This window comes from Mytilus galloprovincialis, chromosome 5 (assembly GCF_965363235.1).
Source record: "Mytilus galloprovincialis chromosome 5, xbMytGall1.hap1.1, whole genome shotgun sequence".
NCBI classification, from domain to species: domain Eukaryota; kingdom Metazoa; phylum Mollusca; class Bivalvia; order Mytilida; family Mytilidae; genus Mytilus; species Mytilus galloprovincialis.
Window position 1 is genome coordinate 7,444,604 of NC_134842.1, and position 144,179 is coordinate 7,588,782.

General features: G+C 32.4%; 4 protein-coding genes and 2 long non-coding RNA genes across 7 annotated transcripts; 3 read left to right on the plus strand and 3 right to left on the minus strand.

Moving 5' to 3' along the window:
- Nucleotides 1-1,671: 1,671 nt before the first annotated feature.
- LOC143075056 (uncharacterized) lies at nucleotides 1,672-24,477 on the minus strand. 2 transcript variants are annotated; one of them, XM_076250316.1, is made up of 3 exons: nucleotides 24,331-24,477; nucleotides 9,821-11,763; nucleotides 1,672-2,564 (listed from the first exon to the last, which is right to left on the minus strand). In XM_076250316.1, the coding sequence occupies exons 2-3, from the start codon at nucleotides 11,736-11,738 to the stop codon at nucleotides 2,233-2,235; spliced, it is 2,250 nt and encodes a 749-aa protein (XP_076106431.1). In that variant the 5' UTR covers nucleotides 11,739-11,763; nucleotides 24,331-24,477; the 3' UTR covers nucleotides 1,672-2,232. The 2 variants fall into 2 exon arrangements, with proteins under 2 accessions (XP_076106431.1, XP_076106432.1); XM_076250317.1 differs by lacking the exon at nucleotides 24,331-24,477 and adding an exon at nucleotides 19,030-19,164.
- A 10,682-nt stretch (nucleotides 24,478-35,159) lies between these two features.
- LOC143075058 (uncharacterized) lies at nucleotides 35,160-52,535 on the plus strand. The gene is made up of 9 exons (XM_076250319.1): nucleotides 35,160-35,635; nucleotides 40,718-45,187; nucleotides 45,842-46,033; nucleotides 47,182-47,376; nucleotides 48,571-48,729; nucleotides 49,942-50,321; nucleotides 50,769-50,859; nucleotides 51,079-51,158; nucleotides 52,375-52,535. The coding sequence occupies exons 1-9, from the start codon at nucleotides 35,545-35,547 to the stop codon at nucleotides 52,429-52,431; spliced, it is 5,715 nt and encodes a 1,904-aa protein (XP_076106434.1). The 5' UTR covers nucleotides 35,160-35,544; the 3' UTR covers nucleotides 52,432-52,535.
- A 2,952-nt stretch (nucleotides 52,536-55,487) lies between these two features.
- LOC143074293 (temptin-like) lies at nucleotides 55,488-59,517 on the minus strand. Its single transcript, XM_076249823.1, has 3 exons — nucleotides 59,236-59,517; nucleotides 58,643-58,793; nucleotides 55,488-55,661 (listed from the first exon to the last, which is right to left on the minus strand). Exons 1-3 carry the CDS (start codon nucleotides 59,413-59,415, stop codon nucleotides 55,582-55,584), a joined length of 411 nt encoding a protein of 136 aa, XP_076105938.1. The 5' UTR covers nucleotides 59,416-59,517; the 3' UTR covers nucleotides 55,488-55,581.
- Nucleotides 59,518-69,357: 9,840 nt separating this feature from the next.
- LOC143075059 (uncharacterized) lies at nucleotides 69,358-71,612 on the plus strand. Its single transcript, XR_012978219.1, has 3 exons — nucleotides 69,358-69,474; nucleotides 70,764-70,919; nucleotides 71,556-71,612. It is a non-coding gene; the product is annotated as an uncharacterized LOC143075059 (long non-coding RNA).
- Nucleotides 71,613-86,351: 14,739 nt separating this feature from the next.
- Nucleotides 86,352-95,149, plus strand: LOC143076983 (tissue factor pathway inhibitor-like). Its single transcript, XM_076252875.1, has 5 exons — nucleotides 86,352-86,408; nucleotides 88,366-88,375; nucleotides 91,643-91,813; nucleotides 93,789-93,917; nucleotides 95,130-95,149. The coding sequence occupies exons 1-5, from the start codon at nucleotides 86,352-86,354 to the stop codon at nucleotides 95,147-95,149; spliced, it is 387 nt and encodes a 128-aa protein (XP_076108990.1).
- A 24,639-nt stretch (nucleotides 95,150-119,788) lies between these two features.
- On the minus strand, nucleotides 119,789-120,283 carry LOC143074294 (uncharacterized). Its single transcript, XR_012977774.1, has 2 exons — nucleotides 120,094-120,283; nucleotides 119,789-119,997 (listed from the first exon to the last, which is right to left on the minus strand). It is a non-coding gene; the product is annotated as an uncharacterized LOC143074294 (long non-coding RNA).
- Between the last annotated feature and the right edge of the window lie 23,896 nt (nucleotides 120,284-144,179).

A 144,179-nucleotide genomic window follows, 5' to 3' on the forward strand; every position in this document is an offset into this window, starting at 1 on the left:
CTTAAAATGTGTTCTCACGTTTTGTTTATGAATACATTGGAGAGTTGTGAGATAAACGTCTAAGAGAAAGCAGCAAAAGTACCACCTTACCAAAAAGAAACCAAGAGGCAAACAATCGCCTTATAATATTATACCTTGAAATGAAAAATTGAGAAAGAACTCAAAATCGAGTATTCAATGCTTCATCAATGAATGTCAATATTTCAAGAAAATATGATCATACGAGTGCTATAGTCTGTGGATTTAGAAATTCCTGTTAACCTCCTAACATGCATCTTTATACTTTTTACTTTAAATGTAAATATTGTAGTAGTCCTCGTAAGCATATGTGATATTAGAATTGTGTAACACACCACATGAAAGGCTGCACATTATCATTATAATCAGCTTGCCAAGTTGGTGTATATTGAAATAAAATGACTGATATTATTTCATTTACTGCCAATCTAGAGCAGATATTTAGCATGCATTTTACATAAGATTATACAGGATATTGCGAATGTTATCTCTCACAGTGTTTTTTTCAATGTATACTATATAGAATTTATATATCATCTGGTAATGGTCCAAGTGAAAAACTTCACATGTACTGGTATATATGATTTCATGTGTAGATTTTCTACTGATGAATAAGATTTTGTATAATTGTTTAATGGACTGGTTATATTTCTAAACGTGTCAAAAGAATCATTGATTTAATAGCACTAAACAAATGTAAAAAAGATTCAAATAAAACACCTACCAATGCAAAATACGACGTAAGAAAAATGACGAATGAACACCAGCCCACAACACTCTACGCAGAAACTCAACAAAAAAATGAATAAAAAAAAAAATGTGTTTGACCCTTTTGCTTGGAGACAATAAAAAAATGTCAAACTAAAATTACAAACCAGGCTGAACTTAAGGGATCAAGAGTCCGAGCTCCTGTAGTGACATTTATTGTAAAAAAAAATTACATTCGGTCATAGTCATAGACGATATCAAAAGAGCAGAGTTGTGGAACTTATCGGAATAATGTGGTATAACCTAAAGTCAATTAGTTCATGTAGCCAGTCTTTGATGGAAAACTTGGTTTTTAACGTTATCATAATGGTGGGTAATACCACTTTCCTCGTCACTTCGTAAAATTGGAATCCTGCCTCCTTATATAAAACTCTATGTATGTCGTCTAGTTTGCTCAAATTCGACCAACACACACATCGAGAAGCACAAAATACGTGTTACCTATATATAGGATTCAGCTAATAGAGCTTCTTCTAGCTCATGTTTAAGATTTATATATTGTGATTTGCGTAATGTTGTTTGCTTATCTTTTTCTGTTATAGCAATGGTGTTGTCAGTTTATTTTCGAATTATGAGTTTTAATTCCACTTTGGTATCTTTCGCCTCTAAGGACAGAAGAAAGTTTACAAACATGATTGGATATTCTTATACACTTGTATCGACATATCGAAGGGACAACTGTTTTGGTTAACGTTTATTTAAAGTAATTGCTGGTCAATAAGTCAGTATCTTCAGAAAAAATACGGATAGAAAAAGTTGTTGATTCTTACGTTTGGCTATGCATTGAGTTTCAGAGCGAGGTAAAATAAAACAATCTGCTAGAAGAGGGAACAGAGAGGACGAAACGAACATGTGTAGTATCCAACAAATAAATAAACAAAAACAAGTACTATTATATTTCATTCAATCAGATGAATATTTGAGGACAGGAACCTTTGTCTCTTAGGTTCTTTTTTGACTCTTAGTTAGTTGAAAAATTGGAAAGTGAAACGAGGGTTAATTCTGCCTTTGGAAGAGCTCCACATGAAAGTCTTTTTCGACGGTCTCGAGGAGATCTCCACAAACAAGTCCTGTTCTATGAAGAAGATTATATTCTAGAAGTATTCCTGCAAGTACATGTAAAATACTTCAGTCAATATCGCGTTTTACTTCAGTAATTTTTTTTTTAAAGAATACTAGAGTGCGAACATAATCTTTTCATAGAAGTTTCATATGTCTGGCGCCTTTCAACCTTTTCATTGGCTATGTGAATTCTAAGATTGGATAACCTAAGAAAACAGTTTGGACAAACCAATAAGGCACAGCAACTGTAATTTATAATTATATACTAACACTTGTTTAATATTATCACAGCTGACTTTTTATAACTTCAGTACACATGTTGATATAACAAATAAGACACATTGTAAATGCAGTAGAACCACCATGAATCAATGTTATTCCATGTTAAACAAATACTTCTACAACCTTCTTTTTCACGATCTTCGATGCAGGAAGAGTTCCTCCGAATGGTGAAAATGGCCTTTGGTCGGAGGATCCTTCTGACCCCGCTAATGACGGTCGCCACATTTGTTTATTGAACTTTTTCACTAAAACTGGAGGAGTCCTCCCAGACGCAGACTCGTTTTGGCTTGCAAAGTCATGCTGTGCACGCATGGGCTGAGTTCGCATTGGCTGTGCACGCATCTCAGTAGGATTTCCTTGAGTCCGTTTCATTACTGAATGTTCTAAGAGTGATTTGCGAATGTCTTTGTCATTTTTCCTCCCAATTAAGGGTCCTAAAATGTACAAAGACTTCATTATTTATATATTCTAATTAAGCATTATAACATATATATCAAACATTAATAAGTAAATTTATATCTATAAAACATATTACTTTGATCAAGTGAAAGTTCTGCAAATAAGGATAACCTGTCCTATTCGCAATAGACGTTATGTTCTCCTATTGCTATTTACTGCAATCAAAGCATATGAACGTTCATGCTAATATTGTTCTATACATTTAAGGCATCTTGACAAATATTTTGGTTTGCCCAAACCCTACACAAAGGTAGAGACACGCTTATACATGAAACTCACGTGATCATTTTCATGTGAATATCATGTGAATATATAAGTTTTATATGAATCTAATGTGACATTTTTAACATGAATTTCACGTGAAATTTATAACCAAACAATTTGATATTTTTCATTTTTTTAAATAAATTTGAAAATTTAGATGTTATTTGAAATGCTCTATTTTAAAAATTCATGTGAATTTCACATGACATTTTTTTTACGTGATTTCCATGTGAAATTCACATGAGTTTCACATGAAACTCACAAAAACTGATTTCACGAGTGTTTCACGTATAAGCTCGTTTGAGGTGAAATTCATGTGAATTTCACGTGAGATTCACATGATGTTTAAATTCACGTGAAATTGATGTGAATGAAATTTGCCTGTGTAGGCTACTTCGAAAGGAGGGTGGTATATCTGACCTAATAATGACTTCACGATTCAGCTAATATACAAGCTAACTAAAGATATTGCTTTTGCCTACACACTCAATGAAATAGACTGTAATAGCATTACTGGATCTAATTAACACAAAACATTAGTTTTATAAAATGTAAATTTATATGCACTAAAATCTACAAAATATATCTTGTCATAGGATGAAGTTGCTATATAAACTTTAGACGATTACAATTTGAAGTCGGGTTGAAGGTTTAATATTACTTTAAGAATTAAACGTTTCTGAAAATCTTTCTTGGCTGTTGTAGTTATATCTATACTTGCTTTTTGAGAGTAAACGTTTGAAATGATGCGTATAGGGCAAAGGTGATATCTTTGGTTAGCTTTGGAGACAAACAGACAAACAAAAGTACACCCGTATCCCTTAATTGTGAAGTTCGAATAACAATCTGACATATCATTCTGATTCAGATCTTTGTTTTTTTACAGAGGTGATGAATTCATAAACCCTTCTAAATTGCATGATTGCATGGATATTTCACTTCAGTATAATATAACATTGGATATTTCACTACAGTATAATATAACATTGGATATTTCACTACAGTATAATATAATAAGATGTGATATTTCACTATAGTATAATATAATAAGATGTGATATTTCACTCTAGTATAATCACTGGAGTAAAGCTGATGACCGTAACTGCATTCACGGTCATCCCAAGATGTCGGATGAAAAATTAGGTCAGTATCTGTATTGTCTGTTACAGTGTTTCTATATCATTTTCTTTACAAAGGAGACATTGATACGATGTAAATTTATAAAAGATTCACACAGAAATCACAAATTACTACTGAAAATTTTTCAGGAAACGCGAAATTCAATTTGAAAAAATCGCTAAGATGTCTGTAAATCATTATCAAAATATTTTCAAGATGACCGTAACATAAAACAAGGATGACCGTAACTTGTAAAAGATGAGCGTAATTTGTAAAGATTGACTGTAATTTATAAAGGATGACCGTAACTTGTAAAAGATGACCGTAATTTGTAAAGATTGACTGTAATTTATAAAGAATGATCGTAACTTTTAAATGATGACCCTCAATTCTAAGAATATCCGTATTTGTATTCATAGCTTTTTGTTGTGTTTGTCTCAATAGGGGCTTAGTTAGCGGATATAAACATGTTTCATCAATTTATTTTTAACTATTTGCAGTATTTTGAGTTCATGACAATGATAGTAAATTGCAAATTTCTCGTAAACAATGAAATATTTATTGATAACGACTTTAAAATTTTAATACAAATTGACAGAGATACGACGAAAAGTTGAAGAAACAAGAATGTTTCCCTCTGAGGTGTCTCTAGTACATGCCTCATCTACACCATACTTTTCTATGTTCAGTGGACCGTTAAAATGGGAAAAAACTGTAATTTGGCATTATGATCAGAAAGATCATATCATAGAAAACATGTGTACTAAGTTTCAAGGTGATTGGACTGTTCAACATCATCAAAAACCTCTTAGACCAAAAACTTAAACCTGAGGTGGGACAGACGGACAAACGAGCAGACGAACGGACAAACAAACGAACGGACGCACAGATCAGAAAACATAATGCCCATGAATGGAGCATAAAACACTAATCAAACATATGAATATCCGGTAATCGAGCCTGTGTGTATGGTTCCAGAGGAAGCAGATTAAAATCTTAGTTTGTCTTTATATATGAATAACATTGCTGTATATAGAAATTGACAAGGTTCCCCTCAGTGGTGGATCCAAAGGGGTGGGGTCCGGGGGTCCCTTTTTATTTACCGATCAGTGCATTTGAATGGGGACACATAGATAGTTTGGACCCCCTATAACCTGGGTTGGGACCCCCCTTTTTTGAAAATGGTTTAATCCGCCTCTGTCCCTTGTGATACGCTATACGCACAAGACTATTTTAAGGATCTATTTTGCTGGAGCTCGCTTTTGTTGCATGTTTTCCCCACTTTTTATGTGCATGTCTTGTTGTATGTTCATTTTAAAAATTATACCCTCTACCGTAAAAAAAAGATATATATGGTGAACTTTGTATCTAAAGCACGTCTTATTTTCGCCTACCTATAGGATAATACTCTCATATAAATACGTTTTATATCAACACTATTAATCATTTGATACAAAAAAGTAGTTATACAAATACGGATATTTCTTAGAATTGACGATCATCAGCTTTACCCCAGTGATAATGTGCTGTAAATTATTCTATCTGTTTACCACATTGATGTTATGGTTTAAGATTTTGATTTCATAGGATCCGGATGTCATCAATAATGAAAAGCATAAATGACAAATACAGACATGGATTTTGTATATTATACAGTCCTAACTACTTCACATGTTTCTATATCTTAGTTGTATATACAAATTTTACTTTTACCCTACAGTTATTCATATATATATTTCAAGCACGACCAAACTTAACTATTCCATACAGTTTACAAGTCAAATATTGTATTTCCCCTCCCTTGTATAATTTAACTATAATAATATTTATCCTCTTAAAAACTTGACTACAAGTTGTATGTACATGTCCTACAAATCTACGCTAATGTATTTAAATATTGTTGACACCATAACTATGCTTAAGATTATCAATCAACATTAAAACTTGTGAATAAATTATAAGGACACCTATATTATAGTTCAACTTATTTATAAAAATAATATAAGGACACCTATATTATGGTTCAACTTATTTACAAAATTAGTATAGCAGATTGTTCAACTTCAAACTGCCAAAAAAAAAAAAAAAAAAAAAAAACAAGTTTGTGATTAAATTGCAAGGACACCTATATTATAGTTCAACTTATTTACAAAAGTAATATAGCAGACTGTTAAATATCGTACTGCCAAAGACAACAAATTGTTACGATAAGCGGTTAAAATGCAAATTAATATAAAAATACTCTCTTTTTACTGAATTGTATTTACAAAATGAAGAAGCAAACTGAAGGTCAGTTAATTGTCATTCTAATGCAACAACGTTTTAACGTTCCTTTTGATTGGATAACGTCACTTTCTTACATGGCACCAATTGAAAATTGATGCTATGTGACGTACGCGCAAGCGCAGACGGCATATGACAGATTTTAAATACATGTTTTAACGTTGTTTTCTGTCAGTTTCATTAGAATGGAGATAACAATAATGTATTTTAAGCTCCGACGGCATCAATTTGGGATTTGATGGTCGCAAATACCCGTTTACTGTCTCCGCTAACGTGTCGCCAGTAAACTTAATTTGCGACCATCAAATCCCCAATTGATGCCGTCGGAGGTTAAAATACAATACAGTTATCTCCTAAATGTAATGCACAGACTCCTCGGGGAGGAAACGGGAAAAGCCAAACATTTATACGGTATTTTCGTACGCTTCGACCAATAAAAATACGGTATTTGTCCTATTAGAATCGAAATAATTCCTTCATGTCATGCTCTATAATCATTTTCACATGGGTAGGCATTATATTTGACCATATTTTACACCTCGCTGACGCTCAGTGTAAAATATCGACAAATATAATGCCTACCCATGTTAAAATGAGCATAGAGCATGACATGAAGGAATTATTTCCAAAGTTTGATCAGAAAGACGTTAAGCACGATATTGCGTCTCAAATGGTAACGTCAAATTTTTACGTTTTACGGCGATTACCGATTATTTGGGATAATTTTTGTATTTCGCTTACAATTTTTGTTTTGCACATCAATATGGATACTTCTTATAATGTTTGTTGTACTGAATATGCATTGAATATTTCCCAATGAAAGTAACGTAAGCAACAAACAACAAAATATATCGTATTTGGGTAATGCATATCTTTATGAAATGAGAAGATATATACGGTATGATGAGTGCCAATGAGACAACTCTCTACCAGAGATCAATTGACATAAAACGTGTTAAAGTGCAATGTTTTCCCATTTAGATCCGAAAAGGAGGAGGATATATATTTTGCTTTAATATAAAAAGTTTGTCGAGAATAACAAGTGAAACGGGTCTTGCTTATAAAATTCACTATACTTTCTTTAATAGCGGTACAATATTAGATTATGAAATGAAATGATTGTCAGAAAAAAAGGTTAATTATAATTCATCTCATATGTTTACAAGCTTTGTATGATGTGGAGAGGTATATAGCCACGCTTTAGGCCAAATTTTATTTTCACTTTCAATTCTATACACATGAATCTTATTGCAGAGAAATAAAAAAAATATCGCAGTCAGTTTACGATTCTCAAATTTGAAAATTTGATAATAAAAGATGATTTGTTATCCTCTTGTGATACAAAACTTTTTCACAACTTAAGAACCTCATCTAAACGAACAAACCCAGTCATCGGATTTTTTTTTATGATGCTTTGTGGTCTTGTTGATAGTATTTGACTATCAAGAAAATTCTATCTGAGGAACTATATACAGATGATCCACCATAAATAGCGTACCCCGAATCGACAACGTTGAAAACGTACGAAAATCGTCCAGTGGACAAACTTGCAAGACATTTCATTTCTTTTAAAACGAAGTCGTTTTGACTACGCAAGTTATCAAAAAGTATGTTGCTGTTTTGTAAAGTTAAAGCACAATTACGGAAAAGGACTATTTAGCATGCAACTAATCTGAATTTTTAATAAATAACGTCGCAAATGACAATTTATTTGTAAAAAACGGCGAAATCCGACATTGGACATCTTGCAAGACATTTGCCAGAGGCCGTTGCATTTTTAGATGTAGTGTGAGTGCTCCAAAAATTTGATTTTGATATGGTCTATGTATGCACATATGTGAGCCGAATTTACACAAACGAAATATCATATAATCTTATATTTTAAAACCTGTAAATTTTGATAACTTAACATCTTCCAAAATCTGACCAATATGAACACTATTTGTTTTTGCCAAAAAATAGCGTTGGTCGTATCAGAAACACATATCCAGTAATATTGTTATACTTTATATATAGAGCATATCATTCATTCGAATTTTCGTGGATATAACACTATTTTGAAGAACACAAACACCCCTGCTAAAGTGATGATGCGTATAGTCTGTTACGTCTGACACGCATATTTTTGACGTTTTGTCAATATGTTGTCCTTATTTTAGACTAAAGTAAAATATGATAAAAAAAAATGTACTTTTTTTCGGAATAGTATTTACCTGTCTAGTCTATGGATATAAGTTTTATATAACTTAACTGTTATGATTTTATAGAAAAGCTGTTTATTAGTGTGGACTGGTTGATTACACGGCATTGACGCAATAACGTGCGTAACGTCAAAAGAGTTATTGTTGATGTGTGGTGACAATAATATTAAAATGTTATAAAAGTTCAATTTAACTCCTTGCATTGGTCTGGCTAATTCAATCAATGCCAAAACTGAAATTTCATCTAAATGTAATGCCTAAACAGTAATTTCGTCGAAGGTTCTAATGTAATGCTGACGTGTGGTGTCTTTACTGAAGACCGAAAAGTATATGATGAACTTTTCTTCATTATCACTCATAATTATTGACGAGCCTGCTAAAGTTATATATTTGCCGTCTAAAACCTGTTGAAGCCAGCGTTCAAATGAACAGCTTATATTTAGAGGCATTTTTTTCTTAAGTATCGTTCATTCCCTATGTATCGCATTATCAGCCCATCTTTACAGAAAACATAAATGTATTTTTCCAATAAAATTCTCTGAATATATGTTTTCCTGATATTCGACTGATCACCTAGAAACAAAATACACGTTACCCTTAATTTTGTTTGCTTTAAGGAGTCTTTGATAGTTTTCGTCAATGTTAAAAATATGTATTTTTTTCTCGCAAGAAAATAAGATACACATAACTATCATGGCAATATCACAGCTTTCTAAAGTTCTGATAACTTTGGAAATTTAAAGTTCCAACGCAACAGTAACTTTTACATTTCGTTTTCTCCCTCATTATGAATTAAAAATTGGACACCGAATGAATTAAATCACTCCATTTAAGTGTAAAATACTTACTAGTAATTCGAAGACTTGTAATTTATTTATAATTCAAATAACTTTAATTGTTAATTACGTCGAAACTCATACCGGTAAACAAATGGTAAATAGTATGCAATCTATTTTCCAAATACCAATTGAGAAAAAATATAATTGAAGAAAACCTTTGCATTTTTAATCTAAGCATAAAGCTGTTAACTTCTATCTCATTGGGTCTCTGATAGAGAGTTGTCTCATTGACATTTATAGTTTATACCACTTTTTCTTTTATATTGATACTTCACAATATACAGATTAAGAGAACCTTTAACAAAATCATAGAATATACCACAAAATAAGCATACGTTTTGGTAGATACCAAGAATAAATGTTGTTCACCAGACACGCGTTTCGTCGTACAAAAGACTCAATAGTGGCACTCAAATAAAAAAGTTAGGCATACATTTGTAGTACAAAAGTAGAGAAGCACTGAAAACTTAGAATTCACTAAAGCATGCGATTTGAGACTTGGTATCTAGTGATTAGTTTACTTACCACTGTTGGACATTAGATTCCTAGGAGAACGTATAACTGGATTAACTTTTCTGGCAACGATTTTCCGCCGATCAATGGCGCTATCGGTTTCAGTTTGTTTTGAATAATTGTTATCGTAATCCTGATTAGCACTTTCAATATTATGTTTCTTTTCAACTTTATCAACATTTTCACGATCTGAAAATTGACTAGAATGTCTATCAATTGATAAAGATTTACCCGTATTGACATCACTCTGAAAGCCTGTCAGATGCCCATACGTTGTAAAGCACTTTGTTATCGCCCCTTTCGGACTTCCGTTAGACAGTGATGGTTCCAGCGAACTATTTTCATCATCATCCAAACTAAAATCACCATTTGAAACAATTGGCTTTCTTCGACTATCCATTGTAAAACTACGAATTGGAGAATTGATTTTACCAATAAGACTTTTATCCCCCCCGGAAGAAGTTAAATTCAAATTTTCCTTCTTTGGATCGTTAAAATTTACTTCTTTATGCCGCGTGCTTTCGAATTCAAACGTTTGCTCTCGTATTATTCCAGGCGGTCTTTTAATAACTGATTCAGAAGACAGAGAAGTATTTGCTTGTCGCCATTTTTTCACTAATGGCGGATGATATTCCGCTGATCTGAATTCAGTTACATCTTCATCATATCCATTCAAGAGAGGCGGACATAAGTTAGAAGATTGGTTTTCAGGAAAAAAGTTGTTAATTTTATGATTCTGTAATCCCGGACTTCTTTGTACACTATCAATACTTTTATTGTGCGTAAATTTTGCTGCTCTAGTGCAAGTAACGGCAGTTATAGTTGATATTTGTCTAGTATCAGACTGAGATGTGTCAATAGAAGACAAAGTACCATTCGTAAAGTCACTTCTCTCATTGTCTGTTATTCCACTGAACGAATTATTCCTCACGATTTCCACTTTCTGTTTAGATTCTGGATCCTGATATGATATCGACCTATTCGAATTGTTTTCAACAGGTGCCATATTGTGCACGCCGCCATTTTGTGCGTTTGTTGAACTTTTTTCTTTTAAGTCATATCTTTCACTGTTTTCCTCCTCCTCCGAATCCGAATCCGCCAAAGCATGTGAATGCAAATTGCGGATTGTTGAATAAAGATCCGACATGGAATACCTATTTGCGTTTTTGAAAATATCTTTTAAAACATCACACTGATTACAATAATTTCCAAATTTTATTGGGAATTCATAGTCACTCTTTCTTCTGTTAATGCGATTATCTGTGATTTGACCGAAATATGATTGTGCATTGTTTGGTGGTCTCGTATTACCAGTGTTTACGAAACCTTCTTTAGAAATCGTCTGTAACAGTTTAAGTAGCTTATGAGGCTTTAAATTCACTTTCTTTTGACCAACATTAGAAGTATTATGTTCAATACTACTAAAGCTTGTTAAGAAATTATAGCATATGTCACATGAATTCCGGCTCTTTGGCTGATCGGCAAAATGAACTCTTCTTTCTGATTTAGCCTGATGTCTGAATTGTGCACGTTCTGAGTTTCCCACGGCACTTTTAGACCGGCGAAGAAATTTGTTTTCAGTAAAAGAATTCCCCAATTTAGAGTGGTTTGAATCACCAAAATCTGGAATGTCAAACGAGCTTCCTTTTAATCCAGTTTCACTATAGGTTGATCCTACTTGTTTAGAGCTTTCTAATTCCTTACAGAAAGAAAATGGAATATAACCAACTTTTCCTTCGTACGTTCTTATAAAAACCCAACCTCCAACTTTATACACCAATTGAACAATATCACCTTCCGAGACGAGGATTTCCGAACTCTCTGTGCCGTTCGGAACGAACGTGTATTGTACCAACGCAGGATACCCTAATTCTTCCGTTGGCTCATTGCCCGGATTAGGAGGATCACGTGATCGCTTAGCAGACGACATGTATTCGAAAGGTCTTACAAGGTATCTGAAGAAGAATAATGTATAAATAAGTACGTTAAAGGAATTTTATTTTAAATAATTGCTGTTTTCAAATATTATTATGACATATTTTAATAAGACCAATAATCCCATTGATATGGAAATCTACTTGAGTATTGATTTGTGAGGTGATTCGAGACAAAAAAAATTTGTAAGATGTCCAGATGTACATACAGGGTGTTAAAACATGCAAGCAGGACATTTTATCATTCTTTTCAAAGTGATTTAATCTTTTTACAATCACTTTAAGTGTGGAAATGTTTGCCAAGTATATGGGTAATGGATTATACAGACTTTTAAATATGGCTGTGAAAATATATAAGGTTAAAGTTTAATATTTCAACATTGATGAAATTGCTGAAGTATAACAACATACAAATGTTTAAATACGTATAAATATATTATATTAAACAAAATCTTATCAAAAGAGAGAGAGGGGGTGGGTCGACTTTCAAAAGTTAAATCTAGAAATTAAATTACTTATTCTGAAATCCTTGTATACAGTATAGAAACACAACTGAAATATGTAGATATTAATAATACATCAATTGTACGTTCAATTTTTATATACGTTGTACTTTAAAATTTAATAATTCTCAAGTTCAATCACCAGTTTGATCAATTTTAGAGAAACATATATTGTTATTACAAAAATAAAGTTATCGTTGACCGACAAACAATGAATATTATTTGAAGAAACTCTATTTTAACTGTACATACACTTTAGTAAAAGATAATTAACCAAAAACATGAAAGATTTAAACTGTTCTATACTTTTATAAAAGTTTTAAAACAAATAATGAGATATTACAACTTCGTTAAGTGGAAATGTTTATATGTAAATAAATTGCCAAGAAATGCAACTTTCTATGCATTCTTATTTAGAGATTCTAGTCTGGCTTTAGACCTTGCAGTGAATGTTCTGTATCTTTTAACTATAAACCCGCTCTCCATTTAAGGACAGCGTAGACCACAAAGGCACCAGAAAACAACAAGAGATCACAAAATCCAATCCTCTACCGTTTGTAGGTTTACCTTCGAAAGTTGTACGGAATATATAAAAAAAAGTTGGATTGACCATATAATGGAATATTTGTATCACTGACTCAGCATACGCAGTAACTGGAATAAAGTATAACAAAAACCGATGATGCAAACCCCCTCCATTCTTTATAATATGACAAATTACCCGTTTAATTGGGGGAAGGGGGGGGGGGGGTAACACAATAAAACCATACGGATGCGCAATGTCATGATCATTTGGTTTGCTGAACGTCTAATGACTTGACACATATGACTGAACACGAAGAAAAGAAACAAAAATTTAATACACAACTTTTATAAAACTGAGAATGGAAAGGGGAAATGTGTCAAAAAGATAACAACCCGACCATAGAGCAGACAACAGCCGAAGGCCACAATGGGTCTTCAATGCAGCGAGAAACTCCCGCACCCGGAGGAGTCATTCAGCTGGCCCCCAAACAATTATGTATACTAGTTCAGTGATAATGGACGTCATACTAAACTATACTAAATTATACATGTATAAGACGAGAGACGTAATAGTGTGCGAGTTTAAGGTCTCTTTAAAAGGTTCAACTTTATACGATATATACAATTCATTACTACTTAAGGGCCCTGATAATTTATAAGTCATTTAAGAATAATTTTTTAAATAATAATTAAATCGCATTAACAGTAATCGATACTAAAAACTGCTTGCGTCACTAATATTATAAGTAGTAATAAAATGTACCGACAAAAAACGGTAAATCAACCATTAAAAACCGTACAAGAGAGCATTGACATTGCATGTGCATTGGTTTATATATAATTGAATGGACAAATTAATGTGAATGTCATCATTAGGATTCGTGAACGCCCTGTAGGATTTATCGTGCGAAACACAAAATTGCTTAGTTTTTTTTATTACGACAAAATCATATAGTTGTGGAACAACTTATCATCAACTTGTTAGAAAAAAAGGATTGATTTTTTCTTAACGCAATTTCAGATAGAGGATACATAACAGTAAATCCCATCTCTGCGGGGGAAATGCCTAGGGAATGATCAACGTGCATATACCGTGGCACTCTGTCTTCACGAGGCATTTGTTTTAACGCTGACTAGTTGGCTGTGGATCTTTAAAATCACCTTACTCCAAAGGAAACTATTAAGTTTTCATAGAAATAAAAGTTAATTTTAGATGGTGGGATTATATTAAAAGATAGAATTCATTCCTATTTTGTTCCCAAATGTGGGTTAATCATATCGTGCTGTTTTCCAAAATATGATAAAAAGTATGATACATAATGATAAATGTATCACATGTTTCTGGTAAGAGTTACCTTCATTTTGTAAACAACAAAGGTTGTGCAAAATTTGTAGATTTGTAAGAATTAAAGAGGGTGGTAAAGGGTTATTTTCGTGCAACGTGCAACGTGATCGCCGTTTTTTATTTCACGTTCAACGTGTTTTTACTTTTTTATTTGACGTTCAGTCGTGCAAGACGGGTGCCTCGTTCAACGTGGTTTGCTTATTTAATTTTACGTGCATCGTGATTTTCAAAGTCTTATTTTGCGTGCTCGGTATTTTTCAAATAAAATTCAAACACTTGGCAGGGATCTTCAAGAAATACTTTTTTAAACGCCGTAAACCAATTATAACATTAATGTGTATACTAAATCGGGAAAATCAAGTAAAACAAAGAGTTAATATATACAAGAGGACAGTGATTCAGTCATAAAAGGTTCACATAAAAGTATTTATTTTTCGTCCAACGTTATTTCACGTTCAACGTGAAATTATGTCTTATTTCACGTTTTTTTCGTGCAAGCAACCCCCCTTTACCACCCTCATTAAATGTACAACACAGCAAAGCACTTTAGTTTGAATAGGAATAAAACTAGACGATACAATTTTAACTTTAGTATCAGAATATTAGTATTATAATATGCTTTCGGCAACTTTACATGTTTCGAACATGCACATATCACTGAGTAATAAAGATAACCATAAGCAGACGATGCATTTTACAATGCAAAATTAATCAGAAATATAAACATGAAGTACACCAAATATAAACATGAAGTACACCAAATATAAACATGAAGTACACCAAATATAAACATGAAGTACACCAAATATAAACATGAAGTACACCAAATATAAACATGAAGTACACCAAATATAAACATGAAGTACACCAAATATAAAAGAACTGAAGATCAAACTCATGCAATCTGTAATAACTTACTTGCTCCATAAGTCTAACATGTAACACGTTTCCATAGACAAAGCGTATGAAGCATTCCGAATATAGTCGGTGATTAATTTAACGAACGAATTTCAACAATATTTGGTATATTCGGTTAATTAATTAAGATCGTGTGTTCTTTGTGCATAGGAATTTGTGCCATTGATATTCGACATCATATACTTCCTTTTAACATAATTCTTATGATTTGTAAAATATATTTATATAAAGAGTTATCTCTTTGCCTATTATTTTATTTTATTCAAAAAGTAAAGTTTCACTCATATTCTTTATTTCCGTATGAAAAAAATAAAGGCCACTAATTAGTAGCAAAGCAAATCTTTTTTTTCTATCTTGTGATAAATCTAGACTCGCACCAGATACCATGCTTAAAAGTATAGTGTTATTCATCTAAATCTACAATAAACAATACTAAAAACTTTTTTTTGTTGTATACCTTCAGAATGATCTTATCACCAATGAATCTTTTTACGTTTAAGGATACTTTCGTATGTAGCACATTATCGACCATGGCTAAACGGTGACTAGTAGCCCAATATTATAATGGTAGCATGGTTGATTATAGTAAGTTCTAGTGGCATATACTCGTTGCATGAATAATTTAATATGCATGTCTTTTTGGTTTTACATTCATTTTTATTTTTATCTACAGGATAATACAAAAATATGTGCTGCATAAGATTAAGTGGATTGATCCACACATGGTAAATGATTAGTAAATATCATCAGATGAAACATAGACAGTAAGCTAGCAATACTGATGCAATGTAAAAAAAAAAGCACAGATATCAGACCAACAAAATACAAGAAGATATCAAAGAGCTAAGACACGCTCTAACTAAATCTATTGCAATACGAACCCTTCTCCACTAAGCACATGCGCGACATTGACGTCAAAAAAGCAATGACCGGCCGGCTTGGAGCCACAATAATACATGTATGTCTGGATAGGTAGACATTTTTTCCCGGCTGCACTATTACTTTAACAGGTATTAAGTTTTAAAATAGTCCGAAGCAAAATGCCGGTCTCGTATAAAACAAGGTATCTCATTTTATTTCCTGTATAATGCATATACTGTTTGCAGCTGGACGTTAGGAGATTAAGCTAAGAAAACTAGATTAACATACAAATATAGTACTCACATTACTCTCAAAGGGAAAAACTACCGGACCACACGGAAACATTTACAAGGTTAACACGGAAACATTTACAAGGTTAACACGTAAATAATCTATCTTACATCACAATGAACCAACGGTAGGTATAATTCTATGCAGAACTCAACGAAACCAAATCTTCTGTAGGAGTATAATGCAGACTTGAACAGTCATTTATTGTAAGAGAAAAAAAATATAATCTAAACTTTAAAATATCATAAAATTTAGGGCAGATTTCAATTTTAAATCAACATGATATTGATAAAAAAAAAGACAATTTGATACTCTCGAAACATGGGAGTATGCATAAATTTTGACTTGACTATCTGCACATCTGCAAAACATTGTTACGTGCACTTTCTCATCATGGCGATTCATTCATAAACATCCTATCATTTTAAACCAAAAAGATGTCTCATTTTACACATTGTTTTCCATTCTCGTCGTGTAGTATGTCTAAAAATATCTAAGCATAAAAAAACATCATCTTATTGGTTATCTAAGGTCAATGGTTAAAGGGATTATACGTCATTTTGGTTTATACAAGATTATCGTCGTTCTCAAATAAATTTGCTTTATTGTGCAATGCAGTTTAAGGTGCATAACATTTTCTGTAATTTTGTTAATCCGACTTTCATATAATGCAGCTGTTTAAAACATCTGTTGTGGGGTTAGGGGTGGGAAAAGGTTATTTAAATTCGTCAGTGGTTTCAGGGGGAGTATCTATTATGCAATCCACACTTCCGAATGCTCGGTAGAACGATTAAAAACTTACGAGACCATTCGCGTAGAGTTACCTCAATAAAGGCGAATATGAATCAAACGTTTTCTCATTTTCCAAAGTCTTAACAAATTTCTTGTGGAAGCCAAGAAGATTCTGTTCGCTTTATGGTCCAACCTCAGATCTATACTTAACAAATAATGTTCATTGTCTTCACATATCCTTTCATCTTGCAACAAACATCAACAATCAATCCAAAGTCGATTATGTGACGATTGCCGTCTTGTGTTGCAAATGCCTACAACAGTTCAGGTGTCCACATGTGTAACTTTAGTTGAATTAACCTTTCGCATATATTTATTGTTCTGAACGTCTATGAACTAGGATATTTGCTATATAATGAAGTTCTGACTGTCTTTTTTACGTGGAAAATTTCGTTTCGTGTTATACTTATGATAAACATAAATTGTAGCATATTAACTTGCCTATCCTATGTATACGCACACGTTCTCGTCAGTGACGCTTAAATCCGTTCGGTACATTAATTCGAAACATCACATTAAAATAAATGAATACAGAGTGTTCAGTGGAAAATAATTGAGTAAACAAGAGACATACCAAAATAAAATTTTAAAAGTGATAACAAGCCAAATACTGAACATTTCTATAGAACTTGGTAATCTCTGACGCGCGTCATCGTTAAAACGTTCTTGGCCCTACAGGATAATAATGCCTGTTAGGAAATTCTAAGGTCATAATAACTATTACTTCGTCTAATGTTTTTTTCTTCATTTGGAATAGCAGGGCTAAGGAGACTTGGAAAGTTACCGCTCTTCCCCCTTTTCGTAAAGATAGGGGCTATGTTTTTGCCACCTCCTCCTTAGCCGAATACAAATTTTAAATAAGATGTGAAAATATCAGAAGACACTGACTAATCTCTAGACTTCTAGTATTATACTAAAGTTCTTATTGTTGGGTTAATTCACCCCCCCCCCCTCCCCCCACACACACACACACACACTTCCCAGTCTTCTCCTACGCTTAAATATATGTATTCTCTTTATTTTCATATGATGGAGACATAATCTTTCAATCAGTTAAACTGAGGTCCTGAACTTGTATGTCAGTAAGTGCTAGTAATCCTTTGTTCATTTATGTATCATTGTCATTTTTCATAGTTTTTTCTAATACCTATTTTAAAATGGACTTGGACTTTATTTTAAACTGAGTCTTACTGTGCCTATTGTTGTGTTCTTGATTAATCTTCATTGGGTAGAGGTAAATGGAAGGGTTGAGATCTCATTAAACATGTTTTATCAAACCGCATTTATGCGCATGTCCGAAGTCAGAAGCCTCTGTTCTTTGTTAGTCTATCATATCCTTTTATTTTGGCTCATAGATTGGTGTGGTGTGCATTTTCGCTTAACTTGTACATACTTTTGTTTAGGGGCAAGGTAAAGATGAACTCCGGCTGCGGGATTTTCTTGCTTTGTTGAAGACCCATTGGTGGCCTTGGGCTACCTTTTTCTCTTTGATCGGATTGTTGTCTCTTTGACACATTCCCGTCTCCATTCTCAATATTATCTTGTCTGATAATATAAATAAGTGAATAGAAATAGAATAATTGACAAAACTAGTATTATTGTAACGGAATATTACGGAATTTATTGTGATGTTGTCACAATTATTGAAAAGTATACCAACAATTGGCAACCGTCGCATCATTATAAATATGTACTTTTTACATTATTTATATTATATGGATCTGTATTAAAGAACTTACGGTCATTATTGATATAAACAAATCTTCCCAAAGAGTTTTTGTATTGGAAAGTACTTTATGTGTGCCGTGCAAAGAGCAAATTCCCAGTCAGATGGGACAAGGCTGCAGGTTTATATATAGAACATTTGGGAGAAACAAATGCGCAAGTCTTGCAGCTTACATATTGAAATTTACAACCTTATAGCTACCATTTGGGGTGGTACAGAAAAAAAATACATAAAGATTATTACAAAAAATATATCATAATTATAAGTGATTACCTCGTAATTTTCAGATACTATCTTACCGATATGCCATATTTTAATATTCTTACCATTTTGAAATTATTGTCATAAAAAAGTTCCTTGTGCAAGATTCGCAATAAATGTCACTTTACTGTCCCAAAGAGGACACTGGTTAACAACAAAGGTAAAGTAACATTCCAGAAATAATCCTATCAATATAATAAGTTAATTATCTGCTTATTGTCTCTCCCTTTGTATTTATTCCCTATTGTTATTTGTTTACAAAACACAAATAAATATGTTACAAAACTGTCAACAATGCGGCGTTCTATAGTACCCGAAATCTAACCCACACATCAAGACCACTTTAAATGAAACTTGAACCCGTTCAGCAAACTACTTATAAGATAATTAAGTTTATGTGTTTCGAACTTGGTATTTGTTCATTTAAAATAAAATCTGTAATAATCTTGTCTTAAACTTTTTCAAACCCCTTTGAAGTATAAGTTTGGTTTAAAAACTTACAATTAAAATTTAATTGATACTCCGTTATTTTGACAATGAATCTTATTACTAGAGTGTACAGTGTCTGTAAGCATTTTAGGTACTATTATATTTCTAAATCCTTTTTTCACATATACAATAATTAATATGTTTTATTTTTTTCTTCATAAATCATGCTTTCCATTTTCTCGTAAGAATTGTTTTTTATTTGTTTCATGTCTGTTAATAATACGATACTAGTTTTGATCATTGTTGAAGTGGGAACATTGATCTATAGCTGTGTCCAAATAATAAGACAAATTGGTTGTATTTGATTAAAAATGAGTTGCTCAGTATAGGTTTAGGTGATATTTGGTATAATCAAGGTTTATTTTTAGCTCTCCAGTAGTTTTTACTTGATAATTAAACAACGCCTGTTTGATTGTCTGAAGCAAGATTTTGACAGCCAAATTAATAGTTTAGTTAAATGTACAAGTTATAGATATATGGTTCAAAACTTTTGTTTACAAAATTATGTATGTAAACCAATGCCAGTTATTTATAAGACATTGTATTACCAAAATAAGATCGTAGCCGGATCGTTGTAGAAGCGTAATGGGGACGTAGTAGCATCGTGAAAGCAACGAAAATTTACATTTTCATGCCGCTCATACCGCGACCTCACCACGATCTTTATTTATTTCAGCGTGGTGCGATCGTGGTCTAGTGGGACTGGGGTATTAGTAGTCAAGATTTGGCAATAGACTGTGGTCGCTATTCTGCAATTCCAACAAGTAATAGACTATGTAGTTTTTGTAAAAATGACATTGAAGATGAGATGCATTTTATTTTAAAATGTCCTACTTATCAAGGTCTTAGATCTTATCTTATAAAACCATATTATCGGAGAAACCCTTCTATGTTTAAATATATACAATTAATGAGTTCTAATAATCTTAGAGAATTATGTAATTTGGGTAAAGGAGTAGGTCCGGTAAGGGCCGGTTTTGACATCAAATTTCAAGTTCATCTGACGAAAGATTTTGGACACTTTTTTAACACTTAAATGTCTATTTCAATTGAGAAGATTTTAACTGATTCACTCATCAAAAACTCTCCGATTCTAGCTTAAATATGAAAAATCTATCAAATATGCAAAAACTGTCACTTTTCATATGGTTTTTGTCAAAAATGAAACTGGCCGCATCCGTGTTCACCCTCGACCTTTATATATGTTATGTATAATCATTAAAACAACTTACATTTCAATATCAAGAATGCACACGAATGCGGCCAATTTCATTTAAGACGGAAACCGTTTAAAATTAAACTAAAATGCTGAAATTGTGAAGATTTCAGTAATTTAGCATGCCTTAATGATGCAAGTACCCGATATATGTGCATTGTAATGCAGCCAATATTATTTTTCATAGTTTGTCCTTAGACTATTATTAGACTTAGTATGATCTACTATTTTACACATTTTTCGTCTCATTCACCAAATTGCAGTAGCTGTTGTAGACAATACACCCATATATTTATTACAATTTGCTTTTTTGCCAAGATTTTAACTATTTTGATTTTAATTTATATAAGTTGGTTCTTCTATTACAATTCAATTTAAAGTATATATAGCTTAAAACCAATTTATAATTCGTTCTTAAAGCAGGTATAATGTTAATGGACATTTTGTTAATAACATTAGTTTAAACGTTTTCTGGCTTCAATAATTGGTCATGTAGATTCATAAAAGTGGGTCGACTCGGATGACATTTAGTAAGTGGTTAAATGCCAGATCATAGAATTCCAGAAAAGATTGTATCTATATACTGAGTCATCCCTTGAGGTTAGGTGTTTATTTAAAAGAACTACATCTACATTGTATCCCTACCGAACAAAACATTGTTAAACTTGATTTTCATAATAACAAAACATACACTGACCTTCAAATGAACTGCGATTTCATAGTCCCTATATTTCTAATTATCAATTATTGGTAACACATTATGCAATAAAGTAAGTTTTATCTTTAAGGCACCTGTTGGTAAAGATATTATTAAACATGTATAAGGGTACCTTGTTCGTGCATGCTGTAACAATAAGGTATCAGCTTTAGATTAATAAATTAATTACCATTGCAAACACAAATTATGCAATTGCATTAAAACTAATGTTGAAAATCTCTAGGGAAAAGTCAACATTAGACAATTTTAAAATAAATACATGGTGTTTGTTCTTGTCTGTTTTAGTTTTGGGTCCTCTCAGAATTTTCATTATTTAAATTCAGTAATTTTTAGTCTCAATGAAATAACTAATTGTAAATATTAATTGTCATGCACACTAAACTGTTTATATGACAGATTATATGACATAACATTCCTCTTTAAATGAACAAAAGAACATGATAACATATAAATATACAGTTTAGATTACTTTAGAAAGATTCCATTCGGACTAAGTTTTTGGCAACTAAATTGAGTGATAGATATAGGAAGATGTGGTATGAGTGACAATGAGACAACTCTCCATCCAAATAACAATTTATAAAAGTAAACCATTATAGGTCAAGGTACAGCTTCAACACGGAGCCTTGGCACACACCGAACAGCAAGCTATAAAGGGCCCCAAAATTCCTAATGTAAAACCATTCAAACAGGAAAACCAATGGTAACTGATTAGTAATATTCCTCTTTGCAAATATAAATATAATAGTCGACATTGTTCTTTAAGTAACTGAATAAGATTTATACATTTTAAAAAAGATAGCTAGTCGCGTGTTCTCTGTCCGGATTTTTTTGACACACGAATACTAGGATAAGAAAGCAATAAACACCGACAAAGTTGAAGCCCTTGTTGCTTTAAAATACAAATATATCCACTACATGAAAAGTTATATACTAATTAGGATTTATATATCTTCAAAGTTTGTAATTGTGGTGATTGGTTCATAAGTGTCAGCCTGGTGTATTGTTGATATGAAGTTTTGTAACAAAGCATTCAAAACTTGCATATCAAATCAACAATAATGTTACAGGTTTTAATAGCTGGATCTGTAACATCCAATACCCTTATCATGCACAACTTTCAGAGCATCAACAACGGATGGGTCATCGATGAATCACGGAAAAGAATAACTTTTGTTGCAAATCGAACCTTTTCAAATTTGTTTATTCGTCCATGCTTTATCCATATATATATATATATATATATATCAGGTATTTCACATTCAATCTTTTATGGTAAAATTCTTTACAAAGCACAAAAATGTTAGTATTCACCTCAAAAGCTTACAAAACCTTTAAACAGACTTAATAAGAAGGGATATAGTTACGATACTGTTGTCAGGTCATTAAAGATTGCATATTTTGGCTTTAATATTGATGCACTTATAGGGTCTTTGCATCGGAACTAAAGACATTTATTAAAACAAAAAACAGTTGTTGGCATGACAAGGGTTGTGTTCTTCTCATATATTTTATGATAGTACGATACTAAACCCCTAACGGGAGGGATTGTGCCTGATATTCATATGATGAAGACATAATCTTTCAATCAGATTAATTGAGGTCTGGAGCTGGCATGTCACTTAACTACTAGTAGTCTGTTGTTATTTATGTATTATTGTCATTTTATTTATTTTCTTATGTTACATCTTCTGACATCGGACTCGGACTTCTCTTGAACTGAATTTTAATGTGCGTATTGTTATGCGTTTACTTTTCTACATTGGCTAGAGGTATAGGGGAAGGGTTGAGATCTCATAAACATGTTTAACCCCGACGCAATTTTGCGCCTGTCCCAAGTCAGGAGCCTCTGGCCTTTGTTAGTCTTGTATGATTTTTAATTTTAGTTTCTTGTGTATAATTCGGAGTTTAGTATGACGTCCATTATCACTGTACTAGTATACATATTTTAAGGGGACAGCTGAAGGACCCCTACGGGTGCGGGAGTTTCTCGCTACATTAAAGACCCATTGGTGGCCTTCGGTTGTTGTGTGCTCTATGGTTGGGTTGTTGTCGCTTTGACACATTCGCCATTTCCTTTCTCAATTTTATATATATATATATCAGTCTAAAGATTTGCACAACGGTACTGATATAAGATGTTATAATACGAAAATGTTGTTATTAAATCGTGTTGACTTATATTTCGGCTCAACAAATGGCCTTCTTCAAGTGTCACAAGTTTTAACTATATTGATACATAATTATCAACAAATGGCCTTCTTCAAGTGTCACAAGTTTTAACTATATTGATACATAATAATAATTATGTATCAATATAGTTAAAACTTGTGACACTTGAAGAAGGCCATTTGTTGAGCCGAAATATTTGTCACAAGTTTTAACAACATTTTCGTATTATAACATCTTATATCAGTACCGTTGTGCAAATCTTTAGACTGATATAATTGTTTCCTTATCTGCATAGTATCGCCTATTTTAGACGATCCGGTACATAGTAAATTTGCATATATATAATAATAATGTCCACTTACACGTGTGTCTCCCATTTCAAAACATAATTATCAAATACTTTTTGTTAAATTTTATCAAATATTTTTTTCAATTTCTATTTTAAAGGTCAAATAGAGATCAACGTTTTTATTTACTGGAGTAGTTTAAGTATTGCGCTGTTTATATATACCCTCGTGCTGAGAATAAACGTCCACCAGCAGTGGTAACGTCCAAGATTGCAAAAATTCATCAAAGTAAACAAGCTTACAGTGTAGTAATATAGCCTCAAACAATTCAAAAAGTAAAAAATATTGTTTAAGAATGATCGACCATTCTACTAAGCCGATCGGAATTTGTTGTTTTTACAAAACAAAATAGTTTGTGTGAGATCTTAAATTTTACGAAAATTGCAATTATTATTATATCAATTTATAAATTATTTCTATTTACCATCATTTTCTTTCTTTCTTTTGACGGTGTCATCCTTTTGTAGAAGTTAAGCGTTCTGTGTGAGGTTTGACCAAGTCATCTACAACCCAGCAGTGTATATCAATTAAGAATATAATATGTTTAAAACAAACATAACAAAAAACCTTTACAAATAATATATCTGATACGTGTGTTCAATTATAGAAAAATATCTATGGATTTTAAAAATCATTATCATAAATAATACAGAGTTGATTTGTATCGCGGGGAGTACGTAAATAGTACATTGAACCCATTCAATTCAAAGTTGGCATTAATTTTCGTATCAAGTGTTGGATATTTGTTTTAGATTAATTTCTGCCTCGGCGGAATAAATGTTATATTTATTGTTAAAATACAATAGTTTACCTATCAATATGTTGTTACCCTGTTGGTTAATTTAGAGCTTTAAATCTTAAGGATAGAAACAGCTTTTGTTAAACGTTCATGTGCATTGAAAGAAATGACACTGAGCACGGAAAAAATAATGATACAAATTGAAGGTCAACACGGATGAAAAAGGGATGTGGTGTGATGGAAAATGAGACAACTATCCATCACAGTCCAAATGATGTGGTGTAATTGGCAATAAGACAACTATCAACCACAGTTCAAATAAGGATGTTTGCTCTGAGAAATACGCAAGATCGTGTCATCCTGTAATGTTTTGATCAGACCATGCTATTGAAAAACTACCTACAAGTCAGCCATTATGCAATCATTGGCAAGAGAATGGGACTATATACAAGATATGCACAATATTTGTAAAGTAGAAAAACAACATCTCAAGTTTAACAAAACAATATAACATTAATGAAGACTGCGCGTAGTACTGAAAGAAAGCTCTAGTTATTTCTGTGAAATGAGTCAAAAGTATATCAACAAAAATACCCGACTCCGAAGAAAATTCAGGAATATGAAAGTTGTTATTCATTCGTTTGATGTGTTTGAGCTTTTGGTTTTGCCATTTGATTACTAGCCTTCCATTTTGAATTTTCTTCGGAGTCGGGTATTTTTGTTGATATACTTTTGTATGTAACGAGGGATGATAGGGATTTTAACACGATCGAGTTGGGTTCGCAATAGATCGCTAACATGAACTAAGTTTTGTCAGAAGAAGAATGCATAACATTCTGATTGTTGCTTTGTCAGAAAACTTTAGATATCAGTTTGAAAATGCCATAGAGGCTTCAACACCAGATTTTCAATAAATGTTCAACACAGAATTGTTTTCCATCCTGAAAATATGTGATATTTGCCACTGAACTTCAACCAACAAACACTGAATCATATACATACATCTGAATATTATTATCTAGAGGTCAATTTTGAGCTTCGTAAATATATGTGCTTTGTTCATTGTTGAATCGCACCGTGACCTTCAGTTTTTGCAATGACACCACATCTTCTTCTTTTTTAAATATCTAACAATGCTATATATACTCCATTGATCATGGCAATTTTTGAAATAAACAGCAATATTTTTCAGAAGTTATACCACTTTTGGATAACTCTAAGGTATCAAATTAAGTTTATAGCCTACATTCTTTTTTTTCTTCTAAAAATATAAAATTACTTTAAAATGTTTATTTCTTATATCGGTTGAATGAATTATTTTTATTTGATTTCATTGTAGTAAATAGGACTATTCAACCAATCATTTCATATTGACGATGCAATGATAAGACCCATTTGATTAAATTATCCTACACCGTGAAGGGTAAATAGATTTTAACAAGGTTTATCAGATGTATTCAAAATTAAATTGGAAATTTTAAACCATTGAAATATATATAAATAGATGTGTATGTACGCATTACTGTAATTTTATCAACGGATATTCATTTTTCAAACGTATAGGTATATATACACAATTATAAATGTCATTGAAATGTTTTATTTTACAACTTATTCCAAGAAAGCTGTAGATTTTTTGTAAAAGTTTACGTACGACGACAGACGACGGACGACGATAACAGACTCACTTGACGCTCTGGGCCAAACGAAATAAAAATTCGTGAATAAATTAGAAAGATGGTTTTATTTATTATACACCGACGAATTTCCTGACTTGGGACAGACCCATTAACACGAAATCCAGTAAGCGGTATAAGAACCAACTCACCCCCTTTTCAATCTAGACAAGTAAAATAATCTCACACATTTTGTTAAAAAGGAGATAATTTCTTAGACATGTTCAAATGTATTAAGACAAATACGACATTTAGATAAAATTTGGCGACTCGATTCATTGCTTATCACTGATTTTTAAACATAATCAAATATTAATAGGCTCCAACTAACCATAGTTTATCCAGTGTGCATTTAAAGGATACATTTGTGTATGTAGCAGATCGCCCGATAGTAAACGTTACCAAACAAAATGAAGATAATAAAATTAAATCTTTCATATTTTTGTATGGCCACGATCAGGTACAAAGGGAGGTAATTATATTATGGAAGACCAGGGCAGTGTAAGTATTGTAATGATATAATAGAAGAAAACTGTATACATGGAGGGCGTGGTTTAATGTATAGAATACCCTTTTTTATAACAATTATCGAGTTCCCGTTTAAATCATTAATGATGCTTTTATATATTTGATATTACATCAAGACGACACTCTGTTTGTTTCAGTACAAGGAGACGAAGTATAGACAATTTTCCTTTGTCTACATTTAAACATGCTTAAGTTTGTTTTTGTACTAGGTCGTATAGGAGTACTACCGAAAAGTTTACAATTATTGTTGCGCGCTTGCTTGCTTATAATCGTCCTTGAATATAACAAACGTAGTAGCAATCCTTTTCATAATTTGATTTGTTGACCATAGACTACCTGATTGAAGTTTGTTTAATGTCCAGTAACAAATATTTGATGCACATTCAGGACAAAAACAAATAAACATTAAATCTAGTGGATATGCTCTGTATAGTGCGTTGACAGTGATGAAGGGAAAAGAAAAGGAAAAACAGACTTCCACTTGGAAGAAGATATTAGGATCGATAGAAGAAGTTTGCCTTGCGACAGAAACTCGACCACTCCAAAAAAGACTTGTTGCATCATTTCTTTAACGTTACGTTTAGAGATCATGACACTTTCCTGTCTTCGGATTTAAACTTCTTAACCGATTTAGTGTGTATGCGTATTTATACATCAAGCAGAGCCAACAGACTGAATATTACTGCACGTGTTCTGTCTCTGTCTTTATCGATCGACACGTGTTCTGTCTCTGTCTTTATCCAGTTCGATCGACACGTGTTCTGTCTCTGTTTTTATCCAGTTCGATCGACACGTGTTCTGTCTCTGTCTTTATCCAGTTCGATCGAGACGTGTTCTGTCTCTGTCTTTATCCAGTTCGATCGACACGTGTTCTGTCCGTGTCTTTATCCAGTTCGATCGACACGTGTTCTGTCTCTGTCTTTATCCAGTTCGATCGACACGTGTTCTGTCTCTGTCTTTATCCAGTCCGATCGACACGTGTTCTGTCTCTGTCTTTATCCAGTTCGATCGACACGTGTTCTGTCTCTGTCTTTATCCAGTTCGATCGACACGTGTTCTGTCCGTGTCTTTATCCAGTTCGATCGACACGTGTTCTGTCTCTGTTTTTATCCAGTTCGATCGACACGTGTTCTGTCTCTGTCTTTATCCAGTTCGATCGACACGTGTTCTGACTCTGTCTTTATCTAGTTCGATCGACACGTGTTCTGTCTCTGTCTTTATCCAGTTCGATCGACACGTGTTCTGTCTCAATCTCTATCTAGTTCGATCGACACGTGTTCTGTCTCTCTTTATCTAGTTCGATCGACACGTGTTCTGTCTCTGTCTTTATCTAGTTCGATCGACACGTATTCTGTCTCTGTCTTTATCCAGTTCGATCGACACGTGTTCTGTCTCTGTCTTTATCCAGTTCGATCGACACGTGTTCTGTCTCTGTCTTTATCTAGTTCGATCGACACGTGTTCTGTCTCTGTCTTTATCCAGTTTTCTCAACACGTGTTCTGTCTATGTCTTTTTACAGTTTGCTCGACACGTGTTCTGTCTCCGTTCGCTCGACATCAAAAGCTAGAGTGGTCATTTATACTGCCATAACATCCAAGATCAACTCTGCCAGCAGTAGTTTGAATTCATATTATTACCGACCACGGACTGAGAGTCCACCCTAGAGGTACCTTATGTGATCTAATATGTGGTAGGACTAAATATTCACGAGTCTCACATAAGTTACTTATTTAGGAATGTGACAACTTAGCTAATTCAATGCTGCGTGACCTCAAGATGTTTTAAAAATATAAATGGTGTCCTGCTTCATATGTACACTGCATCTCAAATTTAATAATAACTATACCATCTCAGAGATATATCTTTTCCTTTTAATAATTAGACAGTAGGAATTTGAATCTATTGCACACTTAACGCATTTTTATAATTTTAAGTTTCATTTTCAGGCTCAAAGGCTAAGTAGAAATGCATCAAAACTACAAATTATCCTTAGCTTATCAAGCAACATGATACCTAATAATTTTAAAACAGTAATTTCGTGTGTTTTATATCCAAAATTCCATTACCAATTTAAACAGTTTTGAACATTTTATGCATAATCTTTTTTTAATAAACAGATTTTGTTATTTCTAAAATCAATGAGAGTTGGTATATTCTGTAATAAACCATCGACATTTCATCAATACTTGTTATGTTAATAAGAGAAATAAACTATCATGACATTTAACGGATTGGAGAACAAAGAAATGAGACCCAACTAACCTTCATTTTATTAATTAAAACCTAAAACATAAATGGCTCTTTCCTCAAGGAGTAATAAATAATGCATGCTCTTATTGTCGTTTTCATATTAGTAATTTAGCTTAACTTGAAAACTCCGATGCAGCTTAAGCCGGCATGACGTTGTCCATTGTGAACATTTGGAGCTATCAATTTCTTTTTCTTTGCATCGATGACTTTTGATTCTGAAAAGTTGTCAAGAAATATTTCTCCATTTTAAAGCAAAAATGACACAGGACAATGTATCACAATATCACAACCCACTACTACAGGTAGGAGTTAACATTGGAAACAGGGGATGCATTTTTTTCTGTGTAATTGTGTTTTTTTGTGCTTGGCCAGGGGGGGGGGGTAGTTCATTTTAAATTGAGGGAAATAATATTATGTTATTTTTTAGTTGGAAATCAATACGTTGAGAATCACAGGACTTATATAATTTTACAACCTAGAAATAGTTAATAACTTTACTGTGGTAAAGAAATCGTGAATGATGCGCTTTTGTAAGGCAATGCTATAATAAACACAATCATATAGAAATAATTTTAAAAGATGTCTATAAAAAAAACTTTTTTTGTTTTAGTTGATTATTAAAACAGTCTTTCGCATATCTTCAACGACAATTTTGGTCTCTTACGTTATATTGAAATATTCGCTGAAAATGTAAAAGTAGAAATGAAAATAGTTTGAAATATGATTTATTTTTGCCTGTTTTAAGTTACCAGGATAGTCGATTGATCTGAAACTTAACAGACTGCGTCATATTCCCAATTGTGAAATTTTGTTTTTTTATGACAATTGATGCTTGCATAGACTCCTCTATATACTCTTACCTTGTCGACACTTGTGGCAATCCCTCAATTTTTAACTTGGTTTGTATATTCAAAATAGATATATACGAGATTCGATATATGTAAAATAATTTGCATCTAACTACTGGATTAGACAATTGGGAACTGCGACATCATATGGTTGCAATGACAAAATTGATGGTATAGGTATTCTATTTAGTCGTTCGTGTAGCTCGGTGAATGTGATGAATATTTTCAACTCTACTCCTCGACGTAGACGCAGTCATGGTCATCGTCATTATACATCACCTACTCTGCATGGTGTCTGTTTAAATGACTTGCTGCCATTTATACAAAAGCCTTAAGGTATTCATCACATCCACACGAAATTACACCTTTCAAAATTTCATTCTCTGTTCAATTTATATTTGGAAACCACTGTTACAAACCCTCATTCAAACCAATACAAAATTACAGCTATAATTTCAGATATTGCAGGTCACACACTTTTTAAACCAGTCCGCATGGGAAAAGATCTTTTCTTTATCTTTCCTTTGCCAACAAAGGTCTCGATGGCGTCAACTTCGGCAATATCCTTCATTATAAATTAGTACTATCGAAAATATCTCCTTATCTGTACCAATCATTTCTTATACCTCTACCAAACCTATTGCAACTAAAATTTTCAGTTACAAACACGTTTTGCAGGATCTCAATATTGACGACTTCAAGTCTAAACCTCCTAATTGCACTTGTGCTTGTTCCCAATTCACATATAAACCGGCTGGCCACGTTATTACCGGTGACCTCAACATTGTCAATAACAATTTCCTGCGAAATGTTTAATCGAAAAGTCCGACATATCGTGAGCCTAATTGTCCATCAATTGGAAATACAGCTTCAAAATTTTGATGGATTCAGTCGAGGATTATGCCAGGCAATTGGCTAAGCGCGAGAAGGAAGACGTAAACACTTTTCCGAATGGATTAAAGCAGTGAGGTCGTTGATACAAATCACAATTCAGAAACTGAATGGGGCTATCAATGCCCATGCTACGTCAATCTTTAAAGACCCAAAAAGTTGCAAAACACTTATCCTACCTCCATGACAAATATGTTGTTGTCCCCGCAGATAAAGCCCCACACAACATTGTTTTTGTGTGTAAAACTCATTACATTAACTGTTTGATAAACGAATTAGGTATTGACAATTCACTAGGAAACTCAAAATATACCCTCACGACACTTACCAAACAGGAAATCCTAGATAATCATAGGTCTGTTCTATGTTCCTTTGGAATTTCAACCAAAGATGAAGAACTTAATCTTCCATCACTGTATTAGATACGTAAACTACATACGTGTCCATACAAACAACGGTATATTGTTGGGTCTTCCAAGTGCTCCACGAGACCTCTTTCTAAATTATTAACATTTATTTTATTAGCAATCAAAGACGGGCTTCAAAGTTATTGTGAAACTGCCTATTCTAGGATGTGGCGTGAATCAGATTTGGATACTTAAAAATTCCAAAGAACTTTTAGAGTACATATAATCTAACTCTGTTTCATCTTGCAATAGTGTTAAAATTTGACTTTTCTGCACTTTACACAAGTATTCAACATTCCAAACCAAAAGACAAATTGAAAGAGTTGGTATTGCTTTGTTTATTAAAAAAGAATGGCCAACGTAGATACAAGTATCTTGTCTTAGGGAGGGATAAATCCTACTTTGTAAAGTATCACTCTGATTTAAACAAAAAATTCTCTGAAACTGACATTATCAAGATGCTTGATTGCTTGATTGACAACATATTTGTTACGTTCGGAGGACGTGTTTTTCAACAGACTCAGAATTCCAATGGGAACCAAGTGTGCCCCTCTTCTGGCGGACTTGTTTCTTTATTATTATGAGGCTGACTTCATACAGGAACTTCTTAGGAAGGAAGATAAAAAGTTAGCAATATCCTTTAACTCTACTTTCCGCTCTATAGGTATTTTCTTTCACTAAATAATTCAAAATTTGGTGACTATGTTGAACGCATCTATCCCATCGAACTAGAGATAAAGGATACAATAGATACAGTTAAGTCGGCCTCATATCTTGACTTAGATCTAGCAATTGACAATTCAATGAGGATTGGTTGAAAAAAAAAAACTTTACGACAAAAGTGATGATTTCAGCTTTCCAATTGTGAACTTTCAATTTTTAAGTAGCAACATTCCAGCAGCACCTGCATACGGGGTATATATATCTCCCAATTGATATGATATTCCCATGCTTGCATTTCCTATTATGATTTTCTTGAAAGAAGGTTGTTGCTCACAAGGAAGCTGAAATCATCCCTTCGTAAATTTTGCCGACGCCATCACGAGTTGGTTCACCGTTATAGAATAACCGTTTCTCAAATGATATCGAATATGTTCTTTACGTCGTAACTGCAATCCCCGTCCCTTTGTTGAATGTGACCTACCGAATTAGACTATTTACCAGATTTGTTATAACATGAACAACACGACGGGTGCCACACATGTGGAGCAGGATCTGCTTACCCTTCCACAGCACCTGAGATCACCCCCAGTTTTTGGTAGGGTTCGTGTTACTTATTCTTTAGTTTTCTTTGTTGTGTCATGTGTACTATTGTTTGTCTGTTTTTATTTTTCATTTTTAGCCATGGTGTTGTCAGTTGATTTTCGATTTATGAGTTAGACAGTCTCTCTGGTATCTTTCGTCCCTCTTTTTAATAAGTGCAATAAATTTACTACAGCTGACATGTAATTCACATGCTGCACAATTGCATTCGAAAAAAAACTTTCTTACATAAAAAAAGATGTTAATCTGTCTTTTCTTATTACAGTTTCCACACATTATAAACTTAAATGTTGGAGGATTTATATTCACAACGAGACTGGCAACTATAAGGAAATATCCAGACACTATGCTTGGAGCCATGTTTAGTGGACGATACCCTATTCAGAAGGATAAAGATGGCAATTATTTCATAGACCGCGATGGAACATATTTCCGTCATCTTCTAAATTTCCTTCGTGATGAACGCTGTTTACCACCCACTGACGTTGCACCGGAAGTGATGAAAGAAGCCATGTTTTTTGGGATCGGTCAGCTGGAAAAACGAATGAAACTTTACAAATGTTTGTTTGCCGATTTTGTTATCTGGGAATCAGTAAGAAGAAACATAGAAGACTATTATAAAATAAAGGAACATATGATAGCAATAGCATGCCAAGTCCATCTGGAAAAGGGGAAAATTCCACCTGGATTAGTTCTAATGGAAATAGTTATCGAAGAAGACGTGACGTTTCAGGACTATGAACGCCAGTACAAGAGAACGGAACAGCGTAACCAATTAATTCATAAACACTTTGTAACAGTTCGCGCAAAAACATACGAGCATGCGTTAAATGTGCGTAGCTGTTTCCACCATGACTTATCTAAAGATGGATATAAGTTCGTTATAACTTCGCTCCATCCGTCCTATCTAGATCCAGACACTGAACAATACACACATCGTCCATTGATGATATTTAATGTTATGAACCTTTTATTCAAGTTTGAATGGTAATTTTTGTTTTTGTCAAACAGTTTTATATTGTTATCAATGTTTAACTGTGTTTTGCCTGTGATCTTAGTGTGTACATAATGTAGCATCAATCACACAGTATTGTCATTTGTCACGTCTCTGTGTTTTTGTCGAAAGTTGAAAAGTTGTGGATAAATCAACATGTCACATAATTATGCTAATCTACATGTGTAAAATAACAGAAAGTAGTATGTTTTGAAACATTATCAACAACATACAGAAAACAATATACTCTCTTAACATGGATTTATAACATAAATATAAGTACAAAAGAATTTTTTTAACCTCATTACAGAATAAGATTTCATTATTTGCATATTTGAGAATCTCTAAACAAATTAAGTTTCCGATCCTGTGCTATTCTTGGTTTTCCTTTTCATGATATATTACACATATCTATTATGTTATCTTTATAATATATATATATATCCTCATCATACTGTACAATATATTAGTTTGGATTGAAGTTGTTTTTGTTTTGTGGAAATCAATGTGTTCATTCATCTAATTGCACTTTGAATTCCCATTTGAACGTTCAGAAATCATCAGGTCCCTAATGGCAACATTTACTTTTTTTTGGTATTTGATCTGGATTTGGGGTTTCTGCAGCGAAAACATGATCGCTGTGTTATTTATTAACCTACTTTTGTGATTGATTGAATGTTCGTGATCCGTTCTCCGTTTTTATAGTTTTTATTGTAAGTAAAGAGAAATAACATGAATCATGACCGTACATTGCCCTCTATAGGTTGTAATAGTTTCTGATTTTGTTTTATTTTGTTTTTGGTTTGCCGTCTAGTTAATATATACCTCTGGGACCGTATCTCTTTTATACAGTTTAATTTTGTTTGGCAATTGTTTCTCTTTTCGTCTTTTGTTTTGGTTGTCTGGTCTTCGTCAAATGACAATCGAAATGTATCTAGATATTTTATAATGTTTTATGATAAATAGAGACATATTGCATGTTCAATCTGTAATATTGCTCACTGTACGCAAATTTATAGCAAGTCGTTTTAATATTCATTCCAACTTCAAAATATCTAATAAATTTTAAAAGATATCTTATAAAGTTTATAAAATATGTCATATACTAATCTTTATATTAAAATATCTTTGAAATGTTAGAAAAAAGTAAAATCACAAAAATACTGAACTCCGAGGAAAATCCAATAATGAAAGTCCCTAACCAAATGGCAAATCAAATAATAAAACACATCAAACGAATGGTTAACAACTGTCATATTCCTGACTTGGTACAGGCATTTTCAAATGTAGAAAATGGTGGATTAAACATGGTTTTATGGCGCTAAACCTCTCACATGTATGACAGTCGCATCAAATTCCGTTACATTTACAACGATGAGTGAACAAAACAGACATAATACCTTTATATATCATTTGAGATATATTGAAGTTAAAATTAATAGTAAACCAGTTGTCATACATGTACAATTACTTTAATTTTACATCTGACTTTAATATGGTAGTTTGACATGAACGGAAGACGATTAAGGTAGCTGATACATAGCAGCCTTGAAGAAAAGAAATAAACAAAAACTAAACAGTAATAACAAAAAATATCGTTCTTAATAAATTAACAAACGAATCTGCATAAAAATTACTTCGAATATATTTAAATTAAAAAGTGTTATTAGTAATAGAAAAAGTTCGTCATTAATAGCTACTTTTAATAATAATCTCATTTATAACAAAACTCTAGTCACACGAACCAAGGGACATTAAAATTTCATGTATTTTGCACAACAGTTGTTAATTAATTATTCAAAAAATTAAACAAATGATAAATATCTTAAATGGGCGCGGGTGAACTAAATGTCCCATAATTTATAATTTTTTTAACTTGTACATGACAAGATAGTTACACTTAAACAAAACCATTGAAATTTTAACAATTTTTGAAGAAGTGCTTATTTGTGAATTATGTAAATTGAACGATTTGACATGGATAACTGTTTGAAACATTTTATATATTATTTCATGTTGTCTTGTTAACTATAGGAGTGAAAATGAAGTGGAACATGTGTACATATTATAATTGTGTAACTTTATTTCTTCTCAACATGTTATTTGTTTCTATTACCGAATCAGTAACAACAGGTGAGTTATATGTAAGATATTAACATACATGGGTCATTATAAAAGAAAGTGCAAATTTCGACGAGGTAATATGTGGAAACATGATGTCATTTTGTTTATGTTTAACATAGCCCCAGCTCTTTGAAGTCAAATGGTCGTTCCCTATTTATTAGATATAGGAAGATGTGGTGTGAGTGCCAATTGTTTACTATGCTACTGTAACAAAATTAGAACACCAATATACGTGCTTTATATTGCTTGGGTTGGGTACGGACTGAATTGCCAAGTGGTCTAAGGCGTTCATCATCAACACTGAGGTAACGAGTTGTTCGGACACCGTACGGGGGAGGTGTGTTCGACATCGATCTTTATTGAAAGTTTTTGTCTGGTTGTCACCGGCTCCCTCTCCTTCGTCCGATCAATCTTAAAATTTGATACAGAAGGTGAGCCTAACTTGCCTTTAAGCAGAATTCTAGGAACTCTTTTACTGAGACAATGTACATTAAGTTCGAAGGCCCTTGACATTTTTCTAGACTTCAAGTACATTAAACTGCATAGTTTTGTGTTCACCAGCTTATTCCTTGAGGCATATAATATATTCATGACGACAGGTTAAAACAAATCATCTAAATTATAGTAGGATATCTTGCATTATCAATTTATTTCCACTTTCACGACTTTTTCGTTGATGTCCAATCCAGGCAAGTTTTACAACAATATTTTTTTTTATGTTTAACATAGCCCCACCCCTTTGAAGTTAAATGGTCGTTCACTAAAGGACATTTTTTGAAGTACCATTGGTCATTCAACAGGAAATAATTGAAGATAAAACCATGGCCACATGGACAAATACGGAAAGACAAACAAAGAACACTTCACTTAAAACAACAGATTAAGCAACAAGAAACTTTCAAACCCAGGGAAAATGTGGTGACCTAGAAGTCTAAATATATGCAAAAAGGACAGAGCCTGATTTATTTATGAGTACAAGTTTTTAAGTCCAAAATGATACAAAAAGTCAAAACAAAAATGTGATTAGGAAAAATCATCAACGAAACAGAAAATATGTAGGCACTGAGAGATAAGAAATAAATTCTCGAAGATATATACTGAAATCAATCTACCACACCTGACGCTTTATAGCGGACATCAAATTGACAACCAACGATCTGCCGATAACGAATCATTTGTAGGACAAAATCACGGTATGATTCGGGTAGCATTTTTTTCTTTGAAACATTATGTTATGTTGTTTTTACTGAATTGTTAAACAGATATGTTTAATAAAGTAGTCCAATTTAAATGACCACATTAATTTGTAATTTCAGGTTTAATAACACGAATATGAATGCAATTAATAATACGCCTGACTAATGAATTCAAGAAACATCACGAAAAACTAATTTTTAAACTAATTTTGCTTAACATTATCATTTTCATGTAAGATATAGCTAGCCAAATATATGTCTGTCAATCAAATAATGTCCTTGTAAAACACTGCAACTGTGAAAAACCTCAGAAATGAAATATTCCGCGAAAACAGTCTAATCGAAAAAAAAAAAAAAAAAATTTAAAATGCAGTGACGGATCCAGATGATTTAATAGGAGGGGTACTGAATGCCAAAGAGTGGGGCGCTCATATTCGCCGGGAAGACCAAATTTCGGCACTTACCGCAAAGAACCGAAAAGCAGACAACGATTTTCGGCCAATTTCCTGAATGAAAAAATGATATCAAAGAAATATTTCTTAGGAATTCTTTGACTGATTGCACTAAATTTCAGTTCTTTACACCTTTGAAATGTCTGCTATTCACCTATAATGAAATTGATTGGACGAATATTGTTTAAAGCTGCAGTTATTTGGTTTTCAATATATGTGTAAAAACGGCAAATATGTGCCCCCTTTTGATAAAACATCAGGAAATTTCAAATAGCCTTCAATCTTACTTTTCAGATGATTTTTTTCCATTTTAAAGTAGAAAATCAGGAAAAAAGGTCACATGATATAATTCTGTTTATTAGCTTATATCGAACTCAAAGCTAAAAGGGAAAGTCCCTCAAAACTGACATAAAAAATGTAAATTTTTTGAGAGAGGCATACACACTCAAAATGCCTCTTTAATAAAGAATTCCTTAATAGAGAGCTGCATCTGTCCAGAGGGTTCATCCTGGTAGATCATCTTTTCAAAGATTTATAGCTCTAATAAGCGACTCAGTTGAAGGTTAAGGTACAACTACGTCACATACCAATTATGCAGCTGGAAATACGCCCAACTTTCCCCAGTCGTGATTCATCATAGTTCAAATGTTCATGAGCAGCACGTCTGTATAATAGAAACTTTAGTACTTTAGATGATCCATGCGTTTTGATACTGTTCTTTATGATAAAATTTATTTGTTTGAGTGCAATGTTTAATGAATTTGTTGCTGGAATATCTTTATTATTGGTTGTGTTGTCTTTCTTCTTTAGATATTGATTTATAATTGCCCCTTTGATATCTTCTTATATTTCTTTTCTATTTTTTTTGTAATTCGGTTGGAATTGTTGAAAAGATAGTAATACCCCCATTTAATTAAAGTCTTTATGACAATGTTTCCTTTTCGGATAAAGTAACTACAGAATGTAAAACAAAAATAATAGTCTTTTCTAATTATTTATCGATTTATGAATTTCGAACAGCGATATACTACTGTTGCCTTTACTAATCATTATTTTTCGGGTCGTGCCACGGAATTTCAAAACATTGCTTTAGAAAACATGTACCACATACATCAAGTAATTAGCACATATTTATTTACTTTGCTGATTACTAATTAGTTAATGTAACACACCTGAACACTAGATGTGTCTTCTCTGACATGTCTTCAGGATAACTTGACACTAATTACCAAAGGAATGTTGAACCTCCATTTATCATCTAGAAATCCAACTATCATGACAGGAAACTTTTTAAATGGATTGTTTCTGATTTTTTCCTGCATCTTCGTTTTCTTCGTAGTTACGAGTCGGACTCTGTATTGAGAGTACTTGATTCGAGCGCATCTCAAACAGACAGGATACCAAAATTTAATGATATTTACAGTTAAATCACTAATGTAGAAAGTATTTAAAACTATGGACGTTAGTTCTGCTGTCTAGATTGGACATTAGTCATGCTGTCTAGTTGAGATGTGGCTGGGTTCAGGACTTCGTATTCTTTGTAGCCTTTAACTTTTTATAATGCTTCGGCCTCCACTTCATATTCTAGCTTTGTGTTCTATTCTCTTGTCCGTTCTTAATCTGGTTTTTCTAAATGTGTGGCTACCCTTGGTTCTACTGTCTCCAGATGTGTAGTTTTTGTTGTATCAATGGTAATTCAAGAATGTTGGATCTGTTTTAACCTTCTGTTATATAGTGGTTCTCACAGAAAGTCATCTAAAACAACTGATAAAGTTGTGTTGGTCGGAGCGAAAGACTGATTTTTGAAGTTTGTTGTACCTGTGCCCTAAGTTAGGGGAGTGTTGGGCTGCCGCGAATATGCGCTTAACCCAGCCACATTCTGTATTGTCATGCCCCAAGTCAGGTGCATATATTTCAGTTTTATATTGTGTTGCTGTATGTCGTATTTGATTTTCGCTTATTGTTTTGTAGACAAAAAAGGCCGGTTATTGAGTAAGTCTTTAACATCTGTCAATATGGGATCCTTAATATTCTTCAACTTTTGGCTTTATAAATATTTTTATACATGTTATTGAGCGTCACTAATGAGTCTTATGTAGACGAAACACGCGTCTTGCGTACTAAATTGTAATCCTGGTACCTTTGATAACTAATTATAGCTTGCTATGCGGTATGACATTTGGTAATTGTAGAAGGCCGTTGTGTGACCAGAAGATGCTCAATTCCAATAAAGGCAACAGTAGTATACCGCTGTTCAAAACTCATAAATCCATGGACAAAAAACAAAATCGGGTTAACAAACTAAAACCGAGAGAAACGCATCAAATATAAGAGGAGGACAACGACACAACATTAAAATGTGACACACACAGAAACGGACTAAGCATTAGACAAAATCCTATGAGAATAAAAATATTTTTTTTTTATTGGATAGTTTTCTTTTTTCTTTATTGGATAGTTTTCAATCATGTTGAACGATGTTTCGACTACTATCCATCATACTATAATATAGCTCACACCTGTTAACGTTTTTTTTTGTGACTACATATACATGCAACTTATATTTCTACAGAACAAATGTGCATATAAATAGAAAAAAATCAAGGTTATTAAAGATGTCTTTCAAGAATTAAAGTTTGTCAAATGATCTTCGATCAAACTTCAAACTTACAATAGATTTATCAAATTGCTACAGTATCAACAGACATACATATTCTAAATTTGAATTTGTCATTCAGAAGAAAAAAAAAACAAAAATAATATAAAATTCAAATTAGGATAAGGATTAAGAATGAGATCTTAATATGAAATACATTAATAGAAACCAACACTATTGCGACGCAACATATTAAATAAGATGAAAATGTATTTCAGGTTTGTTTTACATGTTAACAATTTACTAGTAGAATAATGTTGCATTCCTAAACGTTCTTGCATTGTGTAATTTTTCATATAAAGGCGGTAGTCTGTCATATATTAGCAGCAAAACAATGCCGAGGAATACTAATTAATAATATGACCTTTTACAAAAAAGCCGAATAAGCAATTGGTACTGTAATTAAGATGTTCTTACTATACATGTGATATTCCATATCTATCGCGCCCAATGCGAATTAAGATGATGTCCTTTAGTCCGTTATCGCGACGAAAGAGGCATATTACATATTGTTGATACAAAATAATATTGCCCTAAAAAGATAAATCGGCTTATTGCCATAGAATGCCGAAAATTCATAAGCTAGTGCTATGTTGCTAACTATAAAACCAGGTTTAATCGACTATTGTCTACATAAGAAAGTCAGAAATATGACAGTTGTTATACAATTGTATTATGTGTTTGAACTTTTGATCTTGCCATTTACTTTTTGAATTTTCTCCTCGGAGTTCAGTATTTTTGTGAATTATTGTATCTCATTTTATCTATAAACTTTATATTATTTCAGACACAGTAAATTCATCTACCTCAGAAAAAGCAAATCCATTTTCATTAGAAGAATCATCATTAGACACATTTTCTGATGTAAATAGTTCATCGTTATCAGTCAATAACAACACATTTTTAAATGAATCAAATTCTATCAACGAACTAGAATCCAATTTAACATTGAGTAGAAACTTGTCTGTGATTGGTAGTGAAATTTCAAATTCAAGTATAAATGACAATGAAACCATCACAGATGATGTTGTCGTAAAAACAAAACAGCTAACAGCTGAAGATATAACATCACGAGGTACACTAACAAATGAAGATATACCGTCACGAAGTGAACTAACACAAGAAACATCGACTTTATGTAAAGACTGTCCGAATGAACCACCTGTACCAGTGCAACAACCTCCACCTTATCCGTCCGACGAAATGTTATCAAATCAGAATCAGGATATGAAGATTATTAAAGAAACACCGGAATTCACTCTAAACAAACATTTTCAACCACGGGCAGGAAGAATTCCACAATCATGGATAGATAGTAAACCTGATATCGTTGAAGCTACAGCAAGACCCAAACAGAGGTCTACTACCATAAAACCAATAATACAGCCTATTTTTGACCCAGAACTGCCTCCTCCACCTCCGGGGAGTTTTGCTTTTGGAAAGAAGGAAATGCTGTCTATTCCTGATAGTCAATCTTTAGGTTCAGATTTGACAGCTCCAATTACAACTGAAGATTTTACACAAGTTAAAAGTCAGCAACCAGCTGATTTTGAATTCCCGCCACAGCCAGAAGTGGAGTTACCTGGAAATTTTCAACCATTCAAAATTACTGAAACTGCATCCGACCTTGAATCTCAACCTATTTTAGAAACAGTTTCAATGGACCAAAAATTGACGTCACTTGATATCAAACAACCTTTAAATCAGTTGGACGAAGAACCCCCTCCTCCACCCCCTCATTTTAGTAGACCACCAACGATGAAATTTAAACAAGATAGAGAACGATCCCAACCGGTTCAGAGTGTACAAAATGTGCTAACCACATCACCACCGGAAGTTCTACAACCAAGAGGTCAACAATTAAATGCTGCCGCTTCCGAACAGCCATTCGCACCGGACCAACACATATCAGAAATTGATAAACAAATAATCGAATCAAAGTCTGACCAAATGTCTTCAGATACCATTGAAAAACAAACGGCACCACTGAACCCTGAAACATTACACATAAAACCGAAAATAGCATTAGAATCTGACAACACTGGTGAGGATCAACAAAGGTCTTTTACACCAGATCAGTTGAAATCTGAGAGTCAACAGCTAACAAATATTAGTGAAGCTGACTATATGCAAACGAATGAGACGACAGTTTTGGGGTCATTACTAGATGAAAAACAAAATATGACAGATCAGATTAACCTTCAAAATGAAAATATGCCAACAACATCATTACTAGATCATATGCCGTCTATTAATCAAGATGTAGAATCAGACTTTACAACAAATATAACTGCAGAGTTTGACGCAAGAAGCACTGCAGAGTTTGACGCAAACGAAACAGCAGAGTTTGTATCAAATGACACGACAGAGGTTAAATCAAGAAACACTTCAGAGTTTATTGCATTTAGCCCTACAGAGTTTGTAGCAAATGACACGGCAGAGTTTACATCAGATAGCATTGATGAAAGAACAGTACCAATTTCAGAAATAAATCAAATATCAGAAACAATAAATAACATAAATAATACAATGAACGAAGAAATAGCATTACCACGAACAGATCAATTCCAAAATGAACAGCAACTAAACAGTAGTATGGATTACATAAATCAGATATCTTTAGATACATTGCAGCCTGACGAATGGTATATATCAGAAAATCGAACCTTAATGGAAACGCTAGAACAAAATATAACCGGAAGTGAAAAAACCGCTGAAATTAAAGCATTGAATATATCTTTGTTATCGGAACAAATGTCCATTGAAGGTCAACTTAATCTTTCGGTAGATCAGAAACTAATTCCACAAGTCTTAGAAAATATTATCCCAGAAGACCAGATATCAGCAGATATTGAAGGTGCACTCGACAAGAAGAAAATCATTGGTACTTCAGTTTTGGATCAGAATATAATCAAAAACGGCTCATTACCAATGGAATCAGAAACGCTAGATCAAATATCTATACGGATCCAAAATGCTTCCAACGCTGTTGAACTGAAAATTGAGAAACATATAGAAGAATCTGTTTCTGGACTTCAGCAATTGTCAGATTCAAACCTAACACAGTTTTTAAAAGACAATGAGAAAGTAAAAACTACAATGGAGAATAAAATTCCAACTGAAATTCAAACTATCACTGATACAAACGGAACGACTTCCATGTTTGATCAGTTACATTCTGAGGGCCAGCTAGATGAATCACTTATACTGGGAGATGCAACTGATCAGCAACTGGAACCTTCTTTATCAACAGTAGAAGACAACGAGCTGTTGGAAATTTTGAAAACAGCTGAGGATTTTAGTGCAGTTCCACAATCAGAAAGCCAACATTCACAAAACACTACCATAAACGATGGAAATCAAACTCAATCAGTTTTTGAGCAATTACCATCTGATGTTGAACAATCAGTGGGTACCAGTACAACTTTAGTTGAGATTACAACATTAACACCGGAACCAGAACTATCTGTGGGTACCAGTAAAACTGAAGTTGAGAGTACAACATTAACACCGGATCCAGTACTATCTATGTCAACCAGTATAACTGAAGTTATGATGAAGACAGAGGACATTGAAATTACAACATTAACTCCGGATCCAGTACTCAATATAGGTAAAGAGCCAAAAGGTATCGACCATACAATGACAGGAACCTTGCCCCTTAATACAACTCCCTCATTCGAGGTAACTACGAGTACACAGCAGCCACCACGGCCAGGTCAAATGCATTCTGAACTTCAAGAATCGTCTGCAACTGATAGACAACAACAGAGACCTGCCGACATTTCTAATTTGAATGAAAATCAAACTTTCCCAGACAACACTCAACAACGTCAGGATCAGAAAAACAAAGAAGAAATAAATGTGGAGACAGATATACCTCCCCCACCACCGAGACGAAGAACAGAATTAGTAGAGAAAGAAAGAAAAAATTTACCACCATCATTGAATGTATTGGAAGAGAACAGAAGGAAAGGTTTCCAACAAAATTCCGACCAACCACTACAGAGCCCCGAGTTATCCTCTGAATTACCGCCGCCACCACCAGGTTTCAAACAGGAAACTAAACACATTTTGAAGGACAAACCTATGACCTTGCTTAAAGAAACGGGCTTGTTGAAATCACAACAGGATGAAACGGATATTGCAAGTCAAGCCAAATATTCTGCATTATTTAATCGAAACTCGCCATATTACCAGTCAATGTGGAAAATTAACACAAATCAGCCGTCAACAAAAATAAAACCGCAGACAACTCTTAATTCTATTGACCAGAGACAATCGAGTAATAGTGCGGTCAGAAAAATGATAAATACGATTGAACAGGTTAGAACACGACCTAAGTCGGTTGATTCTTTAACTTTTTTTACACCAGGTGTGGTGAGAACTCAAACCCACCAGAATACTGATCGCAATAGTAATGTGAAAAGTCAACGTTCGGTACCACCTCTTTCAAAACAAATTAATAGTCAACAAAGTGCCGGTGTCGGCATACCACATGCAGGTTATACACCAGGAGTTCCTTTTATTCAGAATCACTTTTTACGTCGTAAACGTTGGAATGAGAGTAATCTACCAATGGACATTGCATTTAAAACTGCAGTTCCAAAACAAGAACAATCTTATAACATACACGACAGGATGGCAGGAGGAAAAAAATATATAGAAGAAAAAGTGTATTCTAATATTCCAATAAAGAAGAGATATTCGCTGAATGATCTGCGCATAAGCAAACTTAACAGACTAAATGAACTTAATAGATATTCAGATGTTAAACATTCAAAGCATTTACAGAACAACATTGACATTAATAAAAATAGTTATAATTCACATCAAACTACACCTCGAACTAAACATCAGATAAAGGATATTATTTTACATGGGAAAGTTCAACAATTCAAAAAATCAAATAGTAAGGTACATGCAAATGTTCTGCAGAATCAGAATAAGAATGACGCCCCACCGCCGATCATTTTACGAACAGCAGATTCAACTGTGTTCAAGGTCTCGTATACACCACCTCCACCACCGCCACGAAAACTGACAACAGTGGCTCCACCGGAAACGATGAGCAAACCACTTCCGGAAAACAAGCATATTTCTCCAAAACAATTCAAATCGAAGAAAATAACCTCCAACAATGTGACAAAAACCTCAGCATCTACGGAGTCTAACACGAAATCAACAGTATCGGTAATTGGAAATTCTTCACCAGAAATAAACCCCTCTTACACAAGAGAACTCTCAAATGCTTCTGGTAAGTTATGTTTATTATAGTTACGTAACTAACATAACAGTATGGTATTCACTGTGACGATATTAACTAAAACCATTAGATAAGCTACATATATTAATTTGGAATTTTTGGGAAAAGCAACACTATTGAATACAAAATAAAATACTTTTTTGTTTATGGAATATCAACAGCAACGAATGTATTTATGTGCTAATCACTATCATTAAAGATGTCACTGGCTTTTAGATCTTCTTAGTGATTATTTGGAAATATGAAATGCACATAATAAACAAAGGTATCATCAGCTCGGTAGATCTCAGTATTATGATTTGCAACAAACCATCATCAAATCGTCTTTTGTAAATTTATAAATTGTTAAGAAAACCAAAGTTTTAAATCATTCAGCCAAGATGTAACTGAATATATTTGGCTATTATATTTGTTCACAAAGCTCTTCAACTGTTTGTGTTCTTACAAATCCAATGGCTTTCAAATTTTGCTTGAGCGTTCCTCCAGAAAAATACATTTTGTCATGTTTTATAATCGTTTAAATTTAGATACTGACATTCAATGTGACAGTAATGTGATCTAGCAATGTGAGTTTTGTCCTGTGTGCCTGATTGAAAATACAAATAAAAAAATATTTTTATTGTACAATGTATTTTTCTTCCTCAGAAACGTGTGACAACTGTACGTACGTAAGTGATTTCTGTTACTTGAGAGAACCTACCAACTGTAACCGATTTATAGTATGTTATAAACAAGGACACAAACTAAGAGCCACAGAAAAAGAGTGTTCATTTGGTCTGTTCTGGAGTCAAAGTAACCTAGCATGCACACAACCATCCAGAGCACAGTGTCAAATAGGTACATTTTTTTTTTTAAATATGATTTTCAATAATTATACAATTCTACGGAGACTGATTTGAATTAGCAACCCTCAAATTGTATACGTAAATGAAGGATAAAATCTTCTTAGACTTTAGCACTGAATAAACTCAACATAGAAATCAGGTTTATAAGTGTGTACACCGGACGCACATTTCGTCAACAAAAGACTCATCAGTGACGCTCGATTGAAAATTTGAATTGGATAGTGAAAGAAAACCCGTTATTTAAGAGAGGCAATTGCTTTTCTTGTCTGTTCTTGTAAATACGTTGTTTTAATCTTTTGGTGGCGATTGGAAAAAAAGAGGGTTCAGATCTGAAAAAAAAATAAATTATCAAACCTGTGCATGTCCTATATCTAGAACCGTATCAGGATTGTTTTTTGATTCTGGAAAATATGGTCTTGGTGGTTTTTGCTTAATTTATGCACCCTCCTTTTTAGATCTTGATAAACAAACAACATTCTTGTTGAAGACTTATATTAATGATACTCGTTATTTTTGTTTTTTGTTGTTGCTAAATTGTTCTTATGGTCGTTTATCCAAGACAGCAATTTATTTATGTTAACTGTATTTAGTATGTTCATATATCAACAGGTTTTACTTATTTCATATTTTGCCGATTTTTTCAGATTGTCTCATTTACTTATTCAGTTACACTGAATTTAAATACACTTTTGATTTATAGATCCCTGTAGGACGAAAGGTGTTTACTTATTTCATATTTTGCCGATTTTTTCAGATTGTCTCATTTACTTATTCAGTTACACTGAATTTAAATACACTTTTGATTTATAGATCCCTGTAGGACGAAAGGTGTTTACTTATTTCATATTTTGCCGATTTTTTCAGATTGTCTCATTTACTTATTCAGTTACACTGAATTTAAATACACTTTTGATTTATAGATCCCTGTAGGACGAAAGGTGTTTACTTATTTCATATTTTGCCGATTTTTTCAGATTGTCTCATTTACTTATTCAGTTACACTGAATTTAAATACACTTTTGATTTATAGATCCCTGTAGGACGAAAGGTGTTTACTTATTTCATATTTTGCCGATTTTTTCAGATTGTCTCATTTACTTATTCAGTTACACTGAATTTAAATACACTTTTGATTTATAGATCCCTGTAGGACGAAAGGTGTCAGATCTCACCCATATATCGGTAAATGTCGTGCATACTGGACATGTCGAAGACGTCGTTCTGATGCAAGATGTTGTCCGAATGGATATGCATATGGCGGTGGAAGAAACACGTGTGTTCCAAATAAAGACTGTAAAACAAATTGCATTACAAAAATCCCCGAAGTTCTTAATGGTATGTTTCATAATATTTTTGAATTTGGGAAATGTTATGTTTATCGGATATTTACATTGAATGTGAGAAAATTTAATGACTGTTAACGTTATTACAGTTTACATTATTATTTGTCCATATATAAATAATATGTAAAACACGATTCACAGCTATCAACACACGTTTTTGGATTTTGAAAGCATTACAACTATTAGCTAAATAACCTACTAGCGACAAAGTGATAAATAAACTCATCATAGATACAAGGACTAAATTTTTATATATACGCCAGACGCGAGTTTCGTCTATAACAGACTCGTCAGTGACGCTCGAATCCAAAAAAGTTAAAAAAAAAAATAAGTACGAAGTTGAAGTGCACTGAGATCCAATATTCATAAACGCAATACTAAAAAAGTATATAAGATAAAGGTATACTTAAGAATAAGTTTTTAGAAACTCTGAAATAAAATCTTCAACTAGACGCATGAATATAGAAAATGAATAGAAAACGCATGACAGAATTCGTCTCAGTCAATGTTTCATCAAATTACAGAACCAAACATCTACGATAAAAACGAATCTTTTCAAAAGATACGAGATCCGATACACAGCGTATATTCTCTTATACAATAGAAAGGTTGCATTTCAATAGTTTGCTTTAAAATTTGTTGCATTTTTTTGTCACGCTGATATTAGCTAATTAATTTAATATCTCCAGTCTTAGTCCGAATCTGCCGAGTGTTTTGGAAAATTATAGTACACAGTGTAAGGCCAAAGCAACATTTTTCATTATTAAAAACATTTTCATTAAAGATTTTAAATTTTGAAATATTTATTACGGGTCTATCTGTTTATGGGCTAGCGACAACCGGGGATATTGTTCTTTTTAACGACGTGCGTTAGCCAATGAAAATCCGAGAAATATACTTAGTCGAGGATAATTAAGTAGGCACTTACATCAAGTTCTGAATGAGGATAACATGCTTTATTTTGTGTTTACAGTCCTATTCATTATATGAAAATTGTATGTTATCTGTCTGCTAAAAGCGTGTTCCCCCGAATAGCAATAGTTTATAACGCATTGTTTTATAGGCAAAATTTTCCATATTTGGTCTGGAGAACGATTAACTGAAAGAAAAGCGGATACAATGGACCAAATTAATGAGATTTTTTAGAATAGTTTTTTATAAAATAAGCTATTGTTTTCAATTTCAGTGTGCCCTCTCAGAAAAGTTTCTGACTCCCCATTTGAGTATACAGATGGTGGGATGGTTCGTTCCTGTGCTCCCGGTACTCGGTTCGAAGAATCTATGTGCGCTTGTATTAGGAGCAATGTTGGTAACAGACCAGTAGAAAAGAAGCAAACACTTTTCGGTTATTATATATAAATAATTCCTATTCTGATTTGATTCATAACTGATTTTCTTAAATTGTTTGTTTATACATTTGCAAATTTTTAAGAAACTATGGTTTCATCTACCTCAGGCAAAGCTGACTTTTAATGAATTTGTGTATTTTACTATGTCTTTTTTGTAATACATCCATGGCTTTCACAGATCTTCACATATTCGGGTTTGAGCTTTACTGATGAAGGTTAACCTAGAAAAGCGATTGGGACGCATGAAATTGATAACATGGTCATGTTGAATTCATTTTTAAGGGTAGTGAACTTCAACCCTGAATCGAAATAACCGATTACCAAGACATATTTATATTGATATGTCCTTAACATTTAAGGAATGACTGTTTTATTTTTTCTGTCTATGAAGAAATAACATAAAAAATTTGGTGCACACTGAATAACTCGCGTAGCGGGTTATTTCACAGTGTGCACCACATTTTTTATGTTTTTTCGAATAAACAGAAAAAATATTACAGTCATTTCTTATAATTTAATTCTAAATTCCATTTTAAGGTGGTACCCAACACTTCAACTAAAATTAATTTGGTTCGTTTAATTTTCTTGAAATTTTGACAAAGTACTTACTTTGACCCTTTGACAAAAATATAAAAAAAATTAAATAATAAAAATTTGAACCAACCGTTTTATCAGAAAAATTACACTGGTTATATAGCAGTTTGACAAACGCATATTTTGATCATTGAGAAGCTTAATATTCCCTTAACAACACAACGTAATTAAAACGTTCAGTTGATTTTACAGAGTTATCTCCCTGTAGTGTTAGGTACCACCTTAAACCGTAGAAAACCATGAAAAAACGCTGATGACTTCACGGTCACATGACTAAATTATGTCTATGGGCTCATAACAAAATAACGTCAGCCAATCAGAAGTCGCGTTACATCCAAAATTAAATTATTTAATTATACAGAATATAATCGCATGTAATTATAACATAATACATACAATTCCAAGAATTATTTAAAATTATGTGCAAATCCTTTCTATCTAATATTCATTGCATTCTGAATATTTGAAATTTTATTGTTATTTTCATGCTTATGATTTGAACCAATAGCATTTTGATGTTTTTATGTTCATTAATAGTATTATATTATCTTTATATTATGTTATTTGCATGCATTTATCATAAAGAAACAAATTAACATCATTATCCATTGTAGATCAACCTTTTCAATGTAAGCCTGCCATTAGTCTAGATTTTAGCGGATCCTCAAAAAATGCTTTCGAGGACAAATCCGGACAAAGTCAATCTATTGGTGTATCTAATGTCCTTCAGACGATTAAAAAGCAAGCAATGTTTAATGGACGTGGAAGCCTAAAACTGTGGCGTTTTTCGAATGTAGAACTTGGTCCTGAATTTGCCTTGCGTTTTAAGTTTTATGCACATGGAAGATCGCATCGTTCTGAAACATTGTTATCAAATTGTATTGGGAAGAAGAAGGCTGCATTTGACATTAGACTTGAAACTGAAGTTTTAGAGATAGTGTTTACTGTGAAGACATCTGAAAGTCCTGAATCATATATAAGAATATTTTACAAGGTACAGTTAATAGATTTAGTTCATAATTCACAATTTTAGAAGTTTTAAAAAAATCGATTTGCATACATTCGTAGTGTAGTACTTTGGAAATCAAGGAGTTTTGTTTTACATATGTATATTTTTTTTATATATTATATATGCTGATGTTAGTCTTTGTCTCTTTTTTTGCCATCGCGTTGTGTGTATATTTTGGGAGTTAGAGTGACACTTTGGTATCTTTCACCTTTCTTTGTAATATAATAAGTCGAATGGAAGAAGAAATTATTTAAAACAGATACGATTGGATGGAAGAGAGCAGCTTCTCATCAGTGTCATAGATAGCGTTAGACAAAGTTTTGAACATCTCTTTAACCATGCAATCTAAGTAGTGTGTTTTTAACACACTACTTAGATTGCATGTCTAAACAAAATACAACATTATTTTAATATTGATTGTTTTTATTGCAGCCACACCAGTGGAACGAAGTTATTCTTCGATATGATGGTGCCAGTTTCTCAGCTGCTCTTGGCAAAGTCTCAAAAACGATTTATGTGGAAGGTAAATCGACTTTTTTTTTTATTTTGAAGCATTTCCAAACATCGTCATTATTTTATCCAAAAACAAAAAGATATATGTACTTAACTGCAACTGTTAAGTATTTAAAAAAAATTACAAAATATTTCTTAATTATAAAAGATTTGCTTGTGTATGTTTTTATCGTGATAACCTCTAAACATGTTTGTTAACCATTAACTAGTCGTCTCTGTCCCTTTTCAGGTGTAATACCTACAAAACATGCTGCTATATCTATTGGTGGCTGTGATCAAGACGATGGATTTATTGGATACATGGATGATGTAAGCCAAACTATTTATCAATTATTTAACTCTAATTCGTTTGTGGATCTACAAGTACCCAACTTTTGTGTCCGCCCAACATGAAAATTCTGTATATTTGTTAGACTCAGATCGACGTCCGGTCTCTAATCGACGTCCGTACCTCAAATCGACGTCCAAATTATTCACAAATTGACGTCCAATATTTTGATACTCTATTCCATAAAGATTTTTTCAACCCGAAATAGGTAACATGTATGCTAATATTTATCTTGATAAAAGTTAGTCAAATTAATCTACATTGTAGTATGTCATTCCCATACATATCAATAATTGACATGCGTGTATGTGTAAGTGAATGAAAAGAAACCAAACGACATAAAGAGGGCACTGGCCAGTCTTTAACAATACACAAAATAAAGAAGTACAGCCAATTGTTTTGTGAGTATCATATTTTAAACTCTGTTTAAACCTGGAGTGAAAAATATATAGAGAAGCTAAAAATTGGACGTCGATTACAGAAGCCTAAAATTGGCCGTCGATTAGAGAAGCATAACATTGGCCGTCGATTTGGAATGTTATTTTATTGTGACGTCAGATTTGGACGTCGATTTCAGGAACGGACGTCGATTAGAGACCGGACGTCGATCTGAGTCTTACATATATATGCAATTCGTGCGTACCCGCCTTTTGGATGGCTCGCAAACTGTTGAATTTGTTCTGTTTTCATGTTCATTATAATAGTGGTCTTTGTTAATAACCCTTACAGTAAGCATGTTTGGTATTGATGCATTTGTTTAATATTGAACAGATATATCATCTTAAGGAGGGGTATTTGCAAAAAAATACCATTCGAGAGAATGTTCCCGAGCCGTAAGGCGAGAGAAATTTATTCTCAAAACTGGTATTTTTCGCAAATACCCCTCAAGAACATGCTATATCTGTTTAATTACACCGAATATTAACGTTCAAAAACGCATTGATGATCGTGACGTAACAAGCGTCAAGTCGGATATAGTATTTTTGGCAAATATCATGGCAAAGAGGGTAAAAAAGGCATATCCTTTTTGCATATACCCCGTCGGCGTTAAAAAATGAACGATATTCATTTGATAATAGTAAACTGGTGAAAAATACACTGCCTATCAAAACCCAGGATTCTTGCATAAGGTGTAATTAATAACTATATATGTATTTGAGATATGGTCTTCATATAATTTTTGCATATTTTTTTCAGGTGATAATATACAACGGCTGCATACCAGAAGATGTAAGAGGTCTTGTGTTTGAATAAAATATGAAAATCCTGACTGCGTGAAACTATTGTTCATTCAACATTGTCATATACATGTTCGTTGTTTATTATTATTCATATTTTAGTATATTCATTGATATGCGTGTTATATTTACAATTATTGAGGTAAGGGAAATCGAGAAAACAGTTGACTGATGATTCGCACCAAAGATTTGCACCACAATAAAGCTATTTCGATTGAATATAATAAGTAGCTGACCTTTTAAATTAGATATTTAATATTTTTTTTAAGAAATGTCATTGAGGACTCTTTGATAGTCCTGGTTTCTGAACATGGGGCTATTAAGAGCTTGACAAAATGTATAAAGATTTTGCTATTGTTGAAGACCTGATAAAGATTTTTAGATCGTTTGCCACCTTTACATATTGTACCCCGTATATCCTGAATTTATAAAAAAAAATATGAGTTTTCCTAATTACCGGTCAATTGTCTTCTCGAATGAACATTTTCTATATTGTAATTTTACAAAATTCCATTATCATAATATTTGTTTATTGTTACATGAATATATATGTTTTGTCTTCAAATATCATTAAGCGCACTTGCAAGTCACAAGAGATAACTCATTAACTATAAGATAAAGTTCATTTATAGAAAAATATAGAGAAATCCTATATAAATGATTTAGACCCGCGAACCCCCTTAAAGGTGTGATAAAGCTTTTGCAACCATGCTGATATCGATATCATCACGAGTGGTTGATACAGCACGCTTGCCATTGACTGTATTACACATACAATTTATTTGTATTTACTACTAAGTATATAATAAATGGCGTTAAACACCACGAGAGAGCACATAATGCTATAAATGGCGTTAAACACCAACATTTAATTGATTTTGTAAGCGTCTTTTGTTATCCTCGAGGTTATAGTGTAGAAACGATTAGTTCATCTTACTTTTCATTCAAAACATTTGAAACGTGTAAACACACCATTCACTCGCGTTAGTTTTTCATCGTATCATCTTCACGTCTTTATCATGTACGCGCATATTTCGTAAAATGTCAACGCTGAACAGCCATACATAAACTAAGATTTTTATGGCACAAATGAAACGTGCCGTGTAAAGTTTTGTTGTTGGTTTTGTAATTTGTTTCCGGTTGTGTTCTAAGCATTTTATTGAAATAAAAATCCCTTTAAAGGTTTGAATATATATATATATATATGTTCCTAAGAGTTTCAATTAAATCGTTTACCAGTTGGGTTTCTGTCATTGAATATGAGCAGTTGTGTAATAATAAGTCACACTGGTAAGGTTATATTAACTACTTCAGATTTACACAAAAATGTTAAGTCGTTTTATTTGGATGTTGAAAAATTCACCTTTGAGTTATTTAAATTTTAGTTACAAGTTGAACCAAGCAACACCTATACTACTTGTGTTTTTTTGTTTCCAATATATTTGATTAAATGAATACAATATATTTTTTTATTATTATTTTATTGTTTGATATGTTTTATTTTATACTGTTTACGTTACTGGTGGAGAGGGTTTGGCCTGTGCATTCGTTGCATGCCTTCGGACAGCATACTGACAATATCGCAGAACCAATCATTCAATTCAACTAATATCAAGTGTCAGATGCATAGAAATGACAAGAGGTGACGATTGCGCGAAGCAATGTATTCGGTCATATAAAAAAAAAAAAAAGTTTTATATTTATTTGACAAAGATAACAATAAACACTATCGCAGTATCTCTGTAGCAAATTGTCATCCAAAAGTTTCAATACATTTTTGAATCTTATAGGTTTTAGACGGGCGATGCATTTTCAGTTGAATGTCTCCTTGATCTTTCGCTTTTTAATTCAAACTATGTGATTTTAACAAACGGAGATGTTGTTTATATGTCTATAAGTAAGAGGCACAACGACAGATTAGTCATAAGACATCACAAGGCCAATATAGTCTCCCACAAAAGACAGATGAGTTTTTTTAACTACCTAGTAAATTTAAAGTCGTTTTTGACAAAGTTACAAAATAAATACATGCACATTTAAAAATTGCAGGAAAGTAACGCTCTTATTATAGACATGTATTCAGTGATTGACCATATAAAAAAGAAGATGTGGTATGATTGCCAATGAGACAACTATCCACAAGAGACCAAAATGACACAGAAATTAACAACTATAGGTCACCGTACGGCCTTCAACAATGAACAAAGCCCATACCGCATAGTCGGCTATAAAAGGCCCCGAAATGACAATGTAAATTAATTCAAACGAGAAAACTAACGGCCTAATCTATGTACAAAAATTAAACGAAAAACAAATATGTAACACATAAAAAACGACAACCACTGAATGACAGGTTCCCGACTTGGGACAGGCACATAAATACAAAATGTGGCGGGGTTAAACATGTTGGCGGGATCACAACCCTCCCTAACCTGGGACAGTGGTATAACAGTACAACATAAGAAATAACTATAAAAATCAGTTGAAAAAGGCTTACTTTTTTAAATTGTTATTTGGATGGAGAGTTGTCTCCTTGGCACTCGCACCACATCTCCCTATATCTATTAACTCATCAGAAGGATAAAAATACAAGTGGACGTCGATGGGTACATTACACTCTAGTACCGTCTGAGAGTACTCGTAATTATTGGCAGCTAGTCCAAAGCCTCTAACAACTAATAAAAAAACATGCATCTAAGACTAAATTATTAATCCGTACACATCCAACATTCAATGGATTTAGCGTAAAGACGTCATAAACAGTCAAAGAAAAACATCATCTTGTGCAATGCCAAGATACATGTATCGATAGATTGTAGATCCATAAAATGTGTATATGTGTGTAACATAAATAATATTTAGTTTGCTTTTAATTTACTGATAACAAAATCAATATTTATACCAATAAAATCAATATTCAATGATCTTATTACAGTGTTGGATTGGTACATGTAACTTTTTTGAATAATTTTATTTGAAGGATCAAGTTTACCAGTGTTTTTTATCAAACAGATTCAAAGAATATATTTTACTGTGTCTTTTCTTGAATGAAGCAGAAAAAAACCATTAAAATTTTGCAGCAATAATATTTTAATTTCAATATTTTCGACGAAAGCAACTACTTAGTTTATACAAAACAATAACTCTATCGTATGATCCTGAGTGTTTATGTATAATTGCTCGGTGAGCAGGTTATATTTGTATTTACTTGTTGGCACTTTGAACTATTCATTGGCTCGCATACACCTGTAAAATAAATTTATTGGAATTCTGTTAATAAAATGAATATGTTTGTTAGAAAAACAAACTATCATTTACATTGATATGGGATGCGACAACAAACGTATGGTTAGGAATGACGACGCATTAACAAGTCCAATTATGCAAATAAACTCATCGTACCAGGATTGAAATTTTGTATTTGAGTTAGACGCGCGTTCCGTCTACAAAGGACGCATTAGCGACGTTCGAATAATAAAAAAAAAAAACAACCGTTAAAAAGGACAAACAAAGTACGGAATTGAAGAGCATTGAGGACCTAAAATTCCTGAATGTTTTTTTCTAAATACAGCTAAGTTAATTTATGCCTGAGGTAGAAATATATATCGTCCCCCGTCAATTATTAATTGGAATGAGTGTCGTAATATCATCCACGACTCACTCCATACTTACTGTATGAAATGGATAAAACGGGAAAAAGCTGACAAAAAATCTTTGGACTCTTTTTTTAATTCAGTAATGAAGATAGTTGATATACGTATTCAACATTTTAAAGAACATTTTACTATAAACAATAACCACAATAAACCTATTTCTCGTATCAAATATAAACTAAAAGAACTAGCCAAGGAATTTGTTTTTGTCCCGGCAGATAAAGCTGCTAATAATATTATTATTGTTTGACGTAAATTTTACATTGATGTTCTGAAAAAGGAAATCACCAATTCACCAACATTCCAACTGACTCAATTTTCAGAAAACGAAATCTGTAACAAACATAAGTTTTTAGCCACCGCTTTACAAGCAGAGCCAAATACAATGAAAGTCCCAACTATATATTGGCTTCCGAAGCTACACAAAACCCCTTACAAATATAGATTTCTTTCGTCTTCAAGCCATTGTTCAACTACTAAATTGTCTATTCTTCTTACTAGCACACTTGGTACAATTAAAAACCTGATAATAAATTGTTCAAATAAGGCCTTCGAAAATAGTGGAATAAATTACTTTTGTGGAGTGTCAAAAACTCGTTGGAAGTACTTGATAAATTGCATGCTTATATTGGTGATTTTGAATCAGTTCATAGTTTTGATTTTTCTACCCGGTATACCACATTGCCTCACATTCTCATTAAGAAAAAATTCACACACCTAATTAAATGGGCATTCAAAAAATCAGAATGTGAATATATATGTTCAAACTCTTTTAGGTCATTTTTTAGTAGCAATAAACAAAAAAAAACTATGTTAATTGGACATGCTTTGATACTATATATGCCCTTGAATTTTTACTGGATAACATTTTTGTTCGCTTTGGGGATTCAATAATGACGACTTCAGTATGTATATTAATGAAATTTATCCTGTTGAACTTACTTTAAATAAAGCTAATACTAACAATGACCACTGCCCTTTTCTCGATCTTGATATCTATATCACTAATGGAAAGCTGAATACTAAAATTTATGATAAAAGGGATGATTTTTCATTTCCTATCGTTAATTATCCGTTTTTAGATGGTGACGTTCCCTTGTCACCATCTTACGGTGTTTATATATCTCAACTTGTAAGATTCGCTCGTGTATGTAACAATGTTTTAGATTTTAACGAGAGAAATTTATGTATTACCGAAAAATTATAACACCAGGGTTTTCGATATCACAAACTAGTCAAAACATTTACTAAAGACATCATTCGTAAATATAGCTCAACATGCAGACTTCTAATACGTTCAGGTATTTCACATCCAATTTTTTATGGAAATATTCTTTATAAAGCACAAAGGTGTCAGTATTCACCTCAGAAACTTACAAAACCTTTGAATAGACTTATTAAGAAGGGATATAATTACGATACTGTTGTCAAGTCATTAAAGATTGCAGATTTTGGCGTTAATATTGAGTCACTGATAAGGTCTTTGCATCGGAACTAAACACATTATTTTTTTAAAAACAGTTGTTGGCATGACACGGGTTATGTTCTTCTCATATATGTTATGATGGTATGATACTAAACCCCTAACGGGAAGGATTGTGCCTGATGTTCATATGATGAAATCATAATCTTTCAGTCAGTTTAATTGAAGTCTGGAGCTGGCATGTCAGTTAACTGCTAGTAGTCTGTTGCTATTTATGTATTATTGTCATTTTGTTTATTTTCTTTGGTTACATCTTCTGACATCAGACTCGGATTTCTCTTGAACTGAATTTTAATGTGCGTATTTTTATGCGTTTACTTTGCTACATTGGTTAGAGGTATAGGGGGAGGGTTGAGATCTCACAAACATGTTTAACCCCGCCGCATTTTTGCGCCTGTCCCAAGTCAGGAGCCTCTGGCCTTTGTTAGTCTTGTATTATTTTAATTTAGTTTCTTGTGTACAATTTGGAAATTAGTATGGCGTTCATTATCACTGGACTAGTATATATTTGTTTAGGGGCCAGCTAAAGGACGCCTCCGGGTGCGGGAATTTCTCGCTACATTGAAGACCTGTTGGTGACCCTCTGCGGTTGTTTTTATTTCGTCGGGTTGTTGTCTCGTTGACACATTCCCCATTTCCATTCTCAATTTTATATATATTATTCAATGCACTAGATCATGGCTCTCTGTACGACGTGTTTGTGAAAATTCTACTCGGAAATGCAGAAAAAATAAAATAGAGAGTTTCGTTTCGTTTTACGCTTTCCTGTGACTGTGGTAAATATGTCATATTTGTATAGTTCTTTCACCCTTTTCACTCTTTTGTTTGTCCCAGTGATCAACAAAAAAATAAAAAAAAAAAAAGATTAAACATCAGAGTGCGCAAATAAATAAATCCTAATATTCAACTTGATATATGAATTTTATACAAATAATCGTTATTTTTAAATTGTTAGTGCCTTGAGTTTCAATTAGTTCATATGTTTAAGTAAAAATGAAATTAAAATGCAAATTGTCTTTGCTTGAAAGTAGAACTGACAGTTTCATTTTCTTATTTATACATTATTTGCTCCTATCTAGAACTATACTGACCAGGATGTCCTGTGGCTATCCCTTCAGGAGTTCCCCCTGGTGTCCATTTACAATCAGCATCACCAAGCTCAAATCCATTAGATTTACCATCCTGGTCAGAATCTTTCTGGCAGAATTCGGGAGTCCATACCTTCCCAGAAGAATTAAAATCCTGAAAATATAAACATATATTTTATATGTCAAATATTTGAGAAATTTAAAAAAAAAAAAACAAACCAAATCTATGATTTAATTCTAAATTCATAAGCTTATTTAATTTAAAATCAAATTTTTGCTTGCTATCTAACAGCCAAAAGAGAAAGAATTTCTTTAAAAAATCGTATTAACTGTTTTCAGTAAAAATTACAAATAAGTGTCAAACGCAAGGAAGACAAATCGACTACAGAACTCAGAAATTATAGTGAAAAATACGGCAGTGCTATATTTGCAGCAATTTAAACTCGCATTTTGATTTTTTTTATATAAATTCAATAGGATTCTCTCAATATTGCAAAAATTAAAATCACATTTTAGTCTCAAATGACAAAATCGCAATAATAAATGCACGTAAAAATTTCTGAATTTACACTAATGGTTATAAATTTAAATCTAACCAGTCCAAATTGATTGTTAAGTCCTCCTCCAGCTGCGACGTTATGTCCGACACCTCCCCATATTCCAGACTGACCAGCGCAAGGATTTGGAACAGCATCTCCATTTGGTATTAGCATTTGAAACTTTTGATAACTCCAAACGATAGTAAATAACATAAACAAGGATATTTTTCTCAACATTTTGAATTTTACAAACTTATTATTTAAAGCCTCTTATATATATATAAAAAGAAGCAACACAAATTTATTTCCAGTATCACATACGGTCTAAATGATAAAGTCCTTAAAAGTAGAATTTTATAAGATCTGTTGACCTTAAGCGTTATTTCAATAACCTTAGTTCTATGTTATCATTAAGTGACACAGTTTGACACGAGCAGATGTCCTGATCATTGGTAAACTTATATAAGTATGACATTGTATAATATATATGGTCATCTTTTCTGATAAAGCACTTGGAAACTCGTATTTTCTTATCAGAACATTCATTCGAATATTTGATAGTCGTGAAGCATAGATTATGTTAAACTTTATACGTGAAACAACTATCTTAGGAAGGAGGGTTGGGATCCCCCTTACATGTTTAACCCCGTCATATTCTGTGTGTATGTGTCTGTCTCATGGCCAGGAGCCTATAATTCAGTCGTTTCCTTTTGTTGATGTGTTACATATTTGTTTTTCGTTCAATATTTGTTCATAAATTAGACTGTTCGTTTTCTCAATTGAATTATTATGTCACCCGATCGACAATGTCGGGTAACATATTGCTTTTCCTCTGTGTCTGTTTCTTTTTCTGTATTATTATTATTCTTCCACCTATTTTGTCCGAAAGTTTTCTCGGAGCCAATGGAACCAATCTTAATGATAGTTAACTATAATGAGGAACACAAAATTTCGGGTTGCAGTAGGTCTTAAGGCCATATAAAATGGCTGCCGTTACCATGGAAACGGAACAATTGCAAACAATTCCAGTTTTTGATTTTAATGAATATTTGGAGTTGCTTTAACTTAGAATCATTATATTTTGATACAATTTAGGTGCTGGGCATATACTGGTTTTGGATAATTTTGGCAATCATTGGAACTATCATGTTGCCATGGAAACTACACCAAAAATTTCTAAATCAAAATGCTCCAAATTTAATAAAACCCACAGTAACGACGAACAACAGTGGTAGATGTGCAATTTGGCGTTGGAATTTCAAAAATGTCTGCCGTTACCATGGAAACAAGTCAAAAATGGTCCAAATGCTTCAAAAACTTAAAGTGGCATTTCCTTTCTTAAAATGGTAGGTCAAATCCATTGAAACTTTGATGGTATGTTCCCTCCAATGTACCAATGTGGTATCTGCAATTAGAAATTTGGAATGGTATCTGTTACCATAGAAAACAGCCAAAACGAGATAAATTCAGCTTCCAATTCATTTCATGTGGCAAAATTCAAGCAGCGACTGCATATGTGGTATATATCTTCCAGATGATACAGTATTCCTGAGCTTGTATTTCCTGTAAATATATTTTTGATTTTGCTGCTAACAAGGAAACAACTATTGCATTAGGAATTCTACGTATTGAAGTTGAAATCTTCCCTTTGAAAGTACATAGAACGCTGTTATAAGATGGATGACCGTTATCGTTACCACAATCCCGTCCATTTTCCACGATTGTGACCTACTTATCACCGCGAATGTACATGTACCTACGCAACAAGACGTGTGCCACATTAGGAGCGGGATCTGCTTACCTCTCCGGAAACCTAAGTTCATCCTTTCTTTCATGTTGAATCGTAGTATTTAGTTTCTGGTTTTCAATGTTATGTTTTGTGAACTGATGTTTGTCTTTTGGTCGTTTTAGTGTTTTGACATGATAATGTCAGATTGTTTAAGCTCTTTATCAATATTTTCTCAATTCACCTTAACAATACGAAAATAGAATAAGCGACCTATTACACCTTTTCATAAGTGATACCTGATACAGAACATAAGTATCGGTTATTTTTTCAATATTTTCCCAAAAACGTTAACTCACAGTTATAACAAAATATTTTGTTATTCTCGATGGAATTAAAATGAAACAGGGTTGTAAAATTGTGACAAGATTATTTGACAAAAGATGAAGAGGAAATGACAGAAATTACAATAAGACAGAAATGATTCGAAGGAGCTTTCATACATTTTCTTATACAAATATATTAATTGTACTCTTTCCGATAAATAAACTCATCATAGAGACCAGGATTTGAGTTTTGTATTTGCGCCAGACGCGCGTTTCGTCTATAAAAGACGCTCAAATCTAAAAAAAAAGAGTTAAAAAAGCTAAATATAGTACAAAGTAGAAGAGTATTGAAGACCAAAGATTCTTTACAGTTTTTCTAAATACATCTAAGGTAATCTATTTCTGCGGTAGAAAACAATCACGAAATTCGAATCACTCTTATGAATTTATTATCCCATAATGACATTCTATCAAGAAAGCCTAATACTGAAAATGAATCTTTAACACAAAAAATGTTCAATATTTATAGGAAAAATCGTTTTAAAATAATGAAAAGATAACATACAAGATTGACGATCTTGTTTTGAAGTAAACAAACATACATTTGAGGAACGTTTTATTTTCCGTTTCCTCCAAGCTTTTAAACGTCAAAATAATAAGTAAGGAAAAACCGTTCGTAGCGGTCATGCACACATATAAAACAAAAGAAATTCATCCTCTTCAATCACAAAGTTATTACAAGCCACTGTTTTCCACGAAATTGCATTATGTAATTTATAAATGCTAATTAAATTAAAACAAATTGTTTTGAAATTCCTTGTTTTAATGTATACAAATCATTAATATTGTACTTTAACATCCTATTTCAAATATATTACAACTGTTACACTTCTTAAACGTGTTATAGTTTGTTGTGCAAGTTATATATAAAGAAGACTTCAAGTGTATCTGACATAGTCTTATTTTAATCATGGATAGTCATATTAAACTACTGTGTTTCTTCTTCATTATATTTAACCTTGTTCCGCATGATGTCCAAGGAATCAAAGGTATGTTTGATTGTTCCGAATGATGCAGACGGAACTAAAGGTAGGTTTCATTGTTCCAAATGATGAAGATGGAACTAAAGGTACGTTTCATTGTTCCGAATGATGTAGATGGCAATAAAGGTATGTTTTATTATTCCGAATGATGTAGACGGAAATAAAGGTACGTTTCATTGTTCCGAATGATGTAGATGGGAATAAAGGTATGTTTGATTGTTTCGAATGGTGTAGACGGAAATAAACGTATGTTTCATTGTTCCGAATGATGTAGTTTGAAATTAAGGTAAGTTTCATTGTTTAATATTGGTAAATCCTAGTATTTGTCAGGAATGTACTAATTTAGAGGGATTTTCGTTTATGGCACATTGATTGTTCATACATTATTTTTTAATTTGGAAGGAGAATCCATAATCAATCTTTATAATACGAAATGTAAAGTAAGTATGATAATATATTATATTAGACGAATCAATAACATTTGACACTCGAGGTTTTCCCTTGCTCAATTACAAAGTTTGAAAATATATAATGTCGATGTCAGTCCCTACTGTTGAGTAATAACTATGGATTGTTATTTTAGATTAACATACGAACTAATTGAAGAAACTAGGTTAACTAAACATACATAATTTGTTTCAAATTTAGCCGATCAATGTTAGATTTGTACATTTGTGTTCGCAAATTATTTTGAATTTTGAACCCCTGTTTCAGTGACATCGTGATAACTCCTAGATTGTACTACACCATGAATATCGCCCTATTGTACATGATATTTAGACAGAGACATATATAACATGGACATTACTTCTATTCCCACCTCCCCAAAAAATCCCTTAATTATCTGATAGTAACCTTCTAATACACTTGTATTTTTGCATTTTATTTGCATTTAAGTTCATTATTTATTTTGTCGTTTGTTTAAAAATGTGAAGATATTGTTTCAGACCATCATTTTCTTAAAACATTAATACAAAATATGTTCCAGTTTGTAAGCTTAAGCCCGAAAAAGGACTATGTTTGGCAGCTATTCAGAGATACTACTACAATTGGAAAAAGGCAAAATGTGAACAGTTTACATACGGTGGCTGTGGCGGAAATGGTAACAATTTCCACACTATGACTGAATGCCGGGCTAATTGTCCTTAACTAACATGTATGTAATATATGATTTTGTTATGCATGAATCTTTGTGGTTTATAGAGTTAAAAAATTACTTGATACAGAGTGCGAGATTTAGAATTTTTATGGGTTTATAGAGTCTAAGTTTATCTGATAAATTAGGCCTTAGAAAGTGAATATCATGGTATATCACGTATATCTAAAAGTTGTCTTTCTATTTGGAACTGATTTGTTTAAACTCATATTTAAATCTCAGAAAGAGAAGTATCATTGCATATAAAACGCCACAAATTCCCGACGAATTTAGATAGGAGTATTGATGCAGCATTTGCACGACAATGAAGTCTGAACTGTTCAGCTATATGGTTATAAAACTTTGATAAGGGACTTTCCGTTTGAATTTGAATCGGACGTCATTTTCTTTGTGATTTTACTTTTTCTCAAAAATGCATATCGAGCATGTGATATTGTCACATATTTTCGGAAATGTGGGGAAATAAAACAAAACATTAATACATTAATTAACAAAATAAACACGCAATGAAAACTTCTGTCTGTATGTTATGTACACTTAGGTGACAAAACTGACAAAATAAAAGTTATTTGGATGCACTCACGTTTCAAACACAAAAGGTGAACAAAACATAATATTTTTATTCATATTTAAAGCTTCACCTGCGTTAACATTTACTTCTCTCTTCTTTTCAGATATCAGAAAGAATAAAAGAGATCAACAAACATCAAATTAAATAAAAGAATTGTTAAAAATTATGATTTACAGATTTTTTTGCCTTAACACATAATAACGGATATCGTTTCAAATCTATCAAAATATTTTTGATTTCACATAACTAACCAACCTTTATAACTGTGAAAACAAGTAAATATTATACAAATAAAGGCAACAATAGTATACCGCTGTCCAAAGTCAATAATCGATGGGGAGAAATCAAATTCAGGTTAAAAACTAAAACCGAGGGAAGCACATCAACTATACGACGAAAACAACGAATTCTAATGCAATTAGTTTGTAACGATAATTTTCATTGGACGTTTACAAATATTTTGAGGGGTTAGATTTCACATTCTACCAGTCCGTAACTAAGAAAGCCACCAATTTGAATTCTGATTTTTTGTGGGATGTAATTTCTAAAAAAATAAACAAGATAGTCACATTGTACACCTCAAAATCTTCTTTTTGTCTATATTGAAACCATTCTAAAACGTACGAAAAGTAAACATACGTTTAGTATTCATGTTTGACATCCAAAGTATACATATGACGTCACATTGTTTAGATGCTAAAGACGATGCAACAGTTTCGCGGAATTTTTCATTTATTCCATTTTAAAGCCACAAAATGTATTAAATGACATTTATTTTAGTATGTTGCATTATAATGGAGATAACTGTATTGTATTTTAAGCTTGGCCTTCGTAAAACTTGATTTTAATGTCGCAAATATCCGTTACCTGTCTCCTCTCCGCGTCGCTAGGTACACTCAATTTGCGACAGTAAAATCGACGTTTTACGAAGACCAAGCTTAAAATACAATACAGTTATCTCCTAAATATCAGAACACTGAAGTGCAACAAAAACAAACAACAATACAATATACATAGAAACGAACTATAAGATAACAACTGCCATATTTATGACTTGGTGCAGAACATTTTAAGAACAAAATTTGTGTGTTCGACCTGGTTTGTCGCTAGGGAAATGTTAAATATACCGCTAAAATGACATCATTACATGACGGGAATACAATACACACAGATGCAATCAATTACACCAAAGACAGATAAATACAGATAAAATAATATAATAATAATCATACATTTTGACATGGTAACCACAGAATAACAACGAACAACTAAAATTAGGTAGGACAATACACAACCTATTATCGCTAGGGAATCAGTTACATATATGTCTCATCGTGTCAACTGATATCAACACATGAATTTTGTTTTGGCGTGCAGCTCGTAAATATGTGTGGAATACATTTCATCAGGTATACGTAAGAATGGAATTTTTAATAATTGAAAACATAAACGGTTAAAAGGCAAAACAACGTAGCCTGTCTCAACAGAAGAGCCTACAATATTTGATGCTGTTCCAGGGTATCACGGGGTGTTCCAGGGGGTTTTATTCTTGGTATATTAACAGACAAATATATCAGATCAAGTTAAAGAAAAAAGAAAAACCGGTACTAACCATCAATATTATATATATATTTGTATTACTCATAGAATAAAGTAAAAGCACAAAAATACTGAACTTCTGACTTTCTTTTACAATTGTGAAACCAGTTTTATATCTCTGTCTTAGTTGGTTAGCTGACAAAGGGTGGTTGGTCAAAGGTTTAGATCATTGACAGTATATAGATTCTTTCTTAATGTATTGATGCATTCACATCCTTTTTGTTGCCAAATAGAAGTTTAGATTTTCTTTTTCTTTTTTTTATATACTAGAACACACCCGTGATATCGCGGGTCTGTGGCTGAATTAAAGAATATAACTATGCGTAAGCCTTATTTTAGTATTGGTATTGTCATCTGATATATTTTCGTATTTATTTTTGCCAGTTATTCTGGTCAGTTTGTAGCCGTACTTAAAATCCCTTTGGCGATATGAATTATAAAGAACATCCATATTAATCCTGTCTGCGTTTTGCTTGTTTTTTTTCGTGATAAAATACAATTTTATAACTTTATGTTGCGTAAGATGAATTTATTAAACTTTGTTCTGTCTATTTAGTCACGCGGTCACTGTCTAACAAAGTGAGCAATGTCTTTCCTTTGTATGTGAGATTGGATTTACTATGAGAGTTCGAAGGTTAACTTAAATCAGCTGTAATGTCTATATACCCAATACTTAAATAAGAAGACATCGCAATAAGTGTATCAAAATAAGCTGAAGCTTTTCTCCCCTAACTAATGCAGTGGCGACTTATTCTAAAATACATAGTAAAAATTGGTGTTGATGGCAAAACTTTGATAGAACTAGAACACACCCGTGATATCGCGGGTCTGTGGCTGAATTAAAGAATATAACTATGCGTAAGCGCCTAATTTTTTGTATTGGTATTGTCATCTGATAAAGTCATGCCGATTATAAGATGCACAGTTTTCTCTGCTTTCAACATCTTTCTGTTTGAACCCGTCGACCTGGAACTTATCAATTATTGGTATTATTAATTTTATTTGGAAAACAAAAGTCCCTGGAAAGGAGTATTTTTTAATCAACAGCATTGTCCTTAATGAGTTATAATTAAAGTTGAATTCTTTGATTCGCTGATTTACATCATTCCGGCTTACAAATTGAAAACTGTACATGTTGTACCGATACGCCTTATTTTAAGTCAAGAATTATATTATTCGTATTGTCATCTAAAAAAGTCATACTGATTAAAATACTACAATCGGGAACAATGTGACAATGATTGAATTTAGAAGTGTCAACCCTGTGATTTACGACCCGTGTATATAGCAAAATCCTAAATACAGCGTTTGGTGGTGCGCCTGTCAGATGCGGAACGTACAGATAAGGTAATAGGTAACAGGTGAATATACTATTGGTATCGGTATCGGATTCGACCCGGAACTTCTTACTTATTGTCAATATTAATTATGTGGGAAACAAAGGGGTCTGGAGTGGTGTAATTTTTAATCAACAGCATTGTACTATATTAGTTAGATATAAAGTTGAATTCTTTGATTCATCGTTTTTACGTGATGACGGCTGATAAATTGGACCTCGTAATTTTAGTATTATAGATATTTCGGAGATCTATCAAACATATACACAGATAAATTATAAGTATTCTTTAAAAGGAGTAGGTCCGGTAAGGACCGGTTTTGGCCTCAAATTTCAGGTTCATCTGACGAAAGACTTTGACCACTTTTTAAACACTTAAGTGTCTATTTTATTTGAATTAATTAGTTTATGTGGAAGATTTTAACAGATTTAGTCATTAAAAACCATCCGATTCGAGCTCAAATATGAAAAATCTACCAAATATGCCGAAAAATGTCATTTTTCAGTTGGTTTTTGGTACAAATGAGAGTGGCCGCATCCGTGTTCATCCTCAACCTTTATATATGTTATGTATCAAATACAACTTACGTTTTAATATTAAGGATGAACACGAATGCGACCACTTTCGTTTTACACGAAAACCGTCTAAAATTTAACTAAAATGCTAGAATTATTAAGATTTCAGTAATTTAGTATGACTTAATGGTGCTAGTACCGGATAAATTTGCATTGTATTGTCAAAAACAGCCCATATTTGTGTAGCAGAAGCATTCTACTGTCTAATGAATAACTAAAAGTTTACATTTTAACAATTTTGTAAAACTGCTATATTTTGGGGCCAAAAAGGGGTCTTACTGAACCTACTCCTTTGTAAAATTGTTTACATTTGTTGTTGAACGAAAAAAGCTTAACATAATGCATAAAAATTTAATGTATGACTGTACTTATATCAGATATTGCAAAATTTGTACTTTGTATTAATTGTCAAATCACTTGATTACGTACTGTTAAGATGGTTGGCAGACACCAGAAAATACATTGAGATTTGCGCCTAAAACCTATTATAACAAGACGTAGAGAAATGAACTTTGCACTATGCCTTCTACGATTAACATAAAAAATAAATAAATAAAAGTTAATACAAACATCGACTTTTGGATAAGTGTTATCTGATAAAATTAATTAAATAGTTTTTTAAAGATTTTCTCACAAAATACTGACATATACGCAATCAATAAAAAAAACCGAAACTGGAATAACTTAATTCTAAGATTATTACATCTATAATGGTGAGCGCCATTTAATAAACCATGAATTAATTATCAGAAAAAAAAAACAAAACATCAGTTCATACAGTCAAGTGGATAAGAGACATTGCCTTGAGGTACATATATTTTTTACATTGCCTGCATCACTTTGAATTGATTTATTGTTGATTTTTTTAATGTTTTAGCTTCAACACAAAATTTTCGGACATGGAAGAACTGATCAAAAGTGTTCGTCCATTGAAGACTATTGTACTTAACAGTTATGTGACAATTGTTATCCATTCGTTTGATGTGATTGATCATTTGATTTTGCCATTGGATAAGGGACTTTCCGTTTCACAGTTAAGTATGTTTCATATCTTGACGTACATCTAGAAATTGACAATCAATGAGGGTCGGTTGAAAACAAAACTGTATGAGAACAGAGACGATTTCAGTTTCCCAACTGGGACCTTTCCATTTTTAATTCCAAATGGTGAAGTTGAAATCATCATTTCGTAAATTTTACGGTCGCCATCAAGTGTTGGTTGACAGTTATGAAATATCCGTTTCACAGATGATATCGGATATGTTCCTGATGACGTAACTACAATCCCGTTTTTTTTTTACGAATGTGACCGATCGAATTCGACTATTTACCGGCTTTGTAATAACATTAGCAACACGACGGGTGTCACATGTGGAACAAGATCTGCTTACCCTTACGGAGCACATGAGCTTAACCCAATATTTTGGTGGGGTTCGTGTTGCTGTTGTATCCCTAGTTGTGACATTTTTACCGATTGTGTTTGTTCTGTTCACACATCGTTGTCAATATAATGGAATTTGATGAGACTGTCATACAAATGAGAGGATAAGCTAGCTTTACAACCAGGTTCAATCCATCATTTTCTACATAAGAAAATGCCTGTACCAAGTCAGGATTATGACAGTTGTTATCAATTTGTTTGAATTTTTTTTATACATGTCGGTACTTCCCCCCGAAGTTTTCTAATGAAGTAGGTTAGTAAAAACAAACAAACAACATATAAATGTTCTTGTAAAGACAAAGGTTACTTTGTATTTTTTAATATGGACAAATCTGTTATAGTGAATGTAAACATCCTCTTTGTGACATGTTACATATATCAAAGTTGTGCCAGTTTTTTATAGTTCAGACTTGTTATAGTTCTGGCATTTTATTTTTTTTGTCATGGAAAGCTACATCAAATTACTGTTTTTCTTCTTTACATTAGTCGTCTTTGTTCAGACATGTGTAGACGGATATTCTGGTACGTACAATTCTTTTCATATTTTTGTCAAGTGAGTATTAAAGCTGAGATTTTTTTTCTTTTGTAAAACGTATAAACACGCACGTTCCAATACATTTTAATAGTGTATATCCGAACACTTTAGACAGAAATGCAAATAGCTTCATTAAAATGTTGAGACAAAAACGTGTACACATGTACGTATGGACACGTTGGTACACGTTCTGGTTTCTTTTGAAATTCGTATGAGAGAGTTGGGTTCAGACTACCATTTACATTATATTCGTTTTTGTTATATGAAGTGACAAAGGCTATATAATGCATAACGGAAACTAACAAAAATTGTATATTTATTAGATTGAACACATTGAACTCGTTGAAAAGTTTCATAATAACAGAATCCGGGGTTAGTCATTAGCATAATATTGTCGAAACTAAAACAATTCTACTCTTCCTTATTACTTTACTTCTACTTTTTATTGTTTGATTTAATTACACTCCCAACCTCTTTAATCCAGATGCGATTTAATTGATGCCTGGATGTAGATGTACCTACCGAGTTTTGAATATTTCAAGCCGCCAATGTCGTGAAAACAGCAAAACTATGAAAATATCAATAAAATTTCAAACTAAATGAATCTTCACCGACATGTCCCTGGCCATACAAAGATGTGCCTTCCGACTTACTTTGAGATTTTAATGACTAAGTTTGGCTAGCCACGAAACGAGGTTCAACACACCATGTTTTCTTAAAATGTTCTGTACCAAGTCAGGAAAATGGCATTTGTCATCTTATATTTCGTTTCTGTGTGTATTCCATTGTCGTTTTTTCTTCACTTCAGTGTTTCTGTTGTTTCGTTGTTTTCCTCTAATAGTTGATGTGTTTCCCTCGGTTTTAGTTTGTAACACGGTTTTATTTTTGTCTCAATCGATTTATGACTTCCGAACAGCGGTATACTACTGTTGACTTTATTCACTATCATAAAAAATCAGAAATGTGACAAAAATAAAATGTGCGTGAAATTGTACAAAAATGTGACCTGCCTTGTTTCTGACTCTTGAATTCTCCAATGAACTGCTGCTGTCATGGTTATAGAAAGTTAAAGGTTATATAAGCTATTGCTTGCAATTGCAAAAGTAGTTTAAGTAGCCTTTGTTAATTTCACCATATTGTAGGAAATACGTTTTACGTATAAATATATTGTATGTTTCAACAAATGCTGTGATGAATTTGATGTGTAATTTTTCGTTTTCGTTACGCTATTTAGAAGCTGTTCATTTTTTACTCAACAAGACATCATGTTTTGTAGTATAAACTCGACGATAGATCATGTGATGGACACGAGCCAAGGTTCTATTATGGCAGACGTCATAATGTGAACAATTTATACACGGAGGTTGTGATGGAAATGGGAACAATTTCAAAAGTATTGCTGACTGCCAGGCTAATTGTCCGTAACTAACGTGTATGTATAGTATGCGGTAATGAATGGGAATGTTTATATTTTAAATTTTGTTGGAAAATATTTCACATACAACGTCCAGCTCACCTGATAAAGATACCATTAGCAGCTTAGCGGATTTTCGTATGATAAGTAGTCTTGATTAATACAGGCATGTCTAACTTTATATTACTATAATGTATTTTGAATAGAAATATTAAATATGTTTAAAAATAAGGGGGCTTTAAACGTGTATATGTAAAAGCCATCGATTTTAGTAAGAAAACATTGAATATTTCTAAAGCATTCAAAAATGATAAATTGTCCTGGTTTTACGCTACATCACATGTTGAGGCTTTTAGAAACCACCTCATAACCATTGGTTATGAGATTACACTGAGATTATTAAAAGTCCATATTATGAGAGATGTGATTCAAAAAGAATACGTTAAGAAACTTACTTAAACGGCATTTTTTTTTCAAAAATAAAATAATATATAACATTCATATAAACGAAAGGCGACAGATTTCAGAGGACATTCAAAATCATAGATAAAAAAACCATGTATAAGTTATACACACATGTCGGGCAATAAGGAATGCGGGTATATTTTGAAATACCAAAGCATATAATTATACATTTATTTCTATTTTTTTCAGATTCCAGAACGAATTTTAAATTACATGCAAATATAAAAATAAAATATAGCTGTACTACGATTTTTATTTCTTAATTGATTTAAGCTGAAGGCATTTTACTTCTTTAAAGGCGTTTTTGTTTTGCAAATCTTCATAATTTTATTAAGAGAGTAACTATGTGTCTAGTAGGGTCAGTTATGGTGATCCATGTACACTGATATCTAAGCAATAGCCAACACTACGGAGTCCGATTTTAATGACAATTTGAATTAACAAAATATTCCACTATTCTAAAGTATGTTTTTATATCATGTTCATTTGAAATACTCAATGTCGCTTTCATGAGTAACAAATTAGTAATCAATTCAATGTTTCCGCCAAAACATTTTTTTTTGTACTTCAGTGCGTTACGTTCTCTCGCTAATTATAGACAACCTGACATCACTTAATGCCGGCTTTGACTTCCTTGCATTGATATTAGTTTTCTGAAAAAGGCCATTGTTAATTATCTGCATTTGTTTTAAAAACAGGGTTCAAGTCAAACTGTTGTTTTTCAATACTGGGCAGGTTTATAGATTAATTTCGGACGTCAAAGTTGCTAAAAGTTAAAAGCGCAAACACATCAAATGAATGCAAAACAACTGTCACATTTCGGACTTGATATTGGCACTTCCTTATTTAAAAAATGTGAATTAAACCTGGTTTTAAAGATAATATAACCTCTCATAGTCGCATAATATATCAGCATATTGACATCAATATGTGAACAACACAAACAGATTTTTTGGAGTGTAAACAATTCTTTGGATGTTTTAGATAAATTACGTGCTTTTGATGGTCTTTTTGATTCTGTTGACAGTTTTGATTTTTCTACTCTTTACACTACACTTCCACACTATCTTATCAAACAAAAGTTTTCCTATTTAATTACATGTAATTGGTCGTTTGATAAATCTGAATGCATATATATTTGCTGCAACTCATTTAAAACCTTCGTCTCCAATGAGAAAGGTAAATATGCTAGATATACTTACTAGAGGTGTGATGAGATGATTGAAGCTGTTAATTTTCTCCTTGATGATATTTATGTACGTTTCGGCAACAAAGTTTATCGACAGGTTGTAGGTATCCCTATGTGCACTAAGTGCGCCCCCTTAATAGCTGACTTGTTTTTGTACTGTTGGCTAAACTCAGTAAAGACCCGTCGAAATTGCATTTAATTGATAAATTCAACAACACTTACCGTTATCTTGATGTTATTTTTTCGTTAAATAATCAAGAATTTTCTCAATATACTGCTGAAATTTACCCCAAGGAACTTACTTTAAATCAAATGTAAACGGTAATAAATGTCCTTTCCTAGATTAAGATATTTCGTTTTTTAAACGGGAAACTCCACACTAAAATTTACGACAAACGGGACGAATTTTCGTTCCCTATTGTTAATTTTACATTTTTAGATGGTGATGTTCCTTTGACCACATCTTACGGTGTTTATATTTCACAGCTCGTTCGCTATGCCCGTGTCTGTTGTGACGTTTTTGATTTTAACGAACGTAATGTATGAATAACTGGTTAATTACTAAATCAGGGGTATCCTTACCATAAATTACTTTAAACCTTTACTACATTTTTCCATAGATATACAGATTTGGTTTTGAAGTTTTGTTATTTCAAACGGGATAGCACAAGTCATCCACATTTTTACGGAAATGTTGTTAATCCGTGCCCGGAAATTTAAACATGATCCTGATAAGCTTATCGCTCCTTTAAATAAACTTATTCTAAAAGGTTACCAATTCAACACTGTGATAAGATCATTGAATATTGTTTTTATTGGTATTAATATTGATTTTGTTATCAGTAAATTAAAAGCAAACTAAATATTACTAGTATGCTATATACATATACACATTCATGAATATACAATCTGTCGATACCTGTATCTTGGCATTGTACAAGGTCATGTTTTTCTCTGACTGTTTATGACGTCTTTACACTAAATCCATCGGATGTTGGATGTGTACGGATTAATAATTTAGTCTAAGATGCATGATTTTTTTTAGTTGTTAGTGGCTTTGAACTAGCTGTCAGTTTACTACGAGTACTTTCAGATCTGTTTCTATGGTCTTTTTGTTGTTGGGATGTACAAGTACCCGACCACGTCCACTTGTATTTATTTTCCTTCTAATGAGTTAGTCGTTTGTTTATGTGTTACATATTTGTTTTTCGTTAATTTTTTTGAAGCCGTTAGTTTTCTCGTTTTAATTGCTTTACATTGTAATTTTTGGGCCTTTTATAGCTGACTATGCGGTATGGGCTTTGCTAATTGTTAAAGGTCGTATGGTGACCTATAGTTGTTAATTTCTGTGCCATTTTGGTCTCTTGTGGAGAGTTGTCTCATTGGTAATAATACCACATCTTCTTTTTTATATGACAGATTAAAAGGTCCAACGTTGGGTAGTCAGTCGAACTTGTGTTGTCCTCTCAATCAAAAAACAAACAACTATGTTAACCAAGAAAAAAAATCAAAATGCCATGTATAATCTCAATAGACAAAGAGATGAAAGAAAGCGTGGATACCAAAGGCACATTCAAACTCATGAATTGAAAATAAACTTACAACATCATGACTAAAAAGAAATTGACCAACAGTACAAAAACAAAATACAGAAAACCTAAGAGAGACCAACAAGTACCCCAAATTACACTTGATGTGTTCTCATGTGCTTTCAGAGGTTAATCATATCCTGATCCACACTTTGCACTGTTGTTCATGTTTAGACATAACTGGTGAAAATTCTTATTCGGTATTTCACATTCAAGGAAAAGTGGACGTGATTGTAGATACGACAATTGGAACATATCCGTTGCTATACGTGAACCGACAATCCATAACGCTCAATCAACAAAGCAATGGGGGCAATAAAAGTGTTTGGTATTGCGGAACCAGTGATTCTCGTGGTGTCTCTATTTTACAAACAAATAATTGTCCTGGCGAAGTCGTTTTTGATAATGATCGATAATAGTAACCCGCAAAACGGTCGAATAATAAAATGTAGCATCAAAACGGAAAGTGCGATTTATCATATTTCAAATATATATGCCAACAATAGTGGCGTCGAGAGGAAACGGCTTTTTGAATCATTTCATAATTTTTTTGGTAATTTTACAGACGATAGTGTAGACCATTACAATATTTTGGTAGGGGATTTTAACTGTACTCTTGACAAAACAATTGATAGAAATCCCTCTCATAATCGTGATGACATTGGTACAAAGGAATTACTTTTTTATTGTCACAATATGATCTAACAGATATTTGGAGGGACAGATATCCAAAACAAACGGTATACGTTTCAGAGAGGAAATTCAAAGTCTAGAATAGACTTTATCTTTTGTGATAAAAGTCTGTCAAATAAAGTTTACAATGTTGGTATCGCGCATTGTCCTTTTAGCGATCATGGTCTTGTGTCATTCAAATTAAAACTTGATGAAATACAAAGAGGTCCGAGTATATGGATAATGAATATCAATACTATAAAAAGTGAAGAATTTATAACATGCAAGCTTAGAATTATATAAAGTAAAGTATATAATGGAATTTACTTGACCGTGATATTACAGCGGAGGAAATAATGAAAGTTCTAAAAATTATAAAAACAAATAAATCCCCAGGGGAAGACGGGATCATATCTGAATTTTATGTATTATTTTGGAATATCATACAAGAAGAATTTTGTACGTTATTGCAAGAAATATTTAATGACAAAACATTGTCGGACTCGCAATATAAAGGAGTTTTAACATTATTATTTAAGGGCGGGGAACGGGAAAATATACGAAACTGGCGCCCACTTACTCTACTGAATTGCGATTATAAAATTATAGCTAAAATACTAGCAGAAAGATTAAAAATAGTCCTTCCTAAGCTTATACATCCCGACCAAAAAGGGTTTGTAAAAGGCAGACATATAACGGAAGCGAATAGAATGATACAGGATATCATAAAATATATTGATGACGAAGATGAAGAGGGTATAATTGTCTTTTTAGACCAACGAAAGGCCTTTGATAGGATGGAATGGGGATGGCTAGATTTCGTTATGAAGGAATTTAATTTTGGGGACAAATTTCTTGGTTGGGTTCAAATGCTATTAAAAGGTGCAAAGACGTGTATTAAAACAAATGGCTACGTCTCAAAATATTTTTCAATTTCTAGATCAGCCAGGCAGGGATGTCCTATAGCCCCCTTTTTATATATATTACAGGCAGAGCCCTTGGCCTGTGCAATAAGGGCAGAAAAGGAAATTCAAGGCATTATATTGCCTGGGGAAGAAAATGGGGAGCGAATAGAAACCAAATTAAATATGTTTGCAGACGACACGCAATTATTAAATAAAAATGAAAGTTCTGTAAAAAAAATCTTTTGAAATATTAGACAAATATGAAAAGGCATCGGGTTCTAAATTAATTATGAAAAGACTAAGGGAATAAATATTGGCGCAAATAAACGCAGACGACCTACTTATAAAAAGATAAGCTGGACAACAGATAACATAAAAGCACTAGGTATTCACCATGGTTATAACATTGACTATGACAAAATTTGGAAATCAATATTAGAAAAAGTACAAAATTGTGTACACGTCTGGAAAAGTCGAAAATTGACTTACTCTGGAAAAGTCCTTATTATTAAAAAAATAATTATATCAGTGTTTGGATATGAGTTAGAAATAATAGGTATACCCGAAAAATACAAAAAAGAATTGAATAAGATAATATGGAATTTTATTTGGGATGGGAAAGTGAATCAAGTAGACCGGAATGTTTGTTGTTTAAATGTTAAAAAGGGGGGCATGGTGATGGTAAATTTAGATAGTTGGATAGAAAGTAAATATATCAAATCTTTATATTCGATATTACATAAGCCATTATCTAGTTGGAATGCAATAGGTAAATTTTGGTTAAAAAAATGTGATAAGAAATTTGAGGATGAACTTTTTCTGTGTAAATGTTCTAACCTTTCAGGTCTTGAGATAAAAAACCTACCACATTATTACAAAAGCGCTTTACAATCGTGGTCAAAATTGACAAAGATCACACAGGGTATATTTAACGGAATGGAAGTAAAGAAACAGCGATTATTTGGAAACTCAAATATTTTATTTCAGGGCAAATCTTTATTTTATTCTTCCGTTTCAAAAAGTCAGATCAAAACTATTGGTGATATATGGGACGATAATACCAAAGATTTTAAATCGTGCAATGAAATATATAGACAATTAATAGATAAACGTAATTGTATTTCGGAATATTCACGAATTAAAAGTTCCATACCACAAACATTCATGCAGATTTAAAAAAATAACGATGATCAACCTGCTTTAAAAAGCAACAAAATAAAAATGTCTGAAAACCTTGAATTTTTAAATCCAGACAATAAAATTATTAAAATCAAGGATTTGACATTAAAATATGTTCAATTAAACATTAACATAACTGAGACCCCTAAGTGTCAAACAAAATAGGAAAATTTGTATAGCGAGTATATAAATTGGGAAAAAATTTGGCTAAATCTAAGTAAAATGAATATTAATAGAAAAGTTAAAGAATTTCAATGGAAATGTATACACGGGATTATATATACAGAAAACAGACTGAAAATAATGCACATGTCAAATGGAAAATGTCACTTATGTGACATTTTCCATTTGACATGTGTATTATTTTCAGTCTAATATTGAAATTAATAATATTGAAACTCTTGAGCATTTATTTTATCAATGTATCAATGTTAAACCATTGATAGAAACGGTTGTTAGAAATTTACAACTTTGTAACCTTATAAGCGACGAGGCTCTCGTTGAAAAGGATATTTTATTAGGAACTTGTACAGAGAATTCGAATAACTTTATTTCAAATTGGCTATTTGGAAAATACGTAATAAATGCAAATTCGATAAAATTAAACTGAATGTACAGTCTATACAGGCTTTGCTAAAACTGCACATGAAAAACGAATTAAAATTTCTTCTGCTACGCTCGGATATAAAGTATATATGCAAAACAAAAATTACACTCTTTATCAAAAAATTTAGGAAGATGTACTTAGTTCTACTGCTATAAACGAAAGGTGTGTTCGATTCCATATATACTTATCCTATTGTATCTTGTGTATAAAGTAGTGAACAATATGTTATTATAACAGAAAGAAAAAACAATATTTTGTATTGTAATTATTATTTAAATCTATGTCTGTGCATATTAGTTACATTAGTAAATTACCACATATATTATGCTTCGTAATACATTTGTACTCACCACATGTGCTTTATCCTTTTTTATAATCCATAAATATATATTAAAGAATACTTTCAAATTCTGTTCAATCACATCAAAATTCTTCAAGTCAAACTATAACTTATTTTCGCAATCAAATTTTAAAGTATTTCCTGTTTAAATCAACACATGTGTGTTCAGTGAACCGGATATACGATAGTGATTTTATACAGTGATCTTATCAGGTGTGAAAATCAATTGTATTGGTTATTTAAATATAATTATGTATGTAAAACTATTGTATAAACTCATCTGATATTTTCCCTGGTCAAGTGAGGCTGTTAAAATACAGGGGCCCCTAAGTATGCGACCTGGGCTACTTAGGTATTTATATATCAGGGAATGATTGAATAAAATATTTGTTATCGTTAAAAAAAAACCCAAAAAACAAAGCACACAGGTAAACATGATGCCAAAGATACTAAATTTAGCCGTATTTGACACAACAGTTGAGATTTTTTTTGGTCATCAATGCTCGTCAACTTTGTACTTTGTTTGGCTTTCTAACTATTTTGATCTGAGCGTCACTGATGAGTCTGATGTAGACGATCGGGCGTCTGACGTATAACGTTATAAGCCTGTTTACTTTGATATATATTTACACCACTCGGTCGATGCCACCGCAGGTTGATTTTTGTGTCCGTGGGTATAACCAGCCTAGTAGTCAGCACTTCGGTGTTGAGATGAATATCAATTATATTGTGATTTTTTTTTTAATTTACTGTTTGCAAAAGTATGGATTATTCGAAATACTCATGATTTTGTTTTATCCCGGACCTAAATAACCTTAGCCGTATTTGACACAACTTTTTGGCATTTTGGGTCAATGTTCTTCAACTTTGTACTTTGTTTGGCTTTTTAACTATTTTGATTTGAGCGTCAATGATGCGTCTTATGAGTAAAAAAAGACAGACACAAATTCATAATTAAAGCAGACAAGCAATACGTAAAGCGGTCCTTATGTCAAGTCAATTTAGCGATGAGCAGACAAGTCAAAAGATAACTTAAGATCAGGTCTTGTTCAATTGGAGTTCATATAAGATTAAATACAAAGCTCTTACTTATGTTTATATTTAGCTGAACCTTCGGTCCCTTCTAATTTAATCATCGTTTGTATATATATGGATTTTCAAAACCTTTGATCCGAGCATCAGTAAAAATACATTAATTGTCGAAATAAACATATGAAGCATTACACATGTTTCGTTAAAGTTATAACACAACAAACACAGTACATCAAACAAATAAACAGAAAAATCTATTTAGTTGTAGTTTTTTTCTAGATTATTTGCGTATCGCTCTCTTATCAATGGTCTTCGTCTTTGTACTTTATTTTGCGTTTTAAATTTTTCTTTTTATTCGAGCGTCATTTGTATGCTTTCGTAGACGGAATGCACGTCTGACGTACCCATTTTAAGCCTGCCATATATCAGTGATGAATTAATGTTATATTTATCTGAATAGATCAGTTTAATGGATTATTTATTAGTGACACACAACTCAAAGACTTCATGAACTGTTAATGTCTGGCTCGTGTGAAGTTAATAAAATGTATCAATATCAAAGATCTGAATTAATTGTTTTTCTTCACGAAGCATATTTTGTAAATGTTTTTACATATTTTTGTCTCAATATTCATCATCTATAGATTAACGGATAAGTATTCTCTTTTAAAACTTGAGGAGTCAATATGGTTTGTTTGGTCGTCTTGAATATGCATGAGTTAATCACACACGGGATATTTAATTAGATGGAGTCTTGACTAAAATACACACGAAACGAAACTACATATTATTGACCCTATGCTCTGTCAATTGTTTATTTCACACTTTTGATAGTTTGGATAAATGTTTTACATTGTTATAAATAAAATATAAAAATTTGAGTCAAATCGGTGACCATGAATTTGACAGTTAGTGTCCCTTTAAAAAAGAACTATATAATCAACACTTGTTTTTATTTTCAATTTTTACTTACTCCTTAATTCCTACCTTCATCAAGTACGCTCGAAGTACGTTTTTTGTAACACCTTTCATCAGTAACGCGCAAGACGCAATTATTTGGACGAACCTTCATCAGGTATGCTAGAGATACATTTTTTTTCGGATTTATCGTCGTCAGGTCCGCTCATGACACGGATTCACCTTCATATGACACACTAGTGACACGTAGTGTAAATTAACCTTTATCAAAAATGCTTGGGATACACATTATTGAAACAGCTTTACCCTTCTTGTACGCTGGAGACACGTTTTTTTTTTTGGAATTAACTGCCTCAGATACACCAAAGACACGTGTTTTGATCTTATCTGCATGAGGTATGCTCGAAGCAGTTGGTATACATGGGTTGAAGAGTATATCAAATATTGTGATTTAAAGAAAAAGATATGCACGAGTCTCCATTTTGAAGTAATTTGTTTTTTTCCCTTCTCTTCTTGTATTAACCATGTTAACCAATTCATTTAAATGCAAAAAATAAAGTTTTTAGTTTCCTTTCCGGACAAGGACATATAATTTTTATTGAATTCTTTTAACATTTTAATCCAATGGAGACTAGCTCTTCTACCACAAAGTTATTATATGTCGCTTTTGTACAAGATGTTATCATATATATTAATTAAGTAAAACCACATTGTTATGTTTTCCCTTGTTTTAATGTAAACAAATCTAATACATTACAATTATACTTTACGTGCACATCCTCTTTCTATCATATTCAAACACGATTTAGTTGTGCAAGTTAAATATATAAAGCACTATTCAAGTATTACTGTCAATTTAAGCTTTTCCTTATCATCATGATCATGGAGAGCCTTATCAAAATTATGTGTGTCTGCTTCATAATAGTTGGCCTTGTTCCAAATGGTTTAAACGGAAATAGTAAGTATTTTGTTATCGTATAGTATCGTATGCATAAACATTAACGATAGAAGTGTAAGTAGATTCAAATAATATACATTTTCTGTCCAAATTTATAATTATCTAAGGTCAAAGCTTACTGTATATTGTTAAAGCTACTCTGCATAGGTCTGTTTGTTTCTAATACTATAATATTCTTCGATTTAATTTGACTCTTTTAGACGTGGTGTTCTGCATGCATTTACAATATAAATACATTATCGGTAATTAATAGATTTGTTTTCACGAGCTTATAACCTGTTTTGTTTTACAAGGTTCAAATAATATTTCAACAATGTATATTGTTTAATCCTACAAATTTATATGCAGGCCAATATAACTTTAAAGTGATATGAAACTTCAAATTAAAAAAAAAAATATATGCATATGTTTTTTTTTTTATAAATAAACGGCTAGTTTTCGTTATGAAACTTATGTACATGTACTTTTTCTCAAGAAAATTTTATAATTTGTCCAAATTTATAAGAAGTTTTTTTAATTACTTGCTTACAGCATACAATTCGCCGACATGTTTTCCGCATGCAGCGTGACCTTTCCTGTAAAAATCCGGTGATCGCAATACGCAAGTGCGAATGTAAATCCAAACGTACTAAACATCGCTCCGGCATCAAGATAAACTATATCTTATTGTACCTGTTATACACGTGCCTACCTGGATATCCATGCTTCTTTCTTGATGGTTTACAAACGAGTGACAATCGATAAACTTCGGCTTCAAAACACGACTATTTATTAGCTACCATATTTTCACAACTTTGACGGAATGAAATATGTTTTGACGATTATACGAACTTTATGCGAAAAAAGTGATAAAATCGTGTACAGAAGACTAAGTTTATGATATATGCTGCATTAGTTCAAGTATTGGATTAACACTATTTATCATTGGTCACTCGTTTCATATGACTTTAAAGATCAGTTTTAAGAAATATCAGTCGTTCAGTAAACAAATCGGCACTGCTTAGACACAGAATGCAAAGATAAATGATGATGATAACCGTCATTTGAATATTACTGATTACTAGCGATATAAACCGGAGAACAGAAATGTAGTGAAATAGTCAAAATTATATCATACATATTGTACATATTTTACTCATATATATATTTATTATCGACTCCTAGGAGTCGAGATTAGGAATTGAACGATGGACAGTTAGTGCGTGAATTTTTCTTGCTACCTGATTGGAAGATATTACGTGACGTGAATAATCAAAGTTTATTGATTGGTTAGGACAATCCAAACCTAGGAAATGTCCTTCAATCCCGTAGAGTATCGGATTTGTCCTCTCTATTTTAGCAATTAGATTTTGCCTAGTTATTAATCATGCATATTCATGATTTTGGTACACAGGTAACTTTTATCTATAAATAGTCGAATCTTCTGGAGTTTGTAAACAACAACGTTAAACGATATATACTACTACATAACGTGTGACCTCACGTCTGGGTAAAATTCGTTGATTGATGCACGTGGCTATTCTAGTAAATGAATTAATCTACAAAGCGAGAGCACTTTCCATTTTCATCAGCTAAGAGTCGACAAGCCCTTTTTGAAAGGCTAACGCTTGTGTAGCTTAAGTGGTCGAGTGGTCAAATGCGCTGGCCATATATGACCACTGGGCATATATTTTCCTTCGGATGACACGTGGTCAAACAGGATTAACAACATAAAATATGTATTGATTATTTGTCTCCGGGATCATATTGATAGCGACTAAATATAATGGAAAAGTCATCTTCTGGTTTAAACTAAAAGCATTATTTTTTCAAATATCCAAGCGCACCATATACATTACTATAACTACATGTAGTTAAATTATCGTCAAAAGCTTGTGTGATACCGTTTTGTGGGAATACGTGATACGTGCAAATGTGTAGTTAAAACATTATTTTGTCATTAATTTTACAAAGTGAAACTCAGATGATTGTTTTTGTAGTTTGTATGCAAAAACCGGACCCTGGACCTTGTGAGGCACACATGTTAAGACATTACTACAATTGGCAAAAGAAAGAATGTTTGACATTTTTTTACGGAGGATGCGATGGAAATGGCAACAACTTTAAAAGTCTTGCTGAATGTCAAGCTAAATGTCCCTAACCTGAATGTATGTATTAGTTTATATATTAATAGATGAATCATTTGGTGGTATTTGAAGATATGCAAATCATATAAGATCTATAGAGACATGATCATTTTATATTAAAATTGTATTTTGATTCATTGAATGATTTAATAACCATTTAAAATTCAGATTTTAAAAGAAGAGTTTCATTCCATAGATACGTAGATACAAACGGAATTTCTAATGAATCCATTAGATAAAAGAACACACATGTTTTCAAATTAAAAAAAAAAATACATAGTAATAAAGACAGATGTGAGGTACATGGGGAAAACAACCGGAAAGACAAAAGAAACAAAAAACAATTAAAAAATATACAAATATCAGTACGTAGATAAAATTGTTATTTAAATATTCATCTTTTCGAAAATTAAAGTTACATTTCATTAACAAAGATATAGACACATAATAAGAACTAATACGAGTATGTGTTGAAATTGACAGGTGCGTTTTCATTTTCCTCTCTTGTTTTATTTTCAGATCCACGAAAAAATTGAAATATAGAAAATGTGTATTAAAATACAGGATGTTCAATATATTCATAATATACTGTTCTTTTTATATATATATACCCAAATTTAAAAGCGTCTTGTAGGTCAGAGGTAAAAATAGCATTAGATTTAAACATACCATTGAAACAAACGCAAAATAAGCTGGCATTGTCATTATAAAGATGTTTGAGTTCCTAATTGACATCATATTTGCTATTTTGTGAGGACGTGTATTTGACAAACAATCGACATTTTAATGGGAATTAACCAGGCAGGTCGTATTGCCGCCTTGTTCCCTTTTGTATATGAGCTAACCTCATACAAGAGCGTCATTGACAAAAAACGAAAAGAACCTAACATTTTCCTCACACTTCTCGTTTCGTTATATATATGATTTCCTCTCACTAGATAAATATCAAAAGGTTGTGACCATGTTGAACGCAAATAGACCATTGAGTATAAAATAAAGGATATGATAATGAGGATTGATTGAGAAATTAACAGCAGAATTGATTTCTGGTCTCCAATGTTAACGTTGTTTATTTTTGTAGCTCACTACCAACACCGTCTGAATATAGTGTATATATCTCATAGTTGAAAAACATATCAAGATCTTGCACTGCCTATCATGTTGTCTTTTAAAAAGGTTGCTGCTTACAAGGAGGCTATTAATTTAGAAATAAAAAAGGAGATATTGGATAATTGCCAATGACACAACTATCCACCAAAGTTGAAATAAAATGAGTGTTAGCAATTATAGGCAACCGTACGGCCTTTAACCTTGGTAAAAACCCACACCATATAGTCCACTATATAAGGCCTTAAAATTACAAATATGTAACAATGAAAAAACTAACGGCCTAATTTAAAACAAAACAATTTACTTAAAACAGACATGAACAAACGACATATGCATTGAACTATGGCTCTCGACTTGAAACGGGCAATATAGGTTGTCGCAAGGTTACACTAGTTTGCGGACGCCATCCAACGACATGATACAGTAACGGCATAGTATATGAACCAACTGAACGTGGCATCGGATATCTTACAAAACGAAGACACGAAGTTAAATTTTGTAAGTCCTTGCAATTACTGCAAAAACGAATTGTAATATAACAATGGCCATTTTCCTGACTTGGTACAAGACATTTTAATAAAAACAAAAATGGTGGGTTTATACGAAAATAGAATAAGCAATGAATAACCCCTTTTTATAAGTGATACCGGATACTGAACATTAGTATCGGTTATTTTTCAATATTTTTTACAAACACACAATTATGACCAAAAAGTTAATTTGATATATTGCTATTCTAGATGGAATTAAAATGAAACAGTTTTGTAAAATTGTAACAAGTATAGTTTTTGACACCATAGAATGGCCAAGTATTTACATATTCGAAATTAAACAATGGATTATTTCACTTAAGGTGAAGAAGAAATGACAGAAATTATAATAAGACAGAAATGATTCGAAAGAGCTTCCATACATTTTCTTATACAAATATATCGATTGTACTCTTTTCGATTAATAAACTCATCATAGAGACAAGGATTGAATTTTTGTATTTGCGCCAGACGCGCGTTTCGTATAGAAAAGACTCACCAGTGACGCTCGAATATAAAAAAACGTTCAAAAAGCAAAATATAGTACAAAGTAGAAGAGTATTGAAGACTAAATATTCTTTAATTTTTTTCAAAATACATCTGAGGTAATCTATTTCTGCGGTAGTAAACAATTACGAAATTCGAATTACCCTTATGAGTTTATTATCCCATAATGACATTCTATCAAGAAAGCGTATTACTTAAAATCAATCTTTAACACAAAAAATGTTCAATGTTTATAGAAAAATTGTTTTAAAAAAATGAAATGATAACATACAAGATTGACGATCTTCTTTTGAAGTAAACAGAGATACATATACATATGCATGTGATTTCAACAAAAAAAAACTAATAACACGCACAACATGACGGATGCCAAGTGGGGTGCAGGATCTGCTTACCCTTCCGGAGCACCTGAGATCACCCCCAGTTTTTGGTGGGGTTCGTGTTGCTTATTATTTAGTTTTGTATGTTGTATCATGTGTACACTTGTTTGTCTGTTTGTCTTTTCATTTTTAGCGTTGTCAGTTTAATTTTCGATTAATGAGCTTTACTGTCCCTCTGGTATATTTTGCCCCTCTTTTAGTATTTAACGATAATGGATAAAATCCACGGTAAATACTTTCACCTAAAATATGTTAAAATATAATGGATTTTACTATCAATAAGAAAAAAATAAGTATATAAATAGTATTTGTCAATAGCTTGTGAAGTGACATGACAGATCATAATTTTTTACTTTATATTTAATCAACGAAGATGTTACATAGTGCATTGATACGCAAGCAGTGTCTTATTGTTTTATCCAATTATATAAAAATTTTATTAATAATTCAACGACATTTATATAAACCTTCCAATGGATCTTTGTTTTTGTACAATGGACAACTTTGAATACATAATTGGAATCATTGTTTTGTGTTTATGGATACTTATTGCCAAATTGGAATTATAAAAATGACAAGTTTCAAAGAAGAGAAGTATTATATTTTTGTTTACCTGTTGTGAGTATGAGTATAATTATCGTTTGTGTTCATTTCATTTGAATTCAGTTATGAGTGACTTTATTTATCGGTTTACGGAATGTTTTCCAAACATTTAGGTCTTAAAGTTCTACTTGGCTGTTGGCATCTCCAAAAAAAAAAAATATTAAAAATCGTGGTCGATGTATATTGTATTAAGGGTCAGGAAAAGACCCTTCGAAATACAAATGAAGGAACCAGTTGTTTTATGAACGCTTTCATGTCTGTTGATCTTGAAGGATATAGATAACATCAATTTAAAGACTTGTATCAAAATTATTCCAATTTAGATTAATCAAATCGGTTAATGCTTGTAACTACAGATCAATGGAAATATAACTATTTAAAAAAAGGAGGAACAATCGTAAGTGAACAAAATCATATTTTCTTTGTCATTTTATTTAATTTATTTATTTTGGGGAAGTTTGAATCGGGCATCGCTAATGTTAGTAGACGAAACGCACGTCTGGCGCACACAGTTGAATCATATCATGTTATTTATGATGAGTTAATTAACATGATACTGACTCTTTATGCGTGTCTGCCGTATCAAATCAGCGTTCTGTATATAATGAGTTAATTTTGGACTAGCTCTTATAAATTTTGATAGAGATTTATTTTTCGGTTTTGCTAGACAACCAGTGGAAATTAATTCATGCACTTCTTGCATTTTATTAAACAATTAAAAAAGTAACTGATTTAAAGGTTGTAGACAAAAATAATTCCCTACACAGCGAGCAATAGTTAAATGTGTCTCCCAAATATAATCATCAAACTTGTAAACATGTTAAAAGCATAGAGCATTGTCGGTTCATACAAGAAACATCTGGTTAATCAGCACCAACTATTTTCTTATGTCGGGCATATGTGTATTTATTTTGGAATTTGAAAATTCAAAATTTGATATGATATAAAGGTAATACGAGAAACCCATATTAATTTATTTCAAATGAGGTTCACGAGTATGCTCGTTTGAGGTGACTTTATCATAAACTTTTCACAATTTGCACGTAAGCAAACTATTCCTGTGTAGTAAACAAAGACGGATTTTGAATTACTTTGATGTAGAATTAATATGTGAAATATTTTATAACCCTTAATGTTAGCAATATCCTTTAACTCTACTTTCCGCTATATAGATGATGTTCTTTCACTAAACAATTCAAAATTTGGTGACTATGTGGAACGCATCTATCCAATCGAACTAGAGATAAAGGATACTACAGATACAGTTAAGTCGGCTTCATATCTTGACTTACATCTAGAAATTGACAATGAGGGTCGGTTGAAAACAAAACTTTACGACAAAAGAGATGATTTCAGCTTTCCAATTGTGAACTTTCCATTTCTAAGTAGCAACATTCCAGCAGCACCTGCATACGGGGTATATATCTCCCAATTGATACGATATTCCCGTGCTTGCATTTCCTATCATGATTTTCTTGATAGAGGTTTGCTGCTCACAAGGAAGCTATTAAACCAAGAGTTCCAAATGGTAAAGTTGAAATCATCCCTTCGTAAATTTTACGGACGCCATCACGAGTTGGTTGACCGTTATGGAATAACCGTTTCACAAATGATATCGGATATGTTCCTTACGTCGTAACTACAATCCCCTTCCCTTTCATGAATATGACCTACCGAATTAGGACTATTTACCGGATTTGTAATCACTTAAGCAACACGACGGGTGCCACATGTGGAGCAGGATCTGCTTACCCTTCCGGAGCACCTGAGATCACCCCTAGTTTTTGGTGGGGTTCGTGTTGTTTATTCTTTAGTTTTCTATGTTGTGTCGTGTGTACTATTGTTTTTCTGTTTGTCTTTTTTATTTTTGGCCATGGCGTTGTCAGTTTGTTTTAGATTTATGAGTTTGACTGTCCCTTTGGTATCTTTCGTCCCTCTTTTAATGAAAATTCATAAATCTGTGTAAAAGATTACCTACACCTATTTCGCCAATTGTTTTTTCAAATGTCAACAAAGCTAAGAATATTTCGGATATTTCTTTCTTAACCGCGGTCCTCCCTTTTGTATATAAACAGTTGGTCACTCAAGAAAAAAATGCACACTGGCAGCATTTTTTTCTCTTCAATCAGCACACTATACTAAAAGCTTAATGAATAAGCGATAACTCTTGGTTAGACATTGTTACTTTGACCCCCAAAATGAAAATGAGAAAAGCATATGATTTCAAAGAATGATATTTGACCTACATGCCGCCATGATGGCCTCTTAAGTGATAAAGAATTTTGTAATTTGAATCTACTACTGTTTTGAACACAGCATTGTTCTAGTTTATTTTTAATATATGCCTTTTATAGCCTACACATGGTATTCATTGTTGACCCGTCGGATGACTTTTCTTTTTGAAATATGTTGTTTGGATTTGGGCAGATATTTGTCTTGTTGGCAATCATACCACATCTCTCTATTTGTAAGTCAATTGGGTAAGGCAGGACATGGAATGATACACAAGAGTTCATCATGCATTACTAGATCTCTATTGTGACATATCTGCATTGATTAGCACTGGTATGATGATACATTTACAAATTATTAAGTAAATCTAGCAAAAACATGCAAAAAAATACTGTCAATAGTTGCATAACAATCTCATCATGCTCATGATAAAATGCAGTTATTGTGGACAAATTGATTGTATAAAACCAAGGGACACATGCATTAATTTCTTATCTACTTATGATAAAGACAAATGAATGTTCCCAAATTACAAAACAAGGGGTTATACAACACTTGTTGGTTTAGAATATTTCACCGATAAAGCTTGGGTAACATCTCATTTTGAGACATACTACAAGTATTCAACACAAATATTCCGAAATAACAACGGATCATTACCATGATATCACCCACATAATGGATTAGTAAGTATGTGGTAGAATAAAGAAAAACAAAATGACCGTTTCACAAAAAAACACATTCATTTGCAAATTAATATGAAGCCGTAAAATTGTCAACCAGCCAACTACCGTACAACAACAGAAAAAGAATGTAGATGTTTTCAATGCCAATGGAATCAACCAGAACAAACAACTTCAAAAAGATACTTTGGTATTAATAATTTAGAAAACAAGTACAACTACAGGTTACTGCATCACTGTACAGGAATAAACAAATATATTCAAAGAAACATTTAATGACCTGATTTCTAAAATATGTCCACCTAGCTAGTTTCATAATGGGCAGAACTGACTGATTCCTCTTCGTTGTGTCATATTTTCCATTTTGATATATGTTTTTATCGGCATGGCAAAACCAATTGACAAACACAGCATGTTTGAATTAAAATAATGTAAGTAAAAAAATAGTCTTCCTTCCTAAGATGAAAACTAATATTTTATATGTTGAATATTAACCAATCGTTATTGTACTTTACTTCCTCTTTCAGAGTACAACGCGTTTAATATCGCAGCTAGTGTGTTAGCTAAATATTAAACAAACATGCGAATTTGTTAATGATATATGATTTTAGCCAAAGACGTCGTTTTAAAATACTCCTGTTTGTTTTTTTTTGTAATTAGTGTTCTTGTTCAGTCTGGTGTGAACGGTGCTCAGGCATGTGTAGGTGTATTATAGGTTAGACAATACTTAGTCATGTTTTATGCAGATTTAAGCCCAAGGCGAAGCCGAGGGTTTAAATCTTCATAAAACATGACCAAGTATTGTCTGACCAATTTAGAACATATTCACGCTTTCGAGTGACCTTACAAAATTAGCCTTTCCCATTGTAATATTCAAACCTTAATATAAAGAGTTCACTTTTTATAATGAACCAAATGTAAAACATTGGTAATCATCATTTCAATGGATGGAATGCAATAGCACTGACATAGTTTGTGAGGACCGAATAGATAAATTGTTTTCCTTCTGCTTCAGGTAAAATTTAATACTTATATATCTTGAGATTTTTTTTTATTTTAAAAAGCAACACAATGTTATATAAAACCCCTTTTTGAAATTTGATTTTTTTTTATAAATATAAAACTCTCTGTATAACCATATAAGTTCAGTCCATTCAACATTGAATGCTTACTTTTTATTGATAATTTTATATGTATTGTGTTTCTCTGAAAAAAATCCTTTGCTTTATATATCAGCAGTCTGGCATTGTTTTCTTGAAAGAAAAAAAAATCCCTCAAATCCCTCAAATTAGTAAATATTATTTTACCTACATGATGTCATCCTTACCCCCATTGTTTTTGTTTATTCTAATATGTGTACCATTAGAAAACGTATGAAAATTTCTAAATTCATAATGTTTTGTTTTAATCTCTGCTCTTTGGTGTTTAATCGGTAGGCTCTTTTCCCAGGGAAAATGCCCCAGGGGATTGTACACTTCATTAGTGCAGTTATTAAGAGTTCACTTTCATAATTAACTGACAATGAAAAGTCATTCATGTATAGCATTTCATAGTGATTGGAAAACCATGCACTATGAAAATTAGAGTGTAAAAAACTGACTTTTCATTGGACGAGAAGGGGTGAGTATGTTCTAAAGTACAATAAAGAAAAATGGTAAGTACAGTTTGATATTGGTGTATTTCTCTCAGGTGAGTTTTATATACTACGGTACACTAACAAAACAAATTTCTAACATATCAGTTCGTGCAGTCACAAGTCTTTACCCGTGCACCGGACGTTTTAAAATATAATGTTATCTTTAACAACTTTAAAAGAGGGGTTAAAGACACTAGAAGGAAAGTCAAACTCAAAGATCTAAGATCGACATTAAAGGCAAACAGACAAATAATAGTAAACAAAACACAACATAGAAAACTAAAGTCTTAGTAACACAGAGACTGGGGTCGATCTCTGGTTGTAAGGGAAGTTCCATAACTCTTTTTCAGGTTTTACTAGATGAAAACAAAATCTGTGATTTCCGGAATTTGTTTTTGCAAAGGAGAAGGGTGACATAAAATACATTGTATATACTAGTCGTGCACACTTTTATAACACACCTGACATTGCATGTTCATCCTTAAATACACATATAGTTAATACAGCGGACATATGTGCGGCAGGATCTGTTTACCACATCTGAGAAAACTCAAAAGTTTGGTGAGGTTAGTGCTAAGTCGTCAGTTTCCTATGTTGTATTGTGTGTACTGTTGTTTATCTGTTGGTCTGTTGGTCTGTTGGTCTGTTTCTCTTTCATTTTTATTCCTAGCGTTGTCAGTTTATTTAGGCTAATGAGTTCTGACTCTCTGTAAAAGGTGTTTCAATTTTTGTTATTTGCTTACAGACTCATAAATACATTAAAAATATAATTAATGTTGATGAATGTTGTGGTGAAACTTTATATTTAGGGTAGTAGTATTATAGATGCAAACGTCATATTAAAAGGACACATCTTGTTGAGCATCAATGGAAAATTACGATAAAGTATATTAGAGAATCTTATTCTTTTGCCAATTCTTATGCAATACGTCATTTCTCCAATCGACAGTTAAAGTATATGACATGTTCAGCAGACCTTAGAAATGTAACTGTCCCAAGAGAAGAATATTGCACCACACCCCATGCAGTGGCAAAATGTAAATGTAATATTTTGGTTTTAAGTCTGTAACCATCGATAAGACTCTGGACCATGTGGTGAAACAGATATAAATTTTTTCTTCAACTCAAAGACAGAGCAGTGTGAAGAGTTTGCCTTTGGTGGCTGTGAAGGCAATTCAAACAATTTTAGAACAAAACAAGTGTGCATTAAACATTGTGGTAAGTTTTTGGGACGAATAATGTTTAAAAAGAGCGGAGAAAAATTGCGGTTTTATCCAACTCAATCATAGGTTTGAAAGTTGTTTTCAGTTAAGACTTGTTTACATATATAAATATATATATACATAAATATACATCATAATCATACTAATGAAGGATATCTGTTGTTCGAAATATTTATAAAGAATTACATTTAATGTTTGTTATTGGTGTTATTTTGAACACTTTTTAGGCGTTTATATTTAAATATATATATATATCCGTGTCAGTGTGTAACGGGAATCAGAACATGTTGATATAAATAACCGTATAAACTAATGGCACTGCTGAAGGGATCCTGAAACAATCCATATGGCTAAACAAGAGTTTGAAAATTAATAATAACACTGTCTTTTACCAGAGGTGGGTTGAATCAGGAGTTTTCTTTGCAATTTATTTAATGAAAACAGTATTTTTTTTACTTTAAAAGAATTCTGCGAAAATTATAATCTTAATATTAATTTCTTGGAATATCATTCTTTACTTCATATGATACCAAAAGACTGGAAAGATCTTATCACTACTTCAGAGACAATTATGCCTATATCTAACGATAAATTTGAATTTATAAAAAAAACAATAAAAAGTCATGTAAGTTCTTTTATAAATATTTCTTGTCAATGTATACAGAACGTTCTACAAAACAAGAAAACAAAATGTGTAAGGAACTAGGCACTCATATAGAAAATTGGGATTTCATTTATAGTTTACCTTTTTGTTGCACTAAAAACAACAAATTTAGTATGTTCCAGTCTAAGATTTTACATAGAACTCTCGCTACAAATGCATTATTGCTGAAATATGGGTTAAAAGAAACTAGCTTTTGCAGTTTCTGTAATGAAACTAAAGAAACTATAAGTCACCTTTTTTGGGAATGTACCCTAGTTAGAAATTTGTGGTTAGAAATTGCAGAATTTTTTCTAGTTGAAAATAATTTAACTTTAATTCTTAATGTGGAAAATATTGTTCTTGGGTCAGAGTCTTGGGATGTTTCCCTAAACTTATTCACTATTCTGGTTAAATATTACATTTATACATGTCGCTTTAATACTTCATTACCGACTCTTACAGGTGTCATAGCTATGATTAAACATTCCTACCGAATAGAAAAAAATATCTACTTCCTTTTACAGATCCCCTTAAGCAAGAGAGAAATTTGATAGTAAATGGGAATTAATTCAAAACTTAGTTCACATGTGAGGAGAGATCTTTCTATTTTGTACTTACTTAAGGCTTTATAATAATTCATGTAGAATTGATAATATGATGATGCACATCACAACTGGACAGTGATTTGTGTGCATCTTAAAAGTACTATCTATGTTTATTGTTATTGGTATATATATATTGATATACTTGTTGTTTGATTGTATTTGAATTATCTCCCCTTGACTTAGGTTGACATTTATAATGTGATTCTGTCCAACATGTCATGTATGACCCTTATCTGTTAATGATCTCTGATGGCCTCTCCTGGTACCTCTCATGTTCAACATCATTGTATAGGCAGTGATGCATGTGACTAAAGGAGCAGCATAGGGAGGTATTCTAATCCAGAGTGATAAATGATGTGTATGATCGAGTAGAAAATTTATAACAATTAGTATATCTATTTTTTTTAAATTTTAGACTGTTATTGAAAAATTTAATATCAATACATGTTTTATGAATTATCTATATATTTATGTATCACAATGCTTGGTGTATTTGCAGATGAAATAAAATAAATGACAAAAAAAAACTATGGATACAATGTGACTGGACATGATCCCCACATTGAAAATTATAACATAAAAAGTCCCTTGATCAGAAATAAATCATCCACATTATTGTCTGTTAGTGGTGTTAATACTGCTTGTTTGATGTTGTTACGTAGGACTATTTGATTTGTTTCAATATATGGGTTAAGCATTATTTTTTTACCCTATCTGCAAAATTATTTTAACCCCCAATACATCATTGTTTGCAGTTTGTAATCTAAGGGACGATCCCGGTCCATGTGAGGGATCCTTTACAAGATACTATTACAAAGATCAAACAGAACAATGTGAAAAATTTGTATACGGTGGGTGCGATGGCAATGGGAACAATTTTCAAAGTAAAAGCAAAGTATTGCTGACTGCCAGGCTACGTGTGCCTAACATAAGTGTATGTATGGTATGATTAAATCCGTTTATTATTCATATATTTGGAGGTATTAAGCTTTAAATATCTGACATAAATAATTAAAGAGAAAAATAAAGGCAACAGTAGTATACCGCTATTCGAAATTCACTAATCGATTGAAAAAAAAATGAAAACATTTGGGTTGAAAGTTTGAGTTCTTATGTAAGACGCAAGGATTGTAATATTTATTAGATATATCTAATGGTTTTATTAACATTCAAAATAATGTTGCTTAAAAATTGTAAAGTCATATTACATATAAGTAAGAAAAAGCCCTTATTTTTATTTAAAATAAGATAAAGTAAGAAAAGCCCTTATTTTTTTTATTCAAAATAAGATATTCCCGTCAGTAAAATACCCAATTACATTGACATTTTGAGAGAGACTGAAGATACAAAGTGAATATACAAACTTATAAGTCGATGACAAACTGACAACGCCATCTACTAATCAAACGAAATATAACCAACAGACAACTGATTTACACAACACAACATGAAAAACTAAATACTGCTTAACTAGAAACCCCTAAAAAAAACAACAGTGACCTTTGTTGTTTCGGAAGGGTAGTTCTTAGACAAGATAGGATATTCATGTCAGTAAAATAACTAATTAGTTTGACATATTGAAAAGAGACGGCAGAAATCAAGGGAATATTCAGAGGCATAGATAAAAAGCAAACTAATAACGCTATCGAATAAATAAAAACAACTGAAGACAAACAACAAACACAACATGGAACATTTCGGACTGATTAACTAGAACCCCTAAAAAAACAATCTAAGTTGTTCCGGAAGGGTTATCATATACTCTTTATACGAGTATGAAATACTTTAAATTGAAATCTGTTTTTGTTAAAGTACATTGTAGTTCTCGTAAAGCTTGGTATACTCAATGGAAATGAGAGCGCAGACAGTTACTGGATTTTGAGGGTCGATCCGAGGGTCTCAGGGTAGCCGCCACTATTTGGTGTTCCGCCTGGTGGTTCCACTCAAAATAATGTCTCAGGAACAATTATAGATTGTAAATGTCACTGGTTGTGTCAATAGTTTTATAGCACTTAGATTGTTTATGTGTTTATTTTGAACTGCATTGCTTACTATACAGTCTTGTAATTTAAGTGATGATCTAATTTTTCTTTTAGGTTTAATTAAGGTGAGATAGTGTTGTGGATCAAAAGCTAGTTATGTTGTAGAGTAACGTCAGTCTTACCTCTTTCCTCTATTCCTTGAGTGTCTGGAGTTTCTTGATTTTCATGTGATCCTCAGACAGTCCCTTTTTCCTGATTCTATTTTTTCGGTGTCACCCTTCATGTACGGGTCCAAAGTTAACGCTCCATACTAGATTCCTGATTTCACACGTGGGATGTAGACATTTTACCTGCAAGATGAAGAACTCTTTCGCAAAATTCAACAGAATTGATTTCAAAGCAATGTCCGACTCTGCCTGAAGAATCAACTTCGTCAATTACTCTACGGATTCATATGTGCATTTTTGTTACACATATTTTACAATGGCTAAAATGACTTTGGGTTTATATTGCAAGTGATTGTTAAGCACACATAACTACCGATCTCATTCGTTTATCGATAAATTAGCAGTTAATAAAACTCTTGTTACTTCTACTTTCATCTTTGGTCTTTTAGTATTTCAATTTCACTGTTCCTGTTTGTCTATATTTTGCAGGTACATATTTTCAATAATATGTCTTATCGTCCAGTTACCAATCGTCAATGCTTTTTTTTTTTTTTTTTTTTTTTTATCATATAGCACAATTGGTTTTCTACAGTATGTTATCTACAAAACAAATAACGTTGGTGTCCAAGTAAGTAACGATGGCAGTTGTGAAAGTGGAAAATACAATCTCGAAAATGATTTTCAAATACATAATAAGATAACACTACAAAGTTAGAATGAATCACATCTGAAGCCGAATATATACGTTTTGAAAATAATAGTTAGAACTGGTGTCAATAACTTTTAATCAACGTTCATTTTGTCGCTATCCAGTAAAATTTTGTAGATTTTTCTTTGTTGAAAAGTTTAATCACAAAAATACTGAACTCCTAGAAAAATCAAGACGTGAACTCCCTAATCAAATGGCAAATCAAAAGTTCAAACAAATCAAACGAATGGATAACAACAGTCATATTCCTGACTTGGAACAGGCATTTTCTTATGTTTAATAGCTAGCTAAACCTTTCATTTGTATGACATTCGAATCAAATTCGATTATATTAACAACGATCCGTGAACAAAACAAACTGACACAGTAGGTGAAAATGTCAAAGATTGGGGTACAGCAGTGAACACTGTAACAGTCTTAATCACTATAAAACATACACATATGTAACAAAGAAGATATTAGATCCGCTGATGTATTCCATAACGATCTTATTTTTGACCTTTTCCGTTGAGTTATCGTTATAATGATGTCTCTCATTTCGTTTCTAATATCTGCAGTTTAATGTCACAATGATACACAACAGTTCGTAAAGCTCTAAGATATAATCCAAAAGATACACAAAAAGAAGCGAAATACTTGTTAACCAACTGGATATTAAAAATCATCAGTCAAAAACAAAATATCAAAGCCAAGGCAAAAATGCGATCAATAGACATACAAAAATACTCTTCGTTTAACATAGAAAAACAACAGACGGAGTAACACGAACAACACCAAAACCCTGTTGTGATTTCAAATGATCTTAAAATTTAAACAGATCCTGATTTACACGTGGCACCTGTCGTTTGGCAAATGTTAATACAAAACCGCTAATAAGTCTGAAAATTGTTGATTAAAAACAAAAACCAAAAAAATTGGTGTTTTGCTACGACCTTCATATTTGTAATAACATACGCAACACGACGATTGTCACACGTGGACCAGGATCTGCTTACCTTTCCGGAGCACCTGAAATCACCCCAAGCTTTTGGTGGGGTTCGTTTTGCTTAGTCTTTAGTTTTCTATGGTGTGTCTCCTATACTATTTGTCTGTTTGTCTTTTTATTATTAGTCATGGTATTGTCAGTTTATTTTGAATCTATGAGTTTGATTGTCCCCTGGTATCTTTCGTCCCTCTTTCATATCTCTGCTGGCGCACACATAGATAATGATAACACTTATATATAACCAATTCGGCGACGTAAATAAATAAAAATCTGGTACAGATTAAAGAGACGGTTATCAAACGGCAACGATAACAACAGTTTAACGTTGACTTGATATGGCTTATAATGTCATTAACATGAGAATATATTCCCAATTAAAGCCATTTAAAAAAAAACAATGCAAAGGCTTGCAATTTTTAATTTTAGAACCTGGCATACACAACTATGTGTAGTGATAGATAAATTCAATGTAATCAATTCAAAATCATTTCAATATTACCAAAATGAATTTTCGCAAACACTGTGAAATCGATTATTTTCTTGGATTTAGGAAAATTTACGTGTTTGTTGATATCTAATTTCTTGGTTTTGTCGATGTCTGAATATAAGCCTATATACAATTTGTCATTGGGTAGAAATTGATTTCGTGGTCATTTATAACCTCAAAAGTCCACGAAAACTGGTATCTAACGAATAGTGATGAAACACCAGTAGATCATTCACCTGCATATAATGCAAACTGAGTGTTTAAAGTTTATGTGTGGCTTTACAGTGTATTAATAAGAAAATGATATGTTTAAGATTTACAAAATGTGTGACAATAACCTGTGAAGAAAAATGACAGATAATATTTTTTTTTCACTTCGTATATAATCAATGAAGATGTTACATTATGCGTTCATACGTAAGCAATATCTAAGTGTTTAATTCAACGATATCTTAATGTTATTAATACATTATAAAACATTTATATAAACATTTCAATGGATATATGTTTTTGTACAATGGACAACTTTGAATACATAATTGGAATTATGGTGTTGTGTTTATGGATACTAATTGCGATTTTAGAATTATAAGAAAGTCAAGTCTTATAGAAGCCATCATATTTTTGTTAATGTGTCGTGAGTATGTTTTCACATTATTGTTTACGTACAGTTGATTTCTATCTATGTATTGATGTCGCTATTTATCGGTTCCCGAAATTCTTTTCCAAGATTCTTTTCCACAAATGAAAGTTCTTTGAAAATTAATGGAAACAATGTTTTTCGATCGATTTCATAGCCCATGCAGGTCGTATTTTAAAAGACAATTTCGGACACTCATGTATATCAACTTGGTAACCTGTTATATTGTATGCGACTGTCATACAAGTGAAAGGTTTGGATAGCTATACAACTAGGTTTAGTCCACCCTTTTCTACATAGGCAAATGCCTGTACCACACCAGGAGTATGACGTGTGTTATCAATTCGTGTGATGTATTTAAGCTGTTCAATTTACTATTTGATTATAAATTTTCCGTTTTATATTTTCCTTGGGATTCGGTAATTTCGGAATATTACTTTTTTGATTTGTTACTGCTGCCATCCTTATCGGTCTTGAAGGATTGTTTATATCACAAATGTCCAAAAAAAAAAAAGCCAAACCAAAATATTTTTTTTTATGTATGGGCTATTTAAAACAAAATGATGCCAAAGTGTGACTATCATGGAAAAAAAGTCATTGCAAATCTATTTTCTATCATTCTACTTTAATCTAGAGACATTCAAGTTTACAAAAGTACCATGGGTTAATGCAAAAAAATGAAAGCATAAAATTTAACAACATTTTACTCATAATAGTCCGGCCGATCTGTGAAAAAAATGCTCAAATAATGAGGAAAGCACCAATTTTTGCATGATGGTACATTTTTGTGTACTGCGCAATATTAGCTATGGACCCACATCAAAATTCAATATGGCGGCTTATTTCAAGATGGCTGTCGTACGTTCTAAAATATTTTCCAGTATTGCACAAACCACAGTGGATTTGATGCTGGAAGCACAACAATCAACATATTTGAATGACTTGGTTTACTTAGCAAGATTTTGTTTTGATCTATCTTTAAAATACAAAATGGCGGCTATTTTCAAAATGGCCGCCTTGGAAAAAAAGCAAATATTCATTATCGAGAATTGACCTGAATATAAGCATTTCATTGACGTATAGTGCAATTCAGTATCCGTCCCAGTTCTGTCCTTTTTGATTTTGCCTTGCTTGTCATTTTTTACACAAAGTAGTAGCGTTCATAAAAAGCTGCAGTAGTAGCTTTCATTAAAAGCTGCACTATTTGTTGTCTTGGGTCACACGTAAGAGCCGTGATTAGGGATTTATCTGCCTTAAGACATTATTCAGTGCCTATCTTATTTCATGGGTCGCAATGTTTTGCAATTTGAAATATTAAACTGTGAATTGAGAATCATTTAAGCACATATCAGTAAAATGGCAGGAATTGATGATAACAAGCACAAGAACATTGAAATGGCAGAAACTAAATCACTTGGGGATATTGAGAAACCCACAGCTGAAGATGATTTAACAGAGGACAGCTCATAAATGACTATTAAACAATTGTACCAAGAATTTTCAGCAGATAGTAAATATAATGCTCAAAGAACAGCTGAGATTTATCGCAATATAAAAAAGAGCGAAGCGCGAATTGATAAAATATGTGTTGGTCTCATTGCGTTTCAAGCTGAACAGAAAGAGGCAATGAATATTTATAACAAACAGATGAGATCAATATCTCAGCAACTTCAGCAGTCTGAAGACAGGATAGACCACAAGGCTAGTAATAATTGCTTGTTGGAATTGATGGTCAGACCAATAAGATATTCAATGTTGTGGTGAGACGAATGAACAAGTTGACAACAACAGTACTGAGGAAGGAGACGCAGTTCAATTTAAAAGTGCATTTGAACAGCAGGGTACCTTCCAACAACAGGTATCTGTTGTAAATGAATTAGTGGACAATCAAAATAAAGAAGTTAAAATTCCTGCAATGGACACAGTCATCATCTTAGCCAAAATTTGATCTTAGCCAGTACAACGCAAGTTTACCGAAAGTACACAACAAAATCCATGCCTTGGGTCTTTCCCCAACTGCAGTGGGGTTCAACTCGCATGAACCATCAACCGCACCAACTCTGTTGAAGGTGTCTTGACCTTAAGTCAAAAGTCCTATGTCAGGGTCCTTGGCCCTGAATGAGACAGTTCAAATTATTCAACAACTATCTCCATTTACGAACATGCTATAAACCTCTAGTACTAATAATTGATTAATAATACCAGCAAAAGGCTTATGTATCTTCTTACGCACACTTACCATCTACTATGAATCAATAATATTTGGTTCAGAGCAGCACACCATTACATAAACAATTGAATGCAAGTGGATTCTATCAAGTTTCTCCAATGCTGAATGCAGTGCCTACTTACGGTATCATCCCCGTCGAGTCAATGGCAAATCCAATATTTATCACTCCAATTATGACAACCTCGTCAGCTCCTGGAAGCTCTAACAGGCTTCCCATAACAGCAAGCTGACTCCACTGACCAATCCAGTCAAGGGCAGAGGAAACCAAACGAGTGGCAAGATGGTGCAAGGGACCGGAGCAGAAGCCTACAGCTCCCAAAAATGCAAAAACTCAATTGAAGAGGATTGCAAATTTCAGAAGTAATAATGTAGACTTGTCTTCTGTGTTAAGCTGAGGTGTAGTTATGGCATTTTTTTTAATAATTATCAGCTCGTTTGTCTTCCAATTACTTCCCTTTGCAAATAACATTAAAATAAAGCATTTTTGTTTGTGTTACACTACTGAAATAGAAGTATTGAGCATATAAAAGCAAAGAAGGCCATAATAATGGTATGCTTGTTTCTCATGAACTGCAACAGGTAATGTTCACTGAAATTCAAGAAATAACAACAACTATGACAACATTGTTTCTAAAAAAAATAACATCTTAACTTAATTGTTACACTCCTGACGAACTTGGTAGTCTTATTTTTGTAACCATAGTATTCCAGCAGTAGAACTTCAGGGTCATTTGAATGCACCTGTGCCAAGCTATGATACTAAGCAAATAATACAAACCTTGCAAGATGTGCAGCAAAATGTTATTTTACCTAGAAAGCCATTTTCTGGCAATGTACTGACTTTTTCTAACATTTTTTTTTATTGTTTGGTAGTGTATCTGTCCTTATTTATTTTATATCATCAATGAATGCACATGCATTCTTTTAAATGTAACACTAAAAACGTTACACTCCTGACATTTTGAGGTACATTTTTGAACATTATTTTTTATACATAGCACATACTGTTACTGTTGGGTAGTGATAACTAACTTATCATAATACATTATCTGACATAAAAACACCACATATATAATATCACACAAGAGACTAACAAAGGTTTGAAGGGAAGACATCATTTTTTTTTAAATAGACCATGTATAAGAGTTTGGTATTTGAACGCCGAATAGATAAGTATCCTTTGTGTGAATATGACATGTATACGTCAGATAAAACACTTGAATGCACAAAGAAGGTTGATAAAAAAAAAAAAAAAAACATCGTAGACAAGTACTTCCCTGAACCGAAACTTAAAGTAAACATGTCTTTGTATGTTGTATTTCTACATTAAGATACATTGTTCAAAAGCTGCTGCTGCTGTTCAATATTAAGTGGTGAATATTGAAATGTACGAGGGAAAGGTTGTGCACTCTTCATATTAATTTAATACCTCAACTTGTTCGAAAACACATCAGTGTTGTGCATGTGTGTCGTGATTATTCTGTCAAGTTTTTTCAAATTTCGACCTGATGAACACTCATTTTCGCTGAGAAATGAAATATCTTATCCACTGCTCATCTATACTACCTTGGTTGATCAGAAATAGTGCAGCAATCACAGATAGCTTGAAAAAGTGATTGTTTAGATACTACTTCAATCATTTTAGGCGTAATAATTTGGTCATATACTCTGATATGCGCCACATTCATTATTACAGCTGCGATCTAAAACCTAATTCCGCGTGGTGTAGTCAGGTAAAAGAATATTCAAGAAATGACATTGGTAAGACACTATTTGGTGGAACAATGTGGAAATTTATCATATTATCGACCAACGTTTTCTATTCATCGTAACAACAATGCAACTTTTGTGTTAAAAACAACACAAACATTTTTCCTGTGAAACCTATTGAAATCGAATATTCAGAATAAAAAATGAATTCTATTGGCAGCGTCATTTGTTTCGTACGATTAACACATAATGCTCAATGAGAATTAATCTAAGATAACCATGCATCACTTCTGCAGTTTTATTTTGCATTTACATTGTTTAAAAGAGGATGTCAGTGGGATTAGTATATGCTTACTACGGGTAGTATGTGCTACATATGCCACAATAATGGCCATTTAAATAACAAGAGATTTCGTAATTTGAATCTGTTTTTTCTGGTTTTTACATTTTCGAAAAAGCTTCACTAATTTTAAATGAACGTATTGTGCATTTATAGCTGCTTCATACTGAGATAAGATATTTTTCGACTACAGCTACTAAACCACTCAACGTTCCCTCTTACACGGAACGAACACGGAACGAACACGCGAATGGAATGAAATGAGAACGAACGAGTTAAATCAGTCAGAATCGTGTATCTCCACTCATTTCGTTTATTGAAGTCAACTCGTGTTTTTCCGTTCAAAGTTGTGTGTGAACGAAACGAACGAAACGATCAATATACTCCGTGTAAACAAACATGTTTCGTTCAGAAACGATACTATTTCACCTGATTGGTTGTTTGGCGATTATGCTAGTTTTCAAATTTCCAAATGAAACGAATAAATATACTAAAGTTAATCGCTATATTTATTATATTATACTACTCATTGTTTATTTATGAATAGAATTCATTACATTATTTCGTTATTGCATTTAAAATAAAAATGATAAGTCTGAAATGAATAGATAAATAGTAACATAAAAGATATATTTAAATTATGAAAGGCTAACAAGATCAATTGAAGTACCAAAATACCTTCTCTTCTTAAAAAAATATATATAACTTGTAAAAAAAAAAAAAGGCCGCGAACATTTTTTATTCTATTATTTTTTTCTATTTATGTTCATGTTAGTTAGTGAGATGTACATCGTAAAAGACGTGAAAAAATTTAAGGAGTATCTAAGAAACCTAATTTAGTGGCATTCGATACCCCTGGTTAAAATAAATAGAATATATTATATTAAGCTTTCAAAACTTTTGTGTGTCAATCTTTTTCGTTATCCACGTCACACGATTTGCATAGTTTTCTTTATTAAAGAAATGAATGATCCTATTCGTGTTTGTAAATTATTAAACTAACGCCCATTAAGTTTTTCCAAAAAATAGATAAAAATCTTCTTATTTCGCTTCACGTAGGGAAAACAATTTTTTCGATGACTTTAGTGTAATCATTTCCCGTCTTTTACATTAGCGTATGATCCGTATATTTAAACTTTTTTCAAAATACTTCCAAAATCTGTCAATTTATCTGCAAGTGCAGGCATAGTCCGTTATCATATGCATGTACAGTGAATTTGTTTTTATTCAAGTGCAAACACTAGCTAGTAATGCTTGGCTGTTTGTTTCTTAAAGTCCAGTGGCACATATATCATGTATGTTCAGGACGAATTACGCGCACTAACATAATGTAGCAAGAATATACAGTGAAGAAATTAATCATTTATTATATTGTGTTTTCTGTTTACATGTACCTAAATGACTCAACACAATTAAACGGTGGATTTAATTAGAAAATATATCTAACGCAAACAAAAAAAGACGTTTATAAAATACAGAAATAAGAGAAGGGAGTCATTCTAAAAGTTATTGAAAAAGAAATAAAACTGCCTTGAATATCTAAAAACAATTATATATATACTTATATATGCAAATATTGCAAATGTTTTGGACAGTAGAATAAAGACCAAATATGAAAAACAATATATTCTTGAAAAAATATTTAAAACATATTTGTTTTTATGTTAAATGCGAGTAAGTTATTTGCGCCCTTTTCTTGGCGTTCTTCGAAGACTGCAAATACATAGCTTTGATCGGAATCTCGTTAATTGATAACAGTTTCCAGAATAACTTCATACATGTAACACCTATTTATTTCTCGTCAATATAATTTACATGTTGATTTTTAGCATCCGTCTATCACATCTTCACTCTTTGAAGTTTCACATCTGGGGAGAAAAATAACAAGTCGTTATCTGTTTCACAATTGGGAAGTTTTCTGTTGTTTGAACAGTCAAAATAAAATCGTGTAAGAGTTTAATCACGTTTATCATCGATAATATTACGGTTTCGTTTAAATTGTAATAAATCAGAAAAATGAAAATTGTTGTACACTTGTTTCAGATAGATTTAATCGTTGGCAAAACTGTTATAGCAAACTTATTAATTGCCTAAATGTTAATATGTTTATTTATAATTTTCGGATTTAGCTTGATGTCCAAGGTCACTGAACTAGTACAAATTTTTGTTTAGAGGCAAACTAAAGCACGTCTCCGGATGCGGGATTTTCTCGATGTGTTGGAGAACCATTGGTGGCTTTCGGCTGTTTTCGACTCTTTAGTTGGGTTGTTGTCTGGTTAACAAATTTCTCATTTTCATTCTCAACTTTACGTAATGTTAAGTTGGAAATCCAGGATAAATCAAGGATATTCAAATCATGGTCATATATATACATGCATCTATGATGAAATTAGGAAATATTCATGGGCGCATACAGCCATTTTTAAAAAAGAGGGTTCCAACCCAGGAGAAAGGGAAGTTCCAATCATATTACCTCATTCAAAAGCATTGATCGTCAAAAAAGTTGGTTCTAACCCCGTAACCCCTTACTGAATAAGAATAGAACCACACCGTTATACTTACGACAAACAGGTACTTATTCAAAATTGATACTAAAACAGATTACTTCGAAAAAATACTTATAACAGCAACAAATTAGCATATATTCTTTTTATTTTATAATGTATGATAGCTTTGTGAATTGATTCTTAGCTTATTTTGTTACGTTTTCCTAACGTACAGTGGCAAGTATTTCACTTATATTCCGGACAAAATAGTAGTAATAACGAACAAATACAATACTAAAATGTGTTCATCAAAATAGAATAAGAACTTTGACAGCTACTGAACAATGAAGAAATATTATAAAGGGCATACATTTTGAGAGAACAATATTCGCCTACGATAAAAAAAAATATCCTTTACTGTAACGCAGTATATACAGATTGGGCAAACTACATTGAAAGATGGTTCACTCCTTACATACTTATATTCTTGCATTACTATACAATGTTGTAACTTTTAAAGGATTAAATTAAAAGCAGGAGGTATCGTTTTTTGTTTTTGGCATAAACAAATATTACAGTGTGTTTCGTCTTGCTCCCCTCGGTGAAATTATAATATTTGCACGCCCTTACCTAGATCTGACCTTGGGAAAATATTCCATTAGAATATGAAAAAGAGACTCAAGAGGCGAGAAGCATGATGTTTTAAACTTTTTACAGTTGGAAAGTTTCAATATCTTTCGCATACATTTCTTTTAATGAAATTTTAGGATTTTAGAAGAAAAAATATTTATCCATACAATCAAAATCTTCTTAACCCATGGCCAATACATGCATTTTAGGAAAAAAATAAAATAAAATAAAACCAATAAAAGCAGTAATTTTCCAAAACATTTTGAAAAAGATTTTAAGATATGATAAATGGTTAACATGGTTAACAAAAAATAGAGTTGAGAAAAATCATAGCTCACAATTGTCGAGATACCATTACAAAATGACCAGCCATGGAAAATTTCATTACGTTTTTTTGTATAAACATATATACCCTTACAATTCGTACACTTTTGTTTCAAATTGGACAATGTTTTGTTATTTGTTTTTACTGTTGAAATTAGTTGTTATGTTAAAATAAATGAGTTGTTATGTTAAAATAAATTGTTCGCTACATTGAAGACCTGTTGGTGACCTTCTGCTGTTGCTTTTTTCTATGGTCGGGTTGTTGTCTCTTTGGCACAGTCCCCATTTCCATTCTCAATTTTAATTATTTACCTTAAGCGATGTATTATTGTTGACCATTCGAAATTCTTTTTTTTTCGAACCCATCTTCAGCTGAATTTGTGTTCATAGTTTAATATTACTATGCGGGACGCAACGGATTTCAAATCGAAAATAAATGCAAAAATAAAAATGTGAAGTTTTGTGTCTTTCAAAACACGAATTAAATTCAAAATTAAATTTAAATTACAGAATTAAATGCAGGATAAAGCCAATAACTGTTTAATGTCTTTACATATTAGCTGTATTTGTAGTCGGCTCGAAACAGGAGTAATAGCTCGCTAAAGCTCGCATTACACCTGTATCTTAGCCTCGTACACTATACAGATGATATTTAAAGACACTAAACAGTTATTGTCTATGTTTTCTTTGTTTTAGGAATTTATGCATACGGGTTCATAATTTTATTCTCCTCAAAAGCATTTTTGTAAAAAAAAAATCAATTGTGTGCATTTTAACCAAAAACTGAATATTCGCGTCTGAAACATAAATTAAAACAAAGCTATCAAATCAAATTAAAATTATGGGTAATATGAGAACACAACGGGTGCCACATGTGGAACAGGATATGCTTATCTTTCCAGAACACTTGAGATCACCCAAGTTTTTGGTGAGGTTTGTGTTGCTCAGTCCTTGTTTCCTATGTTGTGTTCTGTGAACGATTTTTGTCTGTTTATCTACTTCTTTTTTTATCCATGGCGATGTTAGTTTATTTTCGATTTGTGAGTTTGAATGTCCCTCTGATATCTGCTATATTTCGTCCCTCTTTTTAAGTGCAATTAATATGTCCACAATGAATAATTTGGGGCTCTAATGATGTACTGGTTAGTTGTTGGGTTTTTTTTTTGTTCTTTTTTTTTTGGGGGGGGGGGGGGTATATATCTTATATGCAGTATAGTGATGTTTGGCAGTAATTACTGAAAAGCTGTATGTTTAGTAAAACGGCGAAGACGAAATCATGTACTTTTCAGGTAAGTTACTAACGTGCATGCGATAACTTAACAAATGTTAAGGAACTTTTGTTCTAAAAATAGTCCTAGTAAGATCAGTTTTACATTTAACGGCGCATATCTAATTTACAAATCCGAGCTATTAAGTCACGCGATAATTCCCGAAAGTTCATCAAAATTGTTGAGGCTTACGATTGATAAGCAGTGACCATGCAGACATGAACACATACTCACCCGATTAAGTGTTTGCGTTCACATGTACAAGCAATATGAGAATCATTTAAATAAAAAAAAATAAAATTATATTGACAAGATAACGTTATTTACAATGACACATTAAAAGATTTTAAAACGGACTACGGCTGTGTTTTGGGTTGCAGTAATTTATTTACGATCTCAAATGCTCCTGGCTTTAATTGTACCATTACAGCTAATTTCCTAATGCTTGTAGAGTAAAACTTGAGTTGGCTTGCTTGCTTTGTTTGTATAAACGTTAGTTCAAGCACTATTATAAAGATCGACTTCTGCAAACAATATAGACAGGCATTATTAAAACAAGTATATGTTATATAAAAATCAGTTGATTGAAAGTTATCCCAATCCCAATTGTCAATATACAAACAAAGCAATCAAACTTACTAAAGTCTTACCCTGCACGAATAAAGAAATCAGCTGTAATTGTCACGAAGAAGTACTTGTATTCAAGCTTAACGGGAAGACTAAATTAGATAGATAAGCGGGTTCTCAATTCGTGTACATAGTATAATACTATTAAGTCATTAATTAAGAAGTCAATTAATACCTTAGCCATGTGGAATACTCGTTTACTGTTTACTTGTACAATCTTACTAACCATGCAGATGCACGTTTATAACATTTTCTACCTACAGTTACTGTAAATAGGCGACCATTTGATTAATTTACACATTATTTCCTGCATTTTGTGTTGTCGATAATTTCCTTTCATCAACCAGGCCTTGGAACGAATTATTTATTAGTATCTACTAGTATATTACTTTTCTACGTGGTAATTACAGGATATTCGATTACATTTTTTTCATGATATGAAAAATGTCAAAAGAAACGAGTGACTGGTGAAAAATAATGTTCATCCAATTCTTGAACCAATGCATGTATATATCATAAACTTAGTCCTCTGTGCACTATTTTATCATTTTTTACGCAAATATATCGTATAATCGTCAATTTTTTTCTATCTGTCTGTTATGATCTAACAAATATGGCTACTCATTAAATGCCGTGTTTTGAAGCCGAAGTTTACCGATTGTCACCTTATATAAGTGCCTAACAAGATTTTGTGAGGTAGACGAAATTGACTTTAAAACGATCGTATTGACTTTTGATGTCCAGAAATAGGCAGATCGGACATATTTTGACTTTATTTACTTACTTCTTAAGTTTGTGATTAATTGTAATTAACATATTCCAATGAGACTGAAAAATGCTTTTTTTTGTTATGATAAATAATAATTTTACCTGCCGTAGTCGTGCGTAAAATATATTTCGGCATTTCTCTTAAGAAATGACTTGTTTAAGGCAAAGTGTACGTAATTGCACGCCTCTAGCGGAATACGGGATTAAAAACGTTCGTCGTTAGTTACGCAAGTTATCTCCCTTACTCCAAGAAAGGACACACGAAAGAGAAACTACTTTCTGCGTTCTATAATGAATCCAACAAGCACTCCTGTGCTGTCTTAAACCTCATTGAAATTATCTAAATAACTCCAATTAGAAATCACAGCATTCTGTACGTTGTTCTGAGTGCAGCCTGATTTAAAAACACTGTTTTTTTTTTGTTTTAGACGCGTAGGAGAAGGCATTTCGTGTTTATGATATCAATAGAAAGAAAAAACGCCTCACAACCAAATTATAAACAAATAAACAAATAAACATGTAACAATTTTTCTTCTATTGATATCAAATTAATTAAAATGAAACCTGAATTGACCCAACAATATCGTTTTAAAAAAGCCGTAGTCTTCAACGCAAAACACAGTACTCAACGTAAAGTTTTATAATAGGTTACAAATAATTAATGAAAGACGTTTGAATTTAATTGTTTATTTTAAAAAGACGTTGAAATGTTCGTATTTTGTGCAATTGAAAATTTAAGGACATGATTTATATTCATATAAGAAATCAGACGATACCAAGAGAATAATTTGACCACTAGTGCAAAACTTACCAGTCGGAAGAACAAAGACGGAGAACAAACAAAAATAAACAAATTAGGCCCCAAAAATTACTCAGTAACTTAAAAATTGTCTCACTCTAACATTTATCTTAAAATACGTAAAATTATGTCATTCAACTCCCAGTTTTCAACTTTTTCTACATGTGCAGAAAATAAACAGGTGTCTTCTATTCCGTCCGCAATTTATGGGAAAACTAAATCTAAATTTAGAACCATATTGAAATTGAAAGTACACATGTAAGATAAAATATAACATGTCATTTCTTCTTTCACGAATTCCAATTTCGAAGAGATATATAGCAAAACCTGTTTTCTTTTATTGTGCCTGTGTGCATCATTCAAAATTAGAGTATGTAATTTTGAAATATCAAGTCTCAATTCAAGATTATGAATGAATAGAATATAGAATTTAGGGGGGGGGGGGACCTTTATCGGAACTCCTGGATCGGGTGTTTTTAAGCTCGCGATTTCGGGATTGACACTTTCGGGATCCGGGATCCGGGAATTCTATTTCGGGTAGTCGGGATTTAATTTTTTTTTAAATTCGGGACCTCGGGATTTCGTGTTTTTTAAGCCCGGGATTTCGGGATCTGGATCCCTCTTTCCCTCCTCCCTCTATTATGATTAAAAAAAAGAGGTGAGGGAAGTTTTGTGATACTTGTAACTGCAATTTAATATTTAGTGGAATGAGAGGTGAAATGTGGTGAAACTATTACATTTCGATTTTTTTTTAAATTTAACCCAAGTTTACTGCAAGGAGTGTTTAACGACCTCGATGATTATCCATGAGAATCTCGCACTCGGTCAGCTCTAGGTTTTCACCTAGTTCATGATCATACAAGAATTGAGAAGCCTGTGGTTTACTAGTCTTATAATATGAGACTTTGGAGTTCATATAATTTACATTCAACGTTTTTTATCGAATATTTCAAGGCTTTTTGACTATCAATGTTGACCCCTCCCCCAATTCATTGGATAACATGAATGGATTGCCGCCCCTATATTAAACTGAAGTCCTATAAACTGACTGGTATTCGAATTTGTTAAAAGAAATAATTGGTATCTCACAGGGGCGTAGCTGCCGTTAGGCACTTCAGGCACGTGCATACACATATTTTTTTCACATTTTTTTGTTTTATCAAAAAAAAATAATAAACAATGTTATCTGTAGATGAAAGCCGGTGAAGTTGTCAAAACTCTTTAATTATCGAATGTCATGTGTACACAGTTGACTGAATACCTAGCTACGCCCTTGTCTCATATTGATTCAATACCGTAATGCCGAAAAAAAATCATTTATTTCCGCGAATTCCGAACAGCTAGAAATATATTCCCGAGTTTCGATTTGAGTAATCCGAATAATTCAAGCCCTTTCCATGTCCGATTTTCTCCCACACGAGAAATGTAGCATTCGTACATCAGCTGAATAATACGACTGAATTATTCGGGTTACAATTTTTGTAAATCCCGAATGCACATAAAAGTAATGGTCCAGCCCGACTTTCGGAATAGGACTGTTGTAGATTTCAGATTGATTTCCAGAAATAAAAATCGTACAAAAATGTTTCACGCAAATATTCGTCTTCAGACGTGTAAAGTTATACAACGGTTACTAGCCGGTCTGGATTGTGCATGCAATGCATAAAATATATAATGTCGAGGCTCAGGGATGTGTTGAATTATAGAGATGCTTATGAGGCACAAAGATAAGATTAATTTACCCAAATGTACTAAGAATTACCACACAACTTAAATTTACTTAAATATTGATTTGTTATTCTGTGCCAGACAGATGGCTGATAATCTGAGAAGAGACCTTGATGACATGAAGTTTTATGGGAACAAAGATTTTGAAAACACGTTTAGATTTTAACAAAAATAAGGCACCAAGGTCGAAAATAGTTCTAGTTCATAATGAAGAAAATGTCAACCGTTTTCTAACTTTGCGATCTCCGCACGCACCCGAATATAATAGACAAATACAATACAATAGTACACAAAACGTAACATAAAGAACTAAAGACCGAGCAACACGAACTCCAACAAAACGGTATATATTTCATACAACTGTATAGTATAGAACTATATGAAGCGTCGTAACTGTTGCTGCGACGTCAATAACGTTGTCGTTGTTTTTTGTTTTTTTACACTCAAGATTCAACTTTAACAGTGTATAGCTTGAAAAGTAGCACGGTTGCTAAGGACTTTCTTTGCACCAATCGATTCCTCAGACATTTTAGAAACGTCTCATGAATTGAAAAAAAAATCGATTGTCTAATATAATAGAAAATCTTGGAAATGTAACAATTCCTGCCGAATTTCCCGATTTTCCCTATATATCCTTTGTAATTTTGGTGTATGATGCTGTTAACTTCAACAGCTCGTATCTCAAAAACGAAAACGGTTACCCCCTTTTTTATTTTATTTTCCGATTTATTTTTACAAGCAGAATCTACATGTAAAATTTTTAAAAAATCCATTGTGTAGTTTAATTACGTACACTTCGCCTTAATGGAACAAAACGTCTTATTTGTAAACTTTCTCTTTTATCTCCACAATAGGCTTTAAAAAAATAATCTTTCAACTGTGTATTCAGAAAATTTTGTGAAAATAGAAGAAGTGGCAATTCTTACCTTTCATACCTTAACTTTCATTGATAAAACATAATATTGACTCGTCCAGTGTCCAGTTTGAAGGTCATTTTAGTTACCGTACACATTCATGCACGTTCTAATTAATCAATAGTCATGTATGAAAAGCATAAACAAGTTTGTAGGTAAACTAATAACAACTTAATCCAATCAAATTGCCTACGATTCAATAACAATGACCAGTCCACATCATAAAAATGTATAGGGGTAAACTGGGTAGGGAGAAAATGTCAGATATTTTAAGTTCATTATTTTGCAACAACGAATAAAAATTTGTTAACCAATAGATTTGCTATAATTTCATAAACATGTCATTCTGTATTGGTATAGTTTTTGGATCTTTTATTTGCGTATTTAAGGCTGTAAAAAGTTTGGCCTTCAAAAGTCAACAAAATCATTGACTTTATACAGAAAATTCGCCTTTTTAAAACATTGAATGTATCACGAATAATACGTGACAACAAAGTAAAATCATTTCTTAAAACAATGCAAAAAAAATCATTCTGATTGATACAGTGGTATTGTCATAAATTGCGCTGGAGTGAACAGTGGTACAGCAAACGTCGAATTCCCTCACACAATGTTATCACACACTAGTAAATAATCAACAAAAAGCATGGGTATTTAGCACGTGTTTAACATATACAATCTACGGAAGCCGATAAGGGCCATTCAAAAAAAATAATTTATGTCGTAATTACGACATAGCATGTCGTAATTTCGACATAACATGTCGTTATTACGACATCGCTATGTCGTAATTTCGACATAACATGTCGTTATAACGACATCGCTATGTGGTAATTTCGACATATCATGTTGTAATTTCGACATATCATGTCGTAATAACGACATCACTATGTCGTTAAAACGACATAGCTATGTCGTAATAACGACATCGCTATATATAAAAGAATATGTATTATGATTGCCAAGAGACTAAATGACACAGAAATTAACAACTATAGGTCATCATAATGCCCCCAATAATTAGAAAAGCCCCACATAGTCAGCTATAAAAGAGGGAGGAAAGATACCAGAGGGAGAGCCCCCGAAATGCTGTGTGGCAGACAGTGTTATTAATTAATTATTAGCTCCCTTGGTAAAACTCCAAATTTCATATTTAATGTATTTCATTGTTAAATAATTTACATGAAGCTTAATAAGTACATATTTGTTAATTGCATGGACTTTGCTATTTGAATTCATTGGTTAAAGATATTTATTTATATTGTAAAGTTTAATATTTGCATCGTCGCAAAATCTTTGGTTACCTTCTTTGAATAGATTAAGTGAGAAACTTATATATTTTATAGATCCCATGCAATTATACCGACTGTGTATGTTAGCCTACCAAGGCCAGTCAAGCTATCCATTTCCCTACAAATATGTGCAAACTTCAAAGCTTTTTGTAATAAGGTTGAAGTGAAATTTTGATTGCTCAATACAGGATATATCGACCATGAGAAGTATATCGACCTCGGACTTCGTCCTCAGTCAATATACTTCTTTCAGGTCAATATATCCTTGTATCGACCTCATGCAAAGGCTATATTAGTATAATATCTAGTTCATTTGAGGATTAAAATAAGAAAGCTATGTGAAAAAAACGGATGTCCAACGTTACATTTATGAAAAACTGTTTTAACTCTTATGCATAGTGATCCTATTTCTTATTCTCTGATCTTCTTGATTCTTGGCAGGAACAACGACATGTGTTGGTTCTCTGTGCCGTTAAAGCCGTTATTTTGCCAAATTTCATTTGACTCGGTGGCTGCATATTAAGCTGGAATAAGAAAAATGTCCAACGACGTTTTTCATTAACTCAACGACTGAAAGTGAATTTTATAAGTAGATATAGCAGAAAATGAATAAAAAGAGTAAGACAATAATAATATCTAACAAAAGTACAAATATTTGCCTCATGTGAGTTCAAATATTGCTGATTCAATAAAATCTTCTCTACACAGTCGTTTTTCAAACTGTAGCCATTTTGTCCAAGTTGATATTTCATTTTTCAAAGCAGTTAACGCGTATTTTTTATAATTGATAAAAACAAAAGTTAGATACACGAAGAGTAAAAAATGCCAAGATTCTTTTCTTATTACCTACATATTTGGGTCTTAAAGGAATAAAATGCTTCCACACATTACAAAACAGTAGCCAATTTGTCCAAACGTCTGAAAACGTCTAAAATCCTAAAGACGCTAACTTCCGACGTTACATGTGCTAAAGTTTCAATTAAATGTTCATGATAATTAAAACAAATCGTGTTATGACATTTGGAAAAAGAGATTGATGATTGCTGCCGAAAAAAAAAGAATAGTGCATGTTGCTATAGACTCCGCCCGGGGACATAGGTTCGACACAGGTTAAATTTTGCAATTTTTATTAATCGTTTATAGCTTTTAACGATTTATTTAAAAGAATTGGGAAATGGGGAAAACATCCCATTACATGAACTTCGTCCAACTTTTGCAAAGACAAATTGGAGACACCAAGACAGTCCTCTAAATGTAAAATGCGAATTGAAATTTATGTTGCGGAAGTACTCCGAAATAGATCATTTAAAGTCGTCACTTCAGTAAGGTGCAATCACCAATATAAAAAGACTTAATACCAGTTCACGGAATGTTTTACTTCGCGATTCGTCCTGCTATTATGTTATAACGGTCGTGATGAAAATAGTTCCTGTACTAGCGAAGCCGGAACTTTTCGTCAATATAAACTTGTGCATGAAATTGAGGTAATTGAAAGACGAATCCCAAACAGCAACGAAAACCGTTTCATCGAATTAATAAAAACCCGGGATTATATTTGCCGTTTTCGCGGACGATCCAGGGGTAGATTACTATATTTTACAATGTATATCAGAAGTTAAACGCTATAGATGACTTGGGAAATAATTCGCAAGCCAAGGTTCAAGTAATTGAAGGGGTGTATTTCGACAACTTATGTGCCAGGGAAAATACAATTCTATTCAAATTTAACCAAGGGTAAAAATGTTCGATTTACTTGCAGAGTGTCAGATATATTTGTATTGGTTGAATTAAGATATAGAAATTTTACAATGACAGATGATATGCACCTTGAAAGTTAAACATCCTATGATAAAACAAAAATATGGAAAACCGTATACATGTACTTCCGTCCCATCTTTCCTTCCTACATTACTTGCGACAGTACTGCATTTTTAGTTGAAATAACTTAAAGGGTAAACATTATAAAATCGCTTTCCACAACTCGAGGTAATTTTTGATAAAATGACATCACAAAACGAACAGAACCAGAATCAACCAACAATATAAAAAACCGAATAAAACTTGCAAAAATTAAACGAAGTCAAAAACCCTCTTCGACGCCGCATGTTAAAGTGTAACGTCGTGCCCAACGTTTGAAAGTAGAAATAGAGCTATCAATACTTCAATTCACCCTTATTACAAGAAACCCTGTAGTTTGCGCTTATATATAGGGAGATGGAATGCTTGGCTTGCAATGTCAGTCCTCATATATTTCCACGTCTTATTTGTTTATTTCAAACTTGTCTGGCTATACAGCCCTTCCACGGCAGGTATCTCATAAAACATAGATAGTATTTTAAAAATATATAAGTTTCTCACTGAAGGTATCCAAAGAAGGTAACCAAAGATTTTGCGACGATGCAAATATTAAACTTTACAATATAAATAAAAAATCTTTAACCAATGAATTCAAATAGCAAAAGCTATGCAATTAACAAATATGTACTTATTAAGCTTCATGTAAATTATTTAACAATGAAATACATTAAATATGAAATTTGGAGTTTTACCAAGGGAGCTAATAATTAATTAATAACACTGTCTGCCACACAGCATTTCGGGGGCTCTCCCTCTGGTATCTTTCCTCCCTCTTTTATAGCTGACTATGTGGGGCTTTTCTAATTATTGGGGGCATTATGATGACCTATAGTTGTTAATTTCTGTGTCATTTAGTCTCTTGGCAATCATAATACATATTCTTTTATATATAGCGATGTAGTTATTACGACATAGCTATGTCGTTTTAACGACAAAGTGATGTCGTTAATAACGACATGATATGTCGAAATTACCACATAGCGATGTCGTTATAACGACATGTTATGTCGAAATTACGACATAACGATGTCGTAATAACGACATGTTATGTCGAAATTACGACATGCTATGTCGTAATTACGACATAAAATATTTTTTTTGAATGGCCCTTATCGGCTTCCGTAACAATCAGGTAATTGTTTATTTTAATGACCGATTCATGTGTATTGCTATCACCGGATTTTTACGAGGAGGGTCACGCTTAGGTCACTATGCGTACGGAAAATATGTCGGCGAATTGCTTCCTGGCAGTAAGCAATAAAAAATAAGTAAACTTCTTTTAAATGTGGACAAATTAAAGAATTTTCCTCAGAAAAAAGTATATGTACATAAGTTGTATAATGAAAGCTATCCATTTAGTTTTAAAAAAAACTTATGCATATTTTTTTTAATTTGAGGTTTCATATGACTTTAAAAATATGTAGAAAATTTATCTTGCCTCTGGCACGTACTGAACCTCTGCTTAGACGAAGTCGATCTTGAACATAGCTTCTAGAAATTAAAATGGAATAAAAATATTGTATTGTAGTCTGGTATTTGAAAAATGAAGATAAATCTGTATTTCTGATACATATTTTAAAACTGCCTTATATCTCATTTCATTATTTTCGGACTGTCTAAAACATCACTGAATTAGAGATAAATATACAAACAAATAAGAAGATGTGGTATAAGTTCAAATGACACAACTCTCCATCCAAGTAACAATGTAAAAAAAATTAACAATTACAGGTCAAGTCAAATTACGGTCTGAACACGGAGACAGGACTATGTCTACTACAATTAACCGGAAAATGTTCATTTTATGTTATATGTCATGTATGCTTAACAGGATAAAACGCATGGTGCCTCGATTTTTCTGTGGGTATTCTAAATGCATTTTATAAGAGCTATCTTCTCACATTTTTATTTGAAATTCTATCATTCATTTTACCTTCAAGTATTCATATAATGATACCCTTTCTGTGTATAATCCATACAAACTGTTTCATATTTTCACAGTCTGTAGCTTGAAAACAAACTCGGTGACCTATCATTGTGTTTCATTTTTAACATATCATAATATAAAATACATCTTTGACAAAGGATATAACGAAAAATTCTATCAATTTTCATACTACCATTAGTGAAAATTTCTATTATCAAGTAGAGTCGATAACGTGTCCTTGTACCTATAAAATTTCAAACAAAAGTCACCACAACAGTTACCTGTTTTATTTAAAAGATAATTAAATTAAGTTCGGGTCTATGATACTAAACCTATGCACGGTAACCCTTTGCATATAAGAAAAAAATGTAAAAAAATATTTAAGAAAAACTGCGAATGGATACTGGAACAGAACTGAAATTAAATGTAACTCTGATGTTTAGGTTGTTTTTTTTTAACAAAATATTTCTCTTTTCGCGAAAAATGAAATTGACACTCATCGATGTAGGTTCGATGTAACGCAGTAAGCAAAAGAAAGCAATCGACAGATTGATGCGTTCATTCATAAATACAATTGTTATGAAGTCTTTACAGTAACAGGATGACTTATTTTCTGGTTTGAATAGTTTTGTGTCGGAATCTTCTTAGAGCTTACTATTCGGTATGGATTTTCTGTATGATGACTTATGGCTGCTTTCATCCGTCATTTACTCTGGTTGATAGTTGTCTCGTTTGCAATCATACCACATACTTTTATTTTAAAATAAAAAGTTTTAAAATACTATTGATACAAAAACTCCCCAGGTAAAACGGCATTGTGTCAATTCAACAGGCCCAAAACTAGCGACCGGCCAAAGGGAGATAACTCGAATGAAAAGTCGTTGAAGGGACAGCTGATCAGAAACGAGAGAAAATAACCATTTCGCTCAATTTTAGTAAGTGAAATAGTTCATTCTGGGGTAAAATATCCAATAATTTATCAGTGTGCAAAGGAAAATGTGTAAATATGAAAAATACCTTGGATATTACAATTATTCATTGGAATGAGGGCACCTGTCAGGTATCAAGACCCAAACAGTGAGAGAAAGTATAATAGAATGTATGTCTGCTTTGGTAAATCACTATTTATTGCATGAAAATATCTGATAATCATCTAGAAATCGGGGAAATTGCAAATATTATTACATATTCAGTTTAAAAAATATATTACTACAGCTTTAGAAGAAATATAAAAAAAAGTTTTCTATATGGTTATTTTTTTACATAAAGTGAGGGGTTTTGGACCAGTAAATTGTTAGAAAAAAAAATGCTTGCCCAATTTGAAAGCTTTGGTGTTAAAATTCCATCATTAAAGGGGGAATGTTGCAGAATATTCCCTGATTGCATGTGTATACCTCTATTTTGTCATATATATATACTTTGATGGAAATAATTATTTCATGGCATACTTTTTAGAAGAATCATAAATTATTATTCTTGAATACACATAAATTCTTCATTTTGATTCAGCATTCAGTGATGCAGAAACATATTGTTTCTTAGTAGATCTAAATAAAAATATATTTTATAAAGATTATGGGTATAAAATGTACAATTTTGCTGTTATATATTCTATTCTAGAATAATGTTTTTAGAGAATTTCTGTTAAGTTAAGACCCAATGTCAGTTATATTTGTGAACTTATTAAATGTTTATTTCCATTCTAAATATGTTTATCTATGCAAGTAATTATTTTAATATGTGAGGCCTATTAATGATGAACACTGAAATGTAACAACTTCTAGTCACTGGAGATAGGATTTCATATATACCCTTGACAATTTTGATTAAAAATTGAATTAATCTAGAATAAAGTAAAACTGAAAATAGCTTTCTCGCTAATTATATGTAATTCAGTGGGATAGTAATGCATGTACTCAAATTGAAAAAAAAACAATCACAACATTCAACAGCTTGAGCCATGGAGTGTGAAAAATAATTATATAATGAATATAACCTTTTTATATAATTCATCTAATATATAGTATAATATATATTGACATAATGTTCTCAAATAATATATACCATATGAGACATATGATATATAACCATTTCTGGTAACATATATATATAGACTGAAATATGTGTAATAATGAAGAATTAAAAAAAAATACCATGTTGACCTGATATATAAATCCTCAATCATCAAATGCAGGTGCATGCAGCTTAACAATTGTAAAAAAAGAATGAACTAGACCAAGTATTCATTAATAGAGATTAATTTACTAATAGGTAAACTGGATGCAGATTGAACAATCATCTATAGAACAATTATTGAATGACTGCTAGAACCTGGAAGATGAATAGGGAACAAGCACAAGCAATATTATATTATGAAGTGATATCATCATCTTCATTCATTTGAAATTACATCTGAAAGCTACAAAATAAGGATCTGACTCTCTACAAACTGTTTTCCTCTGTTATTTATCTATGATATATCTGATCTCAGAATGTTTACACTGGACATGTCATTCTTTCACTGATTCAGGACAAAACCTGACAAGTGTCACAATAATATACACCTGGACTTCCCAAAAAATAATGCACTGCTAAAGGGATGTTATTGGGAGGTTTGTGTACATTTTATTACATGTTTAATGCGCTGAATTCATAACATTTGTGTGATTTATATAAAAGTAAAACAAATTTTGTTCATTTTTAGTATTTTTGTGTACTGGGGCATGAAAAAGGGAAATAAATTACACAAAAAATAACAGATTTTGTTCATTTCAAATGACATGTTGACTGTTCATTAGTGGCAAGTCTGTCATATTTCGGAGCTGTTTCAGTCAAGAGCAGAGCAGTTTCATCAAAAAGAGAAGGGAGTCCCCGCAGGGCCTTACCAATTTGTGATGTGTACTGGAATTGTGCTCGTGTGTAAACAAGGAAGGGTAACGTCATGTGACTACCCCAGTTCTGTTCTCCATGCTCCAGTTTATCAATATAAACTTATCATATTTATTTTTCCTAAGTAAAACGGGTTTGTGTCAATTCGTCCAGAGTTGAATATTTGTCAATGACAGTCGATGTTGAAAAATGGCGGTTCCGAAGGCTGAAAATAAATGACTTGAATTTCTGATTCAACGATGAAATTATTTGACTTCTCATATCTTTTAAATACTTGTTAAAATTATCATATTATGCATACCGCTCGTGATACGTTTAGTTTCTTATAATTTAACAAATTCACGATTTCCTGCCGGGTCGTCTTCCGCGGGGAATTATTTTTCTACGCAGCGACATCTGTTGACGACGTTCTCTTAAATTATCTCCACTTGATTCTCGAATAATAAATCCGTGTTTTTAACGGACAAATCAGGGATTTGCTGTCCGGCTGTTTTGGGACTTTGCACTTTACACTAAATATGACTTTTTGTCCTTACTGACACTAAAGTACAATTTTTTAGATGATTTTTTGTAAAATTTCACATTACTGTAAGTCATGGGTACAATTGATTAGGAAAGGAAAATTCGATGTCGTGTATAAATGGAATGGAACACGGAAAAAAAATATTCTTTATATATATCTGGACACATTTCTTTGTTTCAAAAGAGTTTTGATTCAATATTTGTAGGTACTATTTTATTGCAAATTTTAAGACAAAGCTGAAATATCTTCACTATATTATAAATGGTTTTCTAAAATGCTTTCGAATTCATCGGCAACGTTTAGGGCTGAATATTAATTTCTAGTTTATGGGAATTTGTTAAAAGATCACAAGTTCTTAGAAACATCATCATACTCTATTATTTTAACATCCCCCCCCCCCCCAAAAAAAAAAACCAAACATTGATGATGATGGAAGTTTTTAAAGACCTTGACTGGCTATACAGCCCTTACATACATGTATCAACAGATATGCTATGCTTATTCAAATTAGTTTTAAACGTCAAAGTACGTGACAGTTTTTATTAACGGTTTCAGTAACTGAAAAAGCAACTGTCAGTGAATAAATCGACAACTTGTTCTGGTTTTGTGTTGCTGTTTTTTTTTTTTTTTTTTTTTTTTTTTTTTTTTTTTTTTTGCACAACACATATATAAAAAGATGTGGTATGAGATAACTCTCCACAAGAGATCAAATGACACACAAATTTTAACAAATTTATATAAAAAGGTCACCGTACGGCCATCAACAGTGAGTAAAGCCCATACCGCATTGTCAGCTCCCTGTGATTATTTTCTTGTGATTTTGTATTCTTGTGGCTTTTTTCCTGTGACTTTATTATCGAGGGACTTTGTGACTTTTTTCCCGGGACTTTTTTCCTGTGACTTTTTTTTCGTTTACCGTTCTCTTAACAGGTATCACGTTATAACTACACTGTTTAGATTAGCTGTCAGCTTAAACATTTCAAATAAAGGAAATACAAATACTGAATTATATTTCTGAACAAATTTTAAACACAAAAAAAATTCAAGATCCATGTAAATATATAAATATCTTTATCAGTCTCATTTGCTAAAAATAAAAGTTTCATTTGATGATTGACAGTAGCATTATTATCTGTTGAACAACTAAGAGTGAAATGTCTGGCAAGTTTTCAAAAGATGTCCTGCAGAGTACGCCCGCTGGTTATTTGGATTGATTAAAAAGAGTATTCAAACCTCGCAAACGTTGTCACCACTTTAATTTATACACATCTGTTGCAATACAATGTTAAGTAATTTTAGCTTTACAGAAATATGTTATTGTCAATAGTCTAGTACATTCGTTTTATTGTAAATTAGTTAGACAACCATATCTGCAACTCGGCATATCCAGTAAGCCATGTGTAGAGTACACTTTAAAATAGGAATATTTCTAAACATCCTTTTTTACAAAATATACATAATGAACCTGTGAATACATTTAATCTCAATATGAAAGTAAAATATAATATGTCCATGTCTGATACATGTAGTCATTAAAAACTTGTTGAGACTCTCAACAAGTTTTTAATGACTACATGTATACTGCGAACAAAAAAGTTTTAACAAAATTTCACATCATTTAATTAAAAAAGACGGTCTATTTAGACCTGAACCAGTGACCATTATGTGGTGATTGTCGTTTTTTTTTTAATAAAGAACAAATACATTTGATAATGTGATTATAAAATACGAAATTTATCTGTGAAACGAACCAAATAACCTTTCGTTTTAAACTGATATAATCGTTCACACACGCTGCAAACGTTCTTAAACGAAATTATTAGCTTCACAATTTACCGAACAACACGATTGTTATCAGGCTATGTCGTGTATAAACGGAATGGAACACTGAATGAACTTAAACGAAATGAACGAAATGAATGGAATGAATGACACGCAAACGGAATGAACGAAACACGCAAACGGAACGAATGAAAAACGAAGCGAAAACGGAAAAACGGGAAACTTGAGTGGTTCAGTAGCTGTATAACAATAAGTATATTTTCATCATTTGTTTGTTAATTTCTAATATTTGAAAGTACATATAGCTTTCTTAATTAAATTGATTAAACAATTATCAACACTTGTTTTCTACAAATTACATTCAAACATATGTAAAACACAGCTGTTGTTACAATGTATAATATAATTTTTCCAGGAGAAATAAAATGATGTAAATTATATTCGTTGAATATTGACCAATTTTCATAATAATACATACTCAAAACAATATATGTACGATTGCTTAGTGTTGCACCTGTCGTTGCAAGTGAATTAAATTGCTGTACTTGTAGTTAACTTGTTTGTTTGTCATTTTCAATTGTTCGTTATGAGAGACTACAGTAAATTGCTTTTCTGTCTCTGTCTTATGGTTGTCGCAGTGCAGGAAGGAATGCAATCATTTGCAAGTTCACAAAAAAGTAAGTTTTTTCGAATAGAGGATCCCTCTAGAATCCGTGTCTTTTATCTAAAGTTTTAGGAACATAGTAGTTTATTTGAATAGTATGATTCCTTGCAAATCCGTTTCTTTTACCGAAAGTTTAAGGAACATAGCAAGGTATTTGAATAGTATTCTCCCTGGAAAATAATTGTCTTATATCTGAAGTTTCATGAACATCGTAGTTTGTTTTCAAAGTATCATCCCATGAGATTTCGTTTATTTTTAGGAACATAGTAGTTAACACGGAAAGTTCCTTCATGTTTGCATTATCATTCTGAACATATCTGCCCATATAAATATTAGCTTTAAATCAAAATTCAGTAAATCATTGCACCTTAGATACTTTCAGAAAATGTTTTAAACATGGGTTTTTATTCGTGATATCTGGTTAAAAGGCCGGTGGTGAGAGTATTCCGTTTTATTATGTGTAGTGCATGAATTGCTAGCTAATTCTGGTTGTTGGTGAGGAATTTGAAACAAGATTTGCATTAACCCGAAGCTCTGATGTCTTTTTTTAAGACATCTAAGACTTGCGTGAAATATATCTCACTTGTTATTAATTCAACTGCAATATTTCAATCGTAATATCATCATTTATTGTTTGACAGGTTCGTTTCTATCTTTAAACACAGAGCTTTCGTCTCCACTTGTATAAGCATTTCTTTCATTAAACAGTCCTAGACCAATACATATTTCAAAATGTGAAAGATATTTAGCATTCATTATGTCAATAACGTAGTGTACAGATAATTTTATCAGCTTATTGCTATTCATCAAAACATGCATAAGGGAGGTTGTTTGAAAAGTTCGTGATTATCTATTTTTTGAAGAAGTACTTTTAGTTTCATTAACCACTGCGTTCTTAACTAAACCAAAGTGAACAGGCTGTACAGCCATTTGTCTTATATCTGAAGTTTCATGAACATCGTAGTTTGTTTTCAAAGTATCATCCCATGAGATTTCGTTTATTTTTAGGAACATAGTAGTTAACACGGAAAGTTCCTTCATGTTTGCATTATCATTCTGAACATATCTGCCCATATAAATATTTGCTTTAAATCAACATTCAGTAAATCATTGCACCTTAGATACTTTCAGAAAATGTTTTAAACATGGGTTTTTATTCGTGATATCTGGTTAAAAGGCCGGTGGTGAGAGTATTCCGTTTTATTATGTGTAATGCATGAATTTCTAGCTAATTCTGGTTGTTGGTGAGGAATTTGAAACAAGATTTGCATTAACCCGAAGCTCTGATGTCTTTTTTTTAAGACATCTAAGACTTGCGTGAAATATATCTCACTTGTTATTAATTCAACTGCAATATTTCAATCGTAATATCATCATTTATTGTTTGACAGGTTCGTTTCTATTTTTAAACACAGAGCTTTCGTCTCCACTTGTATAAGCATTTCTTTCATTAAACAGTCCTAGACCAATACATATTTCAAAATGTGAAAGATATTTTACATTAATTATGTCAATAACGTAGTGTACAGATAATTTTATCAGCTTATTGCTATTCATCAAAACATGCATAAGGGAGGTTGTTTGAAAAGTTCGTGATTATCTATTTTTTGAAGAAGTACTTTTAGTTTCATTAACCACTACGTTCTTAACTAAACCAAAGTGAACAGGCTGTACAGCCATTGTTAGCCTGGAAAATTAGATATGGTTAAGTGGTGTAATATTAATCCTGCCTTTAGTCAAGCACATTGGTTTTGTTTGTTTCCAAATGATTTTTATTTGTTATTCCATTTCGCACTGTACATTTCAATTAGTGTTAAGGGCATACGATACAGTTTTGATCCCGTATTTACAGTTTGATGAAAATTTCCATATATGCTATTTTTTGCCTGATTAAATTAAATATGTAATAAAAAATATACCTTCATGTGCTACTTTTTGAGTTAAATGAGGTAGAAATTTGTATATTTGCTCAAAATCCGGATTTGTGGCCGTATATTTTCTTTCTATAGAAAGCATTAACTTTTTTGTTTTAAAAGATAAACACAAATTGTTTTTTGTTAAACAATTTGTAATTTCTGTATTTAATAAGTAGCATAAAAATTTTGCATTTTTTATTCAGAAATAACTCATATTTATTAAATGGTCATGAATTGAGAAAAAAACGTCAAATTTTGCTGTATATTTATCAAAAAAAAAAAAAAAAAAAAAATTGCACTATTTACAGTTTTATCAAATTTGATCCACATAATCTCCCTGCAAAATGAAACAAAATCGCGTTTTAAAAAATAGGGGTCCATGTACTTGTTTTCAAATTAAATCAGTTTGAAAGATAAAAATCAGTCGAAAAATGCATCTTTTCCCGATATGTCACAATTTGACGTTAGCAATGTCATTACCTCCCCTGTAACTGTATCGTATGCCCTAAAGGCAGCACAGATAAATGGTGACGCTTTGATTGACCGTCACGTGTTGGCCCCCTATATATCCATACAGTGTGAGTATTTTCATGTGGTTTTTCACGACGTTATGTATATTTTTTAAGATGCAATCATCGCTTAACATTACTTTGTTTCATTGGTTTCTTTTCATAACACAACACCTGTCATGAACAAGAGTGCACACGCTGAAATGTCTCGCCTTCTATACTAATCATTGATATTATGTTGATAGTCCTAAGTAAAAAGCTTAGCTTTATAACAACTGTACCATAAACTTAACATTAACCAAGATAACTAAACAAAGACCAATGAACCTTGAAAATGAAGTCAAGGTCAGATGAACCATGCCAGGCAGACATGTACAGCTAACAATGCTTCTATACAACATATGTAGTTGACCTATTACTTATAGTTTAAGAAAAATAGACCAAAACACAAAAACTTAACACTGTGCAATGAACCGTGAAAATGAGGTCACGGTCAAATAAAACCTGCGCGACTGACATAAAGATCATTAAATATTTCCATACACCAAATATAGTTGACCTATGGCATATAGTATTAGATAAAAAGACCAAAACTCAAAAACTTAACTTTGACCACTGAACCATGAAAATGAGGTCAAGGTCACATGACATCTGCCCGCTAGACATGTACACCTTACAATCATTCCATACAACAGATATAGTAGACCTATTGCATATAGTATGAGAACAACAGACCAAAACACAAAAACTTAACTATAACCACTGAACCATGAAAATGAGGTCAAGGTCAGATGACACCTGCCAGTTGGACATGTACACCTTACAGTCCTTCCATACACCGAATATACTAGCCCTATTGCTTATAGTATCTGAGATATGGACTTGACCACCAAAACTTAACCTTGTTCACTGATCCATGAAATGAGGTCGAGGTCAAGTGAAAACTGTCTGACAGACATTAGGACCTTGCAAGGTACGCACATATCAAATATAGTTATCCTATTACTTATAATAAGAGAGAATTCAACATTACAAAAAATTTGAACTTTTTTTCAAGTGGTCACTGAACCATGAAAATGAGGTCAAGGACATTGGCCATGTGACTGACGGAAACTTCGTAACATGAGGCATCTATATACAAAGTATGAAGTATCCAGGTCTTCCACCTTCTAAAATATAAAGCTTTTAAGAAGTTAGCTAACGCCGCCGCCGCCGCCGGATCACTATCCCTATGTCGAGCTTTCCGCAACAAAAGTTGCAGGCTCGACAAAAATCAGACTTGTGATACATTCACTTCTGACCCCTTCGGATGCGTAGAGTGTAAGTAAAATCTACTAGGATTCGGTGTAATCCGCTTACAATTTAACTTACCCTCTATGGATCTGTAATGAGTAATCGGGAAAATATACATTTTTATATTACCTGTTTGCAGGAAGAAATGTTTGTCATCTTTCTGCAGACCCAGGACCCTGTAAAGCACGCTTTCAAAGATATTATTACAGTCAGAAGCACGGGGAGTGTAGAACATTTATATACCGCGGATGTCAAGGAAATGCCAACAATTTTTTTACTCTATCAGCAGAGGATTACTGCCCATAATAAGTGAGTACGTGCTAGTTGTTGTAACTTGAAAGTCATATAAACATGATTCATTTGAAAGTCATCTAAAATGCATCATGGTTTACTTTTGTGTCTTAAAAGAAATATTATATGTAATTCACAAATTTAACATAAGTTCCTAATATAATCTCTAGCCAGTTAAAACGTAGGTTGTGAGTTCGAACCCCGCTCATACGAGTGCTCTCGACTACAATCTTAATTGACTAGGATTGTCAGTTTTCATATAGAAGTCGGTGGTTCTCCCGGGAACTCCCGCTTCCTCAAACAATTAAAACTGGTCGCCACGCACGAAATAGCCTAAACGGTGCTTAAAAGTGTCGTTTAAGCGTCTGGCGTACTAAAATATAATCCTGGTAATTTTGATAACTATTAAATACCAAAAATAAAATGTGATATATACATGTATCCGCTGTTCATCAATAAATGTTACAAGTAGGGGATAGGCAGTCACTACAGTGACATGATTTGCAAAAAGTAGGAGGTTTTCCTTCAAAAAAATGTTCTTATTTTTAAAAGAAAGTTGTCAATTAATGCGAGTGGGGGTAAAGACACAACTCGTACAGGCAGAGGAAGACAGAAAACTAACGAGTGAGCGACAAGAAAGAGAGGGTGCATTTGTAATGTAATAAGAACAAAAGATTCCTCTCTTGTTAATGTTGAAACGAATAATTAGATATATTTGTCAAAGAAAAATGACAGAGCGTTATTATGTTTACTTTTCTTTTATGTTTGAATTTGATACGATTTGATACATTGTTTTCATTTAAAAATCACCAAGTAAATTAAAATGAAACAAATATTCTGTAAAGAAGAAAATATACAATAACAATGCTTTCTTTTACAGATTCCAGAAATATTGGATATACACTGGAACTTCAAATTTACTTCAATTGTGGACCTAATTAAAATATTGCTTCATAGAATAAACACAAACATTTTGTACTTATTTTTAGGTCCACGTTCATATGAACCGTGTATTCCCTTTGAATCAATGAGAAGTACGTTATTAGTTGATATAGAAGTTCTTTTTGACACTGTAAGAAGCTGAGCATCTTCCTCTTTTCAAAGACTATAAAAAATAAGATGTGCTATAATTGCCAATGAGACAACTCTCCACAAGAGACCAAAATATAAACAAGTTATAAAACAGTCGAAGAATTCTTATCAAAACTATATTGAACAGCCCGCAAAAATGACGTCATTCAAAAGACTGTTTCTTATATTTATCAGAAATGAGTTAATTTAGTTAAGACAGTAAAGAATCGTAAATGAAATGAGATCAAATTCGACCGCAAAGATGCAGTAAATGACTTACGTTTACCGTATAATGGTGTTTAATTTTGTCTCTATAAAATGTATCCCCTTACTCTCCAATCAACAAATGTTATCGATTTGCCTTAACGGAATAACACACGGCTATATTTTATATCACTGGAAAGAAGAGAACAAACCTCATCGAAATATCGTTGTCGTCGTTGTCTGCCGTGGTCACGTTTTTTTTTAAATCAGGGTCAAAGCAAAAATTTCAGAAAAATGCACAGTCACTTTTAGATAGCTGGTTTCTCCTACATATATGCGTTTGAAGCAAAATAAAAACAACTAATTTATAGAAATATATCTTTTGTATCTACATTTAAAACTTATTTTATATTTTTATCCCCAAAAATGACTTTAGATTGACGTTTTTGCATATAGGGTGCAAATTTGAAATTTTCAAAGAGCTGTTAAATAACAGTGACCTTGACCTATTTCAAATTCTAAATTTGAAATTTTTGTATTTAATTCATTACAAGTAACATCTAAAAATGTTTTTTTTTTATCTTAACTTTAATAATTTGTCGAAAACAAAATGTGTTTTTCACGTCTTTTGATAGTCAGGTGTTCGTCAATTTCTAGGTAAATACCAAACTTCTGTTATTGGTTGTGAAAGAGTATATATAAATGATTTGTTTTGAAATTTGTGTAACATTAACGTCAAACTTGGTTGAATATGAATCTATGTGTATAGCTTTGCTTTACAGAAGTAAAAGTTAATGCAAACGGAGAAAAGGGGAGGTTAAAGTTAGAAAAACAAAACGTTAATTAGAAATAGGTAAAACACCCCATCCTACATATACAGATGACTAAATGAGCAACAATTGGCTATGCTGTTTACAAGTATTCCAAAAATAAAATAAGGGAGAGGGTTATGTACAGCACCGTGAGATGTATTTTACAAACAATTGTAAACAAAAAAGGCGTGAGAAACCAAAGGGACATTATAAAATAAAGACAGGCTGACAACATCATTGCAAAACACGAAAAAAAGAACAAATGCAAATAGAAAATTATGATCGAAGCTGGTATTACCTACTACGTTGAATGGTCTCCTGTGGTTTAAGCCCACCAACCACGGCAAGGTCAGATACCATACGGCAGGTTTTTTTGTTTTACATATCTTTCCCCACTAGATAGATTATTACTATATTTCCAACGATTTCAAAATTGAGTAGATGTTATATTTATTGTTTAGAAAAGATTATGGACTGCTTAATTTTCATTCAATAGCTAGCAATGATTCATAAGGTACAAACAGAAAAATTAAATCTTATACATCTACATCTTCGTAGTCATCAATGTTTCTAACTGCAACCAGGACGAGTAGTTGCATTTTGACAAATGTCATTTGCCTGACATGGGCATAAATCTGTACATGATAGATTTTCGTCGAAACAAATGCAAACTTAATCTTGCAGAAATTCATATGACATCTGACCTTCGAGATAGAAAGGAACATTGAAGTCATTCTTCTTTTCCCATCCTAACTTAAGAGGAGAATGTAGTATAGTTTTGCTATATATGGGAAGACATCAAATTTATGTCTGGAGTGAAGCTCTTATTACATACTGTTTAAAAGTAATTTTACAAGGATGAAGTTTGACAAGGGAGAAATTATAAATTAAAATTGACAATGGAAATGGGGAATTTACCAAAGATACCACAACCCGAACATAGAACAGACAATTTTAGCCAATATTACGCTCAATTTGTTTAGGTCACAATTATCTATTTTGATTTTTGACTTGAGATCATTCACTGATTCAGCGTAACAACAAGATCTCGAGCTGCGTCCATAGATTCATCGATGTCACAATAAGAAAGGTTTGACAAATCGGAAAAATCATCTGGGTTTTCCTTTAAGACTAAAAAACAGCGCGCTTACCGATCCTAAACAGGGATGACGTTGTATCGCATCATGTTAAAACATGTGCGCCTGGTAGAATGTTACAGAGGGCAAACCCGAGACTTTTACATATTTCGTGGACAGGCATATAGCGGCGAAAATCTTGTGTGCAAGTTATAGTGTCTGTTTGAAAACATGGCTCTAACGTATGCTGCATGGAGGGGAAGTAATTAACGCATGCGATCAGAACATCTGTATCTTGTGACTTTATTATTATCCTACCCTATATGCCTTTTACACCGAACTCTTTATCTACATGAATAGCATGTAAATCATGCGGGTATCTACTTCATCGGGCGTACAAAATGATTCTCAAAACCTGAATACTCCTTCTGAGCAGAATTGGGGTCCTTGGAAGTGCTAGCTAGATAAATGACGCTTGAAATATACTAAAGTATACATGATCTTTCCGTGTTCCCAGACCCTCGATAAAGCTTTTGTTTGTGCTAATTTCTCGCATATTAATAATCAATTCAGTTATTAAGAACCCTGACATATAACACACGTATTCATTCCTACTTTGTTTAGGGCTTGATGGGCATTGTTTAACAGGACTGTGTGCCATATTCCTGGTCTGAAACGTGACCGAAGGATTTGATTTGTATATTACATTTATAACAAAAAATCAATTAAAAAAAAAACAATTAAAAATATAAAAACCAACAAAAAAAATATTTCCTAAAACAAAACAAAGATCTTCAAAATAACTCGACTATTCAAAACATACATATCGACCATACAACAAGTAAAAAGAGAAATGAAGTAAGTGACAATTGTCCTAGTTAATGACCTGATAGTGTAAGCTACAAATCAATTAACGGCACGAGAAAGGGCGTGTTTGAATCAAGGCAGAATTATCACTAAATTTGTGTTTTAAATTGCTATTTTCTTCTCACCGAGTAAGATTACACGAAATATATTTGGCACACATATGAACCATGTCTTATTGATGAAATCAGAGTAAAAATCGTGTGAAAGTTACACGCAATAAATTTTCTTTCGTTCAAAATGTGACAAATTTCAGCTAAAAAAATAGTCTTACAAAAATCATGAAGTACTTACACTTAAATTATATAAATCTTTTTAGCTTCTGTTATATGATAAATTTAATTTTTAAGCTAGATGATCAGTATCATTTGAACAAATAACACAGAAAACAATAATTTTATTTTTCGTGTTGAAGATGGCCTGTATGAGTAGGTATTTTTGGGTACCCTTAGAAAGCACAAAATTCTGAAAATTGTGACCACGGTAGCTTACGACGACATTCATGATTGGAAAATATAAGGATTTTCCAATAGTTTGCATATAAATATAGCCGTGTGTTATCCGTTAACTTAAACTCGTGAACTAGACGTCTGTTTCTATACAGGGCACCCTACTACTACAGCCAGTTTACGTTGTAGAAAAACATAGAAATTGCTCTTGTTTCTTTATGGTTTTGACGTGTACAGATTTCAGTTCTGCTTTTATTGTCAACTTGAAAATTTTCGTTTCGTATATTAATAAAAACATCACCAGTAAAAAAAAAACTCATTAGTGTCGCTGAAGTCAACAAATGTTAAAAAAAATTGAATGGATTTTAGGACCCAACATTCTCAATTTCCAGCTAAGGTATGACAAAAAAGAGATGTTGTATGATTTTCTATGGTTCTTTGAATTCTATAAACCAAAGATCAAAATAAGTGAAGATGATCAATTAAAAGCAATAAACGCAACCGTTCGGCCGTCAGGATTGTAAAAAACTCATACTATAAACTGGCTGTACAAGGCACACACATAAAAAATAAGTAACAATGCAAATGAGAAAATATAAGCCTTATTTTATAACAAATCTAATCACGATAAACAAGTACGACAGAAATGAACCAGCAACAACCACTGAATTGCAGGCTCTTGACTTGGGCCAGACACATGCAGAATGTAGAGGAATAAGCGCCTAGTTTATTTTATTACTTAGGTAGAAAATCCCTAGTATTGCACCACAATTAAAAATTGTAAACAGTTAATTTTTAGTTATGACCAACTCTATAACATTTCAAGTCATCGCAGAAGTTTTTCATGAGAGAAGTAAGTTCGGTAAGAACCATATTTGGCCCCGATTATAAAGTTCAATGATTCAAAATAAAACAAATGTCTTGAGTTGACTTAAAGACATGTGAAAAAATTTATTAGAACTATTAATGTCAATGTTTTATTCTAAAGCGTCGAATTGTACTTCCCAAATAGATAAAAAAAATAAGAGATTTAGCGGAATTTTGGTCAAAATCGGCCGGATTTCAGCCAAAATTAGGACCAAGAAACATAGAGCACAGGTGTTGATAAACTAAATATTCAAGCTGGACATGTTAAATGTCATTATAAACATTATGTTCAAAGATCTGTATTGTCGACGTATGCGCTCTATGTTTCCGGTAAGCAATGGAAATATACCCATTTTATTGATTTTTTGTGGATAATCAAAATGAATAAAACGCAGAAGCGTTAATTTTCAACAAAAGGCTTATCTCCTATGTAGTCAATGTATTAACTATGATCCATTTTAATATTGGTCAATAAATCCAAATCTGAAATTAAGCTAAAAAAGGGGGTCTTTTTAGGGCTTATTGAACCTACTCCTTTCCACCAAGTCACAAAAATAAGCAAATACATCTACGTTTAAGATTTGACCTTACAACTATGGTAAATGTGATCGTCACAGATGTGCCAGATGCAAACGGGTCTGAAGTGCTAAAACACAATCTTGATATATTCGATGATTATTCTAGTGGTTCTTATGGACAATGTGCAGTCTTGAAATACACTGGTGTTCATACCATGTGTCCTGTAATAAATATCTGAAAATTAATGAATGATTGCATAACATATTGTATGAAATAATGCCCAGTTAAAAATTTTGACCTGCAGTATTTTATCGCCTTTTAGATGAAAAACGAAAAAAGGAAATACTATTATCATTTTAAAAGAGAGCCGTGGTGTAGTGGTTAGTGCATCGAACTACTAACACAAAGGTTCCTGGTTCGATTCCCGTTCCGGGATGAAAATTTCAGGGACTGAATGTTCGGCTCTCCCTTTACATCATTTGCGAGTATGGTCTTGAGGAAACGATGATAGTCCGTCGAAAGGGGACGATAAATGGCTGACACGTGTTAAGAGAGAGCCATATCTCTTGCACGTAAAAGACACCCTTGTAGATTTCGAAAAAGAGTAGGCTTATGCCGCTACAAGGCAGCACTCGCACCCGCAAAGAGGAAAGGGATTAATATAAGTTGCAAAACTTGTTTCCAAATCCACTATAAATGTTTGAACTACCATGCCTGTTATTTGCATGAGGACAACTTTCATTTTTGAAGATTCTGTAAAAGTAGTACACATTGTTCCATTAACTTGTATTTAAAAACTCGTTTTAGAAAATGCACATAAATAGACTTTACTGATTAATATCAAGTTTTAAAATATATTATGAACAAAACGAATCAAACTGAGAACAAGGTTTTATATTTATAAACAGTTTGAAAGGTCAATCTTTTCACCACAACCAGAACTAGATTTACAGATTTTTCATATGTTGTTCTCTTGAAACACTATAGTAGACTAGGCAATGGTAACATGTTAAACCACGCCCTTTCTGTGTCTTCATTTCCACCTCATGAGCCTGTTATTCTGTGGTTAGCGTGGCTTGTTGTCTATCAAAACAAAACACTTGTTTTGTCTTATATTTATGCCTTTTTTTCTATTGAAGTATTTATTTTTCATTCACATATTTCGTGTTTTTATATAGCTACTATATGGTATGGGCTTGCTCATTGCTCAAGGTCAGACGGCGAGTCCTCTTAAAAATTAGATTCTAGAGGATTAATGGTAACTTATAATTATTAATGGGTTCCATTTGGCATTTTTTTGTTACTTCAGATGTTACTAGTTTTTTTTCTTATTATTTGGGTGGCCACGTTGATTATAATATCACAGTATTTTGTGGAAAATAACATTTATAGACATATTGTATTCTTAGTCACATCTGTAAATGTTGTTTCGATTTAAAAAAAAAACTTGTTTAAATTTGAATATATCTGCATAAACAAAACTTGATGAAAATGGTAAAGTACATGTACCAGGAAGAGGGACTTTAGAGGAAAACCAAATATAATCATTTTAAATTGCATATTTACAAAGAGGTATACCAAGGTATTTGAATGATTGGACTCAATTTCATCCACTACCCCGGATGTGGTAAAAGGAGAATACGAATGTAATTCAAAGCGAAATAAGAAAATAGAAAATAAATATATGAATACAATTTACAAATATCACTTGAAAGAATTTGCAAGGAGAACACACGCAGGAGATGATAAAAGATGATGCATGACTTCTTCAATGTTGATACCTTATACAACTTATTATGATTACAAAATGAAACACAAATTCCCAATATTCAACCAAACATTTCAATAACAAAAATGTACAATAGATGCATGTTCAACATTTCTTCGTCGTTTAATGGTTGATTATGTGGAGTTGTGCATCTGTTTCTTCCTGGTTTGACTTCCATTGTTGTTTTCTTTCTTAAAGCTAGACATAAACTTTGGTTACACATGTTTCATTTAAGATGGATCATTATTATCAGTTTCCCCAAAATAGAATTTTCATGTACTTTGCCAAAAAAAGGATTGAAGTATGCTTTTGTGTAAAAGATACTAGGAGACACCCGCGAAATAGCGGGCATATACAGCTTGTGAACTGTTGTAGGATGATTTTTTGTAAAAGATATTATGTATGGAGAATTTCACAAAAGGTACCAAAAGCCCTCTCCCTTTTTCCAAAGTCCGATATTTGTTTCCTTTCTGTTAATTTCAATTATGTTCGTGTTTCTGGCCTACGACCACAATTATTCTTCTCCTTTGCTACACTGCTTCTTTTGGTAAAAGTCAAATCAAATTAAAAATTTGCACCGTTTCAATTGTGACATGAAATAAATGTAACTGCTTATATATAGACCATTATTAGTCTAAAACATATGCTTCTATGACAATCCATCAGTGATTTTTTTTGAGAGCCTTATTAACATGCCAATGGTAGGATTTGAATCATGTATACATAAATGACTAATACCGACTAAGGCTGATTTGAGGGGTTGTCGGAGGAGTCCTGATCCCGATATCCCGAGATGCAGAATTTTAAGAAATTCTTATCCCGAAATCGAAAAATATATTCCCGGATCCCGTAAGGATCAATCCCCAAAATCCCGCGCTTAAAACACCCGATCCCGACACGTCGAAAAAGGTCCTGCCTCCCTTTCATCTCTACCTAACTTTTTTGCCAAATCACTATTTTCCCTTTTAACAATACATTTTTATGCCCCAATAATGGGCATTATGTTTTCTAGCCTGTGCATCCGTGCGTTCGTTTGTTCGGTCGTCCGTCCGTCCGTCTCTTCCACCTGTCCCACTTCAGGTAAAAAAATTTTGGTCGAGGTAGTTTTAAATGAAGTTGAGCATGTTTTACTTATTTTAATATATATGCAAGTGGTATGACCTCTTTAATAGTAAACATTTCAAATAAAACAGTAACCAGAATCAGGGACTTTCTATACTTACATAGAAATTCCCTGACAGAATACAGAGAGTCTCCATATAGTAAAGTAGTATAATCGTAGTTTACATGTACATAAACGCGAAAAATATTTGTCCCCTCTAAGGAGGTATAATAGTTGTGATTCTTGCGATCTAAACACCAAGATATGGAGAAGGCTGTACGGTTGGTTGTACTTGTGTCACATGTTTTACTTATTTTAATATATATGCAACTGGTATGACCCCTTATATAGTAAACATTTAAAAAAAAAATAGACAGAATATAGAGAGTCTACATATTAAAGTAGTATAATCGTAGTTTACATGTAGATAAACGCGAAAAATAATTGTTTTCTCTAAGGAGGTAAAATAGTTGTGGTTCTTGCGATCTAAACACCATGATATGGAGAACGCTCTGATTGGCTTATCTATTTTTCATTTTTTGTTATTTATCATACGATTGGTTGTATTTGTGCATGTTTCAAACCGGAAGTCTTATCTATGACTAAAAGTCAGTCTGATGACGGAATCATATTCGGACTCCTTTTTTGTCGTTTTTCTCCCAAAATAACTCAATCTGAATAATCATAAGAATGGATGACAAATTCGACTATGCATGTTACCTATAGGACACAGAGGTATGATGATTGATTTATTGTGGAAGGAAGAGAAGCGACACACAAAATGAGGTCTTCTCGTTTAATAGTATAGATGATAATAAGTGTTGGTCATCTTGCAATTGTTGAAAGCTACAAGTCGTGTGCAAAATTATACAAACCATGAATGAGTAGATTGTTCACGGCAAAACACACTTGTGATTAGAAAGAAAATTTTGAGATATAACTTTGAAATAAATATGAGAAGATGCATGTAGGTTTCATAATATGGTTTAAGAAAGTACAATGGAATAATAGTGTTACCAAACTTGTTTTATGTATACAAATAAAAAAAAAAAAACACAATTTCTAAGTTAAAAAATGCTTTTAAAACACAAATAGTTGGCATTTGTTTAAAAATTTTGGGTAATTTATTCTTTTTTTTTTATATCGTTTAAAAATTTTGGGTAATTTATTCTTTTTTTTTTTTATATCGTTAAAAATTTGTATACACATATGCAAATCTGTCTGAAAATCTGCCGTTAGAAAGAAAGCGTTATGAATGTTTATATGAAGTGTATATTTATAAACAATTTAAATATTCTACAACATATAACATGTATAACTCTTTTTGAATTGTTCGTCATCTAACACTTTAGGATGTACTTACTAGGTGAAATTAAATAAATCAAGAATTAGAAATTGATGCTATAAGCCCGAACAGCATTATTTAAGGAACAAAACAAGCTAAAAATATTGATAGATTATGGAATTCATTTTCACGATATCTGATTTTTTATTTTTAAAGCGGGAAAAGGCTGACTCGGACATTTACCTTATATTTGCATTGGTATTATTCGGGTCTCAAATCAAAAGAAAAAAATGTGGAATCTGCTAAAATTTTGATAAATGATGTTTATGAGCAATTACGTCTTATGTCAAAAGATCAATGTGTGTGATGGGGCAAAACATTTTACCTTGTATCATGTCATTATAGAGTTATGAAAATAAACAAGATTTGAATTTGTTTTTGTGAAAGTGTTGAAATGTAATAATGCCAATGAGTTCAAGATTCTGATAACCCTCACCAACTTTTTCTTATATCTTTTATTTTCATAAAGCCAATGCATTACATCAGTACAGAGATATTAACAACAATAACTATTTACAATAGATACAAAACAAGGAGAGAGGTTACAGATGTCACTAGCCACTAGGACAAACACAAGTATAAATATTTTTTATAAATTAACAAAGTTTCTTCAGGACTGGTTTTCGTGTACTCGACATTAGTTTCGAAAATTTAAATGTATTATGTCGTTGTACAAATTGGGAGGATATATATTCTGTACGTTTTTGATCGAAAAAAGTACATTCCAATATATAGTGACATTCGTCACCAATTTGACGATTTTTACATAGATGGCAAACACGGTTTTCTTTCAGTACATTTTGCCACCTTCCTGTTTCAATTGGCAATTTGTTATTGGTCGTTCGAAATCGACAAAGAACAACGGCATCTTTAAAGTTCAAAATATTAAAATATTCCTCAAATTCCCAGTTTTTCTTAAAAAATTTGTAGTTAATAGCTTTTGACGAATTTTGAATTAGCGAATTCCAATTCCGAAGAAACTGGTGTAACAGTCTTTGCTTTATAACAGTTTTTAACCAATCTTTATCTATAAAATTTTGTGTTTCCCATATATATGTGAAACCACAATCTTGAAATATTTTTTTGACAAAAATAATCCATTTAGTCTGCATGTTAAAATGAACATTCATATGGCGAGAAAGTTGATACAATATACAGGAAAACTTTGCTTGTTTGCCGGATATCAAATTTGCCCAAAATAATACTGCTCGAGTTTTTATATCTATGTCAACCGGATGGCGACCTAGTTCCCCGTAAACCATATAGTTTGGTGTTGAGGATTTCAGATTTAAAAGTAATTTACAGAATTTTAAATGTATCTTTTCTAATACTTCATTATTACTAAAACCCCATACTTCAGACCCATACAACAATATGGGCTTGACAATTTTGTCAAAAAGATCTAGCTGACATTTTATGGAAAGCTGATACATCCTTCCCATTTTCAGGACTTCGTACATGGCTTTTAAGGCCTTATCGGATAAATGTTTTTTTGTCATATTAAAATTAACCGTTTTAGTAAAAATAATTCCCAAATAGTTACACTGCTTAACTATCTCAATGTTAGTGTTATTGTAAGAAAATCTGAGATTTTTTGGCAAACGTCCAAAACCAAATACAAAAGATTTAGTTTTGTCAACGTTTACTTTCAATTTCCAAACCTTACAATAATCATGAAAGGCATTGAGTTGAGTCTGCAGGTCCTGTGCTGTTTCTGCCAGCAATACCGTGTCATCTGCGTACAAAATTATAAAAAACTTTAAGTATATTTCCAATTTTCTTTCCAGATCTTCTAAAATAGTTTGAAGTCCTGTGATATTTTTACTGACTAAGAAATTTTCTAAGTCATTCAAAAATAATGAAAATAGAAAAGGTGATACGTTTTCCCCTTGTCGTACACCATTATCACAAGCAAAGTATTCCGAATTACAATAATTATATGATATACGAGATTTAATATCACTGTACATATTCATTATTACATTATACATCTTACCATTTATATTATTCAATAGCATCTTATAAAACAAACCATCTCGCCATACAGTATCAAATGCCTTCTCAAAATCTACAAAGGCACAATATAACTTCTTCTTCTTTGGATCTTTAGAGTCGCCTTTATTTTTATATACAGGTTTAATAGTACCAATAAGCCAACTTTGTGGAATTAAGCCTTTATCGAATATAATATTAGAAAACTTAGAAAATTTCTTTGTCAGTAAAAATATCACAGGACTTCAAACTATTTTAGAAGGTCCTGTGCTGTTTCTGCCAGCAATACCGTGTCATCTGCGTACAAAATTATGAAAAACTTTAAGTATATTTCCAATTTTCTTTCCAGATCTTCTAAAATAGTTTGAAGTCCTGTGATATTTTTACTGACTAAGAAATTTTCTAAGTCATTCAAAAATAATGAAAATAGGAAAGGTGATACGTTTTCCCCTTGTCGTACACCATTATCACAAGCAAAGTATTCCGAATTACAATAATTATATGATATACGAGATTTAATATCACTGTACATATTCATTATTACATTATACATCTTACCATTTATATTATTCAATAGCATCTTATAAAACAAACCATCTCGCCATACAGTATCAAATGCCTTCTCAAAATCTACAAAGGCACAATATAACTTCTTCTTCTTTGGATCTTTAGAGTCGCCTTTATTTTTATATACAGGTTTAATAGTACCAATAAGCCAACTTTGTGGAATTAAGCCTTTATCGAATATAATATTAAAAAGTTTTTCATAAATACAAATAAACTGGGTAGATGTGGATTTTATGTATTCATTTATAATTTCGTCTTCTCCACAAGCTTTGTCATTCTTCAGTTTCTGAATGCACCGAAGAATTTCATCTTGCGAAAAAGGCGAATTTATATTGTCATTTAGCTGCACACTTTGCATGGGATCAATGTCGGGAAAACGCACAGTTTGATCATCCTCCGGTGCAGCGTTCAAGTTTTTGAAAAAATCCTGTAATTTTTCTATATCAATATCGGGTTGCTTTTTTTTCTTTCCTTTATTTAAAATTTTACAAAATTCTTTCGGATTGTTGCCACGCAAATTTTGAATTTTGTTTGAAAGATCATTTCTAAACTTTCTGTGTTTGTTATCGAGAACCTTTTTATAACTTTTGACTTTTTCGGCATTTAACATGTCTAAATGGTTTTGGCAACTATTTTTAGACTTAAATCGTCTCTTTAATTTTCTATAATTTTGGCGCTAAAATTTACATTCCACATCAAACCATGGTTTATTTTTATTTCCACTTTCACCTTTATTTTTATTCCGTGTTACGGAAGAGATACCAAAAGTAGCTTGCCCACACCTGACAAAAATGTTACATAAATCACCTATAAATGTATTAATTACATTTTTATTAACATCATTCAAATCAGTATTACAAAGTTTGTATTCTAATTCCACAATTTTTTCAACATCAATATTATTTTGAAAATCTTTTATCTTTTCAGAATCCCATCTTTTTATTTTCTTAACTGTTATAATGACTATTACAATCAACATTTTCTGCATGGTCATTTACCACATTTTTGTTACAATAAAAAGTGACAGAAATAGGATTATGAACATCTGACAATAATTTACTTGAATCTAAAACCTCAAAGTCCTTAAATGATTTTAGAAGTCCAGGACTGCTGATACAATTATCAACGACACTGGCATTACGATAAGTAAATCGCCCTATATTTTTATCCCTTCCCATTCTCCCATTTAGTATGAAAACGCCGTTACTTTTACAAAAATTCAACAGCATATTTCCATATCTATTTTTTCCTTTAACAATATTTACACGTTTAATAGGGAAAGACAGATCTTTAAGAGCATTAACGGAATTTTCGATAAAATCAGATAAATTATTATCACCATGTTCGTTTTCATCTATAATTACAAAATCATCATCACAACCTGTTCTGGCATTAAAGTCGCCTAAAAGGCATATATAATTTGAATAATTTGAAAAGCGTAAGTATTCTTCTTGAATCTGATTTATCGCTTCATCTGATGAATACTTAGCATATTCCGGAGGAATGTAAACAACGCCGAAAACAACGGGTTTGTCTATAGTGCCTAACACGATTTTATGAGGTAGACGAAATTAAACTCAAAACGATCGTATTGACTTTTGAGTTCCTAAAATAGGTAGATCGGACATATTTTGACTTTATTTAATGACTTCTTTAGTTTGGGATTTATTGTAATTAGTATGCTCCTATGAGACTGAATAATGATATTTTTTGTAAGATAAATAATATTTTTACCTGGCGTAGCCATGCGTAAAATGTATTTTGGCATTTCTCTTCGAAAATGACTTTTTGATTGGAATAACACTTCTTATTTGTAAACTTTTTCTGTTTTTCTCCGCAATTGCCTATTAACAAATAATCTATCTACTGTGTATTTGGAGAAAATTGTGAAAATAGGAGAATTGGCAATTCTTACCTTCCGTACCTATACTTCCATTGATAAAACATAACATGGACTCATCCAGTGTCCAGTTTGAAGGTCATTTTAGTTACTGTCACATTCATGCACGTTCTGATTTAATCAATAGTCATGTATGAAAAGCATAAACAGTTTGAAGGTAAACTGTAATAATTTAATCCAATCAAATTGCGTAATTTTCAATAACAAATGACCGGTCCACATCAAAATAAGTAATAGGGGGTAAACTGGGTTGGGAGAAAATGTAAGATATTCAAAGTTAATTGTTTTTCAATAGCGAATAAAAATTTGTCAACCAAAAGTTTTGCTATCATTTCATAAACATGTCGTTTGTGTTGGTACAGTTTTCGGAACTTTCATGTATGTATTTAAGGCAGTACAAAGTTTGGGCTTCACAAGTCCACACAATTATGGACTTAATACAGAAAATTCATCCTTTTAAAACCTAAAATGTTTCACAAACAATACGTGACAACAAAGTAAAATCATTTCTCAAAACACTGCAAACAATTTCATTACGATTGGTATAGTGGTATTGTCATAAAGTGCGTTTAAATGAACAGTGGTATAGCAAACATTGAATTCCCTCACAAAATCTTGTTAGGCACTATAAATTAAAAACTTTCCCGTTTACTTGAAACCACAGAACGTATTTACAATCTGTTTCTTTAATTTCTATCATGTTCTTTAGATTTTCCGTATAACCAACTATAATACCTCCTGATCGTCTGCTAGTCACCGTTTTTCTGTTTTTCATTTTAAAGTGAAAACCAGGAAAATTTATGACATCAATATCGTCCGTTTTCGTCTCAACAAAACATACGATATCGTGCTTTTTAATTATATTTTCAAATTCTGGATATTGCATTCTGGACTTTATGCCACAACAGTTTAAACATAAAATATTAACATCATTAATGACATGATTACTGTTAAAGGTACGATTTACACTCGGTGAACGACCACTAGTGTCATAGGAATATGAACTATTTAAATCTCTGTCGTATAAATCATCATTTAAAAAATCTGAATAGAAATTAGCAATGATTTCTGAAAATAAATTGTATATTTCAACTGCAGTAAAATGGTCTGTTACATTTAAATCATTACACAATTCAAAGTACGACCTTTTGTCTATGTCACATGATCGTCTACTTTCACATTGGTCAACATTTTTTTATTAGGTTTAACCTGTGAGTTTTGATTTTTAACATGTACAAGTATATTGTCATTATCAAGTATGGAATTAGCAATACAGTTTATATTTTCAGATAAACAACTATTGGTATTTTTATTTATTACATTGTCATAAAATTCAGTAGTATATTGTACTCCATGGCTATGATAGACGCCATTGCCATTCATTGGTGGGAATGAATCTGAGAGTCTCATCCTTTTGTACGGCCTGTCTGTATCTTTTGGCGTGGTCAATAGAGAATCGCGATAACTGTAAGGATTATCACTTCTAGGGTTATCACTTCTCATATCATCATCTTCCATGCTTTCATCAAGGATATATTGTTCGCCGTCTATAAAGAGTTTAGCATGGACAAGCACAGTATGTTTATCCGAGTATTTGGCTTCCTTCTGTATAGGATATAACTTCCTACGACGATCTTCTATTTCACTCGGAAACTGTTGGTGAATACTGTAGGGTGTCTTTTTTTAGCCATCTGGCATTATCCAGCACCATCTTGAAGTCATTGTGGTATAGAAAACGCGCCACGATAGGCCTCGGATTGTTCCTAGAGTGTTTACCGAACCGGTGAACGTTACCAAATTCGATATCGTGTTCTATACCTAATTGTTCATATATGAAGGTACGGAATTTTTGCTCGACATCTTCCGTATGTTGTTCTTCCAAATTTTTGAATATTAAATTGTTCTTCATAGAACGACATTGAAGATCTAGAACAGTATTTTGCAAATTTTGTATTTTACTTGTATCATGTTGTTGCGTGTTCGATTTGGTGTTTCCTAACTGTTTTTCAAGATTTTGTATTTTGCGTAACATTTTTCGGAATCGTTGTTGACTTTTCTTACTTCATCTGAGTGCTTGATCAACTGGGCCGCATGTTGACTGAGCACCTCGTCTCGTTTGTTGATTTTCTCCTTGACATCATCGAAAAGATCACTTAGCACTTGGCAACTAGTCTCTAACTGCTTTTGCGACTTAACAATATCTGTAACCGAAGTTTCAAGTTCTCTAACATGCGAGGACATGAGGAGAAGGTCCTTCCTCAAATCTTTTACTGACTCAACTGATATTTCGATGGATTTCAGTCTGCCGTCAATAGATAAACAATACGAAGAAGCATGTTCAACATCACTGGTGTATTTATACTAACATCATCACTCTCGTTAAAAATCTTTTGACTTTCCGTCAATAATTTTGAAGTTTCCTGAAGCGACATCTTTAAATTTATATTATAACTTGAATTAATACCAATGAGTGTTGTAACGCTAGCGTTATAATTTGAATTAACGGTCAATGTTAATAGTAGAGAACAGTTCACGCTCTTGGTAGTATAATAATTTGTTGTGAGCACTTTTTTTGGAATCCTATAGTGTTGTGACGTTTCTCTGTCAGGTTAAAGGTCAAACTAGAAAATTTTGATGATAACTCCTTTATATCTTTGTTTCCATCAGTAATACGGATATCAGGACTACAAGCTACCTGGGGCCCGGGGTCCACAGGATGGTCATATTAAACTTTAACGTAAATTTAAGCCCGAAAATAAGGTGTTTACTATACTTTTTTACCGGAGCTAGATTTAACCAACCTCCATCTTGGCTTTCGGAACCTCTCTTTTCTTGAATATGCTACAAAAATGATTACATCAATGTACTAACAT

What these genes read in the sequence shown, in the direction of transcription:
- LOC143075056 (XM_076250316.1), bottom strand. Translation starts at nt 11,738, where the DNA reads ATGTCGTCTGCTAAGCGATCACGTGATCCTCCTAATCCGGGCAATGAG. An exon ending in GAATCTAATGTCCAACAGTG is followed by an intron (nt 2,565 to 9,820) that starts GTAAGTAAACTA and finishes TGTACATTTTAG; the next exon opens with GACCCTTAATTGGGAGGAAA.
- LOC143074293 (XM_076249823.1), bottom strand. Translation starts at nt 59,415, where the DNA reads ATGTTGAGAAAAATATCCTTGTTTATGTTATTTACTATCGTTTGGAGT. An exon ending in TTAACAATCAATTTGGACTG is followed by an intron (nt 58,794 to 59,235) that starts GTTAGATTTAAA and finishes TTATATTTTCAG; the next exon opens with GATTTTAATTCTTCTGGGAA. An exon ending in GATAGCCACAGGACATCCTG is followed by an intron (nt 55,662 to 58,642) that starts GTCAGTATAGTT and finishes TTTATTTTACAG; the next exon opens with GTGTATGCGAGCCAATGAAT.
- LOC143075058 (XM_076250319.1), top strand. Translation starts at nt 35,545, where the DNA reads ATGAAGTGGAACATGTGTACATATTATAATTGTGTAACTTTATTTCTT. An exon ending in AGAACTCTCAAATGCTTCTG is followed by an intron (nt 45,188 to 45,841) that starts GTAAGTTATGTT and finishes TTTCTTCCTCAG; the next exon opens with AAACGTGTGACAACTGTACG. An exon ending in ATATAAGAATATTTTACAAG is followed by an intron (nt 50,322 to 50,768) that starts GTACAGTTAATA and finishes TTTTTATTGCAG; the next exon opens with CCACACCAGTGGAACGAAGT.
- LOC143076983 (XM_076252875.1), top strand. Translation starts at nt 86,352, where the DNA reads ATGCTTGTAACTACAGATCAATGGAAATATAACTATTTAAAAAAAGGA. An exon ending in ACGAATAATGTTTAAAAAGA is followed by an intron (nt 91,814 to 93,788) that starts GCGGAGAAAAAT and finishes CATTGTTTGCAG; the next exon opens with TTTGTAATCTAAGGGACGAT. An exon ending in CAATGGGAACAATTTTCAAA is followed by an intron (nt 93,918 to 95,129) that starts GTAAAAGCAAAG and finishes TTTTTCTTTTAG; the next exon opens with GTTTAATTAAGGTGAGATAG.